Genomic DNA, 139,578 nt, shown 5'->3' with positions numbered 1-139,578 from the left:
CCGACCCACGCGGGCGCCGCGGGGAGACCCGATTTATCTCCATGCATTACACCTGCTTTGATAAGCCTGAGGAGCATCTACTCTTTGAACTGGAGAAAAATCAGGGGAGAGCGAGCACACCGTCCCCACTACCACACATTCTGCAGTGGAGTTTCCCCCATATGGGGAAGTCGCAGGGGTTAGCACTGCCGCAGTGAAATGGACGAGCCTCGCCCTGGGAGCACGGTTACCAGAGATTGGCAGGGTTCTTGTCTGGGCCCAAGCAAGAAATCAGGCGTGAGACAGAGAGTAAGCAGAAAGCAAAACAGCAAGGTTTATTAGGACAGGGCCAAAGTAAGAATGGATGGGCACCTCTCCAGACAGACCCTGAGAGAGAGTGCCCAGTCAGTCCCTCAGACTGGGGGAGAGTGAGGTTACATGGTTGAGTGGAGAGAGTACACCTGGGCAGGCCAGGCGGGTGGCTCAGCTGCCAGGCAGAGGGTTGAGGCCAGGGGCTCTGAAGGGGATGGGCCTTGCCTTGCTGCCTCTGCTCTTCCTGGAACAAAGGACTTTTTGGATGTAAATGCGAAAAGTTCCTATCTGAGTTTTGCTTCTGAAGTTCTCAGAAACAGCAGGAAGCCTGGCTGCCATTGCCCTGCTTAGAGGAAGGATGGGCAGGACCCTCTGGAAGATCCCTAGGATGTTTGAAGTGCACATACTGGGCTGCACCTGGAAGGTGATCAGGCAGAAGGGGCGGGGACCCCCACCTGGCAGGTTACTGGGTAGAGGGAGCAGGGCAGGATGCAAATACTGGGCTGCCCCTGGCAGGTTATTGGGATGACTTTGAGATGCATATGCTGGACCTACATGTCAACTCTTTAGGCCTTTGTCACACACACATAAGCTCATATGTGACTTCCTACCTACAGAACCACCTGCGTGATCATGGTGTCTCCCCTGCCAGGTAAGTATGAATTCCGCCCCTTCTGTCCCAGCACAGCCTCACACAACTCTCTGTGCACACACACAGTGAGTTCCTCCTGCTTCCTGGGCTCTCCTTGCACTGATCCTCAGATCCCAGCGAGTTTCCTGAAACAGGCTGTGATGTGACCTTTTTGTCGCCCGGGACTTGGGCGTACTTCCTTACCCAGAGCCTGAGCAGCTGACCCCGCTGGCCCCAGCTGCATGGTCGCTGTCCCCTCTGCGTTTTTCAGGCAGCGCCCTTCGCCCATCCCACTTCCTGCCCGCGTCAGCGCCTTCCTCTCCCGAGTGGAACGATGGCGGCATAGCTGCTTCAAATGGGTTGCGACCTAGGCGGCTGGGCCCACGTACTTGGGCAATCTTCCCCTGCTATTCGCAGGCCACAAGTAGAGACCTGGATCATAAATGGAGCAGAGGGCACCTAGACCAGCACCCATATGGACGCCGGCAATGCAAGCGGCCCCAAAATCGTTGTTGCTGTGTCAGCAGATATGTGTTCTCTTTGTGAGAAGACTCACTGGAAATACTGTTTCTCGACCTGGTCTTTGGCTAGAATGTCGTATTCAGAAAAGCTCACGGGCCCAGGCTTGGCCAGTTTTGAAGAACGGAAGTTGACTTGATTGGACCAAGAAAGCCCCTGGAAGAACCCTGCCCTTGGCGCGGGTCTCACAGGTTCCCAGCCTGGTGACAGGAAGGCCCAGGACCAATACAACCATTGTGAGGACGACAGGAAGAGAGGAACTCAGCCAACAGGAGAGACGTTGAAGGCCGACTTGCACAGCCAGACCTGTCTGTGTCTTCCCACCATAGAGAGGCATTTAAAGAAGACTCCTCATTAAAAGTCCCAGCAAGGCCAGCTTAGAAGGAGCTTATATAGCCAACTGCTATCCTAGCTGCGCTCAATAACCAGACCATGCATTAAACTAGACCTAGTTGAAGTGCCAGTGAGCCATGGCCTGACCAGAGTCACTCCTTTTTGTCCTTTTCTTGGTATCCTCTATTTTCCCTAACCAGGCACATGACTGCCATCTATTGAAAAACTGATCTTGTAAGAATGTTATCTGTAAGGCTTGGTTACATAAGGTCAGGAAATGTGTGAGATGCCCCTGAGTTAAGCGGATCCTACTTCTCTAGCTTCTGTAACATCTGCTTGGCTAAAACACAAGTTCTGTAATTCATTTCCAACTAGCTGTGGTTTTTGCCTTTACAGGCTTACCCCTGAGCTCAGTCGGGGCTGCATGGTTTGGAGAACACATGCCCCATGCAGCCGCCAGCCTTCAGAAACAAAGACGCCATAATATCGCCCCTGGGACTTTGGCATCTTTTGTAACTCACTGTCCCAAACCTAAGTTTGTCACTGGGATTATCTTTATTAAAAATGGGGCCACAGTAGGGGGAAAATTTACAATTCAGGGAAAAAAACTATATAGCATTTTAAATATCAGATTGTGGTTGTTAGGTCTGGAATAGCTTGGGGTGTTGGCCTTTTTGACTCCCAGAAAGGAGAGACGGAAAAACGAGATGGAAACCAACCTCAACAGACAGGTTCCTTTATTGGAAGCAGAAAGGTTGGCGACTGTTCTTGCCAAGAGACTGTGCACAGGGCGTGTTTGGGACTCAGGTTTTATCTGCTTCGTAGAGAATTTGCCACTCGGGGCAGGAGTGGAGAAGGCAGCTTGGGCAAAGCGGGTGACACTTTGAAGCCTCAGGGGACTTCCCCTGAGCATACACTGAATGGCAACCAATACTGGTGCCACTCACCCTGGTTGGAGAATGCAGTGGTGCAGATGGGAGTGTCTCCTGTGACTGCCACCCCAACTATTCACGAGTGAGCAATGGCTTCTACCCCATAACTTTGGCTTCCACTGATGTAGAAGTCTTAGGTTGTAAGGCTGAAACCTGAGGCTGTCCAGCGGGGCTGGGGTCTGTGGGCCCCTCAGGTGTAGCTAGAACCTCCTTCACAGGCAGGCTGCCAGCTGTGGCTGGAAAAGTTGTCTCCAGACCAACCGGCATCTCCCCTACTGATAGCTGCTTGTGCTGCATGTGTGATCCTGGGGCTTTAAATCACACCTCCAGGGTGGGTGCACTCTTTCACCCAGAGGAGGCAGGGGAAGGCACTGAGCCCCTGGGGAGAGTCAGACTGGCTCTAAGGGGATCCTGGCTGTCTTGTGTGACCCTTGGCTTTTTAAATCACACCTTCAAGATAGTTACAGTCTTCCACCCAGAGCTAGCAGAGGAGGGGACTGAGCCCCTAAAGAGACTGGCTGTCTCCAGGAGACCCCCGCTATCTTCATGAGCCCCAAGCCAGTCAACATACAGTATGTGAAAGCCCTGTCCCATGGGCGCCCCTAATAGGATAACCTAATGAACAGGCAGTAACGGCTTAAAACTTGGGACATGTCCTCAAAGCCAGTGCCCAGCTCAGGCACTCCGCTGCTCTCCTGCTCTCTCTGCTGAAGTAGACACTGAGACTACTGGTGTGGCCAGGTGGAGGAGCTCAGGGCAGCAATCACTGACAGGGAGAAGAAACTGGGCTGGGACGCAACAGGGGGTTCAGGAAGCATGAGAAGAGAAGCTGGACTGAACCTGAGAGTAATTATTGTAGGACTTTGTGCTGGTATAGAAGTATTCCAGGCGTTGTTTGTTTGTTTGTTTTGACAACTTTTGATGCACCTTAAAAAGCTTGGAATATGTACCACAAAGGAAAAAACAAAAACAAAAACAAAAAAAACAAACAGGGGATGGCACACACAGAGGCCCCCACTACCACAAATTCTACACTCGAGTTTCCCACACTTCAGGAAATCACAGGGACCAGCACAGCCGCAGTGCAATGGCCGAGCCTCGCCCTGGGGGACCCCCTGCCTGATCACGGTGTCTCCCCTGCCAGGTCAGTATGACCTCCGACCCTTCCACCCCAGCACAGCTGCGCACAGCTCGCTGTGTACACACGCGGTGACTTCCTCTCCTCCTCAGGCTCTCCTTGCGCAGATCCGCAGATCCCAGCGAGTGTCCCGCAACAGGCCAGGAGGATTTCCACAGCGTGGGACTCGTGCGTGGTTCTGCAGCCGGTGCCGGAGCAGCAGCCCCCGCGCGACCTCATCTGCATGGGCGCCGCCCCTCAGGGTCCTCGGGGGTCGCGCCCTTCTCCTAGCCTGCTTCCGGCCTCGGGTCGTGCCTAGGGACCTTAGGTGGTTCGTGAAGTAGCACAAAGCAGCCATAGTTGTGCACCCAGCGAGAGCCTCCTGGAGACTGCCCATCAGCCACGCTTACCGCGTTTTGTCGTTTGTGTTAGCCCCACTTGGTGCTAGAAAGACGGTTTTCAGTCGAATTCCACCTCTCTGCCCCAGCAGAGAGGACCGGGCCAGTCTTACACACGGGGCGGGACACTGCCATCTCCTCATGGGCGTCTCCTCACCTCACCGGGGCTTAGTTCATTGCTGCGCCTGCTCCATTCCGAAAAGGCAGACACAAGACCGCACGAGTCTGACAAAACCCCTCGGGGAAGTTGCATCTGAGGAGCTTAGTGGGTGACTTTCAAAGGGTTGACGTTTAGTGCATAGAGGGCAACTCTGAACTTTCCGCAATGCCCTACAGTCTGTTAGTAAAATGGCGCAATCTTATCTATGGTGTGATCTATAACCCGGACAGCATCCTAGGCGGTAGCCCCCGCCCCCTCGCCCCACCACCCCCGCCGCCATGTCTGGAACCAGGTGGCCACATGGCGCAACTGATGGAACAAGGACATAAAGGCTCAGCCATTCTCCCTCACTGCCCAAAAGAGAGAAACTTTGGTATGTATTTCTTGCCCTGGCACCTCCATTGGCTCTCACACCGTATTGCCTTCATATTCCACCCTGCATTCTTTTTTTTTTGTTTTGGTTTGTTTTTTTTTGTTTGTTTGTTTGTTTTGACAGGCAGAGTGGACAGTGAGAGAGAGAGAGACAGAGAGAAAGGTCTTCCTCTGCCGTTGGTTCACCCTCCGGTGGCCGCTGAAGCCGGCGCACGGCGCTGATCCAATGGCAGGATCCAGGTACTTCTCCTGGTCTCCCATGGGGTAGAGGGCCCAAGCACTTGGGCCATCCTCCACTGCAGTCCCTGGCCATAGCAGAGAGCTGGCCTGGAAGAGGGGCAACCGGGACAGAATCCGGCGCCCCAACCAGGACTAGAACCCAGAGGATTAGCCTAGTGAGGCGCGGTGCAGGCCCCATCCTGCATTCTTTTCCCATCCTGCATTCTTTTCCAGGTTCCCAAAGCCTCGCCCAATTCCTTGAATCCCCTTTGCTTGCTGTTCACTACTCCCACCCCCAGCCCCAGTCCTCCTTCAAAAGGTCCAGCCACTGGGGATCGGGCCTTCTGCCACGTGGTCCATCCCGTATATGCAGGGAGCTGGTCGACCAAGCGACCTCTGGGATTTCTTTTCTCTGAACAAATTGGGTCTGGCTGCCTCCTCTCACTTCTGTGCCTCTTTCCCTAACATTTGGTGCCCAGTTGGCGATGCAGGGGAAGGGGGCCTCTGATGGTGTCAGAAATGAGGGTATTTGACTGATTTAGCAAGTGGGTTAAAAGTGAGGGCAGCCGTCCCTGGGTGGGCTCGAACCACCAACCTTTCGGTTAACAGCCGAGCGCGCTAACCGATTGCACCACAAAGACTCCACGCTCAGCAGCACAGGGATTGCCCCTTCCCCGGCCCGCGTGTCCCGGGCTGCCGCCGGCGTTGCAGAGCGACGCTGTTGCGCTCCAGCGCCCGGGACTCCACGGAGAGGCGAGCGGGAGCCGCGCGGTGCGTTGGGAGGTCGGGCAGCCGCAGGGACAGCCGCACGGCCTTCACCCCACCGCCTCAGGAGTCAGTAGTCTTTCAGAAAGAAATGAGCAAAATACTTTTTTTCAAACTGCTGAAAAAAATGTGCTAAAAGATGAAGCAAGGATGATACATGTTGGTCTTTGATAAAATACAAATTTACTGGATTCAAATTATAATACCCTATCTCCTCATTGTACTAGACTCTGACTGAGGAGAAAAACAAAACACAAAAATATCTTTAGCTTAGTGGAAATATTTAAAAGTCTCAAACTATCTTCAGCCTGTCCCTTGTGCACCAGATACAGCATTTCCTGAACTCCTGCTGTTGCAAGCCCACCTCAGTATCCAGCTCTGCATGAGATCCATTAGGTAGACGCCTCCAGCACCTAGGCTTTCTTTTGCTCTCTCAGGCCCATAGTTTGTTTTTGTTCCCAAAGTCCCTAATGAGGGGGAGAATTGTCAGCTTACTGGAGTCATTTTGCCTGATGGCTCAGAGAGCTGGAAGTCCCTGGGAGTTTCTGCCAATCCTACAGCACCCAGGAACCCTGTGCAGAGCATTTACCTATGATTGACAGGTTCAGGTATCTGAAAGCCCAGCTAGTTGATTTTGTAGTGAATAAGGCTTGGAGAAAAGGGAACGCAGGGGCCACCTTTTAAAGATCTACATAGAAATGGATAAATCCTTGCCACAGAAGGTCCAATTATGACAGAGAGTGACACATGTGAGACTGTGCAGAGGAAGACTGAAGATGTTCTGCTTGCATGGGCAAGACACCCATCATGGGAGAGACAAGGAATCAGAGAAGGGTGGGAATTAGACCAGGTGTATGCAGTAGCTTCTAATCGTGCTATCATGTTGTAATCACGTGGAGAGCCTATAACCACCACGAATGACTGGTTTCTGTTCCTAGCAATCTCAGTTTGAAGTGGCTTCAGGTGGGTTTGGAGCATTAGTAGTTTTCAAAGTACCCAGGGGCTTCTAGCCTTTGGCTAGAGATGACAAGGAATGTGAATGTGCTCAGGTCACCAATCTAGAAGTATCCCAAGCGTGAACCTTCTTCATAGAAGAGGCCTAACAAGAGACATTGATAGAATTCTTCCTCTTTCAATGATCATATTTGCACAGCAGGGGGGAAAAATGAAGAGGAAAAGATAGAGCAGACTTTCTCCTAGACCTCTGTCCTCAAAATGTAGTGAGAAGCACACAATTCTCTGTGACCTGTAGCATGGACAGTAAACTGAGTAAAAACGCAGGGGCTGGTGTTGTGGGCCCACATCTCATATGAAGGCAGCTTTGACCGTGGGCAACTGCACGTCTAGTCCAGCTACCTGCTGATATGCCTGGGAAGGCAGTGGAAGATGGCCAATTACTTGGGCCCCAGCACCCACATGGCCAACCCAGAGGAAACTCCTGGCTCCTGGCTTCAGACTGGACCAGCTCAGGCCTTTGTGGCCATTTGTGGAGTGAGCCAGGCCATGGAACAACTCTTTCATGGTCTCTCTCTCCTCCACCCCACCCCTGTAGCTCTACCTCACAAATAAAATAAGCAAATCTTTAAAAAAAAATCAAAGAAACAAGAACCTTTGCTAGAAGCAACCAGCCCTATTATTTCAGTACAATCTCAGTAGTAAGTGCTTACAGTCTTGATTTCACAACGTGAGACTGGAGCAGGATCACAACTTGAAAATCTTTGCCTTCAATGAGTCTTCTCAAGAAGAAACTACACAGAGAGCTTGTAGGTCTTCTTCTCCCAAAGAGAACCCAACAGCAAGAAAACCAAACCTTTAGGGAATAGCTTCTGGGTTTGCATTTGCCTCCCCTGCAACAGATGAAGCAAATCAAAAGCAAACCCAAAATCCTTCCCTAAGAAGACTGGTTGACTGGAAACACCTAAGGAATGAGAAATGAGCATTTTTTCACTTTTCATTAAAGAATTTTTGGTTATTTCCTGAAGATATCCCTGGAATGCCCTAAGGAGAAATAACTTTGCAGAATGTTGCTTACCCTGGGCACAGGGCATCAGCCAAGATCTATGCCTTGCTCTTTGCTTGGCAATTTCCCTTTTTCTGCTTCTGCTCACTTCTTTCCCCCACCTCCACCCTCTAACTGTACAAGAACATTGACAAGTCTCACCAGGCAAAGCGTGTTCCTGTCCCAGCCAAAGTCACGCTCACCCTGTAGAACTTGTCCAGCTTCCTCCAGGTGGAAGCCCTCCCTCCGCCTTCCCTGACAATCTGTGATGTAGCAGAACCATGTTGGTGTCCAGCTCGGGTTTTTCACCTCTGGGTCATGTGGGTTTATTCATTAGCCCCTTGTCACCATGATCTTCTCACAGTCTTGTTATTGACCAAGGACCATGGTGGTTCTCACACTGTAGGGCTCTCCCTGTTCCCCCACACTCCTATGAAGTGGATATAGGAGAATTTTCCTGCAAATGTCTTCTCTTTGCAGTAACTAGTCTGTGAATGTGCATGTGTGAGCTACGGCTCTCATCCCGGGGCCTGGCAAAGACCTTTATTTTCTTTCGAGGAGCAGCATGGAGGGTAAATTGAGGCTGAGGAGGAGCTGGTGGGGGTCTGGCTAACTCACCTGCAGCAGAAGCTGGGAGCAGGGCTGTTGGATTTCTTTTTCTAAAGATGAACTTTTCCTGTCCACTGACTTGTCTTTGGCAATCCAACATAAAGCTGGACATATTTGAAACACAGGAAGCCCCAGGCTTACCAGACCTCTAGGCTAGCAGGCTGATTCAGGGAGGCACCAGGAAGACACTTCCCCCACACCCTGGTGTGGGAAGGGCCTTGGATGAGAGAAAATGAGACAGAGAGAAAATAAGAGGCATAGAGAGAGGACCCCTATCCAATAATTCACTCCTTAAATGTGCACAACACCAGGGGCTGGGTCAGGCCAAAACCTGGCTCAACCCAGTCTCCCCATGGGTAGGAGAGGCCCACGTGCTTGTGCCCATCTCCCCTTCAGCAGATGGCAGCTGAGGTCTCTCTGGGTCCCTTTAGCTGTAGCAGGACTGCCTGGAGCCACCCAAACTCACACAAGCTCCACACATGCCTGGAACTGCCTTCCTGGCTTTTTCCTCTCTGAGATTTCCTCCAGCCCCCTTGTCTTCCCAGCTGCTGTGGTGGCCTCGACCTTGTCCAGCAACTTGAAATGAGCAGACAACCGAGCTTTACTCTCAGACACATCTGTGAAGCTGGAACAGCGGCTCCATTCTTCCAGGAGTCTGCCTGTTTTGTTCAGTCCCCAGCAACTTCAGATCCTTTAAGAAAGATAATTCCACTAAGTTTTCAGCTCTCTCCTGTGGGTGAGTTAAATCTGAGAGGCAAAAAGGGGGGGGGGGGGGACAGAATGGGCATCCAGCAAGTCAAGAGAGAGCCTGTGCTGATGTGCATACCACAGAGCTGTGTGACCTAGCCAAGCCAGGGTCCAGAGGACTTCTGCCCTTCAGGAGAGTTTCAGGCATAGAAGACAACCAACTGCCCCAACACGGAACCTGTGCTAACCACACCCTGAGCTTTTGACGCAAGGGTCAGATTGAAACCGCGGCCCATGGCTTTGGCGCCTTTGTCGGGTGGAAGACCTGCAGAAGTCGGGGCGAAAGGGCCGCGAGGGACAGCGCGCAGGTGAGGCCCCGCCGGGTCGGGGAGGGCGGGAAGAGGGGGCCCCCGCAGCCACCGCTGGACCCCAGCGCTGCCATCTGCGTAGAGCCAGGAGCACCGACGGCCCGGCCGGAGCCAAGAAGAAGACCACGAGGGCCGTGAGGGACGCGCCCATGGCTCGGCGGCACCTGACTCGCGGCTCCTTCATTCAGCTTCTGGGACTGGACAGTCAGCGAAGAACGCCCCCGGCGGGCGGTTCTGCCCCCGGAAACGCGGCGGGAGACGCCCGATTCCACCGCCAGCTCAGGCTCCAGGCGCCTAAGGTGGAGTCGCGGGTCTCTTTGGACGTCGCTGGCTCCTTATCTTGGGGGTTGTTGGTATTTTCTTGGAGCTCATTTTATTCTAATCTAGAAATGTAGTTCAGTTTGCTATACTGAGATATGGCATAGAAATCATTTTCTAGGGTACATTTTGTCGTAGAACCCAACGGTGGTTTCCGTAGTGTAGTGGTAATCACGTTCGCCTAACACGCGAAAGGTCCCCGGTTCGAAACCGGGCGGAAACAGACGTGTTCTTTTTCCGGAAAGAAAACCGTAGGACTCACACTTAAATGCTTGCCCCCAGAGAAATAATTGCTCCGATTCCATAATGATACCTGCATGGATACAACCATTTTACTATTGCTCACTCATTTTGCAAGCTTGGGGCGGGGGGGTTAGATGGCTACATTTATGGGCTAGCTAGATAAATTATAGTACAGACATGCTATGCATGTCTACACTGAATAGAAAACTGATCTAGATTGCTTTGAATACATGGTACTGGCAGAAAACTTAACTAAAAAGTGAGTTTTGAATTAATTCAGAGCAATATTTGGAGTTTAAGAAACAAATCCCTAGGAAGATATTTATTTCAGCCATGGAAGACCAGCATTCCATATGGGGTTCAGTGACTTTCCTACTTGTTCTTCCATCAAAAGCTCAGGAAACGTTGGGACCAAAATTTAGAAATGATACACATAACTTGGATATATCTCATAAACATAATGGGCATCATTACCTGAGAGTGGGGAGAAGCCACATACAAAAAAGTACACAAGGGTGCTTCAAAAATTTCATAGAAAATGGAATTAAAACATTCATTTTGGTGAAACATTTTTGAAATCCAAGCATTTTTTTCATGATATGATATTTTTGGGTGTACTTGGTGAAGACTGCTCATCCGAATGGATTTCAAAAAAAAATTACAGCCAAGGAAACTTACCTTTGACAGCCATTTTCCACAATCTTCTTGAAGTGCCCTTGTACAGTCGTTGACATGAATTCAAAAATAGGCAATTGTGAGTTCTGGTGATAAGACTCAGATTAGTGATTACCTAAGAGAGAGAGAGGGAAGGAATGGCTTGGAAAGGGGCTCCACACACCTTTCTTGAATCATAGTAATCTTCTGTAACTTGAGCTAGATGCTGACTGCATTTATCAAAATTAAACATACCGCACTAATTACTTCTTTTTAAAAAGTGCTGTATCGTAGTGCAATAATTTGCCATGTGTACTGTAGTGCAATAATTTATTGTTCCCATAAAAACTAGGGTACAGAGAGTAGAGACAAGCCAGTCTGGACCATGGCTTTTTATTATGCTTTTTATTGTGAACTCATTCAATGCTCAATCTGGTTTGGTGTTAATAAAAAAAAAAAAAGAAAGAAAGAAAGAAAGAAAGAGAGAGAAAGAAAGAGAAAGAAAGAAAAGTCCCACTGGTATTTGAAATAGCTCTCCTGGGAGAACGGCTAAACCACATTATTTCATTGGTGGAAGATCCTTTCGCGGGTCCCTGTGAGGCAGCAGTTCACCGTTGTGGGTATTTCCCCTCCAGTTGTGACAAAGAGCACGTCCAAGTTTCCTTCTTTGACGTGGTCGGCTCCAGGTTTGTGCACGGTGAGGTTTACTCCTCTTCGGATCGCTTTGAGCCAGGGACCTCCCTCCGCGCCAGTGGCTGCAGGAGTCCAAGCCTAGCGACACCGGTCCCGTCGCCAGCTGCGGGCTGGAAAGTGTCGTGGTGCACTGGTTCGAATTGCAGACCTCCAGGCTGGAGAAGCTTGCTGGCAACCATTGTGCCGCCTATCATTTTGCGACTTCAAAAATAAAGCGAAATACTCTCTTCGCTGCCTCCTTCTTGGACGGGTAGAGATCCTCGAGCGTTTCTCTCCCATGCGCGTCTCCGCTTCTTCCTCCCGCTTTTTCCACACAGTCACGATTCCCACGCCTGGGATCTGGCCGGTGCTTCCCCGCAGGCCTCCTGGGAGGTCTCCTTGTCTCAGCGACGCCTCTGCTTTCTTTGGCTCCTTTTCCAGCGTCTGCTTTTGGCGCGGTCACTCACCCGCACCAGTCGCACCGACCTCACGGACTCCGCCGAGGGCAGCCGGGCGGAGCGCGGAGTGGGAAGCGCCAGCACGGAGCCCACGGGCGCGCTCGGCTCCCCGTGATCACAGCACGGCTCCCGCCCGGGGTCGCTGACTCGGGCGTCCCTGGGGCGCTGTTTCCGAAGCAGGCTGCAACCTTTCTGATGTCAGGGTTCTAAGGGGAAGGACAAGACCGGGTCTCAAACACTCCTGAAGCTTGGAGTTTGCGAAAAGGGGGGGGGGGGGGCGGCCCGCGGAGGTGGTCCAGCGGCTCCTCCAGGGACCTGTGGGGGCACAGCGAGGCGCAGGCGTGCAGCCAGGCGCAGGCGTGCGGGGCCGCAGGGAGTGCGAGTTCCCCAGAGGCTGGCGCCCGTGCTGCTCCTGCAGGAGAACGGACACTGCCCCCTCTGTCCCGCAAGACCCTAACGTGTTCGTGGAAACGCGGGGTTTGTTGCCCTGTATGGACGGGGGAAGTGACCGATGGCGGCGGGAAGAGAACGAGAAAGGCACCACATTGTCTAATCTGAAGCCACCAAAGTGCCCGCTTCATCTACGTGGCTTTCAGGGACACGTATTGTTGGCTACTTTTGTTATTGGTTTCCGTAGTGTAGTGGTTTTCACGTTTGCTTTACAGGCGAAAAGTCCCCCGTTCGAAACCGGGCGGAAACAGACTTTTCCTGAAGCCAGGAGAACAAGGATGGGGTTAGGGTGGACACACCACGCAGCTCACGTCAACCAGACCCCATTTCTCTTCTCTGCTCGTAGTGCCCATTGTCACCCCTTTCCTGCCATCCCAGCTCTTTAGATTTACAATGGTGAAATGCTTTGATTTTTTTTAAATTTTTTTATTTGAAACAGAGAGTTAGAGAGAGGTAGAGACACTTAGAGAAGTCTTCCATCTGCTGGTTCACTCCCCAAATGGCCACAGTGGCCGGAGCAGAGCCAATCCACAGCCAGGAGCCAGGAGCTTTTTCCAGGTCTGCCACATGGGTGCAGGGGCCCAAGGACTTGGCCATCCTCTGCTGCTTTTCCAGGCAGCAGTTATAGCAGGGAGCTGGATAGAAAGTGGAGCAGTTTGGACTCGAACTGGAGCCTATATGGAATGTCAGTGCCTCAAGTCACAGTGTAGGCCCCTCAGGTTTTTTACAGTGAATCTTCTCCACAGGCCTCAGTCCTCTGCCTAGGCTGACCTGAACCAGTGCTTTCTGGTTTGTGAGCTCCAGAGGGGAGCTGAGGAGGGGCCTGCTTGTCTTCCCATCCTATGGGAACACAGTGGCAGAACCCACTGATTGGTGGAGAGAAACTGAATTTAAATCCGCATCTGGATCTCAAACCAAGCTGATACTGTCAATATTCCTCAGGCACCCCAGTTGAAAGTATATATTTACATTAACCCACCCCTACCCCAGAGGATCCTCAGGACACTGTGAGGGTTGCACGCCCCCTCTGAAGGTTCAGGCAGCTGACAGTTTTAATAGTTGGAACTCCAACATGTGCTGAGTGCTTCGTGTGGCTCCCAACCCCTTGCCCACACTCTCTTGTACTTTGTCCCTGGAGTTCTCAGCGCTGTCTTCACTGGTGTGCTGTCTTCACCACAGCCAGAGCTTTGCCTTCTCTCCCAGGAGAGCTTTCGAGCCCTGGTCTTAGATGGTGTTGCTTGGAAGGGCTTGGGTGGCCAGTGGAGGATGGCCCAAGTGATTGGCCCCTGCACCCATGTGGAAGACCTAGAAGAAGCCTCTGGATTCAGCCTGGCACAGCCCCAGCTCTTGAGGTCATTTGGGGTGTAAACCAGCAAATGGAAGATTTTTCTCTCTCTCCCTCTCTCTGTCTCTGTAACTCTGCCTTTCAAATAAATAAATAAATCTTAAGAAAAAAAAAGCTGTTACATGAAAGCTATAGGCCCATAATAATTTCACCACACACTGGAAAGAGGAGAGGTGAACAGCTTCTCACTTCTGCAGGCTCAAATGCCAGGAAATACCAGCCTCTCCAGGATAATGGATAATCAGTAGACACTCGCAGACTAGTTTTCCTGACATGCGCCATCAAACAGAGAATGCATCTCTGTCAATCACCACCTAACAGAGATCACCCCAGAAGTTCACTTGAAAACATGACACTCAGAAACCCCCTGTGATGCCCCTGGTGGGAGAAATCATGATGCAAAAATGAAAGAAAGAACAAAAGCCTTGGTCCAGGACCCAGGTTCAGCATGCAGGAGTCAAGAGCTCTGTTTCTGCGCATGGGAGAAACAGAAGAACCAAGGGATCATGAGCCCACAGCACTAGGGCCCAGGTCTGCCTGTCGGGTGCAGGTTCCTTTGGCTCCAGTGATGCATCTCACATGGGCATATTGGCATGGGCAGAGCCCCAGCAAACATCTGGCAAGGAATACTATGGAGAGAGTTATCTGCATGCTCACTGACCACAGTATAGCAGGAGAAGAAGCATTGGCTTCTCATCACTTCCTGTGGAAGCCAACGCAAGATCTCTGAAGATATAAAGGAAAGCAGGAGAACAGGTGTCTGACACCATGAGGATTCCCCTCTGGGATAGTGGCTTGGCTGAAAGCCATAAAAGAGGTCATCTGGCAGGGTTCTTTGGATGCGTGCAACCAGGTCATTACAGACAACAGTTGCAGTTATTGGAAGTCTGCAAGCTAGCTTAGAAGTTTAGCTATCAACACCCACAGCAGAGCAGCTGTGGGGAGTGCCCGCCAAATCCTCCTGTTGCACCAAGCTCTTAGTCAAGCAGGGGGTCCACTCCCCTTGTTGGAGGTTCAAGATCCCTGAATAGTAAGCTTGTGCCTACAAGTAAGTGAAGAGAGGGACACTAATGGAGTTCATAAACCACCTGGAATATGACTTAGTGCCATTCCAGGAAAAGAGCAGTTTCCAAGTTGACTGATATTCGAAGCCGTGTATAACAGCCATAAGGAAGCAGTTGCACAGGCAACGCTACACTGTGGACACAGCTGCACAGGGGCTAAAATGTGCATGATACATCTTCCTAGTGCACAATACAACGACCTCTGTGGTGCTCTCATGAAGCCAACCAGGCTTCAGAAGATTTTGAAGGTACTTGCACAGAGTACAGAAACTTCTTTTTACAAATTATTATTTATAATGGTGAGAACGCTGTTGATAAAGCAAGCACAACTGAGGCACACACTTGGGGACCAAACACTGCTGTGGGTGTTGTATCACAGATGTCAAATGCAAGTCCCCCAACGGACCTCACCGGCGCCAACCCATTTGGCCCGAGGACTGGTTTCCTCCTCAGTGTGTGTTTCAGGCCTCCTGGGCTCCCAGCAGGTGGTCTGGGAGAGTGGAATGACGTGGGGAGGTGGCTTTTGTGGGGACAGCAGACAAGTAAAGACGAGAGACAAGAATGTGCTCCGCGGGCAGCACCTGGTAAAAATGCAACAGCAGCCGTCCCTGGGTGGGCTCGAACCACCAACCTTTCAGTTAACAGCCGAACGCGCTAACCGATTGCGCCACAGAGACTCAACTCTGAGAACACAGGGACCGATCCTTCCGGTCAACTTCCGGCTTTGAAGGGAGACGTTTCGGGCTTTAGAGCCCGGCCACCGCCCAGAGGCGAGCGGGAGCCGCGGTATGCGCCACGCTGGCAACCGGTGCTTAGGGTGGTCGGGCAGCTGCGGGCCAGCTGCGTGGTCTTCTTAGCCTCAGGAGCCCGCGCCTGGCAGTCAACGCGGTCCGCCTGCAGCCGTTTCCCGCAAACTTTAAGCCTGGTTCCATGGTGTAATGGTGAGCACTCTGGACTCTGAATCCAGCGATCCGAGTTCAAATCTCGGTTGGACCTTTGCCTTTAACTTACTAAACTGCCATTTTGATCATTTAAATGGGATTTATTACCGCTCCCGAGGTCCTTCCGCCTTGTAAGGGACAAGAAGGCAGCTCTGCAGGGAACAGACTGCTCTGGCCCTCGATGCCTCCAGTCCCCGGCCGCCTCTGGAACCTCATACGTTCATCCAGCTCTAGGGCACTCTGTGGAGTCCGCGTTCCAGAAATGGGTTCTTTACAACGGCCAGGTCCCCAGGAAAATGACCGAGCCTGGGGGATCCCAGTCCTGGGCGAGGCTGGGGCTCCTGCCCTCGCCATGCACGAAGGGGCGGAGGCACACAGGGCGCCCTTGGTCCTGCTGGGGCTGAAACCTGAGCCCGTGGGGAAATCACCCACTGCTATCAGGGACAGGTGGAAAACGCCGGTGTCTGGACCGCGGATTTGGATCCCGGCAAAGTCTGGGTGGGACCTACTCGAGTGGGTAAAAAAGACTCTTATCCAGGACACCCAGGATTTCTGGGCGGGAGGAGCAGGGGAGAGGCCGTCTACAGGTCCCAGGAGAGAGCTCCCGCCCTGGCACTAGGCTCCGCCCAGCGGGCTTTGCAAAAACCACCTTACATCAGTCAATGAAGGACTCTTTGCAAGAAAAGGCATATTTCATTAAAAGAAGAAAAACATCCTTGTGCTATAATGTTTGTTAAAATTCCTTTCAGAGAAAGAGCAAGTGAGTCCAGAACGGAGAGATGTTTGTGTAGAGGAGAGTAGCCCACAATATTTACCCTGCGTAGGATTTGAAAAGTACATAACCTGCTTTGCACGGAGGGTTTGCACACTGCAACTTAGTAGCCACCTGCTCTTCAACTTATCAAAGCCGGGGGAGAGGCCGGCGCCGCGGCTCACTAGGCTAATCCTCCGCCTAGCGGCGCCGGCACACCGGGTTCTAGTCCCGGTCGGGGCGCCGGATTCTGTCCCGGTTGCCCCTCTTCCAGGCCAGCCCTCTGCTGTGGCCAGGGAGTGCAGTGGAGGATGGCCCAGGTGCTTGGGCCCTGCACCCCATGGGAGACCAGGAAAAGCACCTGGCTCCTGGCTCCTGCCATCGCATCAGTGCGGTGCGCCGGCCGCAGCGCGCCAGCCGCGGCGGCCATTGGAGGGTGAACCAACGGCAAAGGAAGACCTTTCTCTCTCTCTCTCTCACTGTCCACTCTGCCTGTAAAAAAAAAAAAAAAAAGAGCCGGGGGAGAGTGCCAACGCAGTGCCCCACACCAAAAATTCTGCAGCCGACAAATCACACAGCCTCATACGCCCCGAACTCTTCACACGCGCTCACTTTGCGCCCCTCACGTCCCTGGGTGCCCTTCGCCTTGAAGCACGCACAGCGCACGTATGTGCCGCCAGCGGTGCCGCGCTTTCTCCCACAGCACTGTAAAGCGGTCGTGAATCTGCAGCAGGTCCCGGCCCAGCAGCCCCTGCTTGCTCTATCTACGTAGCTCCGACCCTTACGCGACCTCACGGGAGGCGCCCCACCCTCCCCGCGCCCAGCAGCTGCTCCACCAGCAGACCCTAGGCGAGCTCAGAGTGACAGCTGTGCCCGCCCCGTCCCTCCAAACCCCACCCCTGCGGGCGCCCCGGCCCTGGCCTCGGCCCTGGTCTGTCCGGACTGCGCCCGTTCTTACACTGCGTCAGGCTTAGGAGTTTTGTCCGAGTGCCGAGCACCCTTTTCGAATTCATCGCTCTCGATACACGCAACATTTAGGGTCATCCAAGAGTATCTTTATACGGGAACTAAGCAAGACCACCTTCAGCACAGTGCACTCACGTGTGTGTAGCTCATTCTTTACGTGGCTTTCTTCTGCCCAGGCTCTGGCTCTGCTCTGATACAGCTTCCTCATGGAAGTACCTCCCAGCACAATTTCTGGCGCAACGGCTAAAAGCAGTGTCCTGGAACCCTACTACGACCTGCGGGCCAAGCTGGAGAGGAGCCAGCAGAACGTCTAAGACCTGAGAGAGAAATTCCTCACTGGCAGAGCTACTGTTTACTTCCTGGCCAACCGCCTGCAGAGGCACGGAAGGTCTGCAGAGCCACGGGCCCAGACTGAGAAGTGGACACTCTCCACTGTATCTTCCCTCTCCATCGTCACAGTGAACTCCCTGACTGTGCTCTCATGGAAGACCCAGGTGGAGCCTCAGTCTTCAACCTGTGCCCAGACCTGGCTGTTGTAGGCATTTGGGATCTAACTCAAAGTATAGCAGATCTCTCTTTAAAAATAAAAGAGGAGCATAGCGGGTAAAGCCACTGCCTAGGGGGCCTGAGCCATGGCTCACATGGTTAATCCTCTCCCTGCGGCACCGGCATGCCATGTGAGCGCCAGGTTCTAGACCCGGTTGCACCTCTTCCAGTCCACCTCTCTGCTGTGGCTCGGGAAGGCAGTAAAAGATGGCCCAAGTGCTTGGGCCCCTGCACCCGTGTGGGAGACCAGGAAGAAGCACCTGGCTCCTGGCTTCAGATCGGCGCAGATTTAGGGGGTGAGCCAACAGAAGGAGGACCTTTCTCCCTTTTTCTCTCTCTCACTGTCTAACTCTATCTACAAATATGCTGGCATCTCATATGGGTGCTGGTTTGAGTCGGCTGCTCCACTTCTGATCCAGCTCTCTGCCTGGCCTGGGAAAGCAATAGAAGAAGGCTCAAGTCCTTGGGCCCCTGCACCCATGTGGGAGACCCAGAAGAAGCTCTAAGCTCCACACAAAGTGAAAGATTTTACATCCCCTGATTCCCTCCCCAAGTGGCTAAAACTGACAGGGCTGGACAGGCCAAAGTGTCTCCACTTTGGTGGCTGGGTTCCAAGTACCTGAGGTATCTTCCACTGCCTTCCCGGTAGCTCACTAGTAGGAGTTGGATGCAAAGTGGAGAAGCCACAACTTGAATCAGCGCTCCCATACAGGCTGGTGGCCTCAAAGACAGACGTGTAACCTGATGTCCAAAAATGCAGCTCCCAAGAAAGTTTTTTAAATCTTCAAACTATTCGGGGATTACTGAAACTCCACACAGGAGAACCATCAGTCCTACAGTCCTTGGTGTCCTCCCAAACAAGGAAATCACTGCTGCAATTCCCAGGTCAACGTTTCATTGAAGAAGCCCCAGGGCTTGCTGCTTGCAGTGGCTCATGACTTAGATGAGGCCTAGGAGATGTGAACCCTGGCATTGCCTCATTCAAATGCAGTCCTCTCGTCACATTGCTCTACCTTCCATGAGCTTCTCGTTCCTCATCTCTAAACTGGGGAACACTCAGGAGTCCAAGGAGTACAGGAGTGACAATCCCTGCACATAGCCTGGTGCCTGGGTTTCCTGTGTGGTGGAGGGGACTGTGCGTCCTCCCCATAGACAGTGACCTCGGCTGCATGGCCACCTGTCCGCTGAGGAGGGTGCGACTCTGTTTCCTCAGGGTGTGAGGAGTACAAAGACCTCATTGCATCGGTGCTGGAGGAGAAGCCTGACTTTGAGGAGATGCGATCAGCTGCGAGGCTGGGGTAAGGAGCAAGTCTGTGCAAGGAGAAGTGGAAATATCATGGCTGAACCGGACCAAGACTATCAGTGGGGTTGTGGGGTTGGGGTGAGGTAGGGCGTGGGGTTCTCCATGAAGTAACATATGGGTAAAACAGATCTAATGCCTGGGTAGGACACAACAGTGCATGTCTAACTGTGTGTCCCTGACCCATTTTCTTAACTTTCCTGGGCTGGCTCATCTGTAAGAGGAAAGTGCTGACAGCATCTCCTGCAGAGGTTCACGAGGTCAGGCTCACCAGTACAAGTGGTTGGCACCATCTCTGACACACATGGAATCTCAGTGATCTGCTGTACTTGCTAGACTTACTCTTTCTTATAGACATGGTGACTGTAACTAGTGGCATTTTCTAAAAAGATTTACCCTATGTTTGAAACTCTCTAGGAATGGGCAATGCCGGCCTTGAGAAAGTAATAATTCATTTTCTAGGCAATAGCTGCTCAATTATCCACTTCCCAATAGCACTATAGTGCTTTAAAAATGGGTAGAGAAGAAATATTTTTAAAATCAAAGAGTATTTGTAAAAGCTGGAAAACATCTCTTGTAGGAAAGTTCGTTAATGGTGCCAGTGCCATGGTGTAAATGTTAAACTGACACGACACCAGTATCCAGTATTTGTACAGGTTCGACCCCCGTTACTCCTCTTCCAAGCCAGCTCCCAGATGATAGCCTGGGAAAAGCAGCGAAAGCTGTCCCAAATGTTGGGCCCCTGCAACAAATGTTGGAGAAGAGGAAGAAGATCCTGGCTCCTAGCTCTGGCCATTCCCTGCCCCAGCATTTGAGGTCATCTGGGGAATGAACCAGCAGATGGAAGATCTCTCCCACCCTAGCATCCGTCTCTCCCTTTTTGTGTAGCTCTGACTTTCAAATACACAAATAAATATTTTTATAATTATTGAGACCATTTCAGAGCGTGAGGGCTGGTGCTGTGCAATAGTGGGTAAAGACAATGACAGCAGTAGTGGCATCCCATATGGGGGGAGGGTTTCTGGTCCCAGCTGCTCCACTTCAAATGCAGCTCTCTGCTGCAGCCTAGAAAAGCAGTAGAAGGTGGCCCAAGTCCATGGACCCTGCATATGCATGCGACCCAAAAAAACCTCCTGGCTCCTGGCTCCTGGCTTCAGATCACATCAGCTCTGCTGTTGTGGACATTGGGGGAATGAACTAGCAGGTGGAAGGCCTCTCTCTTTCTCTCTCTTTCTCTCACTTTCTCTCTCTCTCTCTCTCTCTCTCACACACACACACACACACACTCTCTGCCCCTCTCTGCCAGAATGTAACTCTGCCTTTCAAACTAATAGATAACTCTTGGAAAAAAAGACCATCTCAGGAAAAGAGCTGTCCCATGAAAGGCAGGTTGTGTACATGGACTGTGGAGTTGGCTGAAACTTTCCCGTGCTCCCTTCACTCTCCTCTATGGGCCACTGTGTGTGCATCAGATGGTCTATGCCAGTGGTGGCAGGGTGACTCAGGCGAGATGTCAACCAGGAACACTGAAAATCATCTGACCCACCCAGGACTGCACTTGACACCTGAGCCCAGCGATGTTTTCAGCCTATATGCCTTTTCAAGGAGAAACTTCTAGGCCTGTCTACACAGATGCTACAGCTCAGTTCAGACAGACGTTTAGAGGAGTTGGGCCCTCTTCCTCCCACTTATAGCCATCTGACCTCCAAACGGTGTTCATCCCTCTGACTCTGTGCACGGTCTGCATCTGTTGGCTTATGTGAGTGTGGTTCAGTAAAACCCAGGTTTCTGAGTCCTGCCTTTATCACTCTCCTCCGCTTCCATCCTCATGTGCCTCCTGTGTCTCGTTTGGTCCTTGCTCCTAGGGCTCCTCGTCGATCCTAGGGTTCTTCTGCCTCAGCCCTCGCCTTCCACTGCTCTCATGCCAAGGCCACCATGCTGCATCATTGGGCTGGGCCCCAAAAGTGTGATCGAATCTCACACACAGCCTAGTCTTCCTCATATTGCAGCACTGGGTGTGAGAATGATGTGAATGTGCTGGAGCTGGGAAGCAGGTGACCATGAAGCTTGTTCCCCATCAGCCTGTCAGTGCAGCCCTCAGGCCCTGCAGTGGAGTTCAGGAAATTAGCAGGAAGCCTTCCCTTAAGCAAATGTGAATGCCTTGCCTGACTGTAATTCTCTCCTGGACAGGATGCACCTCCAACCTCTACTGGCAGGTCCTGGATTCCATTGTTCAGCTGTATGATGAAAACAGGGTCCTCAGGGAAAAATACCAGAGATTCCCAGTGTGCAGGATCCCTGCTTGCAGAGGTAAGTGGTGAGGGCACAGCGGGAGGTCTTTGAAAATGTTGCCTTCAATGAGTCTTCTCATGAAAGAAACTACACAGAGAGCTTTTAGGTCTTCTTCTCCCAAAGAGAACCCAACAGCAAGGAACACGAACTTTTAGGGAATAGCTTCTGGGTTTGCAATTGCCTCCCCTACAATGGATGGAACAAATCAAAACCAAACCCCAAATCCTTCCCTAAGAAGATGGGTTGATGGGAAACAACTAAGGTATGAGAAATGAGCATTTTTCCACTTTTCATTTAAAAAAAATTTTTTTTTGACAGGCAGAGTTAGACAGTGAGGGAGAGACACAGTGAGAAAGGTCTTTCTTCCGTTGGTTCACCCCCCAAATGGCTTCTACAGCCCGCTGGCTGTGCCAATCCAAATTCAGGAGCCAGGTGCTCCCTCCTGGTCTCACATGCGGGTGCAGGGCCCAAGCACTTGGGCCATCCTTCACTGCCTTCTCAGGCCACAGCAGAGAGCTGGACAGGAAGAGGAGCAACGGGGACAGAACCAGAGCCACCATTGGGACAAGAACCCAGACTGCTGGCAAAGCGGCTCACTAGGCTAATCCTCCACATCACATTTTATTAAAGAACTTTTTGGTTATTTACTGAAGATATCCCTGAAATGCCCTAAGGAGAAATAACTTTGCAGAATGTTGCTTTCCCCTGGGCACAGGGGCACCAGCCGAGAGCTATGCCTTGCTCTTTAGTTGGCAATTTCCCTTTTTCTGCTTCTGCTCACTTCTTTCCCCCAGCCCTGCCCTCTAACTCTACAAGAACATTGACAAGTCTCACGGGGCAAAGCCTGTTCCTGTCCCAGCCAAAGTCATGCTCACCCTGTAGAACTTGTCCAGCTTCCTCCAGGTGGAAGCCCTCCCTCTGCCTTCCCTGACAATCTGTGATGTAGCAGAACCATGTTGGTGTCTAGCTCGGGTTTTTCACCTCTGGGTCATGTGGGTTTATTCATTAGCCCCTTGTCACCATGATCATCTCACAGTCTTGTTCTTGTCCAAGGACCCTGGTGGTTCTCACACTGTAGGGCTCTCCCTGTGGCCCCACACTCCTATGAAATGGATTTAGGAAAATTTTCCTGCAAATTGTCTTCTCTTTGCTGTAACAAGTCTGTGAATGTGCATGTTTGAGATATGACTCTCATCCCGGGACCTGACAAAGACCTTTATTTTCCCCAGGGGCAGCACGGAGGGTAAACTGAGGCTGAGGAGGAGCTGGTGGGGGTCTGGCTAACTAACCTGCAGCAGCAGCTGGGAGCAGGGCTCTTGGCATCGGGAGGTGCTGGGGCCCTGTGTCCCACACCACGGGCAGCTAGCACACTTCAGGAAACTCTGCCTTGCATGTGCTAGTGCCACCATCTCCTTCCGGCCTGTGGTCTACTCCTGTAACTTCTCCCCTTCCCCTCAGTCGGGCTCCCCCTGGCCTCCATCTCCATCAGCTCCAGCACCAGCCCCAGGCAGTTATCAGCAAGACCACACAGAAGATTGTTCATGAGTTGTTTTTGTTTGTTTGTTTATCTATTTCAGGTAACAACTGAAGCATTAAATGACTTGTTTAATTTCAATACCAAAAGTTAAGTCACCAATAATTCTCCAGTTGATGAGAAAATAAAACAACAAAGCAAGTCTAAATCAAAGAAGTCACCATCTCTGAGAACCAAATTACATGGCGGGACCAATGGACCCTTTGCTTGCGGAAATCCCAGCCCTTCCGTCTACAAATGTGATAGCCCCTAAGACACCAATGCCCAGATCAGGAGAGGATCCTCAAAGGCCCTCATCCTTTTCCCTCCCAACTCCAGCCTGGAAAGAGCAAGGATTTGCGTCCAGGAACAGGCAGAAAAAAGTCCCTGTAGAATGTTTACCAGCTCTCTGGCACATGTTCATTTTACTTGAATGGTAGGGTTTAGAAACCTCAGAAAATAAATTTTATTGAACGTACATTTTGTTGCCTATCTTTTTTGTACAAGTTGAAATTAAAACTTTCTTTCTCCAGCTTGAAACAGCAATGTCAATCCTTTTTAAGGTGTTGTTATTTGGAAGGCACAGTGACATGCACACACACATACACACACAGAGAGCGAAAGGGAGAAAAAAAGAGATAGAGATGAGAGAGAGAGAGAGAGTGAATGAATCACTTTTCTTGTCCACTGACTTGTCTTTAGCAATCCAACATAAAGCTGGACATCTTTGCCACATTCTTTTTTTTCTTTTCTTTTTTTTTTTTTTTTTTTTTCAGGCAGAGTGGACAGTGAGAGAGAGACAGAGAGAAAGGTCTTCCTTTGCCATTGGTTCACCCTCCAATGGCCACCGCGGCCAGCGCACTGCACTGATCCAAAGGCAGGAACCAGGTGCTTCTGGTCTCCCATGGGGTGCAGGGCCCAAGCACCTGGGCCATCCTCCACTGCACTCCTGGGCCATAGCAGAGAGCTGGCCTGGAAGAGGGGCAACCGGGACAGAATCCGGCGCCCTGACCGGGACTAGAACCTGGTGTGACAGCGCCTCAAGATGGAGGATTAGCCTATTGAGCCACGGCGCCGGCCTAAGCTGGACATCTTTGAAACACAGGAAGCCCCAGGCTTACCAGACCTCTAGGCTAGCAGGCTGATTCAGGTAAGCACCAGGAAGACACTTCCCCCACACCCTGGTGTGGGAGGGGCCTTGGATGAGAGTGTGCTGCAGATGGTGATCTCCATGTGCTGGTTCAGTGAATGCTGACGTCCATCAGCGACAAACATAAGGCAGAGCCCCACAGTTTCCATGCTGGGCGTCAGCCGGCTCTTGACAGACTCCTGTTAAATTTTCCTGCAGACTTTCCAAAGCTCACTCTTTACTGCACTGATGGAGTTTGAGCCACCTAGTTGTGTAGCCTGGGTATGTTGCTTGTGGGACTTGTCAAGTGACAGGCCTTTGAGTGGGAAATGGAGATGACAACAGCAGGCCCAGAGGGAGAGTTGGGAAGAGCATGGGAGCATAAAACGACCCTTCCCTGACCGGGAATCGAACCCGGGCCGCGGCGGTGAAAGCGCCGAATCCTAGCCACTAGACCACCAGAGACACACAGCAAGCAGTGTCTGGTCTGTTTCCATAGCAGCAGCGGCTGCGTTGGACACGCAAGTCGGAGAAAAACTAATCCATGTTACCACACCAGCGCCTCGTCCTGCCTTCAGGGAAGTCCCGGGAGGCCGCCCCCTGCAGATTCCCGCCAAAGGGCGAACCGCACTGGATGCACCAGGAGCCCCTTCCCGCAGGCAGCCTGGCGTCCCGGCTGAGCTCAGAAACCACGCAGCCTTGCGGAGCAGACAGCGGGTCTCCGGGGAGGTGTGTACAGGCGCCAGGGCACCCGGGGGTGGCCGGCGGGAGGGAGACCCGAAGGCGCCCCGGGTACAGGGAGCTGAGTTGAGCCGCTACGAGCTCCGACGACAACGCACACAAAGCAGGGACACAGACGCCCGAGGGAATCTCTCCCAAGCAAGGGCCTTGAGATCCACAAAGACCACCACGAGCCCGTCCCCCAAACCCTGCCGCCCCTGAGTGTTTCCATCTCAGCTGGAGCTCGGTCCCCATCCTCCCCACGCTCAGAACAATCCCAAACACGAGGGCTCTGACGCCGGGGCGTTCCTCGACTCCACATCTAACCCGCCAGGAGCGCGTGTGTTCCTGTGGCTCGAGGACGGGCCTTGCTGTCACCCGCTCCTTCCTCCTGGTGACGGAGTTCAAGCAAGCGGCGCGGACCAAGGCGAGCAGACCCATGTCCCTCGCGCCCCCCGGGAGTGCCACTGCGCTGTCCTTGCGCGCCTCCGTCGGCTCTGTCCTCCGCTTCAGCCTCTGCCAGGCCTGCTCCGGGCCCAGGGACCGTGGCGGGTACCGGGCAGCTCCCGGGGCCTCCCGAGGAGGAGCTCCAGCTGCTCTTTCGGGGACGTGCGGGGACGCGGCTTGGCGCAGGCGTGCGGGGCCGCAGGGAGTGCGGGATCCCCAGAGGCTGGCGCCCGTGCTGCTCCCGCAGGAGAATGGACACTGCCCCCTCTTTCCCGTAGGACCCTAACGTGTTCGTGGAAACGCGGGGTTTGTTATCCTGTGTGGATGGGGGAAGTGACCGATGGCGGCGGGAAGGGGACGCGAAAGGCACCACATTGTCTCATGAAGATACCAGGGCACAGGCTTCATCTGCATGGCTTTCAGGGAAATATTTTAGCAGGTACGGTTGGTTTCCGTAGTGTAGTGATTATCACGTTCGCCTCACACGCGAAATGTCCCCGGTTCGAAGCTGGGCGGAAACAGAATCCTTTTCCTGAAGCCAGGAGAGTAAGAGCAGAGTGAGGAGGAGAAGCGGCCGTGTCCACGTGTCCACGCAGCTCACATCAACCAGACCTCGTTTCTCTTCTCCCGTGCTGGCCATTGTCACCCCGCTCCGGCCAGGTTTACAAGAGGGAAATGCTTTCAGGTTTTCTTTCCTTTCTTTCTCACTTTCTCTCTCTACATATTTCTCTTCTTTTCTTTTAAATATTTCTTTGTTTATTTATTTGAAATACAGAGTTAGAGAAAGATGGAGACACAGAGAGACGTCTTCCTTCTGCTGGTTCACTCCCCAAATGGCCTCAACAGCTGAAGCTGAGACAATGCACAGCCAGGTGCCAGGAGCTTTTTCCAAATCCCCAGGTGGGTGCAGGGGCCCAAGGACTTGGCCATCCTTCACTGCTATCCAGGGAAGCAGCTAGGACAGGAACCGGAGCCTATGGGGAAGCCAGCACCGCACACCACAGTGTAGGCTCCTCAGGTTTCTTACAGTGAATCTTCTCCATAGGCCTCAGTCCTCTGCCTAAGCTGACACGGAACCAGTGCTTTCCGGTTTGTGAGCTCCAGAGGGGAGCTGAGGAGGAGCCTGCTTGGCTTCCCACCCTATGGGAACACAGCAGCAGAACTCACTGATTGGTGGAGAGAACCTGAATTTAAATCCGCATCTGGATCTCAAACCAAGCTGATACTGTCAATATTCCTCAGGCACCCCAGTTGAAAGTATATATTTACATTAACCCACCCCTACCCCAGAGGATCCTCAGGACACTGTGAGGGTTGCACGCCCCCTCTGAAGGTTCAGGCAGCCGATAGTTTTAATAACTGGAACCCCAGCGTGTGCTGAGTGCGTCCTGTGGCTCCCAACCCCTTGCCCACACTCTCTTCTACTTTGTCCCTGGAGTTCTTGGTGCTGTCTTCACTGGTGTGCTGTCTTCACCACAGTAGAACTTTGCCTTCTCTCCCAGGAGAGCTTTCGAGCCCTGGTCTTAGATGGTGCTGCTTGGAAGGGCTTGGGTGGCCAGTGGAGGATGGCCCAAGTGATTGGCCCCTGTACCCACGTGGGAGACCCGGAAGAAGCTCCTGGCTTCAGCCTGGCACAGCCCCAGCTCTTGAGGACATTTAGGGGATAAATCAGCAGATGGAAGATTTCTCTCTCTCTCTCTCTCTCTCTCTCTCTCAGTCTCTGTAACTCTGTCTTTCAAATAAATAAATAAATCTTAAAAAAAAGAAATCTGTTGCTTGACAGCTATAGTCCCATAATAACTTCACCACACACTGGTAAGATGAGATGTGAACAGCTCCGCACTGCTGCAGGCTCAAATGCCAGGAAATGCCAGCCTCTCCAGGATAATGGACAATTGATACAGACTCGCAGACTAGTTTTCCTGTCACACACCATCAAACAGAGAATGCATCTCTGTCAATCACCACCTAACAGAGATCACCCCAGAAGTTCACTTGAAACATGACACTCAGAAACCCCCTGCGATGCCCCTGGTGGGAGAAATCACGATGCAAAAATTAAAAGAAAGAACAAAAGCCTTGTTCCAGGACCCAGGTTCAGCATGCAGGAGTCAAGAGCTCTGTTTCTGCGCATGGGAGAAACAGAAGAACCAAGGAATTATGAGCCCATAGCGCTAGGGGCCAGGTCAGCCTGTCGGGTGCAGGTTCCTTTGGCTCCAGTGATGCATCTCACATGGACAGATGGTCTGGGCAGAGCCCCAGCAAACATCTGGCAAGGAATACTACGGACAGAGTTATCTGCATGCTCACTGACCATGGTATAGCAGAAGAAGCATTGGCTTCTCATCACTTCCTGTGGAAGCCAAAGCAAGATCCCTGAAGAAATAAAGGAAAGCAGGAGAAATAATTGCTCTGATCTCATAATGATACCTGCATGAACACAACCATTTTACTATTGCTCACTCATTTTGCAAGCTTGCAGGGGGGTTAGATGCCTACAATTTTGGGCTAGCTACATATATTACAGTACAGAGATGCTATGCATGTCTACACTGAATAGAAAACCGAATTAGATTGCTTTGAATACATGGTACTGGCAGAAAACTTAACTAAAAAGTGAGTTTTGAATTAATTTAGAGCAATATTTGGAGTTTAAGAAATAAATCCCTAGGAGCCGGCGCCGTGGCTCAATAGGCTAATCCTCCACCTTGCGGCGCCGGCACACCGGGTTCTAGTCCCGGTCGGGGCGCCGGATTCTGTCCCGGTTGCCCCTCTTCCAGGCCAGCTCTCTGCTATGGCCAGGGAGTGCAGTGGAGGATGGCCCAGGTGCTTGGGCCCTGCACCCCATGGGAGACCAGGAAAAGCACCTGGCTCCTGGCTCCTGCCAGGATCAGCGCGGTGCGCCGGCTGCAGCGGCGGCCATTGGAGGGTGAACCAGCGGCAAAAGGAAGACCTTTCTCTCTCTGTCTCTCTCTCACTGTCCACTCTGCCTGTCAAAAAAAAAAAAAAAAAAAAAAAAAAAAAAAAAAAGAAATCCCTAGGAAGATATTTATTTCAGCCATGGAAGACCAGCATTCCATATGGGGTTCAGTGACTTTCCTACTTGTTCTTCCATCAAAAGCTCAGGAAACTTTGGGACCAAAATTTAGAAATGATACACATAACTTGGATATATCTCATGAACATAATGGGCATAATTACCCAGGGGTGGGGGGAAGCCAGGTACAAAAAGTACACAAGGGCACTTCAAAAATTTCATGGAAAATGAAATTAAAACATTTGCTTTGGTGAAAAAAATTTTTAAATGAAATTAAAACATTTGCTTTGGTGAAAAAAATTTTTAAATCCAAGCATTTTTTTTTCATGATATGATTTTTTTGGTGAACTTTGTGAGGACTGCTCATCTGCATGGATTTCCAAAAAAAAAAAAAATTACAGCCAAGGGAACTTACCTTTGACAGCCATTTTCCACAATCTTCTTGAAGTGCTCTTGTACAGTCGTTGACATGAATTCAAAAATAGGCAATTGTGAGTTCTGGTGATAATAATCAGATTAGTGATTAACTAAGAGAGAGAGAGAGGGAAGGAATGGCTTGGAAAGGGGCTCCACACACCTTTCTTGAATCATAGTAATCTTCTATAACTTGACCTGGATGCTGACTGCATTTATCAGAATTAAACATACCGCAATACTCACTTCTTTTTAAAAGTGCTGTACCATAGTGCAGTAATTTGCCATGTGTACTGTAGTGCAATAATTTATTGTTCCCATAAAAACTAGGATACAGGGAGTGGAGACAAGCCAGTCTGTACCACGGCCTTTTATTTTAAACTCATTCAACTCATTTTATTCTAAACTCATTCAGTTTATTCTAAACTCAATCTGGCTTCGTGTAAAAAAAGAAGTCTGACTGGTATTTGAAATAGCTCTCCCATCTCCCTGGGTGAGACCCCAGTGGATAAGAGTGGCCATCAGAGAAGGATGTACTTTTCTCCGGAGGGAGGAGAGAACTCCCACTTTGCGTATGGCCCTGTCTGAACACTGATGGTGTTTGCAGAACTCAGAAGGCTTCCATGGCCTAGGCAGCTCATGTCAAGGGCCTCAGGTGATCACTGACGTCACATGTAAGAATGTTAATTGTTAAATTAACAACAGGAGTCACTGTGTACTAACTGCCCATGTAGGATCTCTGTTCTCAAAAGAACTACAGTATTAACATTAATGGTAAAACTTGATCCCAAAGATTTGCTTTGTTCTATTGTGATATTATGCATCATAAGTTCTAGTTATGTCTAAGTGTCAAACTCCATTGCCTGTGTGTTTAGGTATTTCTTTAAAGTTTATTAGGTGCCTCAAATGTAAAATCTTGTGAAATTCCTAGCTCGTATGTTTTAACATAGGGTTAGATATTAAAAGACAGCCGAGGAGATTTCTCAAAATGGCAAAATTCTGTGGACTTGGGACTCCAAGATTTGGATCCCGAGCTTTCTCGTGTAGCTTTAAAGATGCCCTGATGCAGTCTCCGTACGGAAAAGGGTAGCTGCAAAAGTTGTTCCAGAGAACTAAGGAGCTTCTAACTAAAGCTCCGGTATTGGGAATTGCTGATGACAGGACTCTATGGAATTTGAATTCCAAAATTCAGATTCCAAGCTTTCATATATAGCTTTAAAGAGGCCCTGATGCAGACTTTGTACTGAAAAGGGTAGCTACAAAAGTTGCTATGGATTCCAGGATCTGGATTCTAAGCCTTGCGTTTGCTTAAAAGCCTCTGAAACAGACACTGTGCTGGACAGGGGAGCAGCCAAGGTGTTCCAAGGAATCAAGGAGTTTGTGACAAAAACTGCAACATTAAGAATTCCTGAGCAAGCCATTCTTCAGATCCTCTTCAGATCCATGTCAGCGCACATGACAGGGACCTTACCAGGCGCTGTTGAGCACGACTACCTCCATGAAATTAGCATTAAACTTCTACCTCTTAAGTCTCCACAGGTGAATGTGAATGACATGACTGACTGTTCCTAGAAGCCAACCAGAAGCCTTAAGTACTGCAAAGCAAAAGGGATAGGTAAAACTTTTGCCTTTGTCTCCTTAAGGCAAACATGCTGTCCCTGCCTTTCTTAGTTATCTCTGGGGACTGTTATTGAGGATAAAGCCACCTAATGCTTTACTCTATTGTAATTCTCTATACTCAAGCGAAATGGGTTTATAATCTACATAAGGATAGCCTATCACTACCCACTATCTGTAAGCTGTGTTGTTTTCATCTAAAGGGGCACCCACCTACAATTGGTTTTGCTCCAGTTTTGCTTATACTAATTAACAACTTATGTTTCAGAACTCAACTCCTGGGAGTAACTGACCATGCAGGGGACACAGACCTTGGCAATGACTGAGACTGCTCCAGCTCACAAAGCAAATTTGTTAGATAGGATAGACAGAGACTTCCAGACCCTGGATAGGCCAGGGCCTGTGCTACGCCTCTCAATAAGCAGGAAGCAGTTACAGAAGAGATGATTCAAAGTCATCCACTCCCCTTAGGATTAAAGGGATGGAGTCCCTGAGGGGGGAATGAAGTAGGCAGGCATATAGGTTAAAATCCATTAGGTTTGTGAGCTGGAAGACCACGCCTTTGCCACGCCCCTGTGTGACCCCACGTCCTACCTGACACCTTCACCAAGCCCCTGTGTGACCTCATGCCCCTACCTGGCCACACCTGGGTGCCCACCAGCCAATTAGGTTAATTAACCACTCCCCGTTGGAAGTGGGTTAAAAGACTGGGACACGGTGTGTCCAGGCCCCTTCTCTTCTTCCCTGGCCTCTTCCCAGGCGGGGGCTTGCTATAGCTCTGAGCCTCCAGGCTTCCTGGGCTAGATGCTCCTCCACGTGGCTGGTTCCTTGTGCGCGGTATGAACCCAGATTTCTCTCTCTTAAGAAAAGCTCTTATGCACCTTTCGCACTAAATGAAAGCAAAAGAAAAAAAAAAAAAGGCTCTCCAGGGAGAATGGCTATAGCCACATTATTTCATTGGTGGAAGCGCCTGCTGCGGGGTCCTTGAGAGGCAGCAGTTCACCGTTAGGGGTATTTCCCGTCCAGTTGTGACAAAGAGCACGTCCAAGTTTCCTTCTTTGACGTGGCTGGCTCCGGGTTTGTGCACGGTGAGGTTTACTCCTCTTCGGATCGCTTTGAGCCAGGGACCTCCCTCCGCGCCAGTGGCTGCAGGAGTCCAAGCCGAGCGACATTCGCTAGCTGCGGGCTGGAAGGCGTCGCGGTGTCCCGGGCTCGAATTGCAGACCTCCAGGCTGGAGAAGCTTGCTGGCAACCATTGTGCCGCCTATCATTTTGCGACTTCAAAAATAAAGCGAAATACTCTCTTCGCTGCCTCCTTCTTGGACGGGTAGAGATCCTTGAGCGTTTCTCTCCCATGCGCGTCTCCGCTTCTTCCTCCCGCTTTTTCCACACAGTCACGATTCCCATCCCTGGGATCTGGCCGGTGCTTCCCCACAGGCCTCCTGGGAGGTCTCTTTGTCACAGCGACGCCCCTGCTTTCTTTGGCTCCTTTTCCGGCGTCTGCTTTTGGCGCGGTCACTCACCCGCACCAGTCGCACCGACCTCACGGACTCCGCCGAGCGCAGCCGAAGGAGCGCGGAGCGGGAAGCGCCGGCACGGAGCCCACGGGCGCGCTCGGACCCCGTGGGCCCCAGCACGGCTCCCGCGGACTCGGTGGCGGACTCGGTGGCGGACTCGGGCGTCCCTGGCGCGCTGTTTCCGAAGCAGGCGAGGGGTAAGGCGGGGCCAAGGCCACTCGGCAGCCCTTCTGGTGTCAGGGTTTCTAACGGGACAAACGCGACAGGGTCCCAAACACTCCCGAAGCTTGGAGTTTGCAGTTATCTTGCAGCGAGGAGGCCAAACCTAGGCTTTCAGTGAATGCCTAGTGTATTCTGAAACCGGAAACATGATACTTCCCGTGTCTCTGTGGCGCAATCGGTTAGCGTGTCCAGCTATTAACTGAAAGGTTGGTGCTTCGAGCCCACCCAGGGACTAGCCAAGCTTTACTTGTAAAAGGAGGGTTAGTGCGTTTGTGGTCACTGTTACAAATATGTTACTGAAAAGAAGACAACAACCTCCTAACCTGGGTGTCTTGTCCACCAGATAGTACAATCTTAGCGCAATCTTTGTCAACTTGCCATTCAGAAACATCTCTCTAAGCATGCTCCACATAAAGACCATGGCCCCTTTTCACTTGTGCCTAACATAAGAAAACTATCACGATCCACAAACCAAGAGGCTATTCTTCCCATTAGCATCCTGTAACTTCAATGCTATTGTTAAGTTGATACATCTTATGTGGTAGGAGTAAGGAGATGAGCAAGAGAGACTAACAGGGAGAGAGAGGAAGTGAGACAAAGAGAGAGAGAGAGAGAGAGAGAAAGGAAGAAATACTTGTAACTATTACATGCTTGTTTCTGCAACTGGTCTCATACAAGTCTGGTATTTGTAACTGCCTTCTTTCACTCAGTTCCATGTTCCTTTGCTCTCTGCAAGCACCTCAGCTGGTCTTTGTTATTCACCTGGTGTGTGTGGGTGGGGGCAGGGGGGGTACATGAACCTGCATTCCTGAAGTATCTGGATCATTAGCGATCCTGTCTGAATTGAGTTGGTTTGGTTTTCCACTGACTTATCTCAGGGCTCTAAGAGATGTCTAAGAGATGTCCAAGGGATCTCCTGTGCTTAGACATAACTCTTCCTTGCCTCCACCATGGATGGAGAAGCAGTTCAACTTGCCCTTGGCAATAAGGGTCCACCAACCTAGACAGCACGGTAGCTTCCTTTTTTGCTTGTGGATTCAGAGGCATGAGACGAGGCCAAAGAGGCTGAGTGGCAGTCTTAATGTTCGATAGAACCATTGTCTGTTGATGGGTACATTCCTCCCTTCTGAACTAAGACTTCCAGACCAGAAGAACGTGAAGGCAAAGGTAGAGAAAGCCAAATTTTGCTAATGTATTACTAGCAGTAATAATGAGTGGTGCCACTTCCATTTCCACTCCTTGGTCCCTGGACCTGTGAATCCTGGCTATGGGAGAAACAGCACCGCCTGGTGAATGGTTGCCTGGAGAACCTTGTCCCACATAGCTGGCATGGTAACTAAGGCTTCAAGAGGTCATTCCACTGTTCTAATCAGACCAGAGGCTTCAGGATGTGAGAGAATGTGGTGAAATCAATGAATTCCATGAGCCTAGGCCCACAGCTGCAACTCATTTGCTACAGAGTGAGTTCCTTGACCAGAAGCCACGCCATCGTCACCACACTGTGAGTAAGGCATTCTGAAAGTCCATCCATCCAATGTTACGACTCCTTCACTATAATCCTATACCCTTAATATCAATTTCCACATATATCTCATGTGTTTCTGTCTTTGTAAATTGGAAGAGTCACGTAGCTCTTTTGGAATATACTGCACCTCCTTAGGGGTTTAGAAGACAAGTGTGGGTGAGTCCATGAGGACTCCATATTCTATTCTGAAGCCATTGCCTCAGAGCAGAGCACTGAAGGCTCCCTAGTTAGAGTTGAGTGAATCTCCTCCAATGCGTGTTGAAAGGCTCCTTTACTGGCAAGGAGAACACAGCAAAATTTAGAGCTTTGATGCCTGCGTCTTCACCTGGCTTTTCTCACATGTGCCGCTTTCACTTCCCATGATTCCAGCCCTTCTCTATCGACTCCCTCACTTAACAGTGGACACCGTGCAAGTTGGGTGCCAGAGTCCAGCTCCAGCCAGTCCAGCATTTCCTGAAGGTGTGAGAGGCGTTGGCACAGGAAGAAATGAGAGACACACTCACAGCAAGGCTGAAGGCATGGCTCTAGCTTTCAGGTACCAGACTTATCTTCATAGCATAAATCACATGTGATTCTTTCTTCTTACAATAGCAAGTCTGTTGTCCATTTTCTTAGAACCATTGACCTTGTATTTTATGGTGCCTCTAGATTCTATGTCTACATCTAGTTACAGTTTCTTTGATTTTCCGGGGGCATATTTAGAGCATGGGTTACAATCACAGACCAGTGCAAGACAATGGGCTGCCCACACAAGCCAAGTCCTGGAGTGCTGTGGAGCTATGCAGAAACTGGCTACACAAGCTAGAATAGTACCTGCCTAATCTAATCTTTACCAGAAGCCCCAAGTTCAAAGCAGGCCCTTTTTAAAATGTATCCCCTCTTTTGTAGTTCTCTCTGTAACTCTTTATTTTCTTTATTGCACTTAAAATTAGAAATGCAGCAATCCTTAGCAGGACCACCAGGAAGCTCTGGCTTTCTTATGCAGAGTGTAGTTCCCATCAAATCTAAAACCACCAAGAGGACCACAGCTGTCATTCTCACGCCTTGCTGAGACACCTTCTGCTGTGACCTTGTCAGCCAGCCTAAGTTGCCTTGGCCTCACCAGTTGGGAATTCAGTTTGCTTTGTTACTCAGCCCCTCTTCTCAGGATGTGTGGTTTCCCCCAGTCTCAGCTCTCAGGCTACAGGGGATAGAGGTTCTTTCAGGGAAGAGAAAGGAAATTTTAGGTCGCTTATCTTCGGTCAGGAGGTCTACATGTTCTTCCTCAACATTTGACTGTTGTTTAAAGATAAACACTTTGTTTTCTTTTATTAAAGATGTAATTTTCAGGCCAACACCTGTTGACGCACACACTGCGGGGACATGGACCCATTCTCAGAATAGCATTGAACTTACGGAGGCAGAGATGGCAGCCCAGGCCAAGAAATCTGGTTCACGGTGTCTGTGCCCCAGGCCCTTGGGTGTGCCCCCCGGCTCCGCGGCTCCTCTCCTGCCACAGGGAGGCGGCTCAACGCTCAGCCCAAGGTGCACTCTGTGATCGAGGACCTGGGTGTTCTTGAAGTTTTCAGGGATTTTCCAGGAGTGTAGGTGGTAGTGGCAGTGGCTCCAAGAACCAACATTCCAAACTGCAAAAACTCTCCTACGCTCTTATTGAGTGTAGTAACTTTGAGATCCCACTAAGATTGTGTTGCTGCTTCATGGACTCTTGTCATCAGTTCAGGATCGCCTAGACAAGGGTCCTAGCACCAGCCTATGCAGTGCAATTTTGCAGAGAAGTGTAAAGATCCCAAAAATGCAAAAGACATGCCTGCATTGGCCAGGAATCGAACCCGGGTCTCCCGCGTGGGAGGCGAGAATTCTACCAATGAACCACCAATGCACCTGCCACTAGTGCATTCAAAGTGGTCACTCCTGAGAGTATCCCCCCAAAATAGCCATTGTTGCAAAAGAGGTTTATTGTACTGTTGAGTAAAAGCTAACAAACGCACCCATACAGAAGTATTTTAATAGAAGACTTTCACAAAACTATCAATATCAAAATGTCTAACTTTACCTGAAGCAACTCAAAAAAGGTTCTTTCCAACTCTATGACAGATCTCCATAGTGAAACATCAGAAATTCATTCAGGTTGCTTGTTTCTACTGCTGTCTCCAACAGCCAGCTTCCAAGTGTTCCCTTAGTGGTTCTTAGAAGGTGACCTAACTGGTAGGGGTAGGTAAGTAAAGTTCTGATCAGAGGAGAAAGTAGCAGCAGCAGACGCAAAAGAAAGGAAACCAAAGGACAGAATCAACATAGAGAAATGAAGAAGTCAATTTTGGTTCATGGAATTGTACTTTGTAGCATGTATTGTTTTTTTGTAAAAGTAATAACCAAACTTATGATAAAAACATGGTGTCTATTTTATATGATGTTTAAAGCATGTAAAGGGATGTGTGATATAAAAAGATCAACAACTCTTGAGGACAATGTTGATTTCTTTGGGAATATACAATTTCCTCAATTAGTATGCTTTAATTTATCAGCTATGTAAGGACGTGGCTATTTTTTAAAACATTTATTTAGTAAATATAAATATCCAAAGTACAGTTTATGGATTACAATGGCTTTCCCCCACCATAACTTCCCTCCCACCCGCACCCCTCCCATCTCCCGCTCCCTTTCCCATTCCATTCACATCAAGATTCATTTTCAATTATCTTTATATTCAGAAGATCGATTTTTATACATTAAGTAGAGATTTCATCAGTTTGCACCCACACAGAATATAAGTGTAAAATACTGTTTGAGTACTAGTTGTAGCATCGATTCACATTGGACAACACATTAAGGACAGAGATCCCACATGAGGAGTAAGTACACAGTGACTCCTGTTGTTGACTTAACAACTTGACACTCTTGCTTATGGCGTCAGAAATCTCCCTAGGCTCTAGTCATGAGTTTCCAAGGGTATGGGAGCCTCTTGAGGTCGCTGACTTTGATCTTATTTAGACAAGGTCATAGTCAAAGTGGAAGTTCTCTCCTCCCTTTAGAGAAAGGTACCTCCTTCTTTGATGGCCCATTCCTTCTACTGGGATCTCAGTCGCAGAGATCTTTTATTTTAAAGAAATGTTGATGGTTGAAATGTTAACATATTGGTCTTTTGATGAAGTTCAAATAGTTGAGAGTTCTGTACCCAGTTCTCCCTGGGGAAAGGAAGATGAGGAGAAGAACCTGGAGAGTTGTTGTTCCCCAAGTCAGGTCTGGGAGTCCTGACGGCTTTGGAGGACAGGAGCCGTGACAGGGGATCGTGCTTCTCTCACTGAGAGGCCATGCAAGGTCCACGCTGGGTCAGAACTTAGGGCTCAGCAAGGGAATCAACCTTCACTTTGAGCTTGCATAGCCTTGGTTTTATTTGTCCTCTGTCCATCAGCCAAGACACACACCAGGTCTGGCCAATACAACTTCAAATACCACCTCTATATGCCAACAACATCTACATTTATTCTCACAAACCTGCACTTCCTACTCTCAACTTCCAATTCTCAGCTCAATGTTGCATGCATCTTAGAGTCTCTGCTAAATCTCTGCATCAGGTCAAATGCTAATGCTCAACACAGCAGACAGTTCCCTGTCAGCGTCACGACATCACTCCGCACGGCAATACTCTATGATCAGACCCAAGAACAGCATCTCCTGAAGAGCAGGGTATCACCTGAGGGCTTGAATTGGTCACTACAATCTATGTGTACCCCTGCTGAGTACATTTACTTACTCCCAAGCCAAATCTTGCTGTACTCTTTGGATGCACTTTCTCATTCTCACAACGTAAATTGCTTCCAGTTTAATGTAAAAAGGGCATAAGTGTATTGAATACAAGCTTACTGCCACTTTTTGAACTACTTTCCACCTATCATCTCTTACTTCCACTAATAAAAGCAGATGAAAAATTGCCTTCCCTTCAGCCAGTCTATTCCATGCCATCCACTTCCACACTGGACCCTGTGTGAACTGTCCACATCTGAAATCTGGACACAACTGCAGCCTGCATCTGTGTAGTATCCCTGTTTTCATCAGTTAAGTCATTAGCACCTTATCTGCCTCTTGCTTCCCACTTGCTCATCATTCTAGTATCTCTTGCCAGCACTCACATTTAAGGACAATGAACTACTTGACCTAAGAAACTAAGGAGATGATGAACTTTGGAGAGTCCTGTCATTGAATCCCTTAGTGAGCTATTTTAATGCGGGCTGCCACTAGCAGAGTGCCAGCTGATTCAGTTCCTTGGCAGGGCACTCTTCCTGGCTTGCAGACCACCGTCTTATTCCTCTTCTAAGTCTAATTACCTCTCCCAGGCCCCACATCCAAATGCCCTCATCCTGGTGACTTGGGGTCCAGTGAACCAAACTGAAGGTGATAGACATCAAGTAAGTAACACCAGCACCTGTGCTACAGGATCGGCTGGTTTTCGGTTTGTTGTTCCCAGACCAAGATAAAATGCCTGACAGGACCCGCAAAAACGCCACTCCTTTGTTTCCACCCAGTTGTGAACTGGTGACCTTTCACGTGTGAGGCGAACATGATAACCATTTCACTACGGAAACCAGGCAGGGAGAGGGCATTGGGATTTGCCTCAGAAAACCTGACATCTGCCATCTTCAACTATCAACACTTTCTAATCTACAAAGGTCAACAGCATTTCCAAACTAAAAACACACACACACACACACACACAAAAACAAAACAAAACAACAACAATAACAACAACAACAAAACACAAAGTACTGGGAAGCACCCCTGATTCCTCAGGCAAGGAGCTTGCAGCTCTGGATGGGTCCCAGCTTAGGGTCCCTTGGAAGCCCCACTCTTGGCTTTGGGATCCCACATTTCCCAATTTGAAATTGAGTAGAATCTATTTTTTCTCACTGACTTCTATGTACTCTTTACTGAAGGGTTGTGCTTGATAATGAAAGAATTATGAGCAATAGATTTTGCATCCTTGGACTAAAAAAAAAAAAACCTCATGGAATAGATCTAAGTTTACTGAACCAAGCTAGAGTTTGAAATGGACTTTGAGCACACCAAAACTGCCTAAGAATCCAATTCTGACCATATAAGAAAATAACTTTGAGGACAAATTTCACTTTTCATTTCCAGTGCAAATAAAAATATATTTTTAATGTCTACCAACACTCTAGCCACTAGGGCTTTTTGTTATCTGCTTTAGATGATACTGGCAAAGAGGATGTGATCATTGGTGGGATGGCAGCAAAATCCAACAATGCAGGGAATCTACCTGAAAAGATTCAAAAGAAGGCTTTGATTCCAATAGGGTTATGCCACCAATTTCTGAGTTAACATGTTTAAAGGTGTGGGGGGGGGGGGCAGTGCTGTGGCATAGCTGGTAAAGTCGCTGCCTGCAGTGCTAGTATCCCATATGGGCACTGGTTCAAGTCCTGGCTGCTCCACTTCCAATCCCATTATCTGCTATGGCCTGGGAAAGCAGTCGAAGATGGTCCAAGTGCTTGGGCCTCTATACCCACATGGGAGACCTAAAGGAGGCTCTTGGCTTCAGCTTGGTGCAGCTCCGGCCATTGGGGCCATCTGGGGAGTGAACCCTCTCTCTGCCTCTGCCTCTCTGTAACTCTGCCTTTCAAAATAAATAAAAATAAATCTTTTGAAAGGCAGAGTTACAGAGAGAGGTAGAGAGACAGAGAGAGATAGAAAGTCTTCCATCCGCTGGTTCACTCCCCAGATGGCTCTCTAGCCTCCTCCTCTGGTCTCCTTTCTCTTCTCTCCTGCTCCCTCTCTCCTCTCATCTCTCTCTTTCCTCACTAGCTCTTCTCCTCTCTTGTCTCTCTCACACTCGCCTTCTCCCTCTTTTTTCCCTCCTTCACCCCACCCCTTTGGTCTGCTGGGTTTTAGGTCAAGTGCCTAAGCCCCACGTGGCCAACTGAATATGACACCATGGGCCTAAGGTGTTCTTAGGAAAAATGCAACTGTAACTGTAAAAAGACACTGAGCTTGAAGGAATTTCTCTTTGAATCTAGGAAGAACACTACCTTTGAAAATATCGCTTTGTAACTTGCTAAACTTCTTTTGAATTTATTTTGACAGGTTTCCGGGTAATCAGTACTCAATGAAACAAAAATGGGTAATTAGTACTTGTTCTAGATGAATGCAATTTTAACTTTACTTGAATTCAGATAGCAATATTTAATATCAGCATCTTAAGTCATTTAGGTGTAACTGCCAATTTAAATTGGATAAAGGCAAATGAGATAAATGTGTCTAAATGTAAACTTTTGTATACTCAGCATGTTGTATTCTATAAAAAAAGTTTAGGTTAGTTTATAAACTGTCTATGAAAAGAGTTCAACATTGCTTGGAGAAACTCAGGTCTGAAATTTGATGTGTTACCTTTATCTTAATCTGACATTTTTAACAGGTTATTTAGAAATGTAGATCAAAGAAATTGGCAGATGGAAAACATCACAAGTACAGAAGTGTGCATTTGGTAAGGAAGGTTAAAAGGAAAGAGTTATTTTGAAGAAAGAAGAGGCCAGGAAACTAATTCTATTCTGAAGGACTCTCCAAGGTGCACAATTTGATTTTTAGATTAGAGATGGGATTGAGCAGCCCCTGGACCTGCATCCTCTGGTCTGCTTTAACAAAAACCAGGAGGGAAAGAAAGCCAGGCATCAGAAATGGAAAGATAGGTGGCAGGCCTATGAATAGCTGTTCTGTACAGTGATCTGCCCTCTAGGAGTCCCAACAGGCCAGTCCACTGCTGTGGCTTTCAATGTGGTAAGCCTGGGCCTCAGCAGAAGTCAGCTTAGGAAGAGCCCTGGCAGCTCTGCCAGCCAAGAGTTGGATCACTGGAAATGGACCTGCCCTGGAGTCGAAGGACTTCAGGTCCGAGCCACAGATCTTATTGGCTCTAAGCTGAAAAGCGCTTCACTCAGCCCAGCTTCCAAGGTGACCACCACTGCTGAGAAGAGATGGCCAAGTAGCGTCAGCAACATCTCAGGCAGAACTGTAAGTTTCCTGTTAGAGATGCCACCTGCCTTCACTTGGCCAGCTCTCCTCCCAGGCCAGGTAGGTAATGCAAGTCAACAGGGTGCCTTCCCCAAGGAGCTTCACACCTCCCTTAGGATGTACCCCACATGAAGAGACAGACAGATCCGGGCCTCTTAACTTATAGGTCCTAAAGCCCACCAGATTTTTATCTAGCCCCTTCTGTCAGGTTCTATTTGCCTCTCAATCAGCAAACTGAGTTGTGGCTTAGACAGCACCTTTCTTGAGTCCTCTAATAACGACTCTGTCCTTTGTTCTAGACCCTGTCTAGCCCACTTGGGTCTCATTCCTTTGTAATCATAACCTCTACTCTAACATCAATGGCTCTACTCCCAACCTGTGTGTACTGATGGTCCTCTCCTCCACTTAATGTCATATGATTATTCAGAATTTCACTACAGACAAACCCCTCTACCTGCAAAAGTTGAGTGGCCTTTCTCCCAATCTCGGCTGGGATCAGATTTAAACCAGTCCATCAAACAATCCTTACAAGGGTCCAGAGACCCCCTCATTTCCTCTCCTTTATGAAATCCTCTCATTACTTTGTTAATGCCACTCTCAGTATCATTGGTTGCTATTCTCACCCTGACTTGTATTCTGCAGTGTCTGTTTAAGTGTTTACAGCAGCTGATAATGGAATGAACCAAGGCCTTCAGCAACCAGGCGCTCAACCAGATGCTTCTCCATCCATACATGCCTGTCCCTGCGGAGCCCCAAGATACCCACAGCAGGCCCCTGTAGATGACGTCCCTAGTCAGCAGGAAGTAGCCAGAGAGACTCTTTGTCGCCCCCTTTCCTATGATCAAAAGGTCGGGATGGTAGCTTTGGGATCCACATGGAAGGAAGGCCTATACTTCCAGGAATGGAAGGTTCCTACCTCTACTTCCGGGGGTGGGGGGAGTCCTTGTCAAGGTCCCTGAGAGTGCCTAAAGGTCAACCAATGAGGATCAGACCTGCCTCAACCTTTAACCCCCATGCCCTGAATCTATGAAAGGAGCCCTCCCAATCTCTGATGCGCGACTTCTCTGGCCCCCAATCTGTTTCTCTGTTGGCACCAGGGAACCTCGCCCAGGAGCAGAACCCCAATAAAAGCCTTTGAATTAGGCCGGTGCCGCGGCTCACTAGGCTAATCCTCCGCCTTGCGTTGCCGGCACACCGGGTTCTAGTCCCGGTTGGGGCGCCGGATTCTGTCCCAGTTGCCCCTCTTCCAGGCCAGCTCTCTGCTGTGGCCAGGGAGTGCAGTGGAGGATGGCTCAGGTGCTTAGGCCCTGCACTCCATGGGAGACCAGGAAAAGCACTGGCTCCTGGCTCCTGCCATCGGATCAGTGCTGATTGGAGGGTGAACCAACGGCAAAAGGAAGACCTTTCTCTCTGTCTCTCTCTCTCACTGTCCACTCTGCCTGTCAAAAAAAAAAAAAAAAGTCTGTGAATTAATTGATTCAACTGCCTGGGAAGATTTGTTATGCGCCGGACACCTTGCACCAAGAAGTCTTCTTGTCATGCTCTGAAACTTGCTAGAACCTTGGCTTATATCTTTTTATCCTCTGCTCTTCCAAACTCCTTTACATCTGTAAACCTGGGGAGACTTCAGACACTGGGGACATGACAAGGGAAATCGTGTCACAGTACACATTTTTGGGATCATGGGAACACCTTGTAGTTAAATGATTTCAAGGCTAAACTGGCAGGCCAACTGCCCTCCTATAACTGTTCCTTATCTCTCTCAAGAATGAGTTGTGGCTTAACTGATAAAGCCGCTGTCTGCAATTTGGCAACCCATAAGGGTGCCCGACCCATCCTGGCTGCTCCACTCTCTGCTAATGGCCTGGGAAAAACAGCACAAGATGACCCAGTGCTTTGGCCCCTGTGAACCCATGGGAGACCTGGAAGAAGCTCCTGGCTTCTGGCTCCTGGCTTTGGCTTGGCCCAGCCCTGGCTGTTGTCGCCATTAGGGAGTGAACCAGTGGATGGAAGATCCCTCTCCTTTTGTAATGCTGACTTTCAAATAAATAAATAAGTCTCTAAAAATGAAAGAAAGGAAGCAAGCCATCTTTTGTAAACTCCATCTGCAAACTCAACAGAGACATCACTTCCCTTTGGTTGTTTTACACACTTAGAAGCTGGCTCCCAGCAACTTTTACTGCTATTTCACCTCATCCCTGGTGAATGCCAGAACTTCAGTTTTGAGCTTACTCTACATCCTCTGGAAGTTGTCACTTCAGATTTCTCTTTGGAGGAAAACTAAATGTTCAAGATGAACTTTTCTAAGGAGTTTACCACAACACACCCTGAGAGAGATGATCAGTTCAATTATTTGAGTTGATTTCAATCAGCAGTAATACTGTCCATATTAGCACAGTTCTCAGTTTTTCCCCTGTGCCCTGATAGACAAGGCCATGGACTTGAAAGAGGACACCCTCCAGGAGGACAAGAATAAATAGGAATCTGAGGAGGAGAAGTAGAAAGCTAGGGAGGCAAATGGGACAGGAAATTGAGGACTACAAGATGGCTCAAGTCATGTCTTTTTTGTTGTTGTTGTTGTTGTTGTTGTTGAATAATCAGGTCAGTGCAAATGCCTGATCTGATATGTGAGTAGGAAGGAGCAGTATGTTTGTGTGTGTTTGTATGTGTGTGTGTGTACACAAGCAAGCACTATGGTAGCAAAGATCCAGTTTGCTAAAGTACACTGATTTAAGTCTTTATGAGATGGTGCTATTGTTCTACTTTTAACATATTTGTAGTGATACTGTTAGACCAAAACACTTGAGACCAAGGATTCTTTGAGCCTTAGCAAGAAAAGGACTGGGTCCTTGGACAAATTCCCCAGCCCCCAGGAATAAGGATGATCGTTGGAAATAAGTCCACTGGACTAAGAGCCATTTTTGTAAAAAAAAAAAAAAAATTAGAAAAGGAAAACCTATAAATTGTTTATATTGAACTTACAGTGGTTATAGATAAGAGATGAGATAGATTATATTAAGCAGGGTAAGTTTTGGGGTAGGAGGCCAATCCATAAAAAATAGTTGTTTCTGGCTCGGTTGAGGTTCACTGTCTTGAAAGCGTATACAGGCCGGCGCCGCGGCTCACTAGGCTAATCCTCTGCCTTGCGGCACCGGCACACCGGGTTCTAGTCCTGGTCGGGGCGCCGGATTCTGTCCCGGTTGCCCCTCTTCCAGGCCAGCTCTCTGCTGTGGCCAGGGAGTGCAGTGGAGGATGGCCCAGGTGCTTGGGCCCTGCACCCGATGGGAGACCAGGAGAAGCACCTGGCTCCTGCCATGGGATCAACTCGGGGCGCCGGCCGCGGCGGCCATTGGAGGGTGAACCAACGGCAAAGGAAGACATTTCCCTCTGTCTCTCTCTCTCACTGTCCACTCTGCCTGTCAAAAAAATAAAATAAATAAATAAATAAATTAAAAAAAATAAAAAGAAAGTGTATACAAAAGCAGGAGGCAGTGGCTCCTATGGGATGTTCCTGTGGGATCATAGGAAGAGAATGTGGTGAGGCTGTAGATTTTGAAACCCTAACCAGCACTGAGCTTCCTGTTACATGAGAAGCAGCCCTTCTTTCCTCGTTTGAGGCGGTTTATTTGCATTTTCCTGTAAAACCTGTAAGGATGTCCCCTGAATAATTGTCTTAGAGGGGCCTACTGCTCCTCTTCAGGACCTGGCACCACCAGGGATCATGGCTCTGGGCTGCAAATGAGATGCAAATTGCAGCAAGCCCTAGAGGGAAAAGTACAAAGAACATAGTGTGCTATGAGAAAGTGAAAATAATGAATAGAACCGCTAGCCTGTGCCAGTTTACGTGGAGAAAAAGTGTGAGAGCTATTATTACCTATGAGTCCGAAGAGAGCAGATACAAGGAGAAAAAAGTGTTACCATTGAATGAGACTGCATGAAAATTACCAGTGTAGATGCAGTAAGTAGGGTTGTGGAACCCAGCAGAGTTGCAAGTACTTGCTCACCTACAACACAGTCTGTACTGCCGCAGGGTAGTAACCACTTACTCTCCAACGAAGTACAGTCAGAGCAGAGCGGAACGCAGTGCCCCACTGCCACAAATTTTGCAGTTGAGTTTCCCGCATGTGGGGAAATCGCAGGGGTCAGCACTCTCGCAGTGCAATGGGAGAGCCTCGCTCTGGGAAAACCGCCTGCCTGATATTGGTGTCTCTCCTTCCAGGTAAGTTTGAGGACCAAACCCTCCACCCCAGCACAGCCTCACACGCCCCGCACTCTTCACACGCGCTCACTTTGCGCCCCTCAACCTCCCCCGCCCCGGGCCCTCTTCGCCCTCACGCACGCACAGCGCACGTATGTGCCGCCAGCGGTCCCGTGCTTTCTCCCACAGCTCGGGAAAGCGGTCGTGAATCTACAGCAGGTCCCGGACCAGCAGCCCCTGCGTTGCGTTGCTCTATCTACAGAGCCCCGCCCCGTCCGGGACGCCACCGCAGGCGCCCCGCCCACCCCGCGCCCAGCAGCAGAACCACCAGCGCGCCCTCCACGAGCTGAGTGACAGCTGTGCCTGCCCCGTCCCTCCCTCCCCCACCCATGCGGGCGCCGCGCGGAGACCCGATCCTTCTCCATGCATTACACCTGCTTTGATAAGCCTGAGGAGCATCTACTCTTTGAACTGGAGAAAAATCAGGGGAGAGCGAGCACACAGTCCCCACTACCACACATTCTGCAGTGGAGTTTCCCCCATATGGGGAAGTCGCAGGGGTTAGCACTGCCGCAGTGAAATGGACGAGCCTCGCCCTGGGAGCACGGTTACCAGAGATTGGCAGGGTTCTTGTCTGGGCCCAAGCAAGAAATCAGGCATGAGACAGAGAGTAAGTGGAAAGCAAAACAGCAAGGTTTATTAGGGCAGGGCCAAAGTAAGAATGGATGGGCACCTCTCCAGACAGACCCTGAGAGAGAGTGCCCAGTCAGTCCCTCAGACTGGGGAAGAGTTAGGTTACATGGTTGAGTGGAGAGAGTACACCTGGGCAGGCCAGGCAGATGGTTGAGGCCAGGGGCTCTGAAGGGGATGGGCCTTGCCTTGCCGCCTCTGCTCTTCCCGGAACAAAGGACTTTTTGGATGTAAATGCGAAAGGTTCCTATCTGAGTTTTGCTTCTGAAGTTCTCAGAAACAGCAGGAAGCCTGGCTGCCATTGCCCTGCTTAGAGGAAGGATGGGCGGGACCCTCTGGAAGATCCCTAGGATGTTTGAAGTGCACATACTGGGCTGCACCTGGAAGGTGATCAGGCAGAAGGGGCGGGGACCCCCAGCTGGCAGGTTGCTGTGTAGAGGGAGCAGGGCAGGATGCAAATACTGGGCTGCCCCTGGCAGGTTATTGGGATGACTTTGAGATGCATATGCTGGACCTACATGTCAACTCTTTAGGCCTTTGTCACACACACATAAGCTCATATGTGACTTCCTACCTAACAGAACCACCTGCGTGATCATGGTGTCTCCACTGCCAGGTAAGTATGAGTTCCGCCCCTTCTGTCCCAGCACAGCCTCACACAACTCGCTGTGCATACATACAGTGAGTTCCTCAGGCTTCCTGGGCTCTCCTTGCGCTGATCCCCAGATACCAGCGAGTTTCCTGAAACAGGCTGTGCTATGACCTTTTTCTCGCACGGGACTCGGGCGTGCTTCCGCACCCGGAGCCTGAGCAGCTGACCCCGCTGGCCCCAGCTGCATGGTCACTGTCCCCTCTGCGTTTTTCAGGCAGCGCTCTTCGCCCATCGCACTTCCGGCCCGCATCAGCGCCTGCATGTGTGATCCTGGTGCTTTAAATCACACCTCCAGCCAGGGTGGGTGTACTCTTTCACCCAGAACAGGCAGGGGAAGGCACTGAGCCCCTGGAGAGATTCAGACTAGCTCTAAGGAGATCCTGGCTATCTTGTGTGACCCTTGGCTTTTTAAATCACACCTTCAAGATAGTTACAGTCTTCCACCCAGAGCTAGCAGAGGAGGGGACTGGGCCCCTAAAGAGACTGACTGTCTCCAGGAGACCTCCGCTATCTTCATGAGCCCCAAGCCAGTCAACATACAGTATGTGAAAGCCCTGTCCCATGGACGCCCCCAATAGGATAACCTAATGAACAGACAGTAACGGCTTAAAACTTGGGACATGTCCTCAAAGCCAGTGTGCAGCTCAGGCTCTCTGCTGCTCTCCTCTCGGACCAGACGCCTTCTCTGTCACTTGCCAATCAAATACAAGTTTCTTTTCGAATAAAAGTTTCTGGCTCTCTGCCAACTGTTTCTTGGCTTTTTATTTCTCTACTAAGCTGAGGAAAAGACCCCCTGCCACTCTCCTGCAAGTGCCCTCCCCTTGGCCACCAGTAAAAAAAGCCTTCCACCAGCCTATGCAGTAACGGGTGTGTTGAAGTAGACACTGAGACTACTGGTGTGGCCAGGTGGGGGACCTCAGGACAGGAGTCACTGACAGGGAAAAGAAACTGGGCTGCCACACAACAGGGGGTTCAGGAAGCATGAGAAGATAGGAAAGCACTCCATAGAACTCAATGCATGCTTTGTTTGGGGCTAAGGGAAGGTAACAAGCAGCATGAATATTGTAGGACTTTTGTGTTGGCATAGAATAAGAGAAATATTCCAGGTGGTTCTTTGGAAACTTTTGATGCACCTTAAAAAAGCTTGGAATATCTATCCTTTGCTAGAAAACAAACAAACAAACAAACAAAAATAAGGGAGAGCAGGCACACTGTCCCTGTAGCTCTACCTCACAAATAAAATAAGCAAATCTTTTAAAAAAAATCAAAGAAACAAGAACCTTTGCTAGAAGTAACCACCCATATTATTTCAGTACAATCTCAATAGTAAGTGCTTATAGTCTTGATTTCACAACTCGAGCCTGGAGCAGGATCACAACTTGAAAATCTTTGCCTTCAATGAGTCTTCTCATTGTAGATCTTCTTCTTGTTGGTCTTCTCCCAACGAGAACCCAACAGCAAGAAAACCAAACCTTTAGGGAATAGCTTCTGGGTTTGCATTTGCCTCCCCTGCAACAGATGGAACACATCAAAAGCAAACCCAAAATCCTTCCCTAAGAAGACTGGTTGACAGGAAACACCTAAGGAATGAGAAATGAGCATTTTTTCACGTTTCATTAAAGAATTTTTGGTTATTTCCTGAAGATATCCCTGGAATGCCCTAAGGAGAAATAACTTTGCAGAATGTTGCTTACCCTGGGCACAGGGCATCAGCCAAGATCTATGCCTTGCTCTTTAGTTGGCAGTTTCCCATTTTCTGCTTCGTCTCACTCCTTTCCCCCACCTGGCCTTCTATGTGTACAAGAACATTGACAAGACTCACCGGGAAAAGCGTGTTCCTGTCCCAGCCAAAGTCATGCTCACCCTGTAGAACATGTCCAGCTTCCTCCAGGTGGAAGCCCTCCCTCTGCCTTCCCTGACAATCTGTGACATAGCAGAAAACATGTTGGTGTCCAGCTCAGGATTTTGACCTCTAGGTTATGTGGGTTTAGTCCTTAGCCCCTTGTCACCATGATCTTCTCACAGTCTTGTTCTTGTCCAAGGACCCTGGTGGCTCTCACACTGTAGGGCTCTCCCTGTGGCCCCACACTCCTATGAAGTGGATATAGGAGAATTTTCCTGCAAATGTCTTCTGTATGCTGTAACAAGTCTGGGAATGTCATGTTTGAGCTATGGCTATAATCCCAGGGCCTGAAAAGACCTTTATTTATTCTCGAGGAGCAGCACGGAGGGTAAACTGAGGCTGAGGAGGGGCTGGTGGGGGTCTGCAAACTCACCTGCAGCAGAAGCTGGGAGCAGGGCTGTTGGATTTTTTTTCCTAAAGATGAACTTTTCCTGTCCACTGACTTGTTTTTGGCAATCCAACATAAAGCTGGACATCTTTGAAACACAGGAAGCCCCAGACTTACCAGACCTCTAGGCTAGCAGGCTGATTCAGGGAGGCACCAGGAAGACACTTCCCCCACACCCTGGTGTGGGAAGGGCCTTGGATGAGAGAAAATGAGACAGAGAGAAAATAAGAGGCATAGAGAGAGGACCCCTATCCAATAATTCACTCCTTAAATGTGCACAACACCTGGGGCTGGGTCAGGCCAAAACCTGGCTCAACCCAGTCTCCCCATGGGTAGGAGAGGCCCACGTGCTTGTGCCCATCTCCCCTTCAGCAGATGGCAGCTGAGGTCTCTCTGGGTCCCTTTAGCTGTACCAGGACTGCCTGGAGCCACCCAAACTCGCACAAGCTCCACACATGCCTGGAACTGCCTTCCTGGCTTTTTCCTCTCTGAGATTTCCTCCAGCCCCCTTGTCTTCCCAGCTGCTGTGGTGGCCTCAACCTTGTCCAGCAACTCAAAATTAGCTCTCAGCCACATCTGTGAAGCTGGAACAGCTGCTCCATTCTTCCAGGAGGCTGCCTGCAGTGCCCAGAAACTTGAGATCATTTTTTAAGAAAGATTTTCCAGGCCAGCGCCATGGTTCTATAGGCTAATCCTCCACCTAGCAGCACCAGCACACCGGGTTCTAGTCCTGGTTGGGGCACCCAGTTGCCCCTGTCCCAGTTGCCCCTTTTCCAGGCCAGCTCTCATCTCAGCATTGTAATTCATTTCATCCATGCCCTTCCTTTGATCAAGTGATTGGTCCATGCTGAATTTGTTTCCTCTTTACTAAAATGGGTCAGTTGGAATTCCTTGCTTGTGAGTTGTTTCCTTTCAGTGTTCAGGTTATGCACCAGATAAAGCAGATGCTGGTGTTGGGAAAGTGGATTTCTCTGGCGTCTCTCTGTAGAGAGAGACTCCCTCCAGGAACATGTGAGCGCACCAGAGGCCCAGGGCTGATGGTGCCTGGGCTGCACTCTGGGTGGGATGGAGGTGGACAGGGTTGCCTGTCCTCTCCCACCACACTGCAGTGGGGTCTGCAGGAGGAGCATTAGTGGGAATCAAACCACGCTCTGGTGGGCAGCTTTGGGGTGGAAATGAAGGTTCCAGCTGGAGAAATCCTGAAGGCAACTATGCAAGGGGCCCGTGAGCTGGAGAAGAAGACACTATAGACATCCTGCATCTACATCGGGAACACCCTGTGCAGGGGATAGGAAATCCTTCCAAGGCTCTGCTATCCAGGTGAACCCAGAGGCCTCCTGGAGCAATTCTCCCAGAGCTTTCTGAGTATACACGCAGCAGGTTCAGTCTCTGCTCATAGAGTCCCATCCATGTCTGCGATGTCTGAATGGGGCCTGCTTAGTTTCTGACTGGCTTTCTAGTCTTGCTTTGCAGAGAATCACAATGAAAAGAGACAGACAAGAGACTCTGGCCCACAGGTAACTCTGAATGCTGAGGGGCTGGTGATGGAGCGAGGAAAACTAGAGAGGATTCCAAAAGCAAGAGATCCAACAGAGGTCAGCATTAACACCTTGAGCAACAACACCAAAGCCCACCCAGAGACTGCAGATGGGACCTCTTTGTTCATGGATATATAAGGATGTGTCCTAACTCTTTTGGTAACCTGCTCTACTGGGAGCTCATACATTGTTTCCATTTATTAGTAACGTGTCAAGTTCACTTTTAGTCAGTCTGACCTAAAGGGAAACAAAGCAGTGGCCCTTGATTTCTGTGTGAGTTTTCATCCTTCATGACTGAACCCCAAATTCACATGCCTGATCTTTCTGCACAGTTTTCCTGAGATTTGTTGGCAGATGTTTCATTTCCAGAAAGTTACCTTGAAAAAGAAACTCAAATGGCATCAAATATCTGGAGAAATCTCAAAGGTAGAAGAGCCCAGGGAGGTTTTGTGGTCTCAGGAACCAGTATTCAAAGAGTCACTTCATGTAATATAAAATACAATGCTTTATTTACACATCTTCTGTTCACTGTTTTGGATCTCTAACTGGATTTAGGGCAGTTCCTGAGTCTGCTTCTTCACACTGAGCTATGTGTCAGTGCACTGAGCACCTGCCGCTGTCTCTACCCCAGCTCTAAGCACACCCTGCCCTTTTAACCAAGTATTAGAAAGACAGAATGGGAGCTTCTTTTCTCTGCTGCAGGCTCAAATATCAAGAACTTCCAGAAGGCACAGGATGATAGGCAATTGAAGATACTCACCCACAAACAGGGAATGGATCCCTGTAGGTACCAGAGAAGTGAAGTTCATAATATCAAAACTAGAAACTCATAGTGACACCGCCAGTGGGAAAATACCATGCAGGGGTTAACAGAGAGATGGAGGTGTGGGAGGGAGAGAGTGGGAGGGAGGGTGGTGGAGGGGGAGAGAGAGAGAGAGCCTATAAAGTCAGACTCAACCTCTGCTCCTGAGATTCAGCAGAAACCTGAGCCCACATGAGCCACCAGCTCAACAGGGGAAGATTCTCTCATCTCCGCAGACAGGTGCAGATGGCCTAATTGCTAGGGGCACCGCTCCTGCACTATCTGTCACAGAGTAATAGGGGCGGTGATCTGCACCCCTCAACCACAGGGTTTACATCCCACCAGCCGTTCTCTGAGAACCCCGTTGGGGACGCTAGGACCCCTTGAGGGTATCAGAGTGAGGGCATTTCACTGACTTATTATCAAACGTGGTAAAAGTGCTGACGGCTGTCCCTGGGTGGGCTCGAAACACCAAGCTTTCAGTTAACAGCCGAACGCGCTAACCCATTGCGCCACAGAGACACAACTTCTGCCCGCACAGGGGCCGCGGGCTGCGGCTGGCCTTGCGGGGCGACGCTGCGAGCTCCAGAGCCCCGGGCACCGCCGATGGGCGAGCAGGAGGCGCGCTGTGTGCCGCGAGGGTTACCTGTGCGTTGGGAGTCGGGTGGCCGCGGGAAGCGGAGTGGCATTCGCCCGCCCGCCGCAGGAGCCCGCTCCCCGCAGACGCCCGGGTCCGAGTCCCACCGGAGAGAGTGGGCCCGAGGCCGCGGAGCGCCCTCGTCGGCGCCGCCTCCACTCAGGGAAAACCCTGCCCCCGCCGCCCCTGCCGCCCGCGGGCACTCGGGAACGCCGCGTGTCCAGCTCCGGGCTCCCCAGGCACAGGGTCGCGGTGACGGCCGCTCTCGGGTCCCTTCGCCGGGAACAGGGTTTGGCCGTCACGAGCTCTCCATGGGGACCCGAGGACTCCAGGCCGAGTCTGCCTGTCCCTCAACCCCTCAGCCGCTAGGCCACCAGACCCCTTTGCACAGACCTGTGTGCTGCGGAGGGGATGGTGCCCATTGGGGATGAGCAGAAGAACTCACGGGTTCCTGAGAGTCCACGACCCCCCCACCTTCTAGTTCTGCTATTGTGACTTCAGACCGTTCCCTGGCAGCCTGGGGCCTCTGGCCACACTCCTGCGGCAGCGTCTGTGTATGGGCAGTGCCTTCAGCTCAGACCTCTGGCATCTTGGGCCTCACATTTGTCTCTAAGGAGTCTGCGAGTTGTGACTGCTGACAAAGTTCCTCCCAAAAGTAAGTTAGAGTGAGATCTGCATTCCTGACTCTCTTTACACCCCCTCTTTGATGTGAAGAAGAGTTACAGAGATACTAATTGTATCTGGTATCACTCACAACTTAGAGCTGAGCAACTTGGTGAGTGTAGGAGCTTACCAGGCAAGACCACCCCACCGTCAGCAGAGTGCACTCACGTGTGTGTAACTAAGCAAGACCACTGTCAGCACAGTGCACTCACGTGTGTGTAGCTCATTATTTGTGTGGCTTTCTCCTGTCCAGGCTCTGGCTCTGCTCTGACACAGCTTCATCATGGCAGTACCTCCCAGCACTGTTCCTGGCACAATGGCTAACAGCAGTGCCCTGGACCCCTACTACGACCTGCGGGCCAAGCTGGAGAGGAGCCAGCAGGACGTCCAAGACATGAGAGAGAAATTCCTCACTGCCAGAGCTACTGTTTACTTCCTGGCCAACCGCCTGCAGAGGCATGGTAGGTCTGCAGAGCCACGGGCCCAGACTGAGAAGTGGGGGTTCCCTTCCTCAGAGAAATGGACACTCCCTACTTTATCTTCCCTGTTCTTCGTCAAAGTAAACTCCCTGACTGTACTCTGGGTCGGTAGGTGCCTGTATTTCATCCTCAGCTTGCCGCAGTGGAGAAAACAGAGGCACAAAGATGAAAGTTTGCAGGGACAAGGTAGGGAGGAGGAGACTAAAACCCCAGGTGAGGCAGTAACTGCTTCTTCTGGCTCAGGGACCTGTGTCAGCTCCTAGGAACCAGGGCAGCGCTGTGCGCTCCACTGTCTCAGCATTCAGTTCAAACTCTTACTAAGCACCCATCTACAGGTAGCTTCACTTGGCCTGAAAGGGGTAATGATACCCGCCTGCCTTCAAGGAGCTCGGGACTGTCTGTTCCCAGGCATCTGGCACTGAGAGCAGCCCTGGCAGGCACAGAGGGAAGCCCTAATGCCTGCAAAAGTTTCTTTTCCCCAGAAGTGCAGAGAAGCCATTGCTCATTCTCTGCTTACGAGAAGGCCATGTCCAGGAGACTCTGAGACCTATGCCACCCTTTCTGTCTCACCCTGCACAGGAACTTTGCAGATAGCCAGCAAGGGCAGGTGGCCCTCCAGGATGTGGCCCCCAGACATGAGCATGAGGGGAACAAGGCCAAGTGCAGAAGACTGCAGGTCTCAGTTGCAAGCCAGGCCAGTGTAGGTGCTGGCTCCCCGTCTCCATAGCCAGCTTTGCCATTCGGAAATCTACTGGAAAATCTTAAAGCTGCTAATAATAGAGGGAAGAGGGGGAGGCTGTAGTTCCTGAAGTGTACACAGGAACAAGAGCTTGCGAGGGCAGGGATGCTACAGGAGGGCACCTGCTACACTGCAGTTGTTTGCTTTCAAATTTCAACCATGATTTTTCAATTGATCAGTGTGAGTATGGGAGGGCTTCAAACCTGTGATACGGTTTATTGTCATACACAGTGAACAGTGAAAATTATAGCTTCCCTTACAATGAAATGCAAAATGATCTTTAAGACATCGCATTATCAAAAGTATACTACAATTAAAGGTGGATATCTCAGGGTTTAGGCTGTCACTTGGGACACCCACATCCCCTGTTGGAATGTCTGATTTCAGTACTGGCTCCTCAGGGCAGGTGTCATGCCCAGTGGGCTATAGTGCAGCTTGGGATGGCTGCATCCCATGTGGGAGCACATGGGATATAGTCTTGCCTTTGCTTTCTGATCCAGCTTTTTGCTAATGAGCCTGGGAGACAAAAGATGATGGCTCAAGTAAGTGAGTAGCTGACACCCTCATGGAAGACCCAGATGGAGCTTCAGTGTTCAACCTGTGCCCAGACCTGGCTGTTGTAGGCATTTGGGATCTGACTCAAAGTATAGCAGATCTCTCTTTAAAAATAAAAGAGGGGCCGACACTGTGGCATAGCAGGTAAAGCCACTGCCTGGGCGGCTGGCGCTATGGCTCACTTGCTTAATCCTCTGCCTGCGGCACCAGCATCCCAAGTGGACACCAGGTTCTAGACCCAGTTGCACCTCCTCCAGTCCAGCTCTCAGCTGTGGCCCGGGAAGGCAGTGGAGGATGGCCCTAGTGCTTGCGCCCCTGCACCTGCGTGGGACACTAGGAGGAAGCACACCTGGCTCCTGGCTTTGGATTGGCACAGATTTGGGGGGTGAACCAACGGAAGGAAGACCTTTCTCTCTATCTCTCTCACTGTCTCACTGTCTCACTCTATCTGTCAAATTAAAAGAAAAAAAAAAGCCACTGCCTGCGGTGCTGGCATATCATATGGGTGCTGGTTTGAGTCCTGGCTGCTCCACTTCTGATCCAGCTCTCTGCCTGGCCTAGGAAAGCAATAGAAGAAGGCTCAAGTCCTTGGGCCCCTGCACCCATGTGGGAGACCCAGAAGAAGCTCTAAGCTCCACACAAAGAGAGAGAATTTTCATTCCTTGATTCCCTGCCCAAGTGGCTAAAACTGACAGGGCTGGACAGGCCAAAGTGAGGAGCCCTGCATCCATGTCTCCACTTTGGTGGCTGGGTTCCAAGTACCTGAGATATCTTCCATTGCCATCCCAGGAGCTCACTAGTAGGAGCTGGATCAGAAGTGGGGCAGCCACGACTTGAATCAGCGCTCCCATATGGGCTGCAGCTCCCACGAAAGTTTTTTAAATCTTCAAACTATTCGGGGATTACTGAAACTCCACACAGGAGAACCATCAGTCCTACAGTCCTTGGTGTCCTCCCAAACAAGGAAATCACTGCTGCAATTCCCAGGTCAACGTTTCATTGAAGAAGCCCCAGGGCTTGCTGCTTGCAGTGGCCCGTGACTTAGATGAGGCCTAGGAGATGTGAACCCTGGCATTGCCTCATTCAAATCCAGTCCTCTCGTCATGTTGCTCTACCTTCCATGAGCTTCTCGTTCCTCATCTCTAAACTGGGGAACACTCAGGAGTCCAAGGAGTACAGGAGTGACAATCCCTGCACATAGCCTGGTGCCTGGGTTTCCTGTGTGGTGGAGGGGACTGTGCGTCCTCCGCATAGACAGTGACCTCGGCTGCATGGCCACCTGTCCGCTGAGGAGGGCGAAACTCTGTTTCCTCAGGGTGTGAGAAGTACAAAGACCTCATTGCATCGGTGCTGGAGGAGAAGCCTGACTTTGAGGAGATGCGATCAGCTGCGAGGCTGGGGTAAGGAGCAAGTCTGTGCAAGGAGAAGTGGAAATATCATGGCTGAACCGGACCAAGACTATCAGTGGGGTTGTGGGTTTGGGGTGAGGTAGGGCGTGGGGTTCTCCATGAAGTAACATATGGGTAAAACGGATCAAATGCCTGGGTAGGACACTACAGTGCATGTCCAATTGTGTGTCCCTGACCCATTTTCTTAACTTTCCTGGGCTGGCTCACCTGTAAGAGGAAAGTGCTGACAGCATCTCCTGCAGAGGTTCACGAGGTCAGACTCACCAGTACAAGTGGTTGGCACCATCTCTGACACACATGGAATCTCAGTGATCTGCTGTACTTGCTAGACTTGCTCTTTCTTATAGACATGGTGACTGTAACTAATGGCATTTTCTAGAAAGATTTATTTGTGTATTTGAAAGTCAGAACTACACAAAGAGAGGGAGAGACAGATGTTGGGGTGGGAGAGATCTTTCATCTGCTAGTTCACTCCCCAGATAACCTCAACTGCTGGGGCAGGGAATGGCCAGAGCTAGGGGCCAGGATCCTCTTCCTGTTCTCCCACATTGGTTGCAGGGGCCCAATCACTTGGGCCAGATTTTGCTGCTTTTCCCAGGCTGTCATCTGGGAACTGGATTGGAAGAGGAGCAACTGGGGGTCAAACCTGTACCCATACTGGATACTGGTGTCCTGTCAGTTTAACATTTACACCATGGCACGGGCCGCATTAATGAGCTTTCCTACAAGAGATATTTTCCAGCTTTTACAGATATTTTCTTTTTTTTTTTTTTTTTGAAAGGCAGAGTGGACAGTGAGAGAGAGAGACAGAGAGAAAGGTCTTCCTTTGCCGTTGGTTCACCCTCCAATGGCCCCCGCGGCCGGCGCTGCGGCCGGCGCACAGCGCTGATCCGATGGCAGGAGCCAGGAGCCAGGTGCTTTTCCTGGTCTCCCATGGGGTGCAGGGCCCAAGCACCTGGGCCATCCTCCACTGCACTCCCTGGCCACAGTAGAGGGCTGGCCTGGAAGAGGGGCAACCGGGGCAGAATCCGGCGCCCCGACCGGGACTAGAACCCGGTGTGCCGGCGCCGCTAGGTGGAGGATTAGCCTATTGAGCCACGGCGCCGGCCCGATATTTTTTCATTTTAAAACTATTTCCTCTCTACCAATTTTTTAAGCACTATAGGGCTATTTAGTAAGTGCATAATTGTGCAGCTATTGCCTGAAAAATGAATTATTACTTTTCTCAAGGCCAGCATTTCCCTTCCTAGAGAGTTTCTAACATAGGGTAGATTGTGGCATTCAAACTGTCTTTGAGCACTTTGCTGAAGTGATCCTATACAGTCATGTGTGTAAAACCATGCAAACAGAGATAGAACTTGGAAGGGGGTACAGGCCTGAAGCCCCTGTTTGATTCTCCTGTAGGCCTTGACTTGCCCCACACTTTGTAGCGTTTCTAGGGATTAGAGATTGACAATGTGAGAACAACCACTTGGCTGACAGAAAGAGAACATTCAGGCATCTGATAGGGTGGGTGACTCTAGAGGCTTGGTCCAGCTTCAGGATTCTGTGGTTCTCAGCATTAACTGGATGCCCCATGTGTACCTCTACTGAGTGCTGTAAGCTGAATAACACATGGCCATGTCTGTCCAACAGAGCTCACATCCTGTGTTGGGGCAATGAGAAATGCTTCAGGCTTTAGAAAACAAGGAAATCTCACAGAGATGACACAATCGTCATCTGAAGCTCGTGTACTATCTTTGCATTCCTACTGGTTATCCTCATCTTCATGACATTCTTTATTTATTTATTTATTTTTTGGTCAGGCAGAGTTAGTGAAAGAGAGAGACAGAGAGAAAGGTCTTCTTTCTGTCTTCTTTCTGATGGTTCACTCCCCAAATGGCTGCTACAGCCGGCGCTACACTGATCCGAAGCCAGGAGCCAGGTGCTTCCTCCTGGTCGCCCATGTGGGTGCACGGCCCAAGCACTTGGGGACAACCTCCAATGCCTTCCTGGGTTACAGCAGAGACCTGGACTGGAAGAGGAGCAAGCAGGACAGGAACGGCACCCCAACCAGGACTAGAATCCGGGGTGCTGGCACCGCAGGCAGAAGATTACCCTAGTGAGCCTCAGTGCCAGCCTATCTCCATGTCATTCTAATGAATGTTGCCTTCATGGCCTTTATGGGACTTCCCACCTCTCAATGCCAGCAGGCGAGCTTGCCCAACACAGATGTTCCTGGCCCTATTGGCATACTGCTTGCTGTTCACTACATGGATGTGGGCTGAGGTGAGGGACTGAAAGGGCATCTTAATCATAGCAAAAACAAACAAGCACAGGGCCTCTGTGCACATTCCCCCTGCCAAGGCAAGCCTCACAACATACACCAGCATGCACCGTGGGCACTGCCCTTCGGCAATTCTAGTGGATGGCTCTGCCGAGGCTCCTGTGAGCTGTCATTCAATCTTACATTTCTGTCTTCTTCCCTACCTTAGCGGACAAGACTCCCTAGTTCAGGCTCGGGCCAGAGAACTCACCCACTTACGGCGCAAGATACAGGAAGGGAGAGAGGTCTGCTCCCTCTTTGCCCAGCACCTGAAGGACACGGGCCAGGCTTTTGAGGGCCTCCTCAGGAGCACGGACGTTGCCCGCCACCTTGGACAGAGATTCTGTGAACAGTTGGCCCAAGGAAGCCAGCTGGCAGAGAGCCTTGCCAGAAAGCTCATGGCGGGTAAGTGGCTGCAGCTCCAAAGGCCCTTCCTCCTCCAGAGCGCCTCACAGGAGGGAGAACCATGCCCTTACCGCCCCAGCTCATTCTTTTGCTCTTGTCTGTGGCACTTAATCCACATGCAGTTTGGACTTTTCAGAGCACTCAGGTAATTCCTTCGAGTTATTCTTTGCAAGGTTCCATCTACAGTCAGTAAGAAAGAGTACAGAAGACTGACTTCATCTTGATGAGCATGGCAGGAAATAGACCTTTTTTTTTTCTTTTTTAGTTTTCAAAGGCAGAGTTTCAGAGAGAGAGGGAGAAGATGGGGAGAGATCTTCCACCTGCTGGCTCACTTCCCAGGAGGCTGCAGTGGCAGCACTGGGCCAGGCTGAAGCATGAGCCAGGAGTTTCATCCAGGTCTCCCATGTGGGTGGCAAGAGCCCAGGCCATGAGCAGGAGCTTGATCAGAAGTGGAGCAGCCAGGAATGCAACCAGTGGCTCTATGGGATGCCAGCACTGCAGGCACTGGCTTAGCCCTCTACGCCCCAAGGCTGGCTGCCAGATCTCATTTGTGAAATGGCTTTTCACTGGATGTAGGATTCTAGATTTAAAGTTTTGTTTTGCTTTTTTTCTCCAAGGATTTACTTATTTATTTGAAGGCAGTGTTACAGAGAGGTAGAGAGAGTGAGGTCTTCCATCTGCTGGTTCACTCCCCAAATGTCTACAACAGCCAGCGCTGTGCCAATTCGAAACCAAGACCCAAGAGCTTCTTCTGGGGCTCCCATATGGGTGCAGGGTCCCAAGGACGTGGGTGGGCTTCCATTGCTTTCTCAGGCCATAGCAGAGAGCTGGATTGGAAGTCGAACAGCCGGGTCTTGTACTGACCCCATAAGGGATGCCGGTACCACAGGCAGCGGTGGCTTTACCCACTATGCCACAGCGCTGGCCCTGAGACTCAGTATACTTTCAAATCTAATTTTATACATATCTTACTTCCTGTGAGCTGGAAAAGAAGACACTGTAGACATCGTGGACACACATCGGGAATACCCTGTGCAGGGGATAGGAAATCCTTCCAAGGCTCTGCTATCCAGGTGAACCCAGAGGCCTCCTGGGGCAATTCTCCCAGAGCTTTCTGAGTATACACGCAGAAGGTTCAGTCTCTGATCATAGAGTCTCAGGTCTGTGATGTCTGAATGGGCCTGCTTAGTTTCTGACTCGCTTTCTATTCTCGCTTTGCAGAGAATCACAATGATCAGAAATCTGGAGACAGAGAGGAGACCCTGGCCCAAAGGTAACTCTGAATGGTAAAGGGGCTAGTGATGGAGCGAGGAAAACTAGAGAGGATTCCAAAAGCAAGAGATCCAACAGAGGTTAAAGTTAACACCCTGAGCAACAAACAAAGCCAACCCAGAGACTGCGGATGGGACCTCTTTGTTCATGGATTTACAAGGATGTGTCCTGTCTCCAATGGTCACCTGCTCTACTGGGAGCTCATACATTGTTTCCATTTATTAGTAACGTGTCAAGTTCACTTTTAGTCAGTCTGACCTAAAGGGAAACAAAATAGTGGCCCTTGGTTTCTGTGTGATTTTAAACCTTCATGAGTGAACCCCAAATTCACATGCCTGATCTTTCTGCACAGTTTTCCTGAGATTTGTTGGAAGATGTTTCATTCCCAGAAAGTTATCTTGAAAAAAAAAAACACAGAAATGACATCAAATATCTGGAGAAATCTAAAACTTGGAAGAAATCAGGGAGGTTTTGCTGTCTCGGGAGCCAATGTTCAATGGGCCATTTCATGTAATATAAAATACAATGCTTTATTTACACATCTCTGTTCACTGTTTTGGGTCTCTAACTGGATTTAGGGCAGTTCCTGAGTCTGCTTCTTCACACTGAGCTATGGGTCAGTGCACTGAGCACCTGCCGCTGTCTCTACCCCAGCTCTAAGCACACCCCGCCCCATCAGAAGTGGATGCTACCTTTCCTCTTGATGCGATGGCCTCTCTGGTGTTCGTGCCACTTCCATGAGCTTCAGATCAGGACCTGTAATGAGCTTTGCTTCCAGGCTGCCTCAGTGACCTCTCTTATCTTGCCTCTCCCACCAGGCCCCACAGAGAGCACCAGGGGGAGGGAGGGAGTGTGGAACCTGAGGACGCAGTGGATGAACGGTATCTGACTCCTTCTGGCCAGTGCAACTGTGATCAGCCTTCCAGTAGAGACACCGTCCTGTCTGAGGCACAAGAAGCCACCTCTGCTGAGGAGGCAGGCCGTGAGTCCTCCCCTTGTAAATAAAGTACAGCTCAAAACCTTCCAGTAGCTTCTTCCTTCTGCATGCTCACCACTTCTGTCTGAACTGAGCTGTAGCATCTTGTAGACAGGCCTAGAAGCTTCTCCTTGAAAAGGCATATAGGCTGAAAACAGCGCTGGGCTCAGGTGTCAAGTGCAGTCCTGGGTGGGTCAGATGATTTTCAGTGTTCCTGGTTGACATCTTGCCTGAGTCACCATGCCACCACTGGCATAGAGCATCTGATGCACGCACAGTGGCCCATAGAGGAGAGTGAAGGGAGCACGGGAAAGTTTCAGCCAACTCCACAGTCCATGTACACAACCTGCCTCTATTGGGACAGCTCTTTTCCTGAGATGGTCTTTTTTTTCCAAGAGTTATCTATTAGTTTGAAAGGCAGAGTTACATTCTGGCAGAGAGGGGCAGAGCGAGAGAGAGAGAGAGAGAGAGAGAGAGAGAAAGCGAGAGAAAGAGAGAAGTCTTCCATCTGCTAGTTCCTTCCCCAAATGTCCACAACAGCCAGAGCTGATGTGATCTGAAGCCAGGAGCCAGGAGCTTCTTTTGGGTCACATGCATGTGCAGGGTCCATGGACTTGGGCCATCTTCTACTGCTTTTCTAGGCCACAGCAGAGAGCTGCATCGGAAGCGGAGCAGCTGGGACTAGAAAACCTCCTCCCATGTGGGATGCCACTACTGCAGGCAGTGGCCTTACCTACTATGGCACAGCACCAGCCCCCCGTGCTTGAAATGGTCTTGATAATTATAGTCCGTGGATGGAATACCTGCATTTTCCAACCATGTAGGAATGCTGCCAGCCTTGCTCAGTTATCAGGCATCCTGTCCCCTTTCCTCCTCCCCAGGTCCGATCAGAGTGACAGTTGAAAGGTGATTTTCCTGAAGGCAGGTCTCTGATGCTGCCAACCCCTGGTAAATGGCCACAATGTCACGCTTTGTGCAGCAACACAAAGTTTCTTTTTTTTCCCCCTGAAACATGGGTGGTTTATTCTCATTGCTGCATTGCCATCCAAACCAAGAGCCGACATGTCTGGTGAAAGAAAGGCCATGAGTAACCATGGTGCCAGCAGCATGCTCCCCTCCCAAAACCCCCCAGGGGCCAGAGCAGCTCCTTCATGGACAGAGGAGCCCCCTGGGCAGCAGCATCGCTGGTGTGTGTTCAGAACACAGCTTCAGTCTTTGTCTTCTCTCTTGATGTCCAGCCTCCCTTTCCTTGAATATTTGTGTATTACCTTTTCTTGGCAGGAGAATGAGACTGTGTTAATTCACTCAGGACCCACTGGGCTATTTGCTTAGCAATATAAACCCCGTCAGGTTTGTCTTTCTCCCTCTCCTTCACGTGGCAGGTATAAGTAGGTGCCCTTTATTACTCAGATCATCCTCCTAGGAAGGAATCCCCATTTCCCTTTCACATTTCACCGTGAGCTGCAGAGGAAGTGTTCACCATGTGTTGAACTGGTCTGGGCAAGGTATGTAGTAGAGGAAAGTATTTCTAGTTCCTGCAGGTCACACCGAGGAGGTGGCCACAACTTCCGTGGGAACTGTCTGGCCTTACCTGGAGGCCGTAGGGTCTTTGTTCCTCCTCTTTGCCTCTCCTCCACCTCCCATGCCCTTGGGTGGAGGCAGCCCTGTGAGTGTGCTCAGCGCTTGCCCATTCTTCACTTGAAACCCACCCAGGGACTGGTGTTCCCTGATGAGAGCATGACGTAGGCAGAGGGGTAGGGAGAGTCAGGATCTTGTACGGCAGCCTCTGGCTGTCCCATAGTGACAAAGATTCTTCCTCCCTTCCCTCATTTCACGTCCTGGTGGACTGCTGCAGAAGATGAGATGCAGAAACTACAGCAGCATCTGAAGGAGACCATGGTGGTCAACGTCAGCCTGCGACAGATGCTGCAGCGTCACCTCAGCACCGTGGACAGAGACAGAGGTAGGGGGACTAGAGGGGCCTGAGTCTGGCAGTGGGTGTGTTTCCACAGGCAGGCCACTGGGCCAGAGCTTCACAGAATCTAAGCACATGTTAGACCTGCTTCACCCACTTCATACAAATGGCCTGGCTAGAGAGTGAGCACCAGTGCTGTAACTCCTATTCTGGAAGCCACCAAATAGGCTTAGGTAGAGACTTGACCACGCTAAACTCTTCCTCCCACTTTTAGCCATCTGACCTCCAACCGTGTTCGTGCCTCTGACTCTGTGCACGGTCTGCGTCTGTTGGCTTATGTGAGTGTAGTTCAGTAAAACCCAGGTTTCTGAGTCCCGCCTTTATCACTCTCCTCCGCTTCCATCCTCATCTGCCTCCTGTGTCTCATTTGGTCCTTGCTCCTAGGGCTCCTCGTGGATCCTAGGGTTCTTCTGCCTCAGCCCTCGCCTTCCACTGCTCTCATGCCAAGGCCACCATGCTGCATCATTGGGCTGGGCCCCAAAAGTGTGATCGAATCTCACACACAGCCCAGTCTTCCTCATATTGCAGCACTGGGTGTGAGAATGATGTGAATGTGCTGGAGCTGGGAAGCAGGTGACCATGAAGCTTGTTCCCCATCAGCCTGTCAGTGCAGCCCTCAGGCCCTGCAGTGGAGTTCAGGAAATTAGCAGGAAGCCTTCCCTTAAGCAAATGTGAATGCCTTGCCTGAGTGTAATTCTCTCCTGGACAGGATGCACCTCCAACCTTTACTGGCAGGTCCTGGATTCCATTGTTCAGCTGTATGATGAAAACAGGGTCCTCAGGGAAAAATACCAGAGACTCCCTGTGTGCAGGAACCCTGCGTGCAGAGGTAAGTGGTGAGGGCACAGCGGGAGGTCTTTGAAAATGTTGCCTTCAATGAGTCTTCTCATGAAAGAAACTACACAGAGAGCTTTTAGGTCTTCTTCTCCCAAAGAGAACCCAACAGCAAGGAAACCGAACTTTTAGGGAATAGCTTCTGGGTTTGCATTTGCCTCCCCTACAATGGAAGGAACAAATCAAAACCAAACCCCCAATCCTTCCTTAAGAAGATGGGTTGATGGGAAACATCTAAGTTATGAGAAATGAGCATTTTTCCACTTTTCATTTTTTTTTTAAATTTTTTTTGACAGGCAGAGTTAGACAGTGAGAGAGACAGAGATAGAGAGAAAGGTCTTTCTTCCGTTGGTTCACCCCCAAAATGGCTGCTACAGCCAGCGCACTGTGCTGATCCGAAGTCAGGAGCCAGATGCTCCCTCATGGTCTCCCATGTGGGTGCAGGGCCCAAGCACTTGGACCATCCTCCACTACCTTCCCTGGCCACAGCAAGAGAGCTGGACTGGAAGAGGAGAAACCGGGACAGAACTGGCGCCCCTACCTGGGCAAGAACCGGGATTGTCGGCACTGTGGCTCACTAGGCTAATCCTCCACATCACATTTTATTAAGAACCTTTTGTTTAGTTCCTGAAGATATCCCTCGAAACGCCCTGAGGAGAAATTACCTTTGCAGAATGTTGCTTTCCCCTGGGATCAGGGACATCAGGCAAGATCTATGCCTTGCTCTTTAGTTGGCAATTTCCCTTTTTCTGCTTCTGCTCACTCCTTTCCCCCACCCCTGCCTTCTATCTGTACAAGAACATTGACAAGACTCACCGGGCAAAGCGTGTTCCTGTCCCAGCCAAAGTCATGCTCACCTTGTAGATCTTGTCCAGCTTCCTCCAGGTGGAAGCCCTCCCTCTGCCTTCCCCGACATTCTGTGATGAAGAGAACCATGTTGGTGTCCAGCTCTGGTTTTTCAACTCTGGGTCATGTGGGTTTAGTCCTTAGCCCCTTTTTACCATGATCTTCTCACAGTCTTGTTCTTGTCCAAGGACCCTGGTGGCTCTCACACTGTAGGGCTCTCCCTGTGGCCCCACCCTCCTATGAAATGGATTTAGGAAAATTTTCCTGCAAATTGTCTTCTCTTTGCTGTAACAAGTCTGTGAATGTGCATGTTTGAGATATGACTCTCATCCCGGGACCTGACAAAGACCTTTATTTTCCCCAGGGGCAGCATGGAGGGTTAACTGAGGCTGAGGAGGAGCTGGTGGGGGTCTGGCTAACTAACCTGCAGCAGCAGCTGGGAGCAGGGCTGTTGGCATCGGGAGGTGCTGGGGCCCTGTGTCCCACACCACGGGCAGCTAGCACACTTCAGGAGACTCTGACTTGCATGTGCTAGCGCCACCATCTCCTTCCAGCCTGTGGTCCACTCCTGTAACTTCTCCCCTTCCCCACAGTCGGGCTCCCCCTGGCCTCCATTTCCATCAGCTCCAGCACCAGCCCCAGGCAGTTGTCAGCAAGAGCACACAGAAGATTGTTCATGAGTTGTTTTTGTTTGTTTGTTTATCTATTTCAGGTAACAACTGAAGTATTAAATGACTTGTTTAATTTCAATACCAAAAGTTAAGTCACCAATAATTCTCCAGTTGATGAGAAAATAAAACAACAAAGCAAGTCTAAATCAAAGAAGTCACCATCTCTGAGAACCAAATTACACCGCAGGACCAATGGACCCTTTGCTTGGGGAAATACCAGCCCTTCCGTCTACAAATGTGATAGCCCCTAAGACACCAATGCCCAGATCAGGAGAGGATCCTCAAAGGCCCTCATCCTTTTCCCTCCCCACCACAGCCTGGAAAGAGCAAGGATTTGCGTCCAGGAACAGGCAGAAAAAAGTCCCTGTAGAATGTTTACCAGCTCTCAAGCACATGTTCATTTTACTTGAACAGTAGGGTTTATAAACCTCAGAAAATAAATTTTATTTTACATACATTTTGTTGCCTATCTTTTTTGTACAAGTTGAAATTAAAACTTTTATTCTCCAGCTTGAAACAGCAATGTTAATTCTTCTTTTTAAAGGTGTTTTTATTTGGAAGGCACAGTGACATGCACACACACACACACAGAGTGAGAGAGAAAAAGAGATAATGATAGAGATAGAGATATAAAGAGAGAGAGAGAGAGAATCTTCACTCCCCAAATGCCTCCAACAGCCAGGACTGGGCCAGGTGGAAGCTGCCGCCATGAGGCCAGTCAAGGTCTTAGTCCTGGCTGGCAAGTAACCCAGTCTGTGCACCATCACTGCTCCCTCTAGGCACATTAGCAGACAGCTGGACTGGAAGTGGAGGCAGGTCTGATACTCGGCTCTGATATGGGATGCAGGTGTTCCAGTGGCAGCCCAGTCCATGGCACCACAATGTCTGCCCCTGAACTCCCATCTTTTTTTCTAATACTCAGATTAATTCTTTTTATTAAAGATTTATTTATTTTATTTGAAAGTCAGAGTTACACAGAAAAAGGAGAGGCAGAGAGAGAGAGAGAGAGAGAGAGAGAGAGAGAGAGGTCTTTAATCCGCTGATTCACTTCCCAGTTGACTTCAATGTCCAGAACTGCACCAATCTGAAGAGAGGAGTCAGGAGCTTCTTCCAGGTCTCCCACGCAGGTGCAGGGGCCCAAGGACTTGGGCCATCTTCTACTGATTTCCCAGGCCATAGTAGGGAGTTAGATTGAAGGTGGAGCTGTAGGGTCCTGGAATGGTGCCCATACGGGTAGCCGCACTGCAGGCAGCAGCTTTACCCGCTATGGCACAGCGGTGGCCCCTAAATTCCCATCTCCATAGGTGCACTCCTGTATACTACAGAGTGGTAGCACCAGTCCAGGTGCATCAATCATTCCAGAATCAAATGTCACTAAGTCCCTGGGATTGCACAGAAAAACTGCATTGGGTCCCCCACTCTGACAACTGACATAGGTCAGGCAAGAAATTCTGTGTTGTAGGAGGCAGGTCTGTAGGGTGTGTAGGAGAGCAGGGTCACACAGGTTCACTGCTAGAAAACCCAAGGGAACAGTCATAAAATGTTTGCAGAGTCTTGAGAGGTCGCTCTTCACTCCCGATGTCGAAAGTCTTCCTGAGGACTCCAGATTTCCATATAAAGGTTTCAGTGTAGCGCACAGACTGAGACATGTGCCCAGATTGCACTGGGCATTTCACAAACTTCAGTCTTGTTTTATTTCTTTTTTTGAAGCTAAACTTTTCCTGTCCACTGACTTGTCTTTGGCAATCCAACATAAAGCTGGACATCTTTGAAACACAGGAAGCCCCAGGCTTACCAGACCTCTAGGCTAGCAGGCTGATTCAGGTAAGCACCAGGAAGACACTTCCCCCACCCCCTGGTGTGGGAGGGGCCTTGGATGAGAGTGTGCTGCAGATGGTGATCTCCATGTGCTGGTTCAGTGAATGCTGACGTCCATCAGCGACAAACATAAGGCAGAGCCCCACAGTTTCCATGCTGGGCGTCAGCCGGCTCTTCTCAGACTCCTGTTAAATTTTCATGCACACTTTCAAAATCTCTCTATTGCACAGCACCAGCCCTCACGCTCTGAAATGGTCTCAATAATTATAAAAATATTTATTTGTGTATTTGAAAGTCAGAGCTACACAAAAAGGGATAGACGGATGCTAGGGTGGGAGAGAACTTCCATCTGCTGGTTCATTCCCCAGATGACCTCAAATCCTGGGGCAGGGAATGGCCAGAGCTAGGAGCCAGGATCTTCTTCCTCTTCTCCCACATTTGTTGCAGGGGCCCAACACTTGGGACAGCTTTCGCTGCTTTTCCCAGGCTATCATCTGGGAGCTGGCTTGGAAGAGGAGTAACGGGGGTCGAACCTCTACAAATACTGGATACTGGTGTCGTGTCAGTTTAACATTTACACCATGGCACTGGCACCATTAACGAACTTTCCTACAAGAGATGTTTTCCAGCTTTTACAAATACTCTTTGATTTTAAAAATATTTCCTCTCTACCCATTTTTAAAGCACTATAGTGCTATTGGGAAGTGGATAATTGAGCAGCTATTGCCTAGAAAATGATTTATTACTTTTCTCAAGGCCAGCATTGCCCGTTCCTAGAGAGTTTCAAACATAGGGTAAATCCTTTTAGAAAATGCCATTAGTTACAGTCACCATGTCTATAAGAAAGAGCAAGTCTAGCAAATACAGCAGATCACTGAGATTCCATGTGTGTCAGAGATGGTGCCAACCACTTGTACAGGTGAATCTGACCTCATGAACCTCTGCAGGAGATGCTGTCAGCACTGTTCTCTTACAGGTGAGCCAGCCCAGGAAAGTTAAGAAAATGGGTCAGGGACACACAGTTGGACATGCACTGTTGTGTCCTCCCATGGCATTTGATCCGTTTTACCCATATGTTACTTCATGGAGAACCCCACGCCCTACCTCACCCCAACCCCACAACCCCACTGATAGTCTTGGTCTGGTTCAGCCATGGATATTTCCACTTCTCCTTGCACAGACTTGCTCCTTACCCCAGCCTCGCAGCTGATCGCATCTCCTCAAAGTCAGGCTTCTCCTCCAGCACCGATGCAATGAGGTCTTTGTACTCCTCACACCCTGAGGAAACAGAGTTTCGCCCTCCTCAGCGGACAGGTGGCCATGCAGCCGAGGTCACTGTCTATGCGGAGGACGCACAGTCCCCTCCACCGCACAGGAAACCCAGGGACCAGGCTATATGCAGGGATTGTCACTCCTGTACTCCTTGGACTCCTGAGTGTTCCCCAGTTTAGAGATGAGGTACGAGAAACTCATGGAAGGTAGAGCAATGTGACGAGAGGACTGCATTTGAATGAGGCAATGCCAGGGTTCACATCTCCTAGGCCTCATCTAAGTCACGGGCCACTGCAAGCAGTGAGCCCTGGGGCTTCTTCAATGAAACGTTGACCTGGGAATTGCAGCAGTGATTTCCTTGTTTGGGAGGACACCAAGGACTGTAGGACTGATGGTTCTCCTGTGTGGAGTTTCAGTAATCCCCGAATAGTTTGAAGATTTAAAAAACTTTCTTGGGAGCTGCATTTTTGGACATCAGGTTACACGTCTGTCTTTGAGGCCACCAGCCTCTATGGGAGCGCTGATTCAAGTTGTGGCTGCCGCACTTTGCATCCAACTCCTACTAGTGAGCTACCGGGAAGGCAGTGGAAGATACCTCAGGTACTTGGAACCCAGCCACCAAAGTGGAGACACTTTGGCCTGTCCAGCCCTGTCAGTTTTAGCCACTTGGGGAGGGAATCAGGGGATGTAAAATCTTTCACTTTTTGTGGCGCTTAGAGCTTCTTCTAGGTCTCCCACATGGGTGCAGGGACCCAAGGACTTGAGCCTTCTTCTATTGCTTTCCCAGGCCAGGCAGAGAGCTGGATCAGAAGTGGAGCAGCCAGGACTCAAACCAGCACCCATATGAGATGCCAGCATATTTGTAGATAGAGTTAGACAGTGAGAGAGAGAGAAAGGGAGAAAGGTCATCCTTTTGTTGGTTCACCCCCCAAATCTGCGCCGATCTGAAGCCAGGAGCCAGGTGCTTCCTCCTGGTCTCCTACACGGGTGCAGGGGCCCAAGCACTTGGGCCATCTTTTACTGCCTTCCCGAGCCACAGCAGAGAGCTGGACTGGAAGAGGTGCAACCGGGTCTAGAACCTGGCGCCCACATGGGATTCGGCACCGCAGGGAGAGGATTAACCATGTGAGCCATGGCGCAAGCCCCCTAGGCAGTGGCTTTACCCGCTATGCTCCTCTTTTATTTTTAAAGAGAGATCTGCTATACTGTGAGTCAGATTCCAAATGCCTACAACAGCCAGGTCTGGGCACAGGTTGAAGACTGAGGCTCCACCTGGGTCTTCCATGAGAGCACAGTCAGGGAGTTCACTGTGACGATGGAGAGGGAAGATACAGTGGAGAGTGTCCACTTCTCAGTCTGGGCCCCCGGCTCTGCAGACCTTCTGTGCCTCTGCAGGCGGTTGGCCAGGAAGTAAACAGTAGCTCTGGCAGTGAGGAATTTCTCTCTCAGGTCTTAGACGTTCTGCTGGCTCCTCTCCAGCTTGGCCCGCAGGTCGTAGTAGGGGTCCAGGGCACTGCTTTTAGCCGTTGCGCCAGAAATTGTGCTGGGAGTACTTCCATGAGGAAGCTGTATCAGAGCAGAGCCAGAGCCTGGGCAGAAGAAAGCCACGTAAATAATGAGCTACACACACGTGAGTGCACTGTGCTGAAGGTGGTCTTGCTTAGTTCCCGTATAAAGATACTCTTGGATGACCCTAAATGTTGCGTGTATCGAGAGCGATGAATTCGAAAAGGGTGCTCGGCACTCGGACAAAACTCCTAAGCCTGACGCAGTGTAAGAACGGGCGCAGTCCGTATGGGGCCAGGGCGCCCATAGGGGTGGGGTTTGGAGGGACGGGGCGGGCACAGCTGTCACTCTGAGCTCGCCTAGGGTCTGCTGGTGGAGCAGCTGCTGGGCGCGGGGAGGGTGGGGCGCCTCCCGTGACGTCGCGTAAGGGTCGGAGCTACGTAGATAGAGCAAGCAGGGGCTGCTGGTCCGGACCTGCTGCAGATTCACAACCGCTTTCCAGTGCTGTGGGAGAAAGCGCGGCACCGCTGGCGGCACATACGTGCGCTGTGCGTGCTTCAGGTCGAAGGGCACCCAGGGGCGTGAGGGGCGCAAAGTGAGCGCGTGTGAAGAGTTCGGGGCGTATGAGGCTGTGCGATTTGTCGGCTGCAGAATTTTTGGTCGTGGGGCACTGCGTTGGCACTCTCCCCCGGCTTTGATAAGTTGAAGAGCAGGTGGCTACTAAGTTGCAGTGTGCAAACCCTCCGTGCAAAGCAGGTTATGTACTTTTCAAATCCTACGCAGGGTAAATATTGTGGGCTACTCTCCTCTACACAAACATCTCTCCGTTCTGGGACTCACTTGCACTTTCTCTGAAAGGAATTTTAACAAATATTATAGCACAAGGATGTTTTTCTTCTTTTAATGAAATATGCCTTTTCTTGCAAAGAGTCCTTCATTGACTGATGTACGGTGGTTTTTGCAAAGCCCGCTGGGCGGAGCCTAGTGCCAGGGCGGGAGCTCTCTCCTGGGACCTGTAGAATGGCCTCTCCCCTGCTCCTCCCGCCCAGAAATCCTGGGTGTCCTGGATAAGAGTCTTTTTTACCCACTCGAGTAGGTCCCACCCAGACTTTGCCGGGATCCAAATCCGCGGTCCAGACACCGGCGTTTTCCACCTGTCCCTGATAGCGGTGGGTGATTTCCCCACGGGCTCAGGTTTCAGCCCCAGCAGGACCAAGGGCGCCCTGTGTGCCTCCGCCCCTTCGTGCATGGCGAGGGCAGGAGCCCCAGCCTCGCCCAGGACTGGATCCCCCAGGCTCGGTCATTGTCCTGGGGACCTGGCCGTTGTAAAGAACCCATTTCTGGAACGCGGACTCCAGAGAGTGCCCTAGAGCTGGATGAACGTATGAGGTTCCAGAGGCGGCCGGGGACTGGAGGCATCGAGGGCCAGAGCAGTCTGTTCCCTGCAGAGCTGCCTTCTTGTCCCTTACAAGGCGGAAGGACCTCGGGAGCGGTAATAAATCCCATTTAAATGATCAAAATGGCAGTTTAGTAAGTTAAAGGCAAAGGTCCAACCGAGATTTGAACTCGGATCGCTGGATTCAGAGTCCAGAGTGCTCACCATTACACCATGGAACCAGGCTTAAAGTTTGCGGGAAACGGCTGCAGGCGGACCGCGTTGACTGCCAGGCGCGGGCTCCTGAGGCTAAGAAGACCACGCAGCTGGCCCGCAGCTGCCCGACCACCCTAAGCACCGGTTGCCAGCGTGGCGCATACCGCGGCTCCCGCTCGCCTCTGGGCGGTGGCCGGGCTCTAAAGCCCGAAACGTCTCCCTTCAAAGCCGGAAGTTGACCCGGGGAAGGATCGGTCCCTGTGTTCTCAGAGTTGGGTCTCTGTGGCGCAATCGGTTAGCGCGTTCGGCTGTTAACCGAAAGGTTGGTGGTTCGAGCCCACCCAGGGACGGCTGCTGTTGCATTTTTACCAGGTGCTGCCCGCGGAGCACATTCTTGTCTCTCGTCTTTACCTGTCTGCTGTCCCCACAAAAGCCACCTCCCCATGTCATTCCACTCTCCCAGACCACCTGCTGGGAGCCCAGGAGGCCTGAAACACACACTGAGGAGGAAACCAGTCCTCGGGCCAAATGGGCTGGCGCCGGTGAGGTCCGTTGGGGGACTTGCATTTCACATCTGTGATACAACACCCACAGCAGTGTTTGGTCCCCAAGTGTGTGCCTCAGTTGTGCTTGCTTTATCAACAGCGTTCTCACCATTATAAATAATAATTTGTAAAAAGAAGTTTCTGTACTCTGTGCAAGTACTTTCAAAATCTTCTGAAGCCTGGTTGGCTTCATGAGAGCACCACAGAGGTTGTTGTATTGTGCACTAGGAAGATGTATCATGCACATTTTAGCCCCTGTGCAGCTGTGTCCACAGTGTAGCGTTGCCTGTGCAACTGCTTCCTTATGGCTGTTATACACGGCTTCGAATATCAGCCAACTTGGAAACTGCTCTTTTTCTAGAAAGGCACTAAGTCATATTCCAGGTGGTTTATGAACTCCATTAGTGTCCCTCTCTTCACTTACTTGTAGGCACAAGCTTACTATTCAGGGATCTTGAACCTCCAACAAGGGGAGTGGGACCCCCTGCTTGACTAAGAGCTTGGTGCAACAGGAGGATTTGGTGGGCACTCCCCACAGCTGCTCTACTGCGGGTATTGACAGCTAAACTTGTAAGCTAGCTTGCAGACTTCCAATAACTGCAACTGTTGTCTGTGATGACCTGGTTACATGCATCCAAAGAACCCTGCCAGATGACCTCTTTTATGGCTTTCAGCCAAGCCACTATCCCAGAGGGGAATCCTCATGGTGTCAGACACCTGTTCTCCTGCTTTCCTTTATATCTTCAGAGATCTTGCTTTGGCTTCCACAGGAAGTGATGAGAAGCTTGTGTGTCTTCTGCTACACCGTGGTCAGTGAGCATGCAGATAACTCTCTCCATAGTATTCCTTGCCAGATGTTTGCTGGGGCTCTGCCCAGACCATCTGTCCATGTGAGATGCATCACTGGAGCCAAAGGAACCTGCACCCGACAGGCCGACCTGGCCCCTAGCGCTATGGGCTCATAATTCTCCTTGGTTCTTCTGTTTCTCCCATGCGCAGAAACAGAGCTCTTGACTCCTGCATGCTGAATCTGGGTCCTGGACCAAGGCTTTTGTTCTTTCTTTTAATTTTTGCATCATGATTTCACCCACCAGGGGCATCGCAGGGGGTTTCTGAGTGTGATGTTTTCAAGTGAACTTCTGGGGTGATCTCTGTTAGGTGGTGATTGACAGAGATGCATTCTCTGTTTGATGGCGCATGTCAGGAAAACTAGTCTGCGAGTGTCTACTGATTGTCCATTATCCTGGAGAGCCTGGAATTTCCTGGTTTTGAGCCTGCAGAAGTGAGGAGCTGTTCACCTCTCCACTTTCCAGTGTGTGGTGAAATTATTATGGGCCTATAGCTTTCATGTAACAGCTTTTTTTTTTCTTAAGATTTATTTATTTATTTGAAAGGCAGAGTTACAGAGACAGAGAGAGGGAGAGAGAAAAATCTTCCATCTGCTGATTTACCCCCCAAATGACCTCAAGAGCTGGGGCTGTGCCAGGCTGAAGCCAGAGGCTTCTTCCAGGTCTTCCACATGGGTGCAGGGGCCCAATCACTTGGGCCATCCTCCACTGGCCACCCAAGCCCTTCCAAGCAGCACCATCTAAGACCAGGGCTCTAAAGCTCTCCTGGGAGAGAAGGCAAAGCTCTGGCTGTGGTGAAGACAGCACACCAGTGAAGACAGCGCCAAGAACTCCAGGGACAAAGTAGAAGAGAGTGTGGGCAAGGGGTTGGGAGCCACAGGATACACTCAGCACATGTTGGAGCTCCAACGGAAAAAGGGAAATTGCCAACTAAAGAGCAAGGCATATATCTTGGCTGATGCCCTGTGCCCAAGGTAAGCAACATTCTGCAAAGTTATTTCTCCTTAGGGCATTCCAGGGATATCTTCATGAAATAACCAAAAGTTCTTTAATGAAAAGTGAAAAAATGCTCATTTCTCATTCCTTAGGTGTTTCCTGTCAACCAGTCTTCTTAGGGAAGGATTTTGGGTTTGCTTTTTGATGTGTTCCATCTGTTGCAGGGAAGGCAAATGCAAACCCAGAAGCTATTCCCTAAAGGTTTGGTTTCCTTGCTGTTGGGTTCTCTTTGGGAGAAGAAGACCTACAAACTCTCTGTATAGTTTCTTCTTGAAAAGACTCATTGAAGACAAAGATTTTCAAGTTGTTGTCCTGCTCCAGGCTTGCGTTGTGAAATCAAGACTGTAAGCACTTACTACTGAGATTGTACTGAAATAATAGGGGCTGGTTGCTTCTAGCAAAGGTTCTTGTTTCTTTGATTTTTTTTTTAAGATTTGCTTATTTTATTTTTGAGGTAGAGCTACAGGGGTGGGGTGGAGGAGGGAGAGACCGTGAGAGAGTTGTTCCATGGCCTGGCTCACTCCCCAAATGGCCACAAAGGCCTGAGCTGGTCCAGTCTGAAGCCAGGAGCCAGGAGTTTCCTCTGGGTTGGCCAAGTGGGTGCAGGGGCCCAAGTAACTGGTCATCTTCCACTGCCTTCCCAGGCATATCAGCTGGTAGCTGGACTAGAAGGGCAGTTGTCCACGCTCAAAGCTGCCTTCATATGAGATGTGGGCCCACAACACCAGCCCCTGCGTTTTTACTCAGTTTACTGTCCATGCTACAGGTCACAGAGAATTGTGTGCTTCTCACTACATTTTGAGGACAGAGGTCTAGGAGAAAGTCTGCTCTATCTTTTTCTCTTCTCTTTTTTCCCCCTGCTGTGCAAATATCATCACTGAAAGAGGAAGAATTCTATCAATGTCTCTTGTTAGGACTCTTCTATGAAGAAGGTTCATGCTTGGGATACTTCTAGGCTGGTGACCTGAGCACATTCACATTCCTTGTCATCTCTAGCCAAAGGCTAGAAGCCCCTGGGTACTTTGAAAACTACTAATGCTCCAAACCCACCTGAAGCCACTTCAAACTGAGATTGCTAGGAACAGAAACCAGTCATTCGTGGTAGTTATAGGCTCTCCACGTGATTACAACATGATAGCACGATTAGAAGCTACTGCATACACCTGGTCTAATTCCCACCCTTCTCTGATTCCTTGTCTCTCCCATGATGGGTGTCTTGCCCATGCAAGCAGAACATCTTCAGTCTTCCTCTGCACAGTCTCACATGTGTCACTCTCTGTCATAATTGGACCTTCTGTGGCAAGGATTTATCCATTTCTATGTAGATCTTTAAAAGGTGGCCCCTGCGTTCCCTTTTCCCCAAGCCTTATTCACTACAAAATCAACTAGCTGGGCTTTCAGATACCTGCACCTGTCAATCATAGGTAAATGCTCTGCACAGGGTTCCTGTGTGCTGTAGGATTGGCAGAAAACCCCAGGGACTTCCAGCTCTCTGAGCCATCAGGCAAAATGACTCCAGTAAGCTGACAATTCTCCCCCTCATTAGGGACTTTGGGAGCAAAAACAAACCATGGGCCTGAGAGAGCAAAAGAAAGCCTAGGTGATGGAGGCCTCTACCTAATGGATCTCATGCAGAGCTGGATACTGAGGTGGGCTTGCAACAGTAGGAGTTCAGGAAATGCTGTATCTGGTGCACAAGGGACAGGCTGAAGATAGTTTGAGACTTTTAAATATTTCCACTAAGCTGAAGATATTTTTGTGTTTCGTTTTTCTCCTCAGTCAGAGTCTAGTACAATGAGGAGATAGGATATTATAATTTGAATACAGTAAATTTGTATTTTATCAAAGACCAACATGAATCATCCTTGCTTCATCTTTTAGCACATTTTTTTTCAGCAGTTTGAAAAAAAAGTATTTTACTCATTTCTTTCTGAAAGACTACTGACTCCTGAGGCGGTGGGGTGAAGGCCGTGCGGCTGTCCCCGCGGCTGCCCGACCTCCCAACGCACCGCGCGGCTCCCGCTCGCCTCTCCGTGGAGTCCCGGGCGCTGGAGCGCAACAGCGTCGCTCTGCAAGGCCGGCGGCAGCCCGGGACACGCGGGCCGGGGAAGGGGCAATCCCTGTACTTCTGAATCTGTAGTCTCTGTGGCGCAATCGGTTAGCGCGTTCGGCTGTTAACCGGAAGGTTGGTGGTTCCAGCCCACCCAGGGACGGCTGCCTTCACTTTTAACCCACCTGCTAAATCAGTCAAATACCCTCATTTCTGACACCATCAGAGGCCCCCTTCCCCTGCATCGCCAACTAGGCACCAAATGTTAGGGAAAGAGGCACAGAAGTGAGAGGAGGCAGCCAGACCCAATTTGTTCAGAGAAAAGAAATCCCAGAGGTCGGTTGGTCGACCAGCTGCCTGCATATACAGGATGGACCACGTGGCAGAAGGCCCTGACCCCCAGGGGCCAGACCTTTTGAAGAAAGACTGGGGCTGGGGGTGGGAGTAGTGAACAGCAAGCAAAGGGGATTCAAGGAACTGGGTGAGGCTATGCGAACCTGCAAAAGAATGCAGGATGGGGCCTGCACCGCGCCTCACTAGGCTAATCCTCCGGGTTCTAGTCCCGGTTGGGGCGCCGGATTCTGTCCCGGTTGCCCCTCTTCCAGGCCAGCTCTCTGCTCTGGCCAGGGACTGCAGTGGAGGATGGCCCAAGTGCTTGGGCCCTCTACCCTATGGGAGAACAGGAGAAGTACCTGGCTCCTGCCATTGGATCAGCGCCGTGCGCCGGCTTCAGCGGCCACCGGAGGGTGAACCAACGGCAGAGGAAGACCTTTCTCTCTGTCTCTCTCTCAAAATTGTCTTTTTCATTTCTCTATGTTGATTCTGTCCTTTGGTTTCCTTTCTTTTGCGTCTGCTGCTGCTACTTTCTCCTCTGATCAGAACTTTACTTACCTACCCCTACCAGTTAGGTCACCTTCTAAGAACCACTAAGGCAACACTTTGAGGTTGGCCATTGGAGACAGCAGTAGAAACAAGCAACCTGAATGAATTTCTGATGTTTCGCTATGGAGATCTGTCATACAGTTGGAAAGAACCTTTTTTGAGTTGCTTCAGGTAAAGTTAGACATTTTGATATTGATAGTTTTGTGAAAGTCTTCTATTAAAATACTTCTGTGTGGGTGCGTTTGTTAGCTTTGACTCAACACTACAATAAACCAATTTAAAACAATGGCTGTTTTTGGGGATACTCTCAGGAGTGACCACTTTGAATACAGTGGTGGTAGGTGCATTGGTGGTTCAGTGGTAGAATTCTCGCCTCCCACGCGGGAGACCTGGGTTCGATTCCTGGCCAATGTAGGTATGTCTTTTGCATTTTTGGGATCTTTACACTTCTCTGCAAAATTGCACTGCATAGGCTGGTGCTAGGACCCTTGTCTAGGCGATCCTGAACTGATGACAAGAGTCCATGAAGCAGCAACACAATCTTAGTGGGATCTCAAAGTTACTACACTCAATAAGAGCGTAGGAGAGTTTTTGCAGTTTGGAATGTTGGTTCTTGGAGCCACTGCCACTACCACCTAGGCTCCTGGACGGTCCAGGTGCATCAATCATTCCAGAATCAAATGTCACTAAGTCCCTGGGATTGCACAGAAAACTGCATTGGGTTCCCCACTCTGACAACTGACATAGGTCAGGCAAGAAATTCTGTGATGTAGGAGGCAGGTCTGTGGGGTCTGTAGGAGATCAGGGTCACACAGGTTCACTGCTAGACAACCCAAGGGAACAGTCACAGAATCTTTGCAAAGCGTCTTGAGAGGCGGCTCTTCACTCCTGATGTTGAAAGTCCTTCTGAAGAGCCCAGATTTCCATCCTAAAGGTTTCAGTGCAGCCCACAGACTGAGACCATGTGCCCAGATTGCACTAGGGATTTTCAAAAACTTGATTCTTGTTTGAATTTCTTTTTCTGAAGATGAACTTTTCCTTCCACTGACTTGTCTTTGGCAATCCAACATAAAGCTGGACATCTTTGAAACACAGGAAGCCCCAGGCTTACCAGACCTCTAGGCTAGCAGGCTGATTCAGGTAAGCACCAGGAAGACACTTCCCCCACACCCTGGTGTGGGAGGGGCCTTGGATGAGAGTGTGCTGCAGATGGTGATCTCCACGTGCTGGTTCAGTGAATGCTGACGTCCATCAGCGACAAACATAAGGCAGAGCCCCACAGTTTCCATACTGGGCGTCAGCCGGCTCTTGACATATTCCTGTTAAATTTTCCTGCAGACTTTCCAAAGCTCACTCTTTACTGCACTATAGTGACGGAGTTTAAGCCACATACCTAGTTGTGTAGCGTGGGGTATGTTGCTTGTGGGACTTGTCAAGTGACAGGCGCCGCCGGGTGGGAAATGGAAATGACAACAGCAGGCCCAGAGGGAGAGTTGGGAAGAGCATGGGAGCATAAAACGACCCTTCCCTGACCGGGAATCGAACCCGGGCCGCGGCGGTGAAAGCGCCGAATCCTAGCCACTAGACCACCAGGGACACACAGCAAGCAGTGTCTGGTCTGTTTCCCTAGCAGCAGCGGCTGCGTTGGACACGCGCGTCGCAGAAGAACTAATCCATGTTACCACACCAGCGCCTCGTCCCGCCTTCAGGGAAGCCCTGGGAGGCCGGCCCCTGCAGATTCCCGCCAAAGGGCGAACTGCACCGGACGCACCAGGAGCCCTGTCCCGCAGGCAGCCTGGCGTCCCGGCTGAGCTCAGAAACCACGCAGCCTTGCGGAGCAGACAGCGGGCCTCCGGGGAGGTGTGTACAGGCGCCAGGGTACCCGGGGGTGGCCGGCGGGAGGGAGACCCGAAGGCGCCCCGGGTACAGGGAGCTGAGTTGAGCCGCTACGAGCTCCGACGACAACGCCCACAGAAGCAGGGACACAGACGCCCGAGGGAATCTCTCCCAAGCAAGGGCCTTGAGATCCACAAAGACCACCACGAGCCCGTCCCCCAAACCCTGCCGCCCCTGAGTGTTTCCATCTCAGCTGGAGCTCGGTCCCCATCCTCCCCACGCTCAGAACAATCCCAAACACGAGGGCTCTGACGCCGGGGCGTTCCTCGACTCCACATCTAACCCGCCAGGAGCGCGTGTGTTCCTGTGGCTCGAGGACGGGCCTTGCTGTCACCCGCTCCTTCCTCCTGGTGACGGAGTTCAAGCAAGCGGCGCGGACCAAGGCGAGCAGACCCATGTCCCTCGCGCCCCCTGGGAGTGGCACTGGGCTGTCCTTGCGCGCCTTCGTCGGCTCTGTCCTCCGCTTCAGCCTCTGCCAGGCCTGCTCAGGGCCCAGGGACCGTGGCGGGTACCCGGCAGCTCCCCGGGCGTCCCGAGGAGGAGCTCCAGCGGCTCCTTCGGGGACGTGCGGGGACGCGGCGAGGCGCAGGCGTGCGGGGCCGCAGGAGTGCGGGATCCCCAGAGGCTGGCGCCCGTGCTGCTCCCGCAGGAGAACGGACACTGCCCCCTTTGTTGCGCAGGACCGTAACGTGTTCGTGGAAACGCGGGCTTTGTTATCCTGTGTGGATGGGGAAGTGACCGATGGCGGCGGGAAGGGGACGAGAAAGGCACCACATTGTCTCATGAAGATACCAGGGCACAGGCTTCATCTGCATGGCTTTCGGGGAAATATTTTAGCAGGTACTACCGCGGTTGGTTTCCGTAGTGTAGTGGTTATCACGTTCGCCTCACACGCGAAAGGTCCCCGGTTCGAAACCGGGCGGAAACAGAGTTCTTTTCCTGAAGCCAGGAGAATAAGAGCAGAGTGAGGAGGAGAAGCGGCTGTGTCCACGTGTCCACGCAGCTCACATCAACCAGACCTCGTTTCTCTTCTCCCGTGCTGGCCATTGTCACCCCGCTCCGGCCAGGTTTACAAGAGGGAAATGCTTTCAGGTTTTCTTTCCTTTCTTTCTCACTTTCTCTCTCTACATTTTTCTCTTCTTTTAAATATTTCTTTGATTATTTATTTGAAATACAGGGTTAGAGAAAGATGGAGACACAGAGAGACGTCTTCCTTCTGCTGCTTCACTCCCCAAATGGCCTCAACAGCTGAAGCTGAGACAATGCACAGCCAGGTGCCAGGAGCTTTTTCCAAATCCCCAGGTGGGTGCAGGGGCCCAAGGACTTGGCCATCCTCCACTACTATCCAGGGAAGCAGCTGGGACATGAACCGGAGCCTATGGGGAAGCCAGCGCCGCACCCCACAGTGTAGGCTCTTCAGGTTTCTTACAGTGAATCTTCTCCATAGGTCTCAGTCCTCTGCCTAAGCTGACACTGAACCAGTGCTTTCTGGTTTGTGAGCTCCAGAGGGGAGCTGAGGAGGGGCCTGCTTGTCTTCCCATCCTATGGGAGCACAGCGGCAGAACCCACTGATTGGTGGAGAGAACCTGAATTTAAATCCGCATCTGGATCTCAAACCAAGCTGATACTGTCAATATTCCTCAGGCACCCCGGTTGAAAGTGTATATTTACATTAACCCACCCTTAGCCTAGAGGATCCTCAGGACACTGTGAGGGTTGCACGCCCCCTCTGAAGGTGCAGGCAGCCGACAGTTTAAAACTGGAAATCCAGCGTGTGCTGAGTGCGTCCTGTGGCACCCAACCCCTTGCCCACCCTCTCTTCTGCTTTGTCCCTGGAGTTCTTGGTGCTGTCTTCACTGGTGTGCAGTCTTCACCACAGCCAGAGCTTTCCTTATCTCCCAGGAGAGCTTTAGAGCCCTGGTCTTAGATGGTGCTGCTTGGAAGGGCTTGGGTGGCCAGTGGAGGATGGCCCAAGTGATTGGCCCCTGTACCCACGTGGGAGACCCGGAAGAAGCTCCTGGCTTCAGCCTGGCACAACCCCAGCTCTTGAGGTCATTTAGGGGATAAATCAGCAGATGGAAGATTTCTCTCTCTCTCTCTCTCTCTCTCTCCCTCTCTCAGTCTCTGTAACTCTGCCTTTCAAATAAATAAATAAATCTTTAAAAAAATAAATCTGTTGCTTGACAGCTATAGTCCCATAATAACTTCACCACACACTGGCAAGATGAGATGTGAACAGCTCCGCACTGCTGCAGGCTCAAATGCCAGGAAATGCCAGCCTCTCCAGGATAATGGACAATCAGTAGACACTCGCAGACTAGTTTTCCTGTCACACACCATCAAACAGAGAATGCATCTCTGTCAATCACCACCTAACAGAGATCACCCCAGAAGTTCACTTGAAACATGACACTCAGAAACCCCCAGCGATGCCCCTGGTGGGAGAAATCACGATGCAAAAATGAAAGAAAGAACAAAAGCCTTGGTCCAGGACCCAGGTTCAGCATGCAGGAGTCAAGAGCTCTGTTTCTGCGCATGGGAGAAACAGAAGAACCAAGGAATTATGAGCCCATAGCGCTAGGGGCCAGGTCGGCCTGTCGGGTGCAGGTTCCTTTGGCTCCAGTGATGCATCTCACATGGACAGAGCCCCAGCAAACATGTGGCAAGGAATACTATGGAGAGAGTTATCTGCATGCTCACTGACCATGGTATAGCAGAAGAAGAAGCATTGGCTTCTCATCACTTCCTGTGGAAGCCAAAGCAAGATCTCTGAAGATATAAAGGAAAGCAGGAGAAATAATTGCTCTGATCTCATAATGATACCTGCATGGACACAACCATTTTACTATTGCTCACTCATTTTGCAAGCTTAGAGGGGGGGTTAGATGCCTACAATTATGGGTTAGCTACATATATTACAGTACAGAGATGCTATGCATGTCTACACTGAATAGAAAACCGAATTAGATTGCTTTGAATACATGGTACTGGCAGAAAACTTAACTAAAAAGTGAGTTTTGAATTAATTCAGAGCAATATTTGGAGTTCAAGAAACAAATCCCTAGGAAGATATTTATTTCAGCCATGGAAGACCAGCATTCCATATGGGGTTCAGTGACTTTCCTACTTGTTCTTCCATCAAAAGCTCAGGAAACGTTGGGACCAAATTTTAGAAATGATACACATAACTTGATATATCTCATGAACATAATGGGCATAATTACCCAGGGGTGGGGGGAAGCCAGGTACAAAAAAGTACACAAGGGCACTTCAAAAACTTCATGGAAAATGAAATTAAAACATTTGCTTTGGTGAAAAAATTTTTTAAATCCAAGCATTTTTTTTCATGATATGATTTTTTTTGGTGAACTTTGTGAAGACTGCTCATCTGAATGGATTTCCAAAAAAAAAAAAAAAAGTTACAGCCAAGGAAACTTATCTTTGACTGCCATTTTCCAGTATATTTTGAGTACCCTTGTACAATCATTGACATGAATTTTAAAAGGCAATTGTGAGGCCGGCGCCGCGGCTCACTAGGCTAATCCTCCGCCTAGCGGCGCCGGCACACCGGGTTCTAGTCCCGGTCGGGGCGCCGGATTCTGTCCCGGTTGCCCCTCTTCCAGGCCAGCTCTCTGCTATGGCCAGGGAGTGCAGTGGAGGATGGCCCAGGTGCTTGGGCCCTGCACCCCATGGGAGACCAGGAAAAGCACCTGGCTCCTGGCTCCTGCCATCGGATCAGCGCGGTGCGCCGGCCGCAGCGCGCCGGCCGCGGCGGCCATTGGAGGGTGAACCAACGGCAAAGGAAGACCTTTCTCTCTGTCTCTCTCTCTCACTGTCCACTCTGCCTGTCAAAAAAAAAAAAAAAAAGGCAATTGTGAGCTCTGGTGATAAGACTCAGAATAGTGATTAACTAAGAGAGAGAGAGGAAGGAATGGCTTGGAAAGGGGCTCCACACACCTTTCTTGAATCATAGTAATCTTCTATAACTTGACCTGGATGCTGACTGCATTTATCAGAATTAAACATACCGCAATACTCACTTCTTTTTAAAAGTGCTGTACCGTAGTGCAGTAATTTACAATGTGTACTGCAGTGCAATAATTTATTGTTCCCATAAAAACTAGGATACAGGGAGTGGAGACAAGCCAGTCTGGACCACGGCTTTTTATTTTAAACTCATTCAACTCATTTTATTCTAAACTCATTCAGTTCATTCTAAACTCAATCTGGCTTCGTGTAAAAAAAAAACAGAAGAAGAAGAAGAAGAAGAAGAAGAAGAAGAAGAAGAAGAAGAAGAAGAAGAAGAAGAAGAAGAAGAAGAAGAAGAAGAAGAAGAAGAAGAAGTCTGACTGGTATTTGAAATAGCTCTCCCATCTCCCTGGGTGAGACCCCAGTGGATAAGAGTGGCCATCAGAGAAGGATGTACTTTTCTCTGGAGGGAGGAGAGAACTCCCACTTTGCGTATGGCCCTGTCTGAACACTGATGGCGTTTGCAGAACTCAGAAGGCTTCCATGGCCTAGGCAGCTCATGTCAAGGGCCTCAGGTGATCACTGACGTCACATGTAAGAATGTTAATTGTTAAATTAACAACAGGAGTCACTGTGTACTAACTTCCCATGTAGGATCTCTGTTCTCAAAAGAACTACAGTATTAACATTAATGGTAAAACTTGATCCCAAAGATTTGCTTTGTTCTATTGTGATATTACGCATCATAAGTTCTAGTTATGTCTAAGTGTCAAACTCCATTGCCTGTGTGTTTAGGTATTTCTTTAAAGTTTATTAGGTGCCTCAAATGTAAAATCTTGTGAAATTCCTAGCTCGTATGTTTTAACATAGGGTTAGATATTAAAAGACAGCCGAGGAGATTTCTCAAAATGGCAAAATTCTGTGGACTTGGGACTCCAAGATTTGGATCCCGAGCTTTCTCATGTAGCTTTAAAGATGCCCTGATGCAGTCTCCGTACGGAAAAGGGTAGCTGCAAAAGTTGTTCCAGAGAACTAAGGAGTTTCTAACTAAAGCTCCGGTATTGGGAATTGCTGATGACAGGACTCTATGGAATTGGAATTCCAAAATTCAGATTCCAAGCTTTCACATACAGCTTTGAAGAGGCCCTGATGCAGACTTTGTACTGAAAAGGGTAGCTACAAAAGTTGCTATGGATTCCAGGATCTGGATTCTAAGCCTTGTGTTTGCTTAAAAGCCTCTGAAACAGACACTGTGCTGGACAGGGGAGCCGCCAAGGTGTTCCAAGGAATCAAGGAGTTTGTGACAAAAACTGCAACATTAGGAATTCCTGAGCAAGCCATTCTTCAGATCCTCTTCAGATCCGTTTCAGTGTACATGACAGGGACCTTACCAGGTGCTGTTGAGCACGACCACCTCCATGAAATTAGCATTAAACTTCTACCTCTTAAGTCTTCACAGGTGAATGTGAATGACATGACTGACTGTTCCTAGAAGCCAACCTTAAGCCTTAAGTACTGCAAAGCAAAAGGGATAAGTAAAACTTTTGCCTTTGTCTCCTTAAGGCAAACATGCTGTCCCTGCCTTTCTTAGTTATCTCTGGGGACTGTTATTGACGATAAAGCTACCTAATGCTTTACTCTATTGTAATTCTCTATACTCAAGCTAAATGGGTGTATAATCTACATAAGGATAGCCTATCACTACCCACTATCTGGGAATCTATAAGCTATGTTGTTTTCATCTAAAGGGGCACCCACCTACAATTGGTTTTGCTTATACTAATTAACAACTTATGTTTCAGAACTCGACTCCTGGGAGTAACTGACCATGCAGGGGACACAGACCTTGGCAATGACTGAGACTGCTCCAGCTCACAAAGCAAATTTGTTAGATAGGATAGACAGAGACTTCCAGACCCTGGATAGGCCAGGGCCTGCGCTACGCCCCTCAATAAGCAGGAAGCAGTTACAGAAGAGATGATTCAAAGTCCATCCACTCTCCTTAGGATTAAAGGGATGGAGTCCCTGAGGGGGGAATGAAGTAGGCAGGCATATAGGTTAAAATTCTTTAGGTTTGTGAGCTGGAAGACCACGCCTTTGCCACGCCCCTGTGTGACCTCACGCCCTGATACCTTCACCAAGCCCCTGTGTGACCTCATGCCCCTACCTGGCCACACCTGGGTGCCCACCAGCCAATTAGGTTAATTAACCACTCCCCGTTGGAAGTGGGTTAAAAGACTGGGACACGGTGTGTCCAGGCCCCTTCTCTTCTTCCCTGGCCTCTTCCCAGGCGGGGGCTTGCTATAGCTCTGAGCCTCCAGGCTTCCTGGCCTAGATGCTCCTCCACGTGGCTGGTTCCTTGTGCGCGGTATGAACCCAGATTTCTCTCTCTTAAAAAAAGCTCTTATGCACCTTTCGCACTAAACAAAAGCAAAAAACAAAAAACAAAAACAAACAAACAAACAAACAAAAAACGCCTCTCCCAGGAGAACGGCTACAGCCACATTATTTCATTGGTGGAAGCGCCTGCTGCGGGGTCCTTGAGAGGCAGCAGTTCACCGTTGGGGGTATTTCCCGTCCAGTTGTGACAAAGAGCAGGTCCAAGTTTCCTTCTTTGACGCGACCTGCTCCGGGTTTGTGCACGGTGAGGTTTACTCCTCTTCGGATCCCTTTGAGCCAGGGACTCCCTCCGCGCCAGTGGCTGCAGGAGTCCAAGCCGAGCGACACCGGTCCCTTTGCTAGCTGTGGCTGGAAGGCGTCGCGGTGTCCCGGGCTCGAATTGCAGACCTCCAGGCTGGAGAAGCTTGCTGGCAACCATTGTGCCGCCTATCATTTTGCGACTTCAAAAATAAAGCGAAATACTCTCTTCGCTGCCTCCTTCTTGGACGGGTAGAGATCCTCGAGCGTTTCTCTCCCATGCGCGTCTCCGCTTCTTCCTCCCGCTTTTTCCACACAGTCACGATTCCCACGCCTGGGATCTGGCCGGTGCTTCCCCGCAGGCCTCCTGGGAGGTCTCCTTGTCTCAGCGACGCCTCTGCTTTCTTTGGCTCCTTTTCCAGCGTCTGCTTTTGGCGCGGTCACTCACCCGCACCAGTCGCACCGACCTCACGGACTCCGCCGAGGGCAGCCGGGCGGAGCGCGGAGTGGGAAGCGCCGGCACGGAGCCCACGGGCGCGCTCTGACCCCGTGGGCCCCAGCACGGCTCCCGCGGACTCGGTGGCGGACTCGGGCGTCCCTGGCGCGCTGTTTCCGAAGCAGGCGAGGGGTAAGGCGGGGCCAAGGCCACTTGGCAGCCCTTCTGGTGTCAGGGTTTCTAACGGGACAGACGCGACAGGGTCCCAAACACTCCCGAAGCTTGGAGTTTGCAGTTATCTTGCAGCGAGGAGGCCAAACCTAGGCTTTCAGTGAATGCCTAGTGTATTCTGAAACCGGAAACATGATACTTCCCGTGTCTCTGTGGCGCAATCGGTTAGCGTGTTCGCCTGTTAAGGCGTCAAAGAAGGTTGGTGCTTCGAGCCCACCCAGGGACTAGTCAAGCTTTACTTGTAAAAGGAGGGTTAGTGCGTTTGTGGTCATTGTTACAAATATGTTACTGAAAAGAAGACAACAACCTCCTAACCTGGGTGTCTTGTCCACCAGATAGTACAATCTTAGCGCAATCTTTGTCAACTTGCCATTCAGAAACATCTCTCTAAGCATGCTCCACATAAAGACCATGGCCCCTTTTCACTTGTGCCTAACATAAGAAAACTATCACGATCCACAAACCAAGAGGCTATTCTTCCCATTAGCATCCTGTAACTTCAATGCTATTGTTAAGTTGATACATCTTATGTGGTAGGAGTAAGGAGATGAGCAAGAGAGACTAACAGTGAGAGAGAGAGAGAGAGAGAGAGAGAGAGAAAGGAAGAAATACTTGTAACTATTACATGCTTGTTTCTGCAACTGGTCTCATACAAGTCTGGTATTTGTAACTGCCTTCTTTCACTCAGTTCCATGTTCCTTTGCTCTCTGCAAGCACCTCAGCTGGTCTTTGTTATTCACCTGGTGTGTGTGGGTGGGGGCGGGGTGGGGGTACATGAACCTGCATTCCTGAAGTATCTGGATCATTAACAATCCTGTCTGAATTGAGCTGGTTTGGTTTTCCACTGACTTATCTCAGGACACGGTTGCTCTAAGAGATGTCTAAGAGATGTCCAAGGGATCTCCTGTGCTTAGACATAACTCTTCCTTGCCTCCACCATGGATGGAGAAGCAGTTCAACTTGCCCTTGGCAATCAGGGTCCACCAACCTAGACAGCACGGTAGCTTCCTTTTTTGCTTGTGGATTCAGAGGCATGAGACGCCCAAAGTGGCTGAGTGGCAGTCTTAATGTTCGATAGAATCATTGTCTGTTGATGGGTACATTCCTCCCTTCTGAACTAAGACTTCCAGACCAGAAGAATGTGAAGGCAAAGGTAGAGAAAGCCAACTATTGCTGATGTATTACTAGCAGTAATAATGAGTGGTGCCACTTCCATTTCCACTCCTTGGTCCCTGGACCTGTGAATCCTGGCTATGGGAGAAACAGCACCTCCTGGTGAATTGGCTGCCTGGAGAACCTTGTCCCACATAGCTGGCATGGTAACTGAGGCTTCAAGAGGTCATTCCACTGTTCTAATCAGACCAGAGGCTTCAGGATGTGAGAGAATGTGGTGAAATCAATGAATTCCATGAGCCTAGGCCCACGGCTGCAACTCATTTGCTACAGAGTGAGTTCCTTGACCAGAAGCCACGCCATCGTCACCACACTGTGAGTAAGGCATTCTGAAAGTCCATCCATCCAATGTTACGACTCCTTCACTATAATCCTATACCCTTAATATCAATTTCCACATATATCTCATGTGTTTCTGTCTTTGTAAATTGGAAGAGTCACGTAGCTCTTTTGGAATATACTGCACCTCCTTAGGGGTTTAGAAGACAAATGTGGGTGAGTCCATGAGGACTCCATATTCTATTCTGAGGCCATTGCCTCAGAGGAGAGCACTGAAGGCTCCCCAGGCAGAGTTGAGTGAATCTCCTTCAATGCGTGTTGAAAGGCTCCTTTACTGGCAAGGAGAACACAGCAAAATTTAGAGCTTTGATGCCTCCGTCTTCACCTGGCTTTTCTCACATGTGCCGCTTTCACTTCCCATGATTCCAGCCCTTCTCTATCGACTCCCTCACTTAACAGTGGACACCGTGCAAGTTGGGTGCCAGAGTCCAGCTCCAGCCAGTCCAGCATTTCCTGAAGGTGTGAGAGGCGCTGGCACAGGAAGAAATGAGAGACACACTCACAGCAAGGCTGAAGGCATGGCTCTAGCTTTCAGGTACCAGACTTATCTTCATAGCATAAATCACATGTGATTCTTTCTTCTTACAATAGCAAGTCTGTTGTCCATTTTCTTAGAACCATTGACCTTGTATTTTATGGTGCCTCTAGATTCTATGTCTACATCTAGTTACAGTTTCTTTGATTTTCCGGGGGCATATTTAGAGCATGGGTTACAATCACAGACAGGTGCGAGACAATGGGCTGCCCACACAAGCCAAGACCTGGAGTGCTGTCCAGCTATGCAGAAACTGGCTACACAAGCTAGAATAGTACCTGCCTAATCTAATGTTTACCAGAAGCCCCAAGTTCAAAGCAGGCCCTTTTTAAAATGTATACCCTCTTTTGTAGTTCTCTCTGTAACTCTTTATTTTCTTTATTGCACTTAAAATTAGAAATGCAGCAATCCTTAGCAGAACCACCAGGAAGCTCTAGCTTTCTTATGCAGAGTGTAGTTCCCATCAAATCTAAAACCACCAAGAGGACCACAGCTGTCATTCTCACGCCTTGCTGAGACACCTTCTGCTGTGACCTTGTCAGCCAGCCTAAGTTGCCTTGGCCTCACCAGTTGGCAATTCAGTTTGCTTTGTTACTCAGCCCCTCTTCTCAGGATGTGTGGTTTCCCCCAGTCTCAGCTCTCAGGCTACAGGGGATAGAGGTTCTTTCAGGGAAGAGAAAGGAAATTTTAGGTTGCTTATCTTCGGTCAGGAGGTCTACATGTTCTTCCTCAACATTTGACTGTTGTTTAAAGATAAACACTTTGTTTTCTTTTATTAAAGATGCAATTTTCAGGCCAACACCTGTTGACACACACACTGCGGGGGATGCGGACCCATTCTCAGAACAGCATTGAACTTACGGAGGCAGAGATGGCGGCCCAGGCCAAGAAATCTGGTTCAGGGTGTCTGTGCCCCAGGCCCTCGGGTGCACCCCCTGGCTCCGCGGCTCCTCTCCTGCCACAGGGAGGCGGCTCAGCGCTCAGCCCAAGGTGCACTCTGTGATCGAGGACCTGGGTGTTCTTGAAGTTTTCAGGGACCGTCCAGGAGTGTAGGTGGTAGTGGCAGTGGCTCCAAGAACCAACATTCCAAACTGCAAAAACTCTCCTACGCTCTTATTGAGTGTAGTAACTTTGAGATCCCACTAAGATTGTGTTGCTGCTTCATGGACTCTTGTCATCAGTTCAGGATCGCCTAGACAAGGGTCCTAGCACCAGCCTATGCAGTGCAATTTTGCAGAGAAGTGTAAAGATCCCAAAAATGCAAAAGACATACCTACATTGGCCAGGAATCGAACCCAGGTCTCCCGCGTGGGAGGCGAGAATTCTACCACTGAACCACCAATGCACCTACCACCACTGTATTCAAAGTGGTCACTCCTGAGAGTATCCCCAAAAACAGCCATTGTTTTAAATTGGTTTATTGTAGTGTTGAGTCAAAGCTAACAAACGCACCCACACAGAAGTATTTTAATAGAAGACTTTCACAAAACTATCAATATCAAAATGTCTAACTTTACCTGAAGCAACTCAAAAAAGGTTCTTTCCAACTCTATGACAGATCTCCATAGTGAAACATCAGAAATTCATTCAGGTTGCTTGTTTCTACTGCTGTCTCCAATGGCCAACCTCAAAGTGTTGCCTTAGTGGTTCTTAGAAGGTGACCTAACTGGTAGGGGTAGGTAAGTAAAGTTCTGATCAGAGGAGAAAGTAGCAGCAGCAGACGCAAAAGAAAGGAAACCAAAGGACAGAATCAACATAGAGAAATGAAGAAGTCAATTTTGGTTCATGGAATTGTACTTTGTAGCATGTATGTTTTTTTTTTTTTGTAAAAGTAATAACCAATCTTATGATAAAAACATGGTGTCTATTTTATATGATGTTTAAAGCATGTACAGGGATGTGTGATATAAAAAGATCAACAACTCTTGAGGTCAATGTTGATTTCTTTGGGAATATCCAATTTCCTCAATTAGTATGCTTTAATTTATCAGCTATGTAAGGACGTGGCTATTTTTTTTAAAACATTTATTTAGTAAATATAAATATCCAAAGTACAGTTTATGGATTACAATGGCTCTCCCCCCCCCCGCCATAACTTCCCTTCCACCCGCACCCCTCCCATCTCCCGCTCCCTCTCTCATTCCATTCACATCAAGATTCATTTTCAATTATCTTTATATACAGAAGATCGATTTAGTATATATTAAATAGAGATTTCATCAGTTTGCACCCACACAGAACATAAAGTGTAAAATACTGTTTGAGTACTAGTTGTAGCATCAATTCACATTGGACAACACATTAAGGACAGAGATCCCACATGAGGAGTACGTACACAGTGACTCCTGTTGTTCACTTAACAACTTGACACTCTTGCTTATGGCGTCAGAAATCTCCCTAGGCTCTAGTCATGAGTTTCCAAGGCTATGGAAGCCTCTTGAGGTCGCTGACTTTGATCTTATTTAGACAAGGTCATAGTCAAAGTGGAAGTTCTCTCCTCCCTTTAGAGAAAGGTACCTCCTTCTTTGATGGCCCATTCCTTCTACTGGGATCTCAGTCGCAGAGATCTTTTATTTTAAAGAAATGTTGATGGTTGAAATGTTAACATATTGGTCTTTTGATGAAGTTCAAATAGTTGAGAGTTCTGTACCCAGTTCTCCCTGGGGAAAGGAAGATGAGGAGAAGAACCTGGAGAGTTGTTGTTCCCCAAGTCAGGTCTGGGAGTCCTGACGGCTTTGGAGGACAGGAGCCGTGACAGGGGATCGTGCTTCTCTCACTGAGAGGCCATGCAAGGTCCACGCTGGGTCAGAACTTAGGGCTCAGCAAGGGAATCAACCTTCACTTTGAGCTTGCATAGCCTTGGTTTTATTTGTCCTCTGTCCATCACCCAAGACACACACCAGGTCTGGCCAATACACCTTCAAATACCACCTCTATATGCCAACAACATCTATATTTATTCTCACAAACCTGCACTTCCTACTCTCAACTTCCAATTCTCAGCTCAATGTTGCATGCATCTTAGAGTCTCTGTTAAATCTCTGCATCACGTCAAATGCTAATGCTCAACACAGCAGACAGTTCCCTGTCAGCGTCACGACATCACTCCGCACAGCAATACTCTATGATCAGACCCAAGAACAGCACCTCCTGAAGAGCGGGGTATCACCTGAGGGCTTGAATTAGTCACTACAATCTATGTGTACCCCTGCTGAGTACATTTGCTTACTCCCAAGCCAAATCTTGCTGTACTCTTTGGATACACTTTCTCATTCTCACAACATAAATTGTTTCCAGTTTAATGTAAAAAGGGCATAAGTTTATTGAATACAAGCTTACTGCCACTTTTTGCAACTACTTTCCACCTATCATCTCTTACTTCCACTAATAAAAGCAGATGAAAAATTGCCTTCCCTTCAGCCAGTCTATTCCATGCCATCCACTTCCACACTGGACCCTGTGTGAACCGTCCACATCTGAAATCTGGACACAACTGCAGCCTGAATCCATGTAGTATCCCTGTTTTCATCAGTTAAGTCATTAGCACCTTATCTGCCTCTTGCTTCCCACTTGCTCATCATTCTAGTATCTCCTGCCAGCACTCACATTTAAGGACAACGAACTACTTGACCTAAGAAACTAAGGAGATGATGAACTTTGCAGAGTCCTGTCATTGAATCCCTTAGTGAGCTATTTTAATGCGGGCTGCCACTAGCAGAGTGCCAGCTGATTCGGTTCCTTGGCAGGGCACTCTTCCTGGCTTGCAGACCACCGTCTTATTCCTCTTCTAAGTCTAATTACCTCTCCCAGGCCCCACATCCAAATGCCCTCATCCTGGTGACTTGGGGTCCAGTGAACCAAACTGAAGGTGATAGACATCAAGTAAGTAACACCAGCACCTGTGCTACAGGATCGGCTGGTTTTCGGTTTGTTGTTCCCAGACCAGGATAAAATGCCTAACAGGTCCCACAAAAACACCGCTCCTTATTTTCCACCCAGTTGTGAACTGGGGACCTTTCACGTGTGAGGCGAACATGATAACCATTTCACTACAGAAACCAGGCAGGGAGAGGGCTTTGGGATTTGCCTCAGAAAACCTGACATCTGCCATCTTCAACTATCAACACTTTCTAATCTACTAAGGTCAACAGCATTTCCAAACTCAAAAAAAAAAAAAAAAAAGTCCCAGGAAGCATCCCTGATTCCTCAGGCAAGGAGCTTGCAGCTCTGGTTGGGTCCCGGCTTAGGGTCCCTTGGAGGCCCCACTCTTGGCTTTGGCACCCCACATTTCCCAATTTGAAATTGTACAGTCTATTTTTTCTCAGACTTCTATGTACTCTTTACTGAAGGGTTGTGCTTGATAATGAAAGAATTATGAGAAATAGAAGTTGCATCCTTGGACTAAAAGAAAAAAAAAAAACCTTATGGAATAGATCTAAGTTTACTGAACCAAGCAAGAGTTTGAAATGGACTTTGAGCACACCAAAACTGCCTGAGAATCCAATTCTGACCATATAAGAAAATAACTTTGAGGACAAATTTCACTTTTCATTTCCAGTGCAAATAAAAATATATTTTCAATGTCTACCAACACTCTAGCCACTAGGGCTTTTTGTTATCTGCTTTAGATGATACTGGCAAAGAGGATGTGATTATTGGTGGGATGGCAGCAAAATCCAACAATGCAGGGAATCTACCTGAAAAGATTCAAAAGAAGGCTTTGATTCCCATAGGGTTATGCCACCAATTTCTGAGTTAACATGTTTAAAGGTGTGTGTGTGGGGGGGGGGCAGTGCTGTGGCATAGCTGGTAAAGTCGCTGCCTGCAGTGCTAGTATCCCATATGGGCACTGGTTCAAGTCCTGGCTGATCCACTTCCAATCCAGTTATCTGCTACGGCCTGGGAAAGCAGTCGAAGATGGTCCAAGTGCTTGGGCCTCTACACCCACATGGGAGACCTAAAGGAGGCTCTTGGCTTCAGCTTGGTGTAGCTCCGGCCATTGGGGCCATCTGGGGAGTGAACCTTCTCTCTGCCTCTGCCTCTCTGTAACTCTGCCTTTCAAAATAAATAAAAATAAATCTTTTGAAAGGCAGAGTTACAGAGAGAGGTAGAGAGACAGACAGAGAGAGAGAAAGTCTTCCATCCGCTGGTTCACTCCCCAGATGGCTCTCTAGCCTCCTCCTCTGGTCTCCTTTCTCTTCTCTCCTGCTCACTCTCTCCTCTCATCTCTCTCTTTCCTCACTAGCTCTTCTCCTCTCTTGTCTCTCTCACACTCGCCTTCTCCCTCTTTTTTCCCTCCTTCACCCCACCCCTTTGGTCTGCTGGGTTTTAGGTCAAGTGCCTAAGCCCCACGTGGCCAACTGAATATGACACCATGGGCCTAAGGTGTTCTTAGGAAAAATGCAACTGTAACTGTAAAAAGACACTGAGCTTGAAGGAATTTCTCTTTGAATCTAGGAAGAACACTACCTTTGAAAATATCGCTTTGTAACTTGCTAAACTTATTTTGAATTTATTTTAACAGGTTTCCGGGTAATCAGTACTCAATGAAACAAAAATGGGTAATTAGTACTTGTTCTAGATGAATGCAATTTTAACTTTAATTGAATTCAATAGCAATATTTAATATCAGCATCTTAAGTCATTTAGGTGTAACTGCTAATTTAAATTGGATAAAGGCAAATGAGATAAATGTGTCTAAATGTAAACTTTTGTATACTCAGCATGTTATATTCTATAAAAAAAGTTTGGGTCAGTTTATAAACTGTCTATGAAAAGAGTTCAACATTGCTTGGAGAAACTCAGGCTGAAATTTGATGTATTACCTTCATCTTAATCTGACATTTTTAACAGGTTATTTAGAAATGTAGATCAAGGAAATTGGCAGATGGAAAACATCACAAGTACAGAAGTGTGCATTTGGTATCGAAGGTTAAAAGGAAAGAGTGATTTTGAAGAAAGAATAGGGCAGGAAACTAATTCTATTCTGAAGGGCTCTCCAAGGTGCACAATTTGATTTTTAGATTAGAGATGGGACTTGAGCACCCCCTTGACTTGCATCCTCTGGTCTGCTTTAACAAAAACCAGGAGAAAAAGAAAGCCAGGCATCAGAAATGGAAAGATAGGTGGCAGGCCTATGAATAGCTGTTCTGTACAGTGATCTGCCCTCAAGGAGTCCCAACAGGCCAGTCCACTGCTGTGGCTTTCAATGTGGTAAGCCTGGGCCTCAGCAGAAGTCAGCTTAGGAAGAGCCCTGGCAGCTCTGCCAGCCAAGAGTTGGATCACTGGAAATGGACCTGCCCTGGAGTCGAAGGACTTCAGGTCCGAGCCACAGATCTTATTGGCTCTAAGCTGAAAAGCGCTTCACTCAGCCCAGCTTCCAAGGTGACCACCACTGCTGAGAAGAGATGGCCAAGTAGCGTCAGCAACATCTCAGGCAGAACTGTAAGTTTCCTGTTAGAGATGCCACCTGCCTTCACTTGGCCAGCTCTCCTCCCAGGCCAGGTAGGTAATGCAAGTCAACAGGGTGCCTTCCCCAAGGAGCTTCACACCTCCCTTAGGATGTACCCCACATGAAGAGACAGACAGATCCGGGCCTCTTAACTTACAAGGCCTAAAGCCCACCAGATTATTATCAAGCCCCTTCTGTCAGGTTCTATTTGCCTCTCAATCAGCAAACTGAGTTGTGGCTTAGACAGCACCTTTCTTGAGTCCTCTAATAATGACTCTGTCCTTTGTTCTAGACCCTGTCTATCCCACTTGGGTCTCATTCCTTTGTAATCATAACCTCTACTCTAACATCAATGGCTCTACTCCCAACCTGTGTGTACTGATGGTCCTCTCCTCCACTTAATGTCATATGATTATTCAGAATTTCTCTACAGACAAACCCCTCTACCTGCAAAAGTTGAGTGGCCTTTCTCCCGATCTCGGCTGGGATCAGATTTAAACCAGTCCATCAAACAATCCTTACAAGGGTCCAGAGACCCCCTCATTTCCTCTCCTTTATGAAATCCTCTCATTACTTTGTTAATGCCACTCTCAGTATCATTGGTTGCTATTCTCACCCTGACTTGTATTCTGCAGTGTCTGTTTAAGTGTTTACAGCAGCTGATAATGGAATGAACCAAGGCCTTCAGCAACCAGGCGCTCAACCAGATGATTCTCCATCCATACATGCCTGTCCCTGCGGAGCCCCAAGATAACCCCCAGCAGGCCCCTGTAGACGATGTCCATGGTCAGCAGGAAGTAGACAGACAGACTCTTCGTCGCCCCCTTTCCTATCATCACAAGGTCAGGATGGTAGCTTTGGGATCCACATGGAAGGAAGGCCTATACTTCCGGGAATGGAAGGTTCCTACCTGTACTTCCGTGGGGGGGGGGGGAGTCCTTGTCAAGGTCCCTGAGGATGCCTAAAGGTCAACCAATGAGGATCAGACCTGCCTCAACCTTTAACCCCCATGCCCTGAATCTATGAAAGGAGCCCTCCCCATCTCTGATGCACGACTTCTCTGGCCCCCAGTCTGTTGCTCTGTTGGGACCAGGGAACCTTGCCTGGGATTGGAACCCCATAAAAGCCTGTGAATTAATTGATTCATCTGCCTGGGAAGATTTGTTATGCGCCGGACACCTTGCACCAAGAAGTCTTCTTGCCATGCTCTGAAACTTGCTAGAACCTTGGCTTATATCTTTTTATCCTCTGCTCTTCCAAACTCCTTTACATCTGTAAACCTGGGGAGACTTCAGACACTGGGGACATGACAAGGGAAATCGTGTCACAGTACACATTTTTGGGATCATGGGAACACCTTGTAGTTAAATGATTTCAAGGCTAGACTGGCAGGGCAACTGCCCTCCTGTAACTGTTCCTTATCTCTCTCAAGAATGAGTTGTGGCTTAACTGATAAAGCCGCTGTCTGCAATGTTGGCATCCCATAAGGGTGCCCGACCCATCCTGGCTGCTCCACTCTCTGCTAATGGCCTGGGTAAAACAGCACAAGATGACCCAGTGCTTTGGCCCCTGTGAACCCATGGGAGACCTGGAAGAAGCTCCTGGCTTCTGGCTCCTGGCTTTGGCTTGGCCCAGCCCTGGCTGTTGTCACCATTAGGGAGTGAACCAGTGGATGGAAGATCCCTCTCCTTTTGTAATGCTGACTTTCAAATAAATAAATAAGTCTCTAAAAATGAAAGAAAGGAAGCAAGCCAGCTTTTGTAAACTCCATCTGCAAACTCAACAGAGACATCACTTCCCTTTGGTTGTTTTACACACTTAGAAGCTGGCTCCCAGCAACTTTTACTGCTATTTCACCTCATCCCTGGTGAATGCCAGAGCTTCAGTTTTGAGCTTACTCTACATCCTCTGGAAGTTGTCACTTCAGATTTCTCTTTGGAGGAAAACTAAGTGTTCAAGATGAACTTTTTAAGGAGTTTACCACAACACACCCTGAGAGAAACGATAAGTTCAATTATTTGAGTTGATTTCAATCAGCAGTAATACTGTCCATTTTAGCACAATTCTCAGTTTTTCCCCTGTGCCCTGATAGACAAGGCCACGGACTTGAAAGAGGACACCCTCCAGGAGGACAAGAATAAATAAGAATCTGAGGAGGAGAAGTAGACAGCTAGGGAGGAAATGGGACAGGAAATTGAGGACTACAGGATGGCTCAAGTCATGTCTTTTGTGTGTGTGTGTGTGTGTGTGTGTGTGGCTGAATAATCAGGTCAGTGCAAATGCCTAATCTGATATGTGAGTAGGAAGGAACAGTGTGTGTGTGTGTGTGTACACAAGAAAGCACTATGGTAGCAAAGATCCAGTTTGCTAAAGTACACTGATTTAAGTCTTTATGAGATGGTGCTATTGTTCTACTTTTAGCATATTTGTAGTGATACTGTTAGACCAAAACACTTGAGACCAAGGATTCTTTGAGCCTTAGCAAGAAAAGGACTGGGTCCTTGGACAAATTTCCCAGCCCCCAGGGTTAAGGCTGATCATTGGAAATAAGTCCACTGGACTAAGAACCATTTTTGTAAAAAAAAAAAAAAAAAAATTACAGTGGTTACAGATAAGAGATGAGATAGGTTATATTAAGCAGGGTAAGTTTTGGGGTAGGAGGCCAATCCATAAAAAGTAGTTGTGGTTTCTGGATCGGTTGAGGTTCACTGTCTTGAAAGTGTATACAAAAGCAGGAGGCAGTGGCTCCTATGGGATGTTCCTATGGGATCATAGGAAGAGAATGTGGTGAGGCTGTAGATTTTGAAACCCTAACCAGCACTGAGCTTCCTGTTACATGAGAAGCAGCCCTTCTTTCCTCGTTTGAGGCGGTTTATTTGCATTTTCCTGTAAAACCTGTAAGGATGTCCCCTGAATAATTGTCTTAGAGGGGCCTACTGCTCCCCTTCAGGACCTGGCACCACCAGGGATCATGGCTCTGGGCTGCAAATGAGATGCAAATTGCAGCAAGCCCTAGAGGGAAAAGTACAAAGAATATAGTGAGCTATGAGAAAGTGAAAATACAATGAGTAGAACCGCAAGCTTGTGCCAGTTTACGTGGAGAGAAAGTGTGAGTGATGGCTCTATGAGTCCAGAGGGAGTAGATCCAAGGAGGAAGAAATGTAACAGTGAATAAGACTGCATGAAAATTATCAGTGTAGATGCAGTAAGTAGGGTTGTGGAACCTAGCAGTGTTTCAAGTACTTGCTCACAGAGGACACAGTCTGTACAGCCGCAGGGTAATAAGCACCTACTCTTCAACGAAGCACAGCCAGGGCAGAGCGCGAACGCAGTGCCCCACTACCACAAATTTCACAGTCGAGTTTCCCGCATGTGGGGAAATCGCAGAGGTCAGCACTCCCTCAGTACAATGGGAGAACCTCGCCCTGGGAAAACCACCTGCCTGATCCTGGTGTCTCCCCTGCCAGGTAAGTATGAGGGCCAAACGCTCCACCCCAGCACAGCCTCACATGCCCCGCACTCTACACACGCGCTCACTTTGCGCCCCTCAACCTCCCCCGCCCCGGGCCCTCTTCGCCCTCACGCACGCACAGCGCACGTATGTGCCGCCAGCGGTCCCGTGCTTTCTCCCACAGCACGGGAAAGCGGTCGTGAATCTACAGCAGGTCCCGGACCAGCAGCCCCTGCGTTGCGTTGCTCTATCTACAGAGCCCCGCCCACCCCGCGCCCAGCAGCAGAACCACCAGCGCGCCCTCCAAGAGCTGAGTGACAGCTGTGCCCGTCCCGTCCCTCCCTCCCCGACCCACGCGGGCGCCGCGGGGAGACCCGATCCTTCTCCATGCATTACACCTGCTTTGATAAGCCTGAGGAGCATCTACTCTTTGAACTGGAGAAAAATCAGGGGAGAGCGAGCACACAGTCCCCACTACCACACTTTCTGCAGTCGAGTTTCCCCCATATGGGGAAGTTGCAGGGGTTAGCACTGCCGCAGTGAAATGGACGAGCCTCGCCCTGGGAGCACGGTTACCAGAGATTGGCAGGGTTCTTGTCTGGGCCCAAGCAAGAAATCAGGCGTGAGACAGAGAGTAAGTGGAAAGCAAAACAGCAAGGTTTATTAGGGCAGGGCCAAAGTAAGAATGGATGGGCACCTCTCCAGACAGACCCTGAGAGAGAGTGCCCAGTCAGTCCCTCAGACTGGGGGAGAGTGAGGTTACATGGTTGAGTGGAGAGAGTACACCTGGGCAGGCCAGGTGGGTGGCTCAGCTGCCAGGCAGAGGGTTGAGGCCAGGGGCTCTGAAGGAGATGGGCCTTGCCTTGCTGCCTCTGCTCTTCCTGGAACAAAGGACTTTTTGGATGTAAATGCGAAAAGTTCCTATCTGAGTTTTGCTTCTGAAGTTCTCAGAAACAGCAGGAAGCCTGGCTGCCATTGCCCTGCTTAGAGGAAGGATGGGCAGGACACTCTGGAAGATCCCTAGGATGTTTGAAGTGCACATACTGGGCTGCACCTGGAAGGTGATCAGGCAGAAGGGGCGGGGACCCCCACCTGGCAGGTTACTGTGTAGAGGGAGCAGGGCAGGATGCAAATACTGGGCTGCCCCTGGCAGGTTATTGGGATGACTTTGAGATGCATATGCTGGACCTACATGTCAACTCTTTAGGCCTTTGTCACACACACATAAGCTCATATGTGACTTCCTACCTACAGAACCACCTGCGTGATCATGGAGTCTCCCCTGCCAGGTAAGTATGAGTTCCGCCCCTTCTGTCCCAGCACAGCCTCACACAACTCTCTGTGCACACACACAGTGAGTTCCTCCTGCTTCCTGGGCTCTCCTTGCACTGATCCTCAGATCCCAGCGAGTTTCCTGAAACAGGCTGTGATGTGACCTTTTTGTCGCCCGGGACTTGGGCGTACTTCCTTAACCAGAGCCTGAGCAGCTGACCCCGATGGCCCCAGCTGCATGGTCGCTGTCCCCTCTGCGTTTTTCAGGCAGCACCCGTCGCCCATCCCACTTTCTGCCCGCGTCAGCGCCTTCCTCTCCCGAGTGGAATGATGGTGGCATAGCTGCTTCAAATGGGTTGCGACCTAGGCGGCTGGGCCCACGTACTTGGGCAATCTTCCCCTGCTATTCGCAGGCCACAAGTAGAGACCTGGATCATAAATGGAGCAGAGGGCACCTAGACCAGCACCCATATGGACGCCGGCAATGCAAGCAGCCCCAAAATCGTTGTTGCTGTGTCAGCAGATATGTGTTCTCTTTGTGAGAAGACTCACTGGAAATACTGTTTCTCGACCTGGTCTTTGGCTAGAATGTCGTATTCAGAAAAGCTCACGGGCCCAGGCTTGGCCAGTTTTGAAGAACGGAAGTTGACTTGATTGGACCAAGAAAGCCCCTGGAAGAACCCTGCCCTTGGCGCGGGTCTCACAGGTTCCCAGCCTGGTGACAGGAAGGCCCAGGACCAATACAACCATTGTGAGGACGACAGGAAGAGAGGAACTCAGCCAACAGGAGAGACGTTAAACTAGACCTAGTTGAAGTGCCAGTGAGCCATGGCCTGACCAGAGTCACTCCTTTTTGTCCTTGTCTTGGTATCCTCTATTTTCCCTAACCAGGCACACGACTGCCATCTATTGAAAAACTGATCTTGTAAGAACGTTATCTGTAAGGCTTGGTTACATAAGGTCAGGAAATGTGTGAGATGCCCCTGAGATAAGCGGATCCTTGCAGGTTCGCAAAGCCTCACCCAGTTCCTTGAATCCCCTTTGCTTGCTGTTCACTACTCCCACCCCCAGCCCCAGTCTTTCTTCAAAAGGTGCGGCTCCAGGGTCAGGGCCTTCTGCCACGTGGTCCATCCTGTATATGCAGGCAGCTGGTCGACCAACTGACCTCTAGGATTTCTTTTCTCTGAACAAATTGGGTCTGGCTGCCTCCTCTCACTTCTGTGCCTCTTTCCCTAACATTTGGTGCCTAGTTGGCGATGCAGGGGAAGGGGGCCTCTGATGGTGTCAGAAATGAGGGCATTTGACTGATTTAGCACGTGGGTTAAAAGTGAGGGCAGCTGTCCCTCGGTAGGCTCGAACCACCAACCTTTCGGTTAACAGCCGAACACGCTAACCAATTGTGCCACAGAGACTACATGCCCAGAAGCACAGGGATTGCCCCTTCCCCGGCCCGCGTGTCCCGGGCTGCCGCCGGCCTTGCAAAGCGACGCTGTGCGCTCCAGCGCCCGGGACTCCACCGAGAGGCGAGCGGGAGCCGTGCGGTGCGTTGGGAGGTCGGGCAGCCGCGGGGACAGCCGCACGGCCTTCACCCCACCGCCTCAGGAGTCAGTAGTCTTTCAGAAAGAAATGAGTAAAATATTTTTTTTCAAACTGCTGAAAAAAAATGTGCTAAAAGATGAAGCAAGGATGATTCATGTTGGTCTTTGATAAAATACAAATTTACTGTATTCAAATTATAACATCCTATCTCCTCATTGTACTAGACTCTGACTGAGGAGAAAAATGAAACACAAAAATATCTTCAGCTTAGTGGAAATATTTAAAAGTCTCAAACTATCTTCAGCCTGTCCCTTGTGCTCCAGATACAGCATTTCCTGAACTCCTGCTGTTGCAAGCTCACCTCAGTATCCAGCTCTGCATGAGATCCATTAGGTAGAGGCCTCCATCACCTAGGCTTTCTTTTGCTCTCTCAGGCCCATGGTTTGTTTTTGCTCCCAAAGTCCCTAATGAGGGGGAGAATTGTCAGCTTACTGGAGTCATTTTGCCTGATGGCTCAGAGAGCTGGAAGTCCTGGGGGTTTCTACCAATCCTCAGCACCCAGGAACCCTGTGCAGAGCATTTACCTATGATTGACAGGTTCAGGTATCTGAAAGCCCAGCTAGTTGATTTTGTAGTGAATAAGGTTTGGGGAAAAGGGAACGCAGGGGCCACCTTTTAAAGATCTACATAGAAATGGATAAATCCTTGCCACAGAAGGTCCAATTATGACAGAGAGTGACACATGTGAGACTGTGCAGAGGAAGACTAAAGATGTTCTGCTTGCATGGGCAAGACACCCATCATGGGAGAGACAAGGAATCAGAGAAGGGTGGGAATTAGACCAGGTGTATGCAGTAGCTTCTAATCGTGCTATCATGTTGTAATCACGTGGAGAGCCTATAACTACCACGAATGGCTGGTTTCTGTTCCTAGCAATCTCAGTTTGAAGTGGCTTCAGGTGGGTTTGGAGCATTAGTAGTTTTCAAAGTACCCAGGGGCTTCTAGCCTTTGGCTAGAGATGACAAGGAATGTGAATGTGCTCAGGTCACCAGCCTAGAAGTATCCCAAGCATGAACCTTCTTCATAGAAGAGTCCTAACAAGAGACATTGATAGAATTCTTCCTCTTTCAGTGATGATATTTGCACAGCAGGGGGAAAAGAGAAGAGAAAAATATAGAGCAGATTTCTCCTAGACCTCTGTCCTCAAAATGTAGTGAGAAGCATACAATTCTCTGTGACCTGTAGCATGGACAGTAAACTGAGTAAAAACGCAGGGGCTGGTGTTGTGGGTGTTGTGGGCCCACATCTCATATGAAGGCAGCTTTGAGCGTGGGCAACTACCCTTCTAGTCCAGCTACCTGCTGATATGCCTGGGAAGGCAGTGGAAGATGGCCAGTTACTTGGGCCCCTGCACCCACTTGGCCAACCCAGAGGAAACTCCTGGCTCCTGGCTTCAGACTGGACCAGCTCAGGCCTTTGTGGCCATTTGGGGAGTGAGCCAGGCCATGGAACAACTCTCTCACAGTCTCTCCCTCCTCCACCCCACCCCTGTAGCTCTACCTCAAAAATAAAATAAGCAAATCTTAAAAAAAATCAAAGAAACAAGAACCTTTGCTAGAAGCAACCAGCCCTATTATTTCAGTACAATCTCAGTAGTAAGTGCTTACAGTCTTGATTTCACAACTCGAGCCTGGAGCAGGATCACAACTTGAAAATCTTTGCCTTCAATGAGTCTTCTCAAGAAGAAACTACACAGAGAGCTTGTAGGTGTTCTTCTCCCAAAGAGAACCCAACAGCAAGGAAACCAAACCTTTAGGGAATAGCTTCTGGGTTTGCATTTGCCTCCCCCGCAACAGATGGAACACATCAAAAGCAAACCCAAAATCCTTCCCTAAGAAGACTGGTTGACAGGAAACACCTAAGGAATGAGAAATGAGCATTTTTTCAGTTTTCATTAAAGAATTTTTTGGTTATTTCCTAAAGATATCCCTGGAATGCCCTAAGGAGAAATAACTTTGCAGAATGTTGCTTTCCCCTGGGCACAGGGCATCAGCCCAGATCTATGCCTTGCTCTTTAGTTGGCAGTTTCCCATTTTCTGCTTCTGCTCACTCCTTTCCCCCAGCTGGCCTTCTATGTGTACAAGAACATTGACAAGACTCACCGGGCAAAGCGTGTTCCTGTCCCAGCCAAAGTCATGCTCACCCTGTAGAACTTGTCCAGCTTCCTCCAGGTGGAAGCCCTCCCTCCGCTTTCCCTGACAATCTGTGATGTAGCAGAACCATGTTGGTGTCCAGCTCTGGTTTTTCACCTCTGGGTCATGTGGGTTTATTCATTAGCCCCTTGTCACCATGATCTTCTCACAGTCTTGTTATTGTCCAAGGACCCTGGTGGTTCTCACACTGTAGGGCTCTCCCTGTGCCCCCACACTCCTATGAAGTGGATATAGGAGAATTTTCCTGCAAATGTCTTCTCTTTGCAGTAACTAGTCTGTGAAAGTGCATGTGTGAGCTATGGCTCTCATCCCGGGGCCTGGCAAAGACCTTTATTTTCTCTCGAGGAGCAGCACGGAGGGTAAACTGAGGCCGAGCAGGAGCTGGTGGGGCTCTGGCTAACTCACCTGCAGTAGCAGGGCTGTTGGATTTCTTTTTCTAAAGATGAACTTTTCCTGTCCACTGACTTGTCTTTGGCAATCCAACATAAAGCTGGACATCTCTGAAACACAGGAAGCCCCAGGCTTACCAGACCTCTAGGCTAGCAGGCTGATTCAGGGAGGCACCAGGAAGACACTTCCCCCACACCCTGGTGTGGGAGGGGTCTTGGATGAGAGAAAATGAGACAGAGAGAAAATGAGAGGCATAGAGAGAGGACCCCTATCCAATAATTCACTCCTTAAATGTGCACAACACCTGGGGCTGGGTCAGGCCAAAACCTGGCTCAACCCAGTCTCCCCATGGGTAGGAGAGGCCCACGTGCTTGTGCCCATCTCCCCTTCAGCAGATGGCTGCTGAGGTCTCTCTGGGTCCCTTTAGCTGTACCAGGACTGCCTGGAGCCACCCAAACTTGCACAAGCTCCACACAAGCCTGGAACTGCCTTCCTGGCTTTTTCCTCTCTGAGATTTCCTCCAGCCCCCTTGTCTTCCCAGCTGCTGTGGTGGCCTCGACCTTGTCCAGCAACTTGAAATGAGCAGACAACCGAGCTTTGCTCTCAGCCACATCTGTGAAGCTGGAACAGCGGCTCCATTCTTCCAGGAGTCTGCCTGTTTTGTTCAGTCCCCAGCAACTTCAGATCCTTTAAGAAAGATAATTCCACTAAGTTTTCAGCTCTCTCCTGTGGGTGAGTTAAATCTGAGAGGCAAAAAGGGGAGGCGGGGACAGAATGGGCATCCAGCAAGTCAAGAGAGAGCCTGTGCTGATGTGCATACCACAGAGCTGTGTGACCTAGCCAAGCCAGGGTCCAGAGGACTTCTGCCCTTCAGGAGAGTTTCAGGCATAGAAGACAACCAACTGCCCCAACACGGAACCTGTGCTAACCACACCCTGAGCTTTTGACGCAAGGGTCAGATTGAAACCGCGGCCCATGGCTTTGGTGCCTTTGTCGGGTGGAAGACCTGCAGAAGTCGGGGCGAAAGGCCCGCGAGGGACAGCGCGCAGGTGAGGCCCCGCCGGGTCGGGGAGGGCGGGAAGAGGGGGCCCCCGCAGCTACCGCTGGACCCCAGCGCATGCCATCTGCGTAGAGCCAGGAGCACCGACGGCCCGGCCGGAGCCAAGAAGAAGACCACGAAGGCCGTGAGGGACGCGCCCATGGCTCGGCGGCACCTGACTCGCGGCTCCTTCATTCAGCTTCTGGGACTGGACAGTCAGCGAAGAACGCCCCCGGCGGGCGGTTCTGCCCCCGGAAACGCGGCGGGAGACGCCGGATTCCACTGCCAGCTCAGGCTCCAGGCGCCTAAGGTGGAGTCGCGGGTCTCTTTGGACGTCGCTGGCTCCTTATCTTGGGGGTTGTTGGTATTTTCTTGGAGCTCATTTTATTCTAATCTAGAAATGTAGTTCAGTTTCCTATACTGAAATATGACACAGAAATGATTTTCTAGGGTACATTTTGTCGTACAACCCAATGGTGGTTTCTGTAGTGTAGTGGTAATCACGTTCGCCTAACACGCGAAAGGTCCCCGGTTCGAAACCGGGCGGAAATAAACGTGTTCTTTTTCCGAAAAGAAAACCGTAGGACTCACACTTAAATGCTTGCCCCGGAGAAATAATTGCTCCGATTCCATAATGATACCTGCATGGATACAACCATTTTACTATTGCTCACTCATTTTGCAAGCTTGGGGGGGGGGGTTAGATGGCTACATTTATGGGCTAGCTAGATAAATTATAGTACAGACATGCTATGCATGTCTACACTGAATAGAAAACTGATCTAGATTGCTTTGAATACATGGTACTGGCAGAAAACTTAACTAAAAAGTGAGTTTTGAATTAATTCAGAGCAATATTTGGAGTTTAAGAAACAAATCCCTAGGAAGATATTTATTTCAGCCATGGAAGACCAGCATTCCCTATGGGGTTCAGTGACTTTCCTACTTGTTCTTCCATCAAAAGCTCAGGAAACTTTGGGACCAAAATTTAGAAATGATACACATAACTTGGATATATCTCATGAACATAATGGGCATAATTACCTGAGAGTGGGGAGAAGCCAGGTACAAACAAGTACACAAGGGTGCTTCAAAAATTTCATAGAAAATGGAATTAAAACATTCGTTTTGGTGAAACATTTTTGAAATCCAAGCATTTTTTTCATGATATGATATTTTTGGGTGAACTTTGTGAAGACTGCTCATCTGAATGGATTTCAAAAAAAAAAAAAATTACAGCCAAGGAACCTTACCTTTGACAGCCATTTTCCACAATCTTCTTGAAGTGCCCTTGTACAGTCGTTGACATGAATTCAAAAATAGGCAATTGTGAGTTCTGGTGATAAGACTCAGATTAGTGATTACCTAAGAGAGAGAGAGGGAAGGAATGGCTTGGAAAGGGGCTCCACACACCTTTCTTGAATCATAGTAATCTTCTGTAACTTGAGCTAGATGCTGACTGCATTTATCAAAATTAAACATACCGCACTAATTACTTCTTTTTAAAAAGTGCTGTACCGTAGTGCAGTAATTTGCCATGTGTACTGTAGTGCAATAATTTATTGTTCCCATAAAAACTAGGATACAGGGAGTGGAGACAAGCCAGTCTGGACCATGGCTTTTTATTATGCTTTTTATTGTGAACTCATTCAATGCTCAATCTGGTTTTGTGTTAATAAGAAAGAAAGAGAGAGAGAGAGAGAGAGAGAGAGAGAGAGAGAAGGAAGGAAGGAAGGAAAGAAGGAAAGAAGGAAAGAAGGAAAGAAGGAAAGAAAGAAAGAAAGAAAGAAAGAAAGAAAGAAAGAAAGAAAGAAAGAAAGAAAGAAAGAAAGAAAGAAAGAAAGAAAGAAAGAAAGAAAAGTCCCACTGGTATTTGAAATAGCTCTCCTGGGAGAACGGCTAAACCACATTATTTCATTGGTGGAAGATCCTTCCACGGGTCCCTGCGAGGCAGCAGTTCACCGTTGGGGGTATTTCCCGTCCAGTTGTGACAAAGAGCACGTCCAAATTTCCTTCTTTGACGTGGCCGGCTCCCGGTTTGTGCACGGTGAAGTTTACTCCTCTTCGGATCGCTTCGGGCCAGGGACCTCCCTCCGCTCTGGTGGCTGCAGGAGTCCAAGCCAAGCGACACCGGTCCCTTCGCCAGCTGCGGGCTGGAAGGTGTCGCGGTGACCTGGGTTCGAATTGCAGACCTCCAGGCTGGAGAAGCTTGCTGGCAACCATTGTGCCCGCCTATCATTTTGCGACTTCACAAACAAAGCGAAATACTCTCTTCGCTGCCTCCTTCTTGGACGGGTAGAGATCCTTGAGCGTTTCTCTCCCATGTGCGTCTCCGCTTCTTCCTCCCGCTTTTTCCACACAGTCACGATTCCCACGCCTGGGATCTGGCCGGTGCTTCCCCACAGGCCTCCTGGGAGGTCTCCTTGTCTCAGCGACGCCTCTGCTTTCTTTGGCTCCTTTTCCAGCGTCTGCTTTTGGCGCGGTCACTCACCCGCACCAGTCGCACCGACCTCACGGACTCCGCCGAGCGCAGCCGGGCGGAGCGCGGAGTGGGAAGCGCCGGCACGGAGCCCACGGGCGCGCTCGGCTCCCCGTGGATCACAGCACGGCTCCCGCCCGGGGTCTCTGACTCGGGCGTCCCTGGGGCGCTGTTTCCGAAGCAGGCTGCAACCTTTCTGATGTCAGGGTTCTAAATGGAAGGATAAGACCGGGTCTCAAACACTCCTGAAGCTTGGAGTTTGCGAAAAGGAGTGTGTGTGTGGGGGGGGGGGGGGGGGGTGCGGCCCGCGGTGTGGTCCAGCTGCTCCTCCCGCGACCTGCGGGGGCGCAGCGAGGCGCAGGCGTGCAGCCAGGCGCAGGCGTGCGGGGCCGCAGGGAGTGCGAGTTCCCCAGAGGCTGGTGCCCGTGCTGCTCCCGCAGGAGAACGGACACTGCCCCCTCTGTCCCGCAAGACCCTAACGTGTTCGTGGAAACGCGGGGTTTGTTACCCTGTATGGACGGGGGAAGTGACCGATGGCGGCGGGAAGAGAACGAGAAAGGCACCACATTGTCTAATCTGAAGCCACCAAAGTGCCTGCTTCATCTTCATGGCTTTCAGGGACACATTTTGTTGGCTACCTTTGTTATTGGTTTCCGTAGTGTAGTGGTTTTCACGTTTGCTTTACACGCGAAAAGTCCCCCGTTCGAAACCGGGCGGAAACAGACTTTTCCTGAAGCCAGGAGAACAAGGATGGGGTTAGGGTGGACACACCACGCTGCTCACGTCAACCAGACCCCATTTCTCTTCTCTGCTCCTAGTGGCCATTGTCACCCCTTTCCTGCCATCCCAGCTCTTTAGATTTACAGTGGTGAAATGCTTACAGATTTCTTTTTAAATTTTTTTATTTGAAATAGAGAGTTAGAGAGAGGTAGAGACACTTAGAGAAGTCTTCCATCTGCTGGTTCACTCCCCAAATGGCCACAATGGCCGGAGCAGAGCCAATCCACAGCCAGGAGCCAGGAGCTTTTTCCAGGTCTGCCACATGGGTGCAGGGGCCCAAGGACTTGGCCATCCTCTGCTGCTTTTCCAGGCAGCAGTAATAGCAGGGAGCTGGATAGAAAGTGGAGCAGTCTGGACTCGAACTGGAGCCTATATGGAACGTCAGTGCCGCAGTCACAGTGTAGGCCCCTCAGGTTTCTTACAGTGAGTCTTCTCCACAGGCCTCAGTCCTCTGCCTAGGCTGACACGGAACCAGTGCTTTCTGGTTTGTGAACTCCAGAGAGGAGCTGAGGAGGAGCCTGCTTGGCTTCCCACCCTATGGGAACACAGCGGCAGAACCCACTGATTGGTGGAGAGAACCTGAATTTAAATCCGCATCTGGATCTCAAACCAAGCTGATACTGTCAATATTCCTCAGGCACCCTGGTTGAAAGTATATATTTACATTAACCCACCCCTAACCCAGAGGATCCTCAGGACACTGTGAGGGTCTCACGCCCCCTCTGAAGGTTCAGGCAGCCGACAGTTTTAATAGTTGGAGCTCCAGCATGTGCTGAGTGCGTATGTGGCTCCCAACCCCTTGCCCACACTCTCTTCTACTTTGTCCCTGGAGTTCTTGGCGCTGTCTTCACTGGTGTGCTGTCTTCACCACAGCCAGAGCTTTGCCTTCTTTCCCAGGAGAGCTTTAGAGCCCTGGTCTTAGATGGTGCTGCTTGGAAGGGCTTGGGTGGCCAGTGGAGGATGGCCCAAGTGATTGGGCCCCTGCACCCATGTGGAAGACCTGGAAGAAGCCTCTGGCTTCAGCCTGGCACAGCCCCAGCTCTTGAGGTCATTTGGGGGGTAAATCAGCAGATGGAAGATTTTTCTCTCTCCCTCTCTCAGTCTCTGTAACTCTGCCTTTCAAATAAATAAATAAATCTTAAGAAAAAAAAAAGCTGTTACATGAAAGCTATAGGCCCATAATAATTTCACCACACACTGGAAAGTGGAGAGGTGAACAGCTCCTCACTTCTGCAGGCTCAAAACCAGGAAATTCCAGGCTCTCCAGGATAATGGACAATCAGTAGACACTCGCAGACTAGTTTTCCTGACATGCGCCATCAAACAGAGAATGCATCTCTGTCAATCACCACCTAACAGAGATCACCCCAGAAGTTCACTTGAAAACATCACACTCAGAAACCCCCTGCGATGCCCCTGGTGGGTGAAATCATGATGCAAAAATTAAAAGAAAGAACAAAAGCCTTGGTCCAGGACCCAGATTCAGCATGCAGGAGTCAAGAGCTCTGTTTCTGCGCATGGGAGAAACAGAAGAACCAAGGAGAATTATGAGCCCATAGCGCTAGGGGCCAGGTCGGCCTGTCGGGTGCAGGTTCCTTTGGCTCCAGTGATGCATCTCACATGGACAGATGGTCTGGGCAGAGCCCCAGCAAACATCTGGCAAGGAATACTATGGAGAGAGTTATCTGCATGCTCACTGACCACGGTGTAGCAGAAGACACACAAGCTTCTCATCACTTCCTGTGGAAGCCAAAGCAAGATCTCTGAAGATATAAAGGAAAGCAGGAGAACAGGTGTCTGACACCATGAGGATTCCCCTCTGGGATAGTGGCTTGGCTGAAAGCCATAAAAGAGGTCATCTGGCAGGGTTCTTTGGATGCATGTAACCAGGTCATCACAGACAACAGTTGCAGTTATTGGAAGTCTACAAGCTAGCTTACAAGTTTAGCTGTCAACACCCGCAGCAGAGCAGCTGTGGGGAGTGCCCACCAAATCCTCCTGTTGCACCAAGCTCTTAGTCAAGCAGGGGGTCCCACTCCCCTTGTTGGAGGTTCAAGATCCCTGAATAGTAAGCTTGTGCCTACAAGTAAGTGAAGAGAGGGACACTAATGGAGTTCATAAACCACCTGGAATATGACTTAGTGCCTTTCTAGAAAAAGAGCAGTTTCCAAGTTGACTGATATTCGAAGCCGTGTATAACAGCCATAAGGAAGCAGTTGCACAGGCAACGCTACACTGTGGACACAGCTGCACAGGGGCTAAAATGTGCATGATACATCTTCCTAGTGCACAATACAACAACCTCTGTGGTGCTCTCATGAAGCCAACCAGGCTTCAGAAGATTTTGAAAGTACTTGCACAGAGTACAGAAACTTCTTTTTACAAATTATTATTTATAATGGTGAGAACGCTGTTGATAAAGCAAGCACAACTGAGGCACACACTTGGGGACCAAACACTGCTGTGGGTGTTGTATCACAGATGTGAAATGCAAGTCCCCCAACGGACCTCACCGGCGCCAGCCCATTTGGCCCGAGGACTGGTTTCCTCCTCAGTGTGTGTTTCAGGCCTCCTGGGCTCCCAGCAGGTGGTCTGGGAGAGTGGAATGACATGGGGAGGTGGCTTTTGTGGGGACAGCAGACAGGTAAAGACGAGAGACAAGAATGTGCTCCGCGGGCAGCACCTGGTAAAAATGCAACAGCAGCCGTCCCTGGGTGGGCTCGAACCACCAACCTTTCGGTTAACAGCCGAACGCGCTAACCGATTGCGCCACAGAGACCCAACTCTGAGAACACAGGGACCGATCCTTCCCCGGGTCAACTTCCGGCTTTGAAGGGAGACGTTTCGGGCTTTAGAGCCCGGCCACCGCCGAGAGGCGAGCGGGAGCCGCGGTATGCGCCACGCTGGCAACCGGTGCTTAGGGTGGTCGGGCAGCTGCGGGCCAGCTGCGTGGTCTTCTTAGCCTCAGGAGCCCGCGCCTGGCAGTCAACGCGGTCCGCCTGCAGCCGTTTCCCGCAAACTTTAAGCCTGGTTCCATGGTGTAATGGTGAGCACTCTGGACTCTGAATCCAGCGATCCGAGTTCAAATCTCGGTTGGACCTTTGCCTTTAACTTACTAAACTGCCATTTTGATCATTTAAATGGGATTTAAGGAGGTCCTTCCGCCTTGTAAGGGACAAGAAGGCAGCTCTGCAGGGAACAGACTGCTCTGGCCCTCGATGCCCTCAGTCCCCGGCCGCCTCTGGAACCTCATAGGTTCATCCAGCTCTAGGGCACTCTCTGGAGTCCGCGTTCCAGAAATGGGTTCTTTACAACGGCCAGGTCCCCAGGACAATGACCGAGCCTGGGGGATCCAGTCCTGGGCGAGGCTGGGGCTCCTGCCCTCGCCATGCACGAAGGGGCGGAGGCACACAGGGCGCCCTTGGTCCTGCTGGGGCTGAAACCTGAGCCCGTGGGGAAATCACCCACCGCTATCAGGGACAGGTGGGAAACGCCGGTGTCTGGACCGCGGATTTGGATCCCGGCAAAGTCTGGGTGGGACCTACTCGAGTGGGTAAAAAAGACTCTTATCCAGGACACCCAGGATTTCTGGGCGGGAGGAGCAGGGGAGAGGCCATTCTACAGGTCCCAGGAGAGAGCTCCCGCCCTGGCACTAGGCTCCGCCCAGCGGGCTTTGCAAAAACCACCGTACATCAGTCAATGAAGGACTCTTTGCAAGAAAAGGCATATTTCATTAAAAGAAGAAAAACATCCTTGTGCTATAATATTTGTTAAAATTCCTTTCAGAGAAAGTGCAAGTGAGTCCCAGAACGGAGAGATGTTTGTGTAGAGGAGAGTAGCCCACAATATTTACCCTGCGTAGGATTTGAAAAGTACATAACCTGCTTTGCACGGAGGGTTTGCACACTGCAACTTAGTAGCCACCTGCTCTTCAACTTATCAAAGCCGGGGGAGAGTGCCAACGCAGTGCCCCACGACCAAAAATTCTGCAGCCGACAAATCGCACAGCCTCATACGCCCCGAACTCTTCACACGCGCTCACTTTGCGCCCCTCACGCCCCTGGGTGCCCTTCGACCTGAAGCACGCACAGCGCACGTATGTGCCGCCAGCGGTGCCGCGCTTTCTCCCACAGCACTGGAAAGCGGTTGTGAATCTGCAGCAGGTCCGGACCAGCAGCCCCTGCTTGCTCTATCTACGTAGCTCCGACCCTTACGCGACGTCACGGGAGGCGCCCCACCCTCCCCGCGCCCAGCAGCTGCTCCACCAGCAGACCCTAGGCGAGCTCAGAGTGACAGCTGTGCCCGCCCCGTCCCTCCAAACCCCACCCCTGCGGGCGCCCCGGCCCTGGCCTGGGCCCTGGTCTGTCCGGACTGCGCCCGTTCTTACGCTGCGTCAGGCTTAGGAGTTTTGTCCGAGTGCCGAGCACCCTCTTCGAATTCATCGCTCTCGATACACGCAACATTTAGGGTCATCCAAGAGTATCTTTATACGGGAACTAAGCAAGACCACCTTCAGCACAGTGCACTCACGTGTGCGTAGCTCATTATTTACGTGGCTTTCTTCTGCCCAGGCTCTGGCTCTGCTCTGATACAGCTTCCTCATGGAAGTACTCCCAGCACAATTTCTGGCGCAACGGCTAAAAGCAGTGCCCTGGACCCCTACTACGACCTGCGGGCCAAGCTGGAGAGGAGCCAGCAGAACGTCTAAGACCTGAGAGAGAAATTCCTCACTGCCAGAGCTACTGTTTACTTCCTGGCCAACCGCCTGCAGAGGCACAGAAGGTCTGCAGAGCCGGGGGCCCAGACTGAGAAGTGGACACTCTCCACTGTATCTTCCCTCTCCATTGTCACAGTGAACTCCCTGACTGTGCTCTCATGGAAGACCCAGGTGGAGCCTCAGTCTTCAACCTGTGCCCAGACCTGGCTGTTGTAGGCATTTGGAATCTGACTCACAGTATAGCAGATCTCTCTTTAAAAATAAAAGAGGAGCATAGCGGGTAAAGCCACTGCCTAGGGGGCCTGCGCCATGGCTCACATGGTTAATCCTCTCCCTGCGGCGCCGAATCCCATGTGGGCGCCAGGTTCTAGACCCGGTTGCACCTCTTCCAGTCCAGCTCTCTGCTGTGGCCCGGGAAGGCAGTAAAAGATGGCCCAAGTGCTTGGGCCCCTGCACCCGTGTAGGAGACCAGGAGGAAGCACCTGGCTCCTGGCTTCAGATCGGCGCAGATTTAGGGGGTGAACCAACAAAAGGATGACCTTTCTCCCTTTCTCTCTCTCTCACTGTCTAACTCTATCTACAAATTAAAAAAAAAAAAAAAGCCACTGCCTGCAGTGCTGGCATCTCATATGGGTGCTGGTTTGAGTCCTGGCTGCTCCACTTCTGATCCAGCTCTCTGCCTGGCCTGGGAAAGCAACAGAAGAAGGCTCAAGTCCTTGGGCCCCTGCACCCATGTGGGAGACCCAGAAGAAGCTCTAAGCTCCACACAAAGTGAAAGATTTTGCATCCCCTGATTCCCTGCCCAAGTGGCTAAAACTGACAGGGCTGGACAGGCCAAAGTGTCTCCACTTTGGTGGCTGGGTTCCAAGTACCTGAGGTATCTTCCACTGCCTTCCCTGTAGCTCACTAGTAGGAGTTGGATGCAAAGTGCGGCAGCCACAACTTGAATCAGCGCTCCCATAGAGGCTGGTGGCCTCAAAGACAGACGTGTAACCTGATGTCCAAAAATGCAGCTCCCAAGAAAGTTTTTTAAATCTTCAAACTATTCGGGGATTACTGAAACTCCACACAGGAGAACCATCAGTCCTACAGTCCTTGGTGTCCTCCCAAACAAGGAAATCACTGCTGCAATTCCCAGGTCAACGTTTCATTGAAGAAGCCCCAGGACTTGCTGCTTGCAGTGGCCCATGACTTAGATGAGGCCTAGGAGATGTGAGCCCTGGCATTGCCTCATTCAAATGCAGTCCTCTCGTCACGTTGCTCTACCTTCCATGAATTTCTTGTTCCTCATCTCTAAACTGGGGAACACTCAGGAGTCCAAGGAGTACAGGAGTGACAATCCCTGCACATAGCCTGGTCCCTGGGTTTCCTGTGTGGTGGAGGGGACTGTGCATCCTCCCCATAGACAGTGACCTCGGCTGCATGGCCACCTGTCCACTGAGGAGGGCGAAACTCTGTTTCCTCAGGGTGTGAGGAGTACAAAGACCTCATTGCATCGGTGCTGGAGGAGAAGCCTGACTTTGAGGAGATGCGATCAGCTGTGAGGCTGGGGTAAGGAGCAAGTCTGTGCAAGGAGAAGTGGAAATATCCATGGCTGAACCGGACCAAGACTATCAGTGGGGTTGTGGGGTTGGGGTGAGGTAGGGTGTGGGGTTCTCCATGAAGTAACATATGGGTAAAACGGATCAAATGTTTGGGTAGGACACAACAGTGCATGTCCAACTGTGTGTCCCTGACCCATTTTCTTAACTTTCCTGGGCTGGCTCACCTGTAAGAGGAAAGTGCTGACAGCATCTCCTGCAGAGGTTCACGAGGTCACACTCACCAGTACAAGTGGTTGACACCATCTCTGACACACATGGAATCTCAGTGATTTGCTGTACTTGCTAGACTTGCTCTTTCTTGTAGACATGGTGACTGTAACTAATGGCATTTTCTAAAAAGATTTACCCTATGTTTGAAACTCTCTAGGAACGGGCAATGCTGGCCTTGAGAAAAGTAGCAAATCATTTTCTAGGCAATAGCTGCTCAATTTTCCAGTTCCCAATAGCACTATAGTGCTTTAAACATGGGTAGAGAGGAAATATTTTTAAAATCAAAGAGTATTTGTAAAAGCTGGAAAACATCTCTTGTAGGAAAGTTCGTTAATGGTGCCAGTGCCATGGTGTAAATGTTAAACTGACATGACACCAGTATCCAGTATTTGTAGAGGTTCGACCCCTGTTACTCCTCTTCCAAGCCAGCTCCCAGATGATAGCCTGGGAAAAGCAGCGAAAGCTGTCCCAAGTGTTGGGCCCCTGCAACAAATGTGGGAGAAGAGGAAGAAGATCCTGGCTCCTAGCTCTGGCCATTCCCTGCCCCAGCATTTGAGGTCATCTGGGGAGTGAACCAGCAGATGGAAGATCTCTCCCACCCTAGCATCCGTCTTTCCCTTTCTTTGTGTAGCTCTGACTTTCAAATACACAAATAAATCTTTTTATAATTATTGAGACCATTTCAGAGTGTGAGGGCTGGTGCTGTGCAATAGTGGGTAAAGACAATGACAGCAGTAGTGGCATCCCATATGGGGGGTGGGTTTCTGGTCCCAGCTGCTCCACTTCCGATGCAGTTCTCTGCTGCAGCCTAGAAAAGCAGTAGAAGGTGGCCCAAGTCCATGGACCCTGCATATGCATGCGACCCAAAAAAAGCTCCTGGCTCCTGGCTTCAGATCGCATCAGCTCTGCTGTTGTGGACACTGGGGGAAGGAACTAGCAGATGGAAGTCTTCTCTCTCTCTCTTGCTCTGTCCCTCTCTGTCAGAATGTAATTCTGCCTTTCAAACTAATAGATAACTCTTGGAAAAAAAGACCATCTCAGGAAAAGAGCTGTCCCATGAAAGGCAGGTTGTGTACATGGACTGTGGAGTTGGCTGAAACTTTCCCGTGCTCCCTTCACTCTCCTCTATGGGCCACTGTGCATGCATCAGATGGTCTATGCCAGTGGTGGCAGGGTGACTCAGGCAAGATTTCAACCAGGACCACTGAAAATCATCTGACCCACCCAAGACTGCACTTGACACCTGAGCCCAGCGTTGTTTTCAGCCTATATGCCTTTTCAAGGAGAAGCTTCTAGGCCTGTCTACACAGATGCTACAGCTCAGTTCAGACAGACGTTTAGAGGAGTTGGGCCCTCTTCCTCCCACTTATAGCCATCTGACCTCCAAACCGGGTTCATGCCTCTGACTCTGTGCACGGTCTGCGTCTGTTGGCTTATGTGAGTGTGGTTCAGTAAAACCCAGGTTTCTGAGTCCTGCCTTTAGCACTCTCCCCTGCTTCCATCCTCATCTGCCTCCTATGTCTCGTTTGGTCCTTGCTCCTAGGGCTCCTCGTCGATCCTAGGGTTCTTCTGCCTCAGCCCTCGCCTTCCACTGCTCTCATGCCAAGGCCACCATGCTGCATCATTGGGCTGGGCCCCAAAAGTGTGATCGAATCTCACACACAGCCCAGTCTTCCTCATATTGCAGCACTGGGTGTAAGAATGATGTGAATGTGCTGGAGCTGGGAAGCAGGTGACCATGAAGCTTGTTCCCCATCAGCCTGTCAGTGCAGCCCTCAGGCCCTGCAGTGGAGTTCAGGAAATTAGCAGGAAGCCTTCTCTTAAGTGAATGTGAATGCCTTGCCTGACCATAATTCTCTCCTGGAAAGGATGCACCTCCAACCTCTACTGGCAGGTCCTGGATTCCATTGTTCAGCTGTATGATGAAAACAGGGTCCTCAGGGAAAAATACCAGAGACTCCCAGTGTGCAAGAAACCTACATGCAGAGGTAAGTGGTGAGGGCACAGCGGGAGGTCTTTGAAAATGTTGCCTTCAATGAGTCTTCTCATGAAAGAAACTACACAGAGAGCTTTTAGGTCTTCTCCCAAAGAGAACCCGACAGCAAGGAAACTGAACTTTTAGGGAATAGCTTCTGGGTTTGCATTTGCCTCCCCTACAACGGATGGAACAAATCAAAACCAAACCCCAAATCCTTCCCTAAGAAGATGGGTTGATGGGAAAAATCTAAGGTATGAGAAATGAGCATTTTTCCACTTTTCATTTAAAAAAATTTTTGACAGGTAGGGATAGTGAGAAAGAGAGACAGTGAGAAAGGTCTTTCTTCAGTTGGTTCACCCCCCAAAAGACTTCTATGGCCAGCTGGCTGTTGCAATCTGAATTCCGGAGCCAGGTGCTCCCTCCTGGTCTCACATGCGGGTGCAGGGCCCAAGTACTTAGGCCATCCTCCACTGCCTTCCGGGGCCACAGCAGAGAGCTGGACAGGAAGAGGAGCAACCGGGAGAAAACTGGAGCCCCCACCGGGGCAAGAACCCAGACTGCTGGCAAAGCGGCTCACTAGGCTAAACATCCACCTCACTTTTTATTAAAGAATTTTTGGTTATTTCCTGAAGATATTCCTGGAATGCCCTAAGGAGAAATAACTGCAGAATGTTGCTTTCCCCTGGGCACAGGGCATCAGCCAAGATCTATGCCTTGCTCTTTAGTTGGCAATTTCCCTTTTCTGCTTCTGCTCACTTCTTTCCCCCAGCCCTGCCCTCTAACTGTACAAGAACATTGACAAGTCTCACCGGGCAAAGCTTGTTCCTGTCCCAGCCAAAGTCATGCTCACCCTGTAGAACTTGTCCAGCTTCCTCCAGGTGGAAGCCCTCCCTCCGCCTTCCCTGACAATCTGTGATATAGCAGAACCATGTTGGTGTCCAGCTCGGGTTTACACCTCTGGGTCATGTGGGTTTAGTCCTTAGCCCCTTGTCACCATGATCTTCTCACAGTCTTGTTCTTGTCCAAGGACCCTGGTGGCTCTCACACTGTAGGGCTCTCCCTGTGGCCACACCCTCCTATGAAATGGATTTAGGAGAATTTTCCTGAAAATGTCTTCTCTTTGCTGTAACTAGTCCGTGAATGTGCATGTGTGAGCTATGACTCTCATCCCGGGACCTGACAAAGACCTTTATTTTCCCCAGGGGCAGCACGGAGGGTAAACTGAGGCCAAGGAGGAGCTGGTGGGGGTCTGGCTAACTAACCTGCAGCAGCAGCTGGGAGCAGGGCTCTTGGCATCGGGAGGTGCTGGGCCCTGTGTCCCACACCACGGGCAGCTAGCACACTTCAGGAAACTCTGCCTTGCATGTGCTAGCGCCACCATCTCCTTCCAGCCTGTGGACCACTCTGGTCACTTCTCCCCTTCCCCTCAGTCGGGCTCCCCCTGGCCTCCATCTCCATCAGCTCCAGCACCAGCCCCAGGCAGTTATCAGCAAGAGCACACAGAAGATTGTTCAAGAGTTGTTTTTGTTTGTTTGTTTATCTATTTCAGGTAACAACTGAAGTATTAAATGACTTGTTTAATTTCAATACCAAAAGTTAAGTCACCAATAATTCTCCAGTTGATGAGAAAATAAAACAACAAAGCAAGTCTAAATCAAAGAAGTCACCATCTCTGAGAACCAAATTACATGGCGGGACAAATGGACACTTTGCTTGGGGAAATCCCAGCCCTTCCGTCTGCAAATGTGATAGCCCCTAAGACACCAATGCCCAGATCAGGAGAGGATCCTCAAAGGCCCTCATCCTTTTCCCTCCCAACTCCAGCCTGGAAAGAGCAAAGATTTGAGTCCAGTAACGGGTAGAAAAAAGTCCCTACAGATGGTTTACCAGCTCTCTGGCACATGTTCATTTTACTTGAATCGTAGGGTTTAGAAACCTCAGAAAATAAATTTCATTTTACATACATTTTGTTGTCTATCTTTTTTGTACAAGTTGAAATTAAAACTTTCTTTCTCCAGCTTGAAACAGCAATGTCAATCCTTTTTAAAGGTGTTTTTATTTGGAAGGCACAGTGACATGCACACACACACACAGAGCGAAAGGGAGAAAATAGAGATAGAGATGAGAGAGAGAGAGACAGAGAAAGAGAGAGAGAGAGAGAATCACTTTTCTTGTCCACTGACTTGTCTTTGGCAATCCAACATAAAGCTGGACATCTTTGAAACACAGGAAGCCCCAGGCTTACCAGATCTCTAGGCTAGCAGGCTGATTCAGGTAAGCACCAGGAAGACACTTCCCCCACAACCTGGTGGGGGGGGGGGGGGCCTTGGATGAGAGTGTGCTGCAGATGGTGATCTCCATGTGCTGGTTCAGTGAATAAGGCAGAGCCCCACAGTTTCCATCCTGGGCATCAGCCGGCTCTTGACATATTCCTGTTAAATTTTCCTGCAGAGTTCATTTCTTACTGCACTGTAGTGACGGATTTTAAGCCGCATACCTAGTTGTGTAGCGTGGGGTATGTTGCTTGTGGGACTTGTCAAGTGACAGGCGCCGCCGGGTGGGAAATGGAAATGACAACAGCAGGCCCAGAGGGAGAGTTGGGAAGAGCATGGGAGCATAAAACGACCCTTCCCTGACCGGGAATCGAACCCGGGCCGCGGCGGTGAAAGCGCCGAATCCTAGCCACTAGACCACCAGGGACACACAGCAAGCAGTGTCTGGTCTGTTTCCCTAGCAGCAGCGGCTGCGTTGGACACGCGCGTCGCAGAAGAACTAATCCATGTTACCACACCAGCGCCTCGTCCCGCCTTCAGGGAAGCCCTGGGAGGCCGGCCCCTGCAGATTCCCGCCAAAGGGCGAACTGCACCGGACGCACCAGGAGCCCTGTCCCGCAGGCAGCCTGGCGTCCCGGCTGAGCTCAGAAACCACGCAGCCTTGGGGAGCAGACAGCGGGCCTCCGGGGAGGTGTGTACAGGCGCCAGGGCACCCGGGGGTGGCCGGCGGGAGGGAGACCCGAAGGCGCCCCGTGTACAGCGGGCTGAGTTGAGCCGCTACGAGCTCCGACGACAAGGCACACAAAGCAGGGACACAGACGCCCGAGGGAATCTCTCCCAAGCAAGGGCCTTGAGGTCCACAAAGACCACCACGAGCCCGTCCCTCAAACCCTGCCGCCCCTGAGTGTTTCCATCTCAGCTGGAGCTCGGTCCCCATCCTCCCCACGCTCAGAACAATCCCAAACACGAGGGCTCTGATGCCGGGGCGTTCCTCGACTCCACATCTAACCCGCCAGGAGCATGTGTGTTCCTGTGGCTCCAGGACGGGCCTTGCTGTCACCCGGTCCTTCCTCCTGGTGACGGAGTTCAAGTAAGCGGCGCGGACCAAGGCGAGCAGACCCATGTCCCTCGCGCCCCCCGGGAGTGGCACTGGGCTGTCCTTGCGCGCCTTCGTCGGCTCTGTCCTCCGCTTCAGCCTCTGCCAGGCCTGCTCAGGGCTCAGGCACCGTGGCGGGTACCCGGCAGCTCCCCGGGCGTCCCGAGGAGGAGCTCCAGCGGCTCCTTCGGGGACGTGCGGGGGCGCGGCGAGGCGCAGGCGTGCTGGGCCGCAGGGAGTGCGGGATCCCCAGAGGCTGGCGTCCGTGCTGCTCCCGCAGGAGAATGGACACTGCCCCCTCTGTCCCGCAGGACCCTAACGTGTTCGTGGAAACGCAGGGTTTGTTATCCTGTGTGGATGGGGAAGTGACCGATGGCGGCGGGAAGGGGACGAGAAAGGCACCACATTGTCTCATGAAGATACCAGGGCACAGGCTTCATCTGCATGGCTTTCGGGGAAATATTTTAGCAGGTACTACCGCGGTTGGTTTCCGTAGTGTAGTGGTTATCACGTTCGCCTCACACGCGAAAGGTCCCCGGTTCGAAACCGGGCGGAAACAGAATTGTTTTCCTGAAGCCAGGAGAATAAGAGCAGAGTGAGGAGGAGAAATGGCCGTGTCCACGTGTCCACGCAGCTCACATCAACCAGACCTCGTTTCTCTTCTCCCGTGCTGGCCATTGTCACCCCGCTCCGGCCAGGTTTACAAGAGGGAAATGCTTTCAGGTTTTCTTTCCTTTCTCTCTCACTTTCTCTCTCTACATATTTCTCTTCTTTTCTTTTAAATATTTCTTTGTTTATTTATTTGAAATACAGAGTTAGAGAAAGATGGAGACACAGAGAGAAGTCTTCCTTCTGCTGGTTCACTCCCCAAATGGCCTCAACAGCTGAAGCTGAGACAATCCACAGCCAGGTGCCAGGAGCCTTTTCCAAATCCCCAGGTGGGTGCAGGGGCCCAAGGACTTGGCCATCCTCCACTACTATCCAGGGAAGCAGCTGGGACACGAACCGGAGCCTATGGGGAAGCCAGCGCCGCACACCACAGTGTAGGCCCCTCAGGTTTCTTACAGTGAATCTTCTCCATAGGCCTCAGTCCTCTGCCTAAGCTGACACGGAACCAGTGCTTTCCGGTTTGTGAGCTCCAGAGGGGAGCTGAGGAGGAGCCTGCTTGGCTTCCCACCCTATGGGAACACAGCAGCAGAACTCACTGATTGGTGGAGAGAACCTGAATTTAAATCCGCATCTGGATCTCAAACCAAGCTGATACTGTCAATATTCCTCAGGCACCCTGGTTGAAAGTATATATTTACATTAACCCACCCCTAACCCAGAGAATTCTCAGGACACTGTGAGGGTTGCACGCCCCCTCTGAAGGTTCAGGCAGCCGATAGTTTTAATAACTGGAACCCCAGCATGTGCTGAGTGCGTCCTGTGGCTTCCAACCCTTCCCCACCCTCTCTTCTGCTTTGTCCCTGGAGTTCTTGGTGCTGTCTTCACTGGTGTGCTGTCTTCACCACAGCCAGAGCTTTGCCTTCTCTCCCAGGAGAGCTTTAGAGCCCTGGTCTTAGATGGTGCTGCTTGGAAGGGCTTGGGTGGCCAGTGGAGGATGGCCCAAGTGATTGGCCCCTGCACCCACGTGGGAGACCCGGAAGAAGCTCCTGGCTTCAGCCTGGCACAGCCCCAGCTCTTGAGGTCATTTAGGGGATAAATCAGCAGATGGAAGATTTCCCTCTCTCTCTCTCTCTGTCTCTGTAACTCTTTCAAATAAATAAGTAAATCTTAAAAAAAAAAAAAAAAAAAAAAGCTCTTGCTGACAGCAATAGGCCCATAATAACTTCACCACACACTGGTAAGATGAGATGTGAACAGCTCCGCACTGCTGCAGGCTCAAATGCCAGGAAATGCCAGCCTCTCCAGGATAATGGACAATCGAAATAGACTCGCAGACTAGTTTTCCTGTCACACGCCATCAAACTGAGAATGCATCTCTGTCAATCACCACCTAACAGAGATCACCCCAGAAGTTCACTTGATAACACCACACTCAGAAACCCCTAGCGATGCCCCTGGTGGGAGAAATCACGATGCAAAAATGAAAGAAAGAACAAAAGCCTTGGTCCAGGACCCAGGTTCAGCATGCAGGAGTCAAGAGCTCTGTTTCTGCGCATGGGAGAAACAGAAGAACCAAGGGATCATGAGCCCACAGCACTAGTGCCCAGGTCTGCCTGTCAGGTGCAGGTTCCTTTGGCTCTGGTGATGCATCTCACATGGACAGATGGTCTGGGCAGAGCCCCAGCAAACATCTGGCAAGGAATACTATGGAGAGAGTTATCTGCATGCTCACTGACCATGGTATAGCAGGAGAAGACACACAAGCTTCTCATCACTTCCTGTGGAAGCCAAAGCAAGATCTCTGAAGATATAAAGGAAAGCAGGAGAACAGGTGTCTGACACCATGAGGATTCCCCTCTGGGATAGTGGCTTGGCTGAAAGCCATAAAAGAGGTCGTCTGGCAGGGTTCTCTGGATGCATGTAACCAGGTCATCACAGACAACAGTTGCAGTTATTGGAAGTCTGCAAGCTAGCTTACAAGTTTAGCTGTCAACACCCACAGCAGAGCAGCTGTGAGGAGTGCCCACCAAATCCTCCTGTTGCACCAAGCTCTTAGTCAAGCAGGGGGGCCCACTCCCCTTGTTGGAGGTTCAAGATCCCTGAATAGTAAGCTTGTGCCTACAAGTAAGTGAAGAGAGGGACACTAATGGAGTTCATAAACCACCTGGAATATGACTTAGTGCCATTCCAGGAAAAGAGCAGTTTCCAAGTTGACTGATATTCGAAGCCGTGTATAACAGCCATAAGGAAGCAGTTGCACAGGCAACGCTACACTGTGGACACAGCTGCACGGGGGCTAAAGACGTGCATGATACATCTCCCTAGTGCACAATACAACGACCTCTGTGGTGCTCTCATGAAGCCAATCAGGCTTCAGAAGATTTTGAAAGTACTTGCACAGAGTACAGAAACTTATTTTTACAAATTCTTGTTTATAATGGTGAGAACGCCGGACCTCACTGGACCTCACTGGTGCCATCATATTGGGCCCCAGGACTGGGTTCCTCCTCGGTGTGTGTTTCAGGCTTCCTGGGCTCCCAGAAAGTGGTCTAGGAGAGTGGAATGACGTGGGGAGGTGACCTTTGTGGGGACAGCAGAGAAGTAGATACAAGAATGTGCTCATCCTCGTGCTGTCCCTAGGTGGGCTCGAACCACCAACCTTTTGGTGAACAGCTGAATGCGCTCACCAACTGCGCCAGAGAGACTGGGCTCTGAGGGCACAGGGAGGAAACCTTCCCGGGCAGCCACTGGCTTTGAAGGGAGACGTTTCAGGCGGTGGATTCTGTAGTGTGGTTTTTATCACATTCCATAATATGGGAAAGGTCCCGGTTCGAAACCGGGGTGGAAACAAACTTGTTCTTTTTCCGAAAAGAAAACCGTAGGACTCACACTTAAATGCTTGCCCCCAGAGAAATAATTGCTCCGATTCCATAATGATACCTGCATGGACACAACCATTTTACTATTGCTCACTCATTTTGCAAGCTTGAGGGGGGGGTGGTTAGATGCCTACATTTATGGGCTAGCTAGATAAATTATAGTACAGACATGCTATGCATGTCTACACTGAATAGAAAACTGATCTAGATTGCTTTGAATACATGGTACTGGCAGAAAACTTAACTAAAAAGTGAGTTTTGAATTAATTCAGAGCAATATTTGGAGTTTAAGAAACAAATCCCTAGGAAGATATTTATTTCAGCCATGGAAGACCAGCATTCCTTATGGGGTTCAGTGACTCTCCTACTTTTTCTTCCATCATAAGCTTGAAGAGTTAAAATTGTATATGTGCGGGTGTATAAAGTTAAGCTTAAGCTTACAGGTTTAAACCTTCCTGGTGCAGCTGTAAAAATAAAACAAAGTGAAGTAGCACCTTGACAGTAGGGACTCCATTTTGGAGCACTTGAGACTGCATTCTGGGAAAGCACCCCCCCCACTGTGAGACTCTGGTCTGAAACTATGATCTCAAATAGTCGGACAATAGCAGTGCACTACATCACCCTTGGCAGAGCACAAAAACCCCCTAGCATGATTGCTCAAGCTTAAAAGTAGAAAGGTTGCACTTGGGTTACCTGGGCTAATAATAAAGATGTGATTTGTCTGTGTCTTACATTAATGTCAAGTCCTAATTGCTAATTGTAATATTGTAACTGGTATTGTCAAGATTATGATAAATATTAATTTCACTTAGGTTTTAGGTTATGTTGACCCCAGTAACCATATACTCTCTTTTGATTTTATGTACTCTCTTTTGATTTTAGCAACTGTGTATAGCAACCGTGCATAGCAACCATGTATTCCCCCCTTCCCATTTTGCGGTTTTTGCCTTTATAAACCCTAACCTTTGGTTATTCAGGGCTGCTCTGTTCATGTATGGTCAGACAGCCCCAGCATGCTGGATAATCAATAAATCTTTAACCCTTTGCTGGTTGCATGAGAGAAAAGTCTCTTGGAGTCGTTCCTTGGGCGGTGGGCTTTTTCAGACTCTAACAAGCTCAGGAAAGTTCGGGACCAAAATTTAGAAATGATACACATAACTTGGATGTATCTCATAAACATAATGGGCATAATTACCTGGGAGTGGGGAGAAGGCACACACAAAAAAGTACACAAGGGTGCTTCAAAAATTTCATAGAAAATGGAGTTAAAACATTTGTTTTGGTGAAAAAAATTTTTAAATCCATGCATTTTTTTCATGATATGATTTTTTGAGTGAACTTTGTGAAGACTACTCATCTGAATGGATTTCAAAAAAAAATTACAGCCAAGGAACCTTACCTTTGACAGCCATTTTCCACAATCTTTTTGAAGTACCCATGTACAATCGTTGACTTGAATTCAAAAATAGGCAATTGTGAGTTCTGGTGATAAGACTCAGATTAGTGATTAACTAAGAGAGAGAGAGGGAAGGAATGGCTTGGAAAGGGGCTCCACACACCTTTCTTGAATCATAGTAATCTTCTATAACTTGAACGGGGTGCTGACTGCATTTATCAAAATTAAACATACCGCACTAATTACTTCTTTTTAAAAAGTGCCGTACCATAGTGCAATAATTTGCCATGTGTACTGCAGTGCAATAATTTATTGTTCCCATAAAAACAGGGATACAGGGAGTGGAGACAAGCCAGTCTGGACCATGGCTTTTTATTATGTTTTTTATTGTGAACTCATTCAATGCTCAATCTGGTTTTCTGTTAAGAAAGAAAGAGAGAAAGGAAGGAAGGAAGGAAGGAAGGAAGGAAGGAAGGAAGGAAGGAAGGAAGGAAGGAAGGAAGGAAGGAGAAAGAAGAAAGAAGAAAGAAGAAAGAAGAAAGAAGAAAGAAGAAAGAAGAAAGAAGAGAGGAGAGGAGAGGAGAGGGGAGGGGAGGGGAGGGGAGGGGAGGGGAGGGGAGGGGAGAAGAGAAGAGAAGAGAAGAGAAGAGAAGAGAAGAGAAGAGAAGAGAAGAGAAGAGAAGAGAAGAGAAGAGAAGAGAAGAGAAGAGAAGAGAAGAGAAGAGAAGAGAAGAGAAGAGAAGTCTGGCACTTGAAATAGCTCTCCTGGGAGAACGGCACCACATTATTTCATTAGTGGAAGCTCCTGCCGCGGGTCCCTGCGAGGCAGCAGTTCACCGTTCGGGGTATTTCCCGTCCAGTTGTGACAAAGAGCACGTCCAAATTTCCTTCTTTGACGTGGCCGGCTCCGGGTTTGTGCACGGTGAAGTTTACTCCTCTTCGGATCGCTTCGGGCCAGGGACTTCCCTCCGCAACAGTGGCTGCAGGAGTCCAAGCCGAGCGACACCGGTCCCTTCGCTAGCTGCGGGCTGGAAGGCGTCGCGGTGTCCCGAGCTCGAATTGCAGACCTCCAGGCTGGAGAAGCTTGCTGGCAATCAGTGTGCCGCCTATCATTTTGCGACTTCAAAAATAAAGCGAAATACTCTCTTCGCTGCCTCCTTCTTGGACGGGTAGAGATCCTTGAGCGTTTCTCTCCCATGCGCGTCTCCCCTTCTTCCTCCTGCCTTTTCCACACAGTCAGGATTCCCATCCCTGGGATCTGGCCGGTGCTTCCCCACAGGCCTCCTGGGAGGTCTCGTTGTCTCAGCGACGCCTCTGCTTTCTTTGGCTCCTTTTCCAGCGTCTGCTTTTGGCGCGGTCACTCACCCGCACCAGTCGCACCGACCTCACGGACTCCGCCGAGGGCAGCCGGGCGGAGCGCGGAGTGGGAAGCGCCGGCACGGAGCCCACGGGCGCGCTCGGCTCCCCGTGGATCCCAGCACGGCTCCCGCCCGGGGTCGCGGACTCGGCGTCCCTGGGGCGCTGTTTCCGAAGCAGGCGGCAGCCTTTCTGGTGTCAGGGTTTCTAACGGGACGGATACGACCGAATCCCAAACACTCCTGAAGCTTGGAGTTTGCAGTTATCTTGCAGAGAGGAGGCAAAACCTAGGCTTTCAGTGAATGCCCAGTGCATGCTGAAACCGAAACCTAGTACAAACTGTGTTTTTGTGGCGCAACCGGTTAGCGTGTTCGGCTGTTAACTGAAAGGTTGGTGTTTCGAGCCCACCCAGGGACTGAGTCTAGCTTTATTATTAAAAGGAGAGTTAGGGCGTTAGTGGTCATTGTTACAAATATGTTACTTAAAAGAAGACAGCAACCTCCTATCCTGCCTGTCTCACCCACCAAATAGTACATTCTTTGTCAACTTGCCATTCAGAAACATCTCTCTAAGCATGCTCCACATAAAGACCATGGCCCTTTTTCATTTGTGCCTAACATAAGAAAACTATCACGATCCACAAACCAAGAGGCTATTCTTCCCATTAGCATCCTGTAACTTCAATGCTATTGTTAAGTTGATACATCTTATGTGGTAGGAGTAAGGAGATGAGCAAGAGAGACTAACAGGGAGAGAGAGGAAGAGAGAGAGAGAGAGAGAGAGAGAGAGAGAGAGAGAGAGAGAAGAAATACTTGTAACTATTACATGCTTGTTTCTGCAACTGGTCTCATACAAGTCTAGTATTTATAACTGCCTTCTTTCACTCAGTTCCATGTTCCTTTGCTCTCTGCAAGCACTTCAGCTGGTCTTTGTTATTTATCTGGTGTGTGTTGGGGACATGAACCTCCATTCCTAAAGTATCTGGATCATTAACAATCCTGTATGAATTGAGTTGGCTTGATTTTCCACTGACTTATCTCAGGGCTCTAAGAGATGTCTAAGAGATGTCCAAGGGATCTCCTGTGCTTAGACATAACTCTTCCTTGCCTCCACCATGGATGGAGAAGCAGTTCAACTTGCCCTTGGCAATCTGGGTCCACCAACCTAGACAGCACGGTAGCTTCCTCTTTTGCTTGTGGATTCAGAGGCATGAGACGCCCAAAGTGGCTGAGTGGCAGTCTTAATGTTCAATAGAACCATTGTCTGATGATGGGTACATTCCTCCCATCTGAACTAAGACTTCCAGACCAGAAGAACGTGAAGGCAAAGGTGGAGAAAGCCAAATTTTGCTGATGTATTACTAGCAGTAATAATGAGTGGTGCCACTTCCATTTCCACTCCTTGGTCCCTGGACCTGTGAATCCTGGCTATGGGAGAAACAGCACTGCCTAGTGAACGGTTGCCTGGAGAACCTTGTCCCATATAGCTGGCTAAGTAGCTGAGGTTTCATAAGGTCCTTCCACTGTTCTAATCAGACCACAGGCTTCAGGATGTGAGAGAATGTGGTGAAATCAATGAATTCCATGAGCCTAGGCCCACGGCTGCAACTCATTTGCTACAGAGTGAGTTCCTTGACCAGAAGCCACGCCATCGTCACCACACTGTGAGTAAGGCATTCTGAAAGTCCATCCATCCAATGTTACGACTCCTTCACTATAATCCTATACCCTTAATATCAATTTCTACATATATCTCATGTGTTTCTGTCTTTGTAAATTGGAAGAGTCACGTAGCTCTTTTGGAATATACTGCACCTCCTCAGGGGTTTCGAAGACAAATGTGGCACCGCGGCTCACTAGGCTAATCCTCCGCCTTGCAGCGCTGGCACACCGGGTTCTAGTCTTGGTCAGGGCGCTGGATTCTGTCCCAGTTGCCCCTCTTCCAGGCCAGCTCTCTGCTGTGGCCAGGGAGTGCAGTGGAGGATGGCCCAAGTACTTGGGCCCTGCACCCCATTGGTGACCAGGATAAGTACCTGGCTCCTGTCATCGGATCAGCGCGGTGCGCGGGCCGCAGCGCACCAGCCACGGCAGCCATTGGAGGGTGAACCAACGGCAAAGGAAGACCTTTCTCTCTGTCTCTCTCTCTCACTGTCCACTCTGCCTGTAAATAAATAAAGAAATAAAGAAAAGAAAGAAAGAAAGAAGACAACTGTGGGTGAGTCCATGAACCTCAGAGGAGGTTCCCCAGGCAGAGTTGAGTGAATCTCCTCCAATGCGTGTTGAAAGGCTCCTTTACTGGCAAGGAGAATACAGCAAAATTTAGAGCTTTGATGCCTGCATCTTCATCTGGCTTTTCTCACATGTGCCGCTTTTACTTCCCATGATTCCAGCCCTTCTCAATCAGCTCCCTCACTTAACAGTGGACACCGTGCAGGTTGGGTGCCGGAGTTCAGCTCCAGCTGGTCCAGCATTTTCTGAAGGTGTGAGAGGTGTTGGCACAGGAAGAAATGAGAGACACACTCACAGCAAGGCTGAAGGCATGGCTCTAGCTTTCAGGCACCAGACTTTATTTTCATAGCATAAATCACATATGATTCTTTCTTCTTACAATAGCAAGTCTGTTGTCCATTTTCTTAGAACCATTGACCTTGTATTTTATGGTGCCTCTAGATTCTATGTCTACATCTAGTTACAGTTTCTTTGATTTTCAGGGGGCACATTTAGAGCATGGGTTACAATCACAGACAGGTGCGAGACAATGGGCTGCCCACACAAGCCAAGTCCTGGAGTGCTGTGGAGCTATGCAGAAATTGCCTACACAAGCTAGAATAGTACTTGCCTAATCTAATCTTTACCAGAAGCCCCAAGTTCAAAGCAGGCCCTTTTTAAAATGTATCCCCTCTTTTGTAGTTCTTTCTATAACTCTTTAATTTCTTTATTGTACTAATGTAAAGCTTCACTTAGATCCATTCCACAGGTTTGACATCCTAACCATTGTTGTATTTGTAGCACATATTGAATTAAAGCTTTAATAACATTTATCTTTGTTTTAGTGGGAAGTATACACCAGGGAGCCTGTTGCCTTTTACTTCTTTCCCACAAACAGCACAACCTTGCATAAAGCATCAACCCCTTCTCCTACACTGACATTTGACTTGTTTAAAATCCTACAAAACAATGGACATTTTGGGGATTATGAGTCTAAGTGCTCTTCCCTAAAATTAGAAATACAGCAATCCTTAGCAGGACCACCAGGAAGCTCTGGCTTTCTTATGCAGAGTGTAGTTCCCATCAAATCTAAAACCACTAAGAGGACCACAGCTGTCATTCTCACAGCTTGCTGAGACACCTTCTGCTGTGACCTTGTCAGCCAGCCTAAGTTGCCTTGGCCTTACCAGTTGGCAATTCAGTTTTGTTACTCAGCCCCTCTTCTCAGGATGTGTGGTTTCCCCCAGTCTCAGCTCTCAGGCTACAGGGGATAGAGGTTCTTTCAGGGAAGAGAAAGGAAATTTTAGGTTGCTTATCTTCGGTCAGGAGGTCTACATGTTCTTCCTCAACATTTGACTGTTGTTTAAAGATAAACACTTTGTTTTCTTTTATTAAAGATGCAATTTTCAGGCCAACACCTGTTGACACACACACTCACACACTGCAGGGGACGCGGACCCATTCTCAGAACAGCATTGAACTTACGGAGGCAGAGATGGCGGCCCAGGCCAAGAAATCTGGTTCACGGTGTCTGTGCCCCAGGCCCCGGGTGCTCCCGCCAGTTCCGCGGCTCTTCTCCTTCCACAGGAAGGTGGTTCAGCACTCAGCCCAAGATCCATTCCATGATCGAGGACCTGGGTGTTCTTGAAGTTTTCAGGGACTGTCCAGGAGCCTAGGTGGTAGTAGCAGTGGCTCCAAGAACCAACATTCCAAACTGCAAAACTCTCCTATGCTCTTATTGAGCTTAGTAACTTTGAGATCCTACTAAGATTGTGTTTCTGCTTCAGGTGGCCGGTGTCATCAGTTCAGGATCGCCTAGACAAGGGTCCTAGCATCGGCTTATGCAGTGCAATATTGCAGAGAAGTGTAAAGATCCCAAAAATGCGAAAGACATACCTGCACTGGGTAGGAATTGAACCTAGGTCTCCCATGTGGGAGGTGAGAATTCTACCACTGAACCACAAATGCACCTGCTACTGGCCCCATTCAAAATGATAACTACTGAGAGTATCCCCAAAGACAGCCATTGTTGCAAATTGGTTTATTGTAGTGTTGAGTAAAAGTTAACAAAAGCACCCATAAAGAAGTATTTTAATAGAAGACTTTCACAAAACTATCAATATCAAAATGTCTAACTTTACCTGAAGCAACTCAAAAAAGGTTCTTTCTAATTGTATGACAGCTCTCCATAGTGAAACATCAGAAATTCATTCAGGTTGCTTGTTTCTTCTGCTGTCTTCAATGGCCAACCTCAAAGTGTTGCCTGAGTGGTTCTTAGAAGGTGACCTAATTGGTAGGGTTAGGTAAGTAAAGCTTTAATCAGGTGAGAAAGAAGCAGCAGCAGATGCAAAAGAAAGGAAACCAAAGGACAGACTCAACATAGAGAAATGAAGAAGTAAACTTTGGTTCATGGAATTGTACTTTGTAGGTTTTTTTTTTTTTTTTTGGTAAAAGTAATAACCCATTTTATGATAAAAATGTGGTGTCTCCTTTTTACGATGTTTAAAGCATGTACAGGGATGTGTGATATAAAAAGATCAACAACTCTTGAGGTCAATGTTGATTTATTTGGGAATATCCAACTTCCTCAATTAGTATGCTTTAATTTATCAGCTATGTAGGAATGTGGCTATTTTAAAAATTGTTGATGGTTGAAATGTTAACATATTGGTCTTTTGATGAAATTCAAATAGTTGAGAGTTCTGTACCCAGTTCTCCCTGGGGAAAGGAAGATGAAGAGAAGAACCTGGAGAGTTGTTGTTCCCCAAGTTAGGTCTGGGAGTCCTGACGGCTTTGGAGGACAGGAGCCGTGACAGGGGATCGTGCTTCTCTCACTGAGAGGCCATGCAAGGTCCACGCTGGGTCAGAACTTAGGGCTCAGCAAGGGAATCAACCTTCACTTTGAGCTTGCATAGCCTTGGTTTTATTTGTCCTCTGTCCATCACCCAAGACACACACCAGGTCTGACCAATACACCTTCAAATACCACCTCTATATGCCAACAACATCTATATTTATTCTCACAAACCTGTACTTCCTACTCACAACTTCCAATTCTCAGGTCAATTTTGCATGCATCTTAGAGTCTCTGCTAAATCTCTGCATCACGTCAAATGCTAATGCTCAACACAGCAGACAGTTCCCTGTCAGCATCACGACATCACTCTGCACGGCAATACTCTATGATCAGACCCAAGAACAGCACCTCCTGAAGAGCGGGGTATCACCTGAGGGCTTGAATTGGTCATTACAATCTATGTGTACCCCTGCTGAGTACATTTACTTACTCCCAAGCCAAATCTTGCTGTACTCTTTGGATACACTTTCTCATTCTCACAACGTAAATTGCTTCCAGTTTAATGTAAAAAGGGCATAAGTGTATTGAATACAAGCTTACTGCCACTTTTTGCAACTACTTTCCACCTATCATCTCTTACTTCCACTAATAAAAGCAGATGAAAAATTGGCTTCCCTTCAGCCAGTCTATTCCATGCCATCCACTTCCACACTGGACCCTGTGTGAACTGTCCACATCTGAAATCTGGACACAACTGCAGCCTGAATCCGTGTAGTATCCCTGTTTTCATCAGTTAAGTCATCAGCACCTTATCTGCCTCTTGCTTCCCACTTGCTCATCATTCTAGTATCTCTTTCCAGCACTCACATTTAAGGATAATGAATTACTTGACCTAAGAAACTAAGGAGATGATGAACTTTGCAGAGTCCTGTCATTGAATCCCTTAGTAAGCTATTTTAATGTTGGCTGCCACTAGCAAAGTGCCATCTGATTTGGTACCTGGGCAGGGTACTCTTCCTGGCTTGCAGACCACCGTCTTATTCCTCTTCTAAGTCTAATTACCTCTCCCAGGCCCCACATCCAAATGCCCTCATCCTGGTGACTTGGGGTCCAGTGAACCAAACTGAAGGTGATAGACATCAAGTAAGTTAACACCAGCACCTGTGCTACAGGATCCGCTGGTTTTCAGTTTGTTGTTCCCAGAGCACGATAAAATTCCTAACACGTCTGGCAAAATCACCTCTCGCGTGTTACCGCCTGTTTTCAAACCGGGGACTTTTCTCATGTGAGGCGAACACGATGACCACTACACTACGGAAACCAGGCCGAGAGAGGGTTCTGGGATATCCCTTGGGAAACCTGACATCTGCCATCTTCAATGATCAACACTTTCTAATCTACAAAGGTCAACTGCATTTCCAAACTCGGAAGAAAAAAAAAAAAAAGTCCCGGGAAGCACCCATGATTCCTCATGGTGGGAACTTGCAGCTCTGGATGGGTCCTCTCTTAGGGTCCCTTGGAGGCCCCACTCTTGGCTTTGGCATCCCGCATCTCACACAAGGTTTCCGGGTCCAGAGGGAGAGCTGGGGGCCATTCTTCTTCCCCGCTGACTTTGCAGCCCCAGAAGCTGCAGGATCCCGCGGGCGGGTCCGGGGCGGCGGGGCCAGGCTCGTGGACGCGCCCCCTCAGAGCTGCGCCCGGCGCCTCGGTGGAACTTTGCCTCGGCGCCGGCAGTCAGCGCGCTGGGCTCCCGGCAGATGACGGCCGCCTCGGGCCCACCGGGAACCGCACAACCCTTCCTCCCCGCGCCCTCCCCAGCGTCTGCGCTTTGTCCTCCCGGCACAGAGACCCCTCGGCTTCCTGCCGCAGTCGCTTACTCCCTTCAACGCGACTCAAATCCGGTGGTGGAATGACGACCCCAGGTTTTAGTCGGTACGGTGGCAGCGTCCCAGGGCGTCGGCTGTCTTAACGCACCGGACATCAACCCAGGTCAAGCCACGCTTGGGCGCCACGAGGCCGCGACTGACGCGGGTTAGACTCGGGTGCAGCGGCCCGCGCCGATTTCACCGCTGCTCCTGTGTCGCTCTTCAGTCTGGGGACTGCTTTTGAGGGACGGCTTCGTTTTACCCTTCACAACACCCGAAACGCCTTTTCTGGGCTTTGGGAACTTTCCCGTCCCAGGGGTCACGCAGTGCTCATTTCCACTTGGGACCGACGGAGACGACGGCCGTTTCCACGGAAGGCCTGGGACCTCGCGTTCGCCTCACAGCAAAGGCCAGGCAGCTGGGAAGAGGTTCTTCTGCGTAAGGACGCCCGTGCCTTCGCTCCCCTCGGCGCGCTGCCGCCGCTCTCCGCCTGCCCCGCTGGTCTCCTTCAGAAGGAAAACTGGAAAAGTCTGGGGAGGACCGAGCCGTCCTCTCCAGCAGCCGCTTCTCTTCCGGCAAGCGGCCAGCGCGTCTCCTTTGCCCGCGAGGTTCCAGGGCGCCCACGCCGGGGAAGGCGCCGGCCGGAGGCTCCCGGGGCCCCCAGGCCGTGCCGCACCGCCCGTTCTGTTGGCTCAAACCGGAGACCTGGACGGGACTGGAGTATGAGGTCATCCTCAGCGGCTACTGAAGGCCGAGTCCCCCAAGAGACGGACTTCGGGGCAGCTTTAGATCAGGAACTTCCGTGAGATGTCCCGCCCGCCTTGTCCACTCGGGGGAGAGGACTCGCCGCCTCTCTGTCGCGTCTAAGTCTTCTGGGGTTCCACGTGCACAGGACAAAGGGAGCGGGAGCAGGAGGGGCACTGTCGGGGGGGGGGGTGCCCTGCTGGGGCAAACCTCATAAAGCGCTCCCTGGTTCATCTCGGCGCACGGAAAGGGAAGGGTGCCAGGCTCCTGACCTCGCTCGGGGAACCGGTCCTTCCTGGCCGCAGAGAGCAGACCCAGAAGAGGGACAGATTCAGAGAAAAACCTGGCCGGCGGCCCAGCCCCACGACCCCGAGAGGACGTGTCCGAGCCAGCCGAGGGTCGTGCGGTGAATTGTTCTCCCTCGCCTCCATCAGAGCCCTTGGCTGGAGTTCTGAGATCGCGACAAGGAGGGAATTGTGTAGTCAGAGGTCCACCCTCGACGGAGAGGAAAGCACGAATGCCTGACAGGCTGGACTTGGGAAACACCAGCGTCAGGAAGGGGTTCGGCCCGAGGATATGCGAGAACGGAGCGTCCAAGGCCGGAAGACCGCAGGGGCAGGAGGCTGCAGGGAAAAAATCGGAGGGCAGAAACTCTTAGGGGTTTTCCGTCCATCCCGTCCAGGTCCTGCAACTCGGGGACCCTGACGAGGTCGGAACGTGGAGGTGCCGGCGCCCGGCTTCTGCAGCTGGGCGCCTCTCCCCTGGCGCCCCCTCCCGGCAGCCTCGTCCACTGTCGGGCTCCGGCTCCGAGCGCCGCCGCCTCGCGGTCGCACCGCTCCAGGTGAGTGGTGAGGCCGCTTCTGTCGCCACTGGCAGGACTCTGCGGGTGGCGTGGTGCTCGCAATTTGGAGAAAACGGGGAGGCGTCGGCCTTTGAGCATTTCCTTGTAGGCAAGGGCAACATCGGCCAGAGTGGCTGCGACATTTTGGGTTTTTGACAGTTGATCATTTTTTCTACATTTTTGCCTTACAAACATGTACGTGTGGGGAGGCAGGCTTAAGTTAATCACCGTTTTGATGGAAGGTGGTTTCCTTCCTAACTGTATTTTACTTTCAGATTATTCATAAACAAAAACGTTTGCCATCTTAACTGAGTGATACAAATTTTAGATTGTTTCCATTTTTTTCTTCACTCAATATATCCTCATATTCTTTTCTCCTATATCCCAAGGACAAAGAATTATATACATTTTAGGTAGGTTGCAAGGAAACATTGACTGGTGTGACTGGAAATGCTTGCCTTTTCAGTGAAAAGCTTTCACCGAGTCACCTGGACAGTTAGTAACGCAGCTTATATAGAAAGTAAGCTGGAATAAGGCTTGAAGTCATTAAATAGAAAGAAAAGGGGCAGCCTCTACTGAGGAAGGGGAGCAGTGAAATGTTGGTTTCAATGCAACACAAACTGGAAGCGTCTACATCCCTGAGAAGGGAGGTAGCCAGAAGTCCCCTCACGAGAAGTAGTCAGAAGGCCTTCATGGGGTCCCCTTGGTGACATTCTCACGGGTCCTCGGCAGCTGGGCCTCAATACGAGGGCGTCAAGGATATTCCTAAGCACCTCTGGGTCTCCTAAGCAGAAACTGCAGCCATCTAAGCAGTCTGTCCCCATGTGTCAAGGAGACTCACTTGCCTAAAATTAAACTGCAGCATTTCGTCCCGCGTGCCTGAGGACTGTCCACCGTGCAGGAGCAGAAGTGTTTTCTTGCAAGAGAAGCCAATACTGGCGGGGTGTCCAGTAGGAAGCATGGTCTCACACGCACAGCGCATCCCCAGGGTCCTCCAGATGGACTCCAGAACCCAGCTGCTGCTGGACAGGGGAGAGATAGGCAGTGCAGAGTCCCGAGAAGAGTCCCCGCCTCTCCTATTGTGGACGGAGTTCTGCTCCTGGAAGTATTTCTCCTCGTTGTCAAGGAAGCCGTTCTCCCTGGCACAGGGGCAGTTGGGGCTGCATGCTATGCGGCCTACTCCCTGCTATTCCTGAATTGACTCGTAGGGACTATAGAAGCAGGCAGAGCAAGGACAGGCCCAGCAGGTGGAGACCAACCTTCTCCTTGCCAAGCAGTGCCAGCGCAAGTGGCTAGTGGGGAGGACTGGGTAAGTGGCGGCAACTGGGGCGCACCCGCTGCTCAGAGCGTCCTGGTTGTGTGACTTCAAAGTGGCTAGGTGCTGCCAGCTTCCCGTTGCCCGCCGCCGGCTGCATTAGTTCGCTCGGGCTCTTGGGCAACTGGGGCAGTCCGTCCACCCGTAGCCATCAGACTGCACCCACTGCCCCTGGTGTGGTGTCTGGTCTGCTCATCATTTTCATTCCCAGAAGTGTGGGGTGTGGCAAGGTAGAGATGCAAAAGAGCTGGCGTTCAAAGCTCTGGTTGGCTGAGCCAGACGCGCAAGGTCCTGGTCTGAACATGATTAGTTTGTGTTCCTCCAGTACCAGCTGCCCACCAGGGTTCTCCTGGTGGCTTTGTTGGACACTGGGGTCTTGGGCTTGGCTGGATCTCCAGAATAACCCACATAGGGCAACGCTTCAGGTGAGTGCTACTGCGCCCTGCAGGCTCTTCTGCCCCAGAAAGGCAGATAATAGTTTCCTGTTCTTCGAGGGTGAATGGAACAGGTGGGGAGTGGGTCAAAGGGAGGGGAAAATTCCCAAGAACTTTCCAGAATTGTCAGATGGGGGCTGTCAGGGAGTGACTGCCCTGTGAGACTGGTGCTTCGACTTGTCTTGTCCTGACCTTGACCTGGTCCCAGCTCCAGTCCAAGCAGAGATATGCTGATTTCTGGTGCATCTTCAACTGTATCTCTCCCTAAAGTGGGGTAATGACTAAGCTTCTATTTCTAGGATTAAAGTGGAGTCCAATGATGGTACTGAGGGTTTTCTGCACCCCCCTCCCTTCCATAGGAACCCCGGAGATAATGGTTACATGAAAGTCTCAGAAAGTTCTCATTTCTGTCACCTTCCTATCTGAGATGTCTTCCTGTGAGAAGAACTAAGAGAACATAATTGGGTTGACTTTAGGTTTCTTCTCTGTCTCTTTATAATATTTTCCTTAGTAAACAATTTTTACTTGACCTGGAAGTCAGCATTAATGTCAAGAAAATAGAAGGGATGAGTATTGAAAGGTAGGAACACAATTGTCACCTATAAAAGATATCATTATCTAAATGAAAACAAATAACCTAAAGTAAAAAACAGAACAAAACAGTAAGAAAAAGAAAAAGTAGAGCCAACACGGCAGTTTGTGTTTCTTGTATGTTGGCCCTAACCTAGTGGCTCTGTATGTGAGTGGTTAGTAGTCGGCCACATAGCTGGTCTTCTGTTCACATCAAGCTTGCCATCATGGACTAACTTAGGTTGTCTCTTCACCATTTCCAAATAGCCAAATGCCCTGAGACCTTTAGCATTTGCCATGGAAGAGTTAAAAACATGAAGACCTGAGGCTGCTTCGATCTACCACCCTGCTAATGCACCTGGGAAAGCAGCAGATCATGTTCCAACTACTCAGGTCCTTGTCACCCACATGAGAGACCCAGATGGAGCTCTGGGCTCCTGGCCTTGGTCTGACGCAGCCCCAGCTGCTGCCGCCATTTGGGGAGTGAACCAGGGGATGGAAGATTTCTTTATTTCTCTCTGTTTCTCCCTTTCTCTCTGTCATTGTGCCCTTCAAATAAATAAATAAATCCTTTAAGCCCCCTCACCTAAAACATGAATACCTACCTGAATAAACTATTAGACTTAAAATCTGATCACGTAGTAAAAGGAAAGTGTAGAGTCCAAGGAATCACCTGTTTCTGAGAGGAAGGTAGCAAAAAGGAGCTGAAGCTTGAGAGGAAATGCCTTGACAAGGCAGTGTAACAAGGGAAAGGAAATGTGGGGGACTGAAGGGCCTCACTGCTCTTGGCTTGCAGGAACACTGTCTCTTGCCTCAGACCTGTGCAAGATCTCCAGCTCCTGCACCTTGCAGGTGCTCCAGACACTGAAGGCTACAATGAAGCTTTTCATTGATGCTTTGTTCTAGAATTGAGAGAGCTGAGGGAGCTGTGGGGTTCTTTATACAGGATGTGAAAATCCTGGGCCTTTGCTTTCAAGGGAAAGCAATAGTCTCTAAGCCAGGGCCTGCAGGCTGCTAAGCGCTCATTTTGCTGATACACTGTCTTAACTCTTTGTTAAGATGCTGCTTCTGATGTACAAGGCAGTTGAATTTTGCATAATGCTCTAAATTTGGACATATGGGCAGCACTGCATTCAGGAAGAGCTGGGGACATTGGAGTGGAGAGGCTGCCTCATCGGTGAAAAATGTCCACTTGGAAATTGAGTAGAATCTTTATTTTTTCTAATAGACTTTGATGTACTCTTTTCAGAAGGGTTGTGCTTGATAATGCAAGAATTATGGAAATATAAGTTGCATCCTTGGACTAAAAAAAAAACACTCGTGGAATAGATCTAAGTTTACTGAACCAAGCAAGAGTTTGAAATGGACTTTGAGCAAACAAAGACTGCCTTCCAAGGATAAAATTACTAAGAATCCAATGCTGACTATATAAGAAAATGACTTTGAGGACAAATTTCACTTTTCATTTCCAGTGCATATAAAAATACTTCCTTTATGTCTACCAATATTCTAACCACTAGGACTTTTTGTTATCTGTTTTTTTTTGTTTTTTGTTTTGTTTTGTTTTGTTTGTTTGTTTGTTTTTTGACAGTCAGAGTGGACTGTGAAAAAGAGAGACAGAGAGAAAAGTCTTCCTTTGCCATTGGTTCACCCTCCACAGGCCGCCGTGGCCGGCGCATCACGCTGATCCGAAGGCAGGAGCCAGGTGCTTCTCCTGGTCTCCCATGCGGGTGCAGGGCCCAAGCACTTGGGCCATCCTCCACTGCACTCCCTGGCCACAGCAGAGAGCTGGCCTGGAAGAGGGGCAACCGGGTATGAACCCGGTGTGCCGGCGCCTCAGGTGGAGGATTAGCCTATTGAGCTGTAGCGCTGGCCTGTTATCTGCTTTAGATGATACAGGCAAAGAGGATGTGATTATTGGTGGGATGGCAGCAAAATCCAACAGTGTAGGGAATCTACCTGAAAAGAATCAACAGAAGGCTTTGATTCCAGTAGGGTTATGCCACCAATTGCTGAGTTAAAAGGTTAAAAGGGGGTCAGTGCTGTGGCATAGCTGGTAAAGCTGCTGCCTGCAGTGCTAGTATCCCATATGGAGACCAGTTCAAGTCCCAGCTGCTCCACTTCCGATCCAGCTCTCTGCTATGGCCTGGGAAAGCAGTAGAAGATGGCCCAAGTGCTTAGGCCTCTGCACCCATGTGGGAGACCCAGAGGAGACTCCTGGCTCCTGGCTTCGGATCGGCATGGCTATGGCCGTTGGGGCCATCTGGGGACTGAACCCTCTCTCTCTCTGCCTCTGCCTTTCTGCAACTCTGCCTTTCAAAATAAATAAAAATAAATCTTTTGGGGGCCAGTGCCCTGGCTCACTTGGTTAATCCTCTGCCTGCGGCACCAGCATCCCATATGGCCTCCGGATTCTAGTCCCGCTTGCTCCTCTTCCAGTCCAGCTCTCTGCTGTGGCCTGGGAAGACAGTGGATGATGGCCCAAGTGCTTGGGCCCTTCACCCACATGGGAGACCAAGAGGAGGCACCTGGCCCCTGGCTTTGGATCAGCGTAGCTCTGGCCATAGCAACCATTTGGGGAGTGAACCAATAGAAGGAAGACCTTTCTGTCCGTCTCTCTCTCTCACTGTCTATAACTCTGCCTGTCAAATAAAAAAAGTATTTATTAAAAAATAAATAAATACAAAAATAAAATGAGTTGAGAATTGTTTCTTATTCTTACATTTCTGGACTACATTGTATAGAATTGGTGTTAATTCTTCTTTAAATTTTTGGTAGAATTCTCCAGTGAAAACATATATTCCTGGACATTTTGTTATAGGAAGATATTTAATTAAACATTTAGCTTTTGTGATGTTTTAGGACTATTGAGATAATCCATTTCATCTTGGTTGAGTTTGCTAGTGAGAAATTAGCCCATTTTTCTAAGCTGTTGATTTGTAAATGTAAAGTTATTCTTTATACTAATCCTTGTGGTGATTGAAGGCTGCTTACCACTTTGAATCCCATTTCATACTTCAGTATTGTTTTTGTCACAACACTGGTCACACAATTTTACCATTTTTGGCTACTCATGTGAGAGCTCCTTGAAAGTCCAGATAATGTTGTATTGATCTCTGAATCCATGGTTCCTACTGCTGGGCCAACCATAAGGAATTCTCAGGAACATTTTGTCCAATGACTGAAAAGAGAAGTGGTTGCAACCTGCTGTGTCCAGCATGGCAGGTGTCTGTCAGGTTAACCCGAAAGAGGAACGGCATCGCACAGATTAAGGAAGCAGACTCAGATTAGTGATTTCAATATGGAGAAACAAGGGGACACTCTGTCCACTGAAAAGGGGGAGGCAGAAGCAGAGGCCCAGATGTCTTGTTACTCCAAGTATTTATTATTAATGGTGGCATGATCGATTAATCATAAAAAATGTGCGGTTTTGTGAAAACAGGATTTAATGATGAGGGAGTTTATTTATAGTGAAACAGGGAACGATGGGAAGTTGGTGTTTACAGGGAAGACGTGTTTGCTTGGAATCTGGGACTAAGAGGACAACCACAGTGTGGAGGGATCTTGAGGGGTCTAATTATTAACAGGGCTGAATGTCCGTCCCACTTGCTGCTTACCAGAGCCAACAGCATTTCCTTAGCTGCTTCAGCATCATGTTGAATGACCTTTGCCATTGACACAACTCAACCCATCACCTCAGCAGTCTGGCCAAGCATGCCTTCAGCAGAATTCGGGTCATGTGGTAGTCTCCAAAATCTAGGCCTTTGATAGTGTTCAGGCCGTGTGGTGGTCCCTGAAACAAACCTCCAATTATCTCAACTGCACTCTTGTCCCAGGTGTCTTCTCAGGGACTCTCG

The 139,578-nt window shown here is 49.8% G+C and overlaps 1 protein-coding gene and 23 non-coding genes across 24 annotated transcripts; 11 read left to right on the top strand and 13 right to left on the bottom strand.

Annotated features, from left to right (window-relative positions):
* Positions 1 to 3,695: 3,695 nt before the first annotated feature.
* On the bottom strand, positions 3,696 to 3,858 carry LOC127493890 (U1 spliceosomal RNA). Its single transcript, XR_007924427.3, has one exon. It is a non-coding gene; the product is annotated as a U1 spliceosomal RNA (small nuclear RNA).
* Positions 3,859 to 5,539: 1,681 nt separating this feature from the next.
* On the bottom strand, positions 5,540 to 5,613 carry TRNAN-GUU (transfer RNA asparagine (anticodon GUU)). The gene has a single exon. It is a non-coding gene; the product is annotated as a tRNA-Asn (tRNA).
* A 4,255-nt stretch (positions 5,614 to 9,868) lies between these two features.
* On the top strand, positions 9,869 to 9,941 carry TRNAV-AAC (transfer RNA valine (anticodon AAC)). The gene has a single exon. It is a non-coding gene; the product is annotated as a tRNA-Val (tRNA).
* A 5,266-nt stretch (positions 9,942 to 15,207) lies between these two features.
* On the bottom strand, positions 15,208 to 15,281 carry TRNAN-GUU (transfer RNA asparagine (anticodon GUU)). Its single transcript has one exon. It is a non-coding gene; the product is annotated as a tRNA-Asn (tRNA).
* Positions 15,282 to 15,528: 247 nt separating this feature from the next.
* TRNAQ-CUG (transfer RNA glutamine (anticodon CUG)) lies at positions 15,529 to 15,600 on the top strand. Its single transcript has one exon. It is a non-coding gene; the product is annotated as a tRNA-Gln (tRNA).
* Positions 15,601 to 24,435: 8,835 nt separating this feature from the next.
* Positions 24,436 to 24,507, bottom strand: TRNAE-UUC (transfer RNA glutamic acid (anticodon UUC)). Its single transcript has one exon. It is a non-coding gene; the product is annotated as a tRNA-Glu (tRNA).
* A 1,150-nt stretch (positions 24,508 to 25,657) lies between these two features.
* TRNAV-CAC (transfer RNA valine (anticodon CAC)) lies at positions 25,658 to 25,730 on the top strand. The gene has a single exon. It is a non-coding gene; the product is annotated as a tRNA-Val (tRNA).
* Positions 25,731 to 35,349: 9,619 nt separating this feature from the next.
* TRNAG-CCC (transfer RNA glycine (anticodon CCC)) lies at positions 35,350 to 35,420 on the bottom strand. Its single transcript has one exon. It is a non-coding gene; the product is annotated as a tRNA-Gly (tRNA).
* Positions 35,421 to 44,619: 9,199 nt separating this feature from the next.
* Positions 44,620 to 44,782, bottom strand: LOC127493884 (U1 spliceosomal RNA). The gene has a single exon (XR_007924421.2). It is a non-coding gene; the product is annotated as a U1 spliceosomal RNA (small nuclear RNA).
* A 7,527-nt stretch (positions 44,783 to 52,309) lies between these two features.
* LOC103350071 (uncharacterized) lies at positions 52,310 to 70,918 on the top strand. The gene is made up of 10 exons (XM_089299386.1): positions 52,310 to 52,487; positions 55,115 to 55,199; positions 57,683 to 57,918; positions 59,140 to 59,191; positions 60,018 to 60,172; positions 62,022 to 62,129; positions 62,851 to 62,970; positions 70,138 to 70,180; positions 70,283 to 70,580; positions 70,736 to 70,918. The coding sequence occupies exons 1-10, from the start codon at positions 52,310 to 52,312 to the stop codon at positions 70,916 to 70,918; spliced, it is 1,458 nt and encodes a 485-aa protein (XP_089155512.1).
* Positions 70,634 to 70,705, bottom strand: TRNAQ-CUG (transfer RNA glutamine (anticodon CUG)). The gene has a single exon. It is a non-coding gene; the product is annotated as a tRNA-Gln (tRNA).
* A 37-nt stretch (positions 70,919 to 70,955) lies between the features above and the next one.
* On the top strand, positions 70,956 to 71,029 carry TRNAN-GUU (transfer RNA asparagine (anticodon GUU)). Its single transcript has one exon. It is a non-coding gene; the product is annotated as a tRNA-Asn (tRNA).
* A 4,178-nt stretch (positions 71,030 to 75,207) lies between these two features.
* Positions 75,208 to 75,281, top strand: TRNAN-GUU (transfer RNA asparagine (anticodon GUU)). Its single transcript has one exon. It is a non-coding gene; the product is annotated as a tRNA-Asn (tRNA).
* A 1,062-nt stretch (positions 75,282 to 76,343) lies between these two features.
* Positions 76,344 to 76,414, top strand: TRNAG-CCC (transfer RNA glycine (anticodon CCC)). Its single transcript has one exon. It is a non-coding gene; the product is annotated as a tRNA-Gly (tRNA).
* Positions 76,415 to 77,524: 1,110 nt separating this feature from the next.
* TRNAE-UUC (transfer RNA glutamic acid (anticodon UUC)) lies at positions 77,525 to 77,596 on the bottom strand. The gene has a single exon. It is a non-coding gene; the product is annotated as a tRNA-Glu (tRNA).
* Positions 77,597 to 78,751: 1,155 nt separating this feature from the next.
* TRNAV-CAC (transfer RNA valine (anticodon CAC)) lies at positions 78,752 to 78,824 on the top strand. The gene has a single exon. It is a non-coding gene; the product is annotated as a tRNA-Val (tRNA).
* A 9,666-nt stretch (positions 78,825 to 88,490) lies between these two features.
* Positions 88,491 to 88,561, bottom strand: TRNAG-CCC (transfer RNA glycine (anticodon CCC)). The gene has a single exon. It is a non-coding gene; the product is annotated as a tRNA-Gly (tRNA).
* An 8,417-nt stretch (positions 88,562 to 96,978) lies between these two features.
* LOC149125534 (U1 spliceosomal RNA) lies at positions 96,979 to 97,142 on the bottom strand. Its single transcript, XR_016211454.1, has one exon. It is a non-coding gene; the product is annotated as a U1 spliceosomal RNA (small nuclear RNA).
* A 2,586-nt stretch (positions 97,143 to 99,728) lies between these two features.
* On the bottom strand, positions 99,729 to 99,802 carry TRNAN-GUU (transfer RNA asparagine (anticodon GUU)). The gene has a single exon. It is a non-coding gene; the product is annotated as a tRNA-Asn (tRNA).
* Positions 99,803 to 104,050: 4,248 nt separating this feature from the next.
* On the top strand, positions 104,051 to 104,123 carry TRNAV-AAC (transfer RNA valine (anticodon AAC)). The gene has a single exon. It is a non-coding gene; the product is annotated as a tRNA-Val (tRNA).
* Positions 104,124 to 109,535: 5,412 nt separating this feature from the next.
* TRNAN-GUU (transfer RNA asparagine (anticodon GUU)) lies at positions 109,536 to 109,609 on the bottom strand. The gene has a single exon. It is a non-coding gene; the product is annotated as a tRNA-Asn (tRNA).
* Positions 109,610 to 109,859: 250 nt separating this feature from the next.
* On the top strand, positions 109,860 to 109,931 carry TRNAQ-CUG (transfer RNA glutamine (anticodon CUG)). Its single transcript has one exon. It is a non-coding gene; the product is annotated as a tRNA-Gln (tRNA).
* Positions 109,932 to 117,967: 8,036 nt separating this feature from the next.
* Positions 117,968 to 118,039, bottom strand: TRNAE-UUC (transfer RNA glutamic acid (anticodon UUC)). Its single transcript has one exon. It is a non-coding gene; the product is annotated as a tRNA-Glu (tRNA).
* Positions 118,040 to 119,194: 1,155 nt separating this feature from the next.
* On the top strand, positions 119,195 to 119,267 carry TRNAV-CAC (transfer RNA valine (anticodon CAC)). The gene has a single exon. It is a non-coding gene; the product is annotated as a tRNA-Val (tRNA).
* Positions 119,268 to 139,578: the final 20,311 nt, after the last annotated feature.

This window comes from Oryctolagus cuniculus, chromosome 7 (genome assembly GCF_051225735.1).
Source record: "Oryctolagus cuniculus isolate XC-2025 breed Fujian yellow rabbit chromosome 7, ASM5122573v1, whole genome shotgun sequence".
Taxonomy (NCBI): Eukaryota; Metazoa; Chordata; class Mammalia; order Lagomorpha; family Leporidae; genus Oryctolagus; species Oryctolagus cuniculus.
This window is presented reverse-complemented; position numbering and strand designations above follow the sequence as displayed.

Bases quoted from the DNA above. Each gene is read 5' to 3' on its own strand.
- LOC103350071 (XM_089299386.1), top strand. From the start codon at position 52,310: ATGGCAGTACCTCCCAGCACTGTTCCTGGCACAATGGCTAACAGCAGT. The intron at 59,192-60,017 runs GTAACTCTGAAT...CAGGCCCCACAG, and splicing joins GAGGAGACCCTGGCCCAAAG to AGAGCACCAGGGGGAGGGAG. The intron at 62,971-70,137 runs GTAAGTGGTGAG...CCTCCCGCCCAG, and splicing joins CAGGAACCCTGCGTGCAGAG to AAATCCTGGGTGTCCTGGAT.